Below are 142,683 nucleotides of genomic sequence, written 5' to 3' on the forward strand. Positions count from 1 at the left end.
TTTAATGCAGGTTTATTCATATTTATTGTTTTGTCTTTGACACTTTAGGTTGTGATGTCTCCTGATGTAATTATTAATATACAGTGTTTCAGTGCTTGTTATTATATCTATATATATATATATGATACTACTAATACTACTACTACCACTACTACTACTACTACCACTATTACTTCCACACACTGAAACAAGTTTAATGTTGTTATTCGTGTGTTTGTCCACTGGATGGAGTCAGAGACACACTGATCTCTGTCTCTCGGATACTACTACTCGTACCACTACTATTACTATGATTACTACGATTACTACCACTACTGCTACTACTAAATAGACACACTGATACTCCTGATACTACTACTACTACTATACTACAGAGACACACTGATCTCTGTCCAAGGTGCTGAAACTCTCTGATACTACTACTACTACTACTGATACTCTGTGATACTACTACTACTACTACTACTACTACTACTAATATACTACAGATACACACTGATCTCTGTCCAAGGTGCTGAAACTCTCAGATACTACTACTACTATTACTACTACTACTACTAGAGAGCTGTGGTCATCAGTGATGTTTGTCTCCTCCTGCTGGTGATGTTCAGTACTGCAGCTCCACCAGCAGCCAATCACAGAGGGAGCTGGTTGTCATGGTGATGACCATGTGGTCCTCAGTGCCCCAGATTATTCTGATGCTGACTGCTACTACCATGATGAATCTGTCCTTCCTTCTTCACCTGTCCTTCCTTCTATCCTTCCTCTCCACCTCTGTCTCCTCTCCTCCATTTCCTCTCCTCCTCTCCTCTCTCTCTCTCCTCCCTCTGTCTCCTCTCTCCTCCCTCTCTCCTCTCTCCCCTCCCTCTCCGCTCCTCTCCTCCCTCTCCTCTCTCTCTCTCTCTCCTCCCTCCCTGTCTCCTCTCTCTGTCCTCTCTCTCTCTCTCTACTCCCTGTCTCCTCTCTCTCTCCTCCCTCTGTCTCCTCTCTTCCCTCTCTCCTCTGTCTCTCCTCTCTTCCCTCCCTCCATCTCCTCCCTCTCTCTCCTCTCTCTCTCCTCCCTTTCCTCCCTCCCTCCATCGCCTCTCTCTCGTCCCTCTGTCTCCTCTCCTCCCTCTCTCCTACCAGTGACATCGCAGACTGGGGGCGTGGCCTGATCTTATAAAACAAGCTCAGATTTACTTCTAAATGTCCCACAATGCACCTGGAGTCAGGTGACGGGTCGTTACCTAACTGTCTCAGCCAATGAGAGCCTGTGACGTCACACAGAGCGAGCAGGAAGTGAAGAGCAGACAATCACACTCTGACTACTGCCGTATTTATACTATATATATATATATATATAAATATATATATATATATATATATTTATATATATGTAAGGGATAATGTACAGCGAGCCGGTCATTTAAACCCCGACAGTCAGGGTTTATTTCACAACAATGACCCGCTAGCTGTACATTATCACGCTTATTACATGGCTGCTTACTTAAGAAAATCAATAATTTGACACAAAAATGGTCCGTCAGTGTCCGACATCAGAACTGTGCCCATAGCAACGGTCTGTTATACATAGCAACGGTCTGTTATACATAGTAACGGTCTGTTATACATAGTAACGGTCTGCTATACACAGCAATGGCTTGTTATACATAGCAACGGTTTGTTATAAAGAAATAACAGACCGTAGAACGCTGTGGTTGACCAATCAGAATCGAGTATTCAACACAGCCGTGTAATAAACATATATAGTGTATATATAGCCTCGTAAACACCAGGAAGTGTTTCACGTTGTTGATTAAAGAAAGAAAAGTTTCATGTTGTTGTTCTGAAACTGAAAACAGGAAACTGTTCGTTCCTTCTCTCTTTCAATTTTCAGTCTCCTGATGGACAAAGCAGTCATGGCCGCCGACTGCTGGTTGCCCGGTAACGAGTCCTGGGAGAGCGACGGCGCTGCCAGGAGGCCCCGACGCCCAAATGAACGAGGCAACAGTGAACGCTGCTTTGTTCAAACACACAAAACTTTATTTGATATTCAAATCCTCGACTCAAAGACCCTGCAGAGACTTAATGAGGCCGGTGATGTCATCACCTCTGAGGATCAGACTTTGGGATTATTGATGCTATATTAGTCAATCAATATTTACCTCACTGTCAGACAGTCACTTTTCCTTCAAAGCCACCAGACTCCATTCACAAAACCAGTAATTTAACCTCTCAGAACACAGTAGCTGGTCTACCGCTGCATCGATCGGTTAGTTTGTTTGTGTTATTGTGTGACTTTCTGATCTGAGTAGTACAAGTAGTACTAGCAGTAGTACTACTACTACTACTAGTAGTAGTAGTAGTAGTATGATTGCTGACCAAACCCACCTAAATACTTACAGTATCCACTTTCCTATAATGAATGAATGGTGTTGGGAGTACTTGTGAGGCGTTCACTGACCTGCTGCTGCTGCACGTGAAACACGCCGCTCTGTTGACACCCTCGACCAATAGGAGCAGGAGGGGGCTGAGGAGGGCCGTGATTGGATGCAGGCAGGAGTAGGGTGAGCTCACGTCACCCTGACCCTGAGATGTTGGGTTTCTGCTGAGTGAAAACAACTGGGAGATATGGGGTTTTAATACCGGGACATACTGAGTTTTTATTATGGGATACACTGGGTTTTATACTGGGACATATTGAGTTTTAAAACTGGGACAAACTGGGATTTAAACTGGGACATAATGGGTTTTAATACCGGGAATAATGGATTTTAAACTGGGACATATTGAGTTTTAATACCGGGACATACTGGGTTTTATTCTGGGATACACTGGGGTTTTATACTGGAAATATATTGGGGTTTTAAACTGGGACATATTGGGCTTTAATACCGGGACATACTGGGTTTTAAACTGGGACATATTAGGTTTTATTCTGGGATACACTGGGGTTTTATACTGGGACATTTGGGGGTTTTATACTGTGACATACTGGGTTTTATTCTGGGATACACTGAATTTACATTGTAAGAGCTGGGAGGTATAAGGAGAGACCAGATTTCCTGACCAGCATCGATAGTAATACTGCCCTTCCTCCTCCTCCTCCTCCTCCTCGTCATCCCACTGTGTTGGGTCATGAATAAATGACAGGGAGGAGGAGGAGGATGAGGGTGCTGAGTCGGGCTGCAGCCTCTCTACATGCTGATGGGGGGTGGGGGATGGGACTGAGGGTCTGGTGGAGTAGGGCAGGTGGGGGAGGGGTGGTGGATCTGGTCTGTATTCAGCTCTCATCACCTGACCGTCTCCATCTGCATCTCCTCCTCCTGTTATTGCTCATTCTGGTCCATCTGTTTAGATTCAGACTTCATCGTCCAGAAGAACCCAGTAGACCCAGTAGACCCAGTAGATCCAGATGACCTGTGGTCCAGTAGCTGCCACTAGATGCCCAGTAACTTTATGTAGATCTCTGAAGAGTGGCAGGCTGTAATGGACAATCACACACATTATGAGCTTTTTGTTGAGCTTCACAACAACAACTTACATTTTGTCTGATCCATTTTGTCACGCTAGTTTTGCAGATTTGCTGATGGAGGTGTGTCAGGAGGGGCGGGGCCAGCGATGGCCCGGCCGTGTGATCTGAGAGCTTTAATCCAGCAGAGGCAGATTATGTGATCTGCAGCTTTAAGGAAGGAAGTGCAGACTCACTGACCTTCACCGAGGCACGGCAGCTCAGGAAGGACAATAAACCTCAGAACCGCCATGTGACCCTGATGGAGGGGAAACACAAAGTACAGCACAAGATCTCTCTGTGTTTCAGCAACCTTCAACGCACCTGAACCAGCTGGTCTCTAACAGCAACACGACAGGATCCAGTTACAGCAGTAGATTAGTACAGAGTCTATAGATCTGATACCAGCATTACCAACTGGATCCCTTAGAGTCTACTGGATCCATTTAGAGTCTAGTCGATACCTTTAGAGCCTACAGGATGCCTATAGAGTCTACGGGATCCCTTTAGAGTCTAGTCGATCCCTTTAGAGCCTACAGGTTGCCTTTAGAGTCTACTGGATCCCTTTAGAGTCTACTGGATCCCTTTAGAGTCCACTGGATCCCTTTAGAGTCTAGTCGATCCCTTTAGAGTCTAGTCGATCCCTTTAGAGTCTACAGGATGCCTTTAGAGTCTACAGGATGCCTTTAGAGTCTACGGGATCCCTTTAGCTCCAACTGGGTCGCGTAAGAGTCCACGAGATCCTTTCAGAATTCCCTGGATCCCTTTTGAATCCGGGGGGGATTCCTTTACAGTACATTGGATCCCTTTAGAGTCTACTGCGTACATTTAGAATCCACTGGATCTCTTTAAAGTATACTAGGTTAATTTAAAATCTACTGGATCCATTTAGAGTCCCCTGGATCCCTCAAGATCCCACCGGATCCCTTTAGAGTCTACTGCATCCATTTAGAGTCTACTGGATACTTTTAGAGTCTGCGGGATCCCTTTAGATCCAACTGGGTCCCTTGAGAGTCTACTGAATCCCTTTAGAATCTACTGGATCCATTTAGAGTCTACAGGATCCATTTGGAGTCCACGGGATCCCTTTAGAGTCTACTGCAAACATTTATAGTCTACTGGATCCATTTAGAATCTACTGGATCTGTTTAGAGTCCACTGGATCCATTTAGAATCCACTGGATCCATTAAGAGTCCACTGGATCCATTTAGAGTCCACTGGATCCATTTAGAGTCCATTGGATCCATTTAGAGTCTACTTGATCCATTTAGAGTCCGCGTGATCCCTTTACAGTACATTGGATCTCTTTAGAGTCTACTGCATACATTTAGAGTCGACTACATCCATTTGGAATCCACTGGATCCATTTAGAGTCTACTGGATACTTTTAGAGTCTACTGCATCCATTTAGAGTCTACTGCATCCATTTAGAGTCTACTGGATACTTTTAGAGTCTGCAGGATCCCTTTTGATCCAACTGGGTCCCTTGAGAGTCTAATGAATCCCTTTAAAATATACTGGATCCATTTAGACTCCATTGGATCCATTTAGAATCTACTGGACCCATTTAGAGTCTGAACACATTCTCCTGTAGGTGATGAATAATTTAAAGATGCAGGAGAAAGTGCTTTGTCACCACAGAACCCCAGAACCCCCTCCTCCTCTGGTTTCTGTGGTTAGTTCACTGTCTGTAATAACAGTAGGACAGTCCAGTGTCTGTGGTTAGTTCACTGTCTGTAATAACAGTAGGACAGTCCAGTGTCTGTGGTTAGTTCACTGTCTGTAATAACAGTAGGACAGTCCAGTGTCTGTGGTTAGTTCAGTGTCTGTAATAACAGTAGGACAGTCCAGTGTCTGTGGTTAGTTCAGTGTCTGTAATAACAGTAGGACAGTCCAGTGTCTGTGCTTAATCCAGTGTCTGTAGTAACGACAGGTCATTCCAGTGTCTGTGGTTAGATCAGTGTCTGCGGTTAGATCAGTGTCTGTAATAACAGTAGGACAGTCCAGTGTCTGTAGTAACGACAGGTCAGTCAAGTGTCTGTGGTTAGTCCAGTGTCTGTAATAACAGTAGGACAGTCCAGTGTCTGTGCTTAATCCAGTGTCTGTAGTAACGACAGGACAGTCCAGTGTCTGTGGTCAGTCCAATGTCTGTGGTTAATTCAGTGTCTGTGGTTAGTCCAGTGTCTGTGGTTAGTCCAGTGTCTGTGGTTAGTCCAGTGTCTGTAATAACAGTAGGACAGTCCAGTGTCTGTGGTCAGTCCAGTGTCTGTGGTTAATTCAGTGTCTGTGGTTAGATCAGTGTCTGTGGTTAGTCCAGTGTCTATGGTTAGTCCAGTGTCTGTGGTTAGTTCAGTGTCTGTGGTTAGTTCAGTGTCTGTGGTTAGTTCAGTGTCTATGGTTAGTCCAGTGTCTGTGGTTAGTTCAGTGTCTGTGGTTAGTTCAGTGTCTGTGGTTAGTCCAGTGTCTATGGTTAGTCCAGTGTCTGTGGTTAGATCAGTGTCTGTGGTTAGTCCAGTGTCTGTGGTTAGTCCAGTGTCTGTAATAACAGTAGGACAGTCCAGTGTCTGTGGTCAGTCCAGTGTCTGTGGTTAGTCCAGTGTCTGTGGTTAGTTCAGTGTCTGTGGTTAGTCCAGTGTCTATGGTTAGTCCAGTGTCTGTGGTTAGTTCAGTGTCTGTGGTTAGTTCAGTGTCTGTGGTTAGTCCAGTGTCTGTGGTTAGTTCAGTGTCTGTGGTTAGTTCAGTGTCTATGGTTAGTCCAGTGTCTGTGGTTAGTTCAGTGTCTGTGGTTAGTCCAGTGTCTGTGGTTAGTTCAGTGTCTGTGGTTAGTTCAGTGTCTATGGTTAGTCCATTGTCTGTGGTTAGTCCAGTGTCTGTGGTTAGTTCAGTGTCTGTGGTTAGTCCAGTGTCTATGGTTAGTCCATTGTCTGTGGTTAGTTCAGGTGTCTGTTATAACAGTAGGACAGTCCAGTGTCTGTGGTCAGTCCAGTGTCTGTGGTTAATTCAGTGTCTGTGGTTAGTTCAGTGTCTGTGGTTAGTTCAGTGTCTGTGGTTAGTTCAGTGTCTGTGGTTAGTTCAGTGTCTGTGGTTAGTTCAGGTGTCTGTTATAACAGTAGGACAGTCCAGTGTCTGTGGTCAGTCCAGTGTCTGTGGTTAATTCAGTGTCTGTGGTTAGATCAGTGTCTGTGGTTAGTCCAGTGTCTATGGTTAGTCCAGTGTCTGTGGTTAGTCCAGTGTCTATGGTTAGTCCAGTGTCTGTGGTCAGTCCAGTGTCTGTGGTTAATTCAGTGTCTGTGGTTAGATCAGTGTCTGTGGTTAGTCCAGTGTCTGTGGTTAGTTCAGTGTCTGTGGTTAGTTCAGTGTCTATGGTTAGTCCAGTGTCTGTGGTTAGTTCAGTGTCTGTGGTTAGTCCAGTGTCTGTGGTTAGTTCAGTGTCTGTGGTTAGTCCAGTGTCTATGGTTAGTCCATTGTCTGTGGTTAGTTCAGGTGTCTGTTATAACAGTAGGACAGTCCAGTGTCTGTGGTCAGTCCAGTGTCTGTGGTTAATTCAGTGTCTGTGGTTAGTTCAGTGTCTGTGGTTAGTTCAGTGTCTGTGGTTAGTTCAGTGTCTGTGGTTAGTTCAGTGTCTGTGGTTAGTTCAGGTGTCTGTTATAACAGTAGGACAGTCCAGTGTCTGTGGTCAGTCCAGTGTCTGTGGTTAATTCAGTGTCTGTGGTTAGATCAGTGTCTGTGGTTAGTCCAGTGTCTGTGGTTAGTCCAGTGTCTGTGGTTAGTCAAGTGTCTGTGGTTAGTCCAGTGTCTGTGTTTAGTCCAGTGTCTGTGGTTAGTCCAGTGTCTGTGGTTAGTCAAGTGTCTGTGGTTAGTCCAGTGTCTGTGTTTAGTCCAGTGTCTGTGGTTAATTCAGGTGTCTGTTATAACAGTAGGACAGTCCAGTGTTATTACAGACACTGGACTAACCACAGACACTGGACTAAACACAGACACTGAATTAACCACAGACACTGGACTAACCACAGACACTGGACTAACCACAGACACTGGACTAACCACAGACACTTGCTCAGAGGCACTGCAGCAGAGAGAGAGAGTCAGACCACGTGACCCTCAGCCATCTCTCCGTCCAATGGAATGAATGGACTGTAAATAGGAGCCAATGGGGAGAAGGGAGGCGGGTATAAAAGACTGGGATCCGCTTTAATCCGCAGCAGCAGCAGCAGCAGAACCGGACCCGCTTCAGACCACATCCCCAGCAGACTGAACTAACAGGTGAGAACACCTTTTAATCCTGATCAATCACATGCACCACACCACTGATCAGCTCATCACTGCATCAGGTTATCAGTTCATCATCAGGAGGAGAGGATGAGAGGAGAGAGGAGAGGATGAACCAGGGGGGTCTCAGAGTGATGGAGGGTTAAAGGAACAAAGGGGCAGACAGACAGATAGACAGACAGACAGGCTGGATGTGTCCTGGTTGTTTGCATGCTGTAAAGCTGCACAGAGTCTGTCTGTCTGTCTGTCTGTCTGCAGCCTGTCTGTCGCTCTGCATCCTAACGACCTTGCGACGGTGCGTCCTGTCTGCAGGTGTTGCGCAGTCAGACAAACACAATCCTTTCGTGCACCATCTTTAATCTCGTGCACAAATCTGTGATGCTGATTTAAAATGTGCACAACAAAAAAAAAAAATTAAAGGCCCTTAAAATAATAATTCCACCTTAAATCCACATAATATTTGAATATTCTAATTAAAATTCCTCCATGTAACCGATTAGTCATCTTTATTGTGGTGCTGCAGCTTTATTTGTATATATTTAAAGGGATAATACCGGATTATCTTCCGTTATTCAGCCGTGCAGCGTCATGCAATGCATAAACCCAGTTAAATTGCTGTGTGTGTGTTTGAAGGAGTAGAACCGGTTCTGTTCGGTAGGACCTTGTTGAAGGTGACCGGGGCGTCGCACGGTGCAGCAGCAGCCGGGCTCTGAAGGGTTAATCCCGGTCTCTCTCTATGCTGCGTCACTCCACCGGCCTCCTGCAGATCCTAATCAGCCTCTGAGTCTAACCCGGTTTATAGACTCACACTGATCCTGATCCGCTCCAGGGTCTCTCCTGAACCTGAACCGGGTCTGTGGATCTGCTGCAGTTCTGATGCAGCAGCTGGTCTCAGATCCAGGATCAGGATCAGGTTCAGACAGACACTCAGATCTGGTTCAAACATTTCAGCACATTATGATGATGAAGATGATGATGAAGATGTTACTCCAGTACAGTTCAAGGTACATTTACTGTCCTTGTAGTATCCATATCCGAGGTAAATGTACTTTTACTGCATTTATCTGACAGCTTTAGTAACTGATTACAGATCAAAACTCTCTGGACAAAAGATCATAAATATTATTATTTATAAATTAAAACAGATCTCCAAATTATTAAATATATTATTACATTTATTATATATGAATATGTATTACATTTAAAACAAATTATTAAATATATTTATTATTCAATTTAATTAAATATGTATTGCAACATATTTAATAATGCATGACATTTGAGTACTTTTATTTTCTGAGCCTTTAATTTTGATGAAGATGATGAAGATGTTACTCCAGTACAGTTCGAGGTACATTTACTCTCCCGGTAGTAATACTTATCTCAGAGGTCAATGTACTTTTACTGCATTTATCTGACAGCTTCAGTTACTGATTACTTTACAGATTAAAACTTTCTGAACAAAAGGTCATAAATATTATTATTTATAAATTAAAAACAGATCTCCAAATCATTAAATATATTATTAAATTTAGTATATATGAATATATAAATATATTGAATTTAAAATAAATTATTAAATATATGTATTATTAAATTTAATTAAATATGCATTAAAACATATTTAATAATGCATGACATTTGAGTACTTTTACTTTTGATACTATAAGTACGTTTTGATGATAATACTTTGACTAAAATAAGATTTTAAATGCAGGGGTTTCACTTTCAATGGAGTATTTTTTTAATCTTTTACTTGAGTAAAGGATCAGAGAACTACTTCCACTGAAAACTGTCATTTTGTCAGTTTTATCAGAAAGGTTTTATTTTTAACTTTATTTTCAGATCTTTTAATTGTGGGATGAAGCTTATTTTTGGATTTGTGAAAATACTAAAAGATAATATTAAAACATTTATTATTAAAAAATAATAATGACTAAATGTTTAATATATTTAGTAGAATTTGTAATAATTTTTTTTTTATATATATATAATTATATTTTATATAAAACATTTAACACATATTTTCATTTTGTAAAGATTTCCACTGGTTTCTTCATTTATCTTAATTCTATAACATAAATATAAATTATAATACACAAAATTATTTAAAAATAAATGTTGTTAAAAACACATATAACATTATAAATATTAACATTATAGTAAATGACATGAATTTGTATTTATTTATCGCCTTTCTAGTCTTCCGACCACTCAAAGGGCATTACACTACATGTCAGCATTCACACACACACACACACACACACACACACACACACACACACGCACACACATACATGATGTCAGAGGCTGACATGCGAGGTGCCAACCTGCCCATCAGGATCTAATATAAATACTCGTTCACACACCAACGGCTCAGCCTTCGGGAGGAGTTTGGGTTTAAACTGGAAGCGTTCAACCGAGTTAAGCTGGTTTACTAAATGGATTTCCACTCTAATGAACAATTATATAACAAACATGACAAATATCGGCATTTAAAAGAAGAAAAAAAAACAGCTTAGTTTCATCTTTGCTGCAGCCTTTTGTGACAAGTCATGTTGCAGTACTCTCTAGTCTGTGACGTCACCAGGTTGGTCGGCTCGGCTGAGTTACACAGATACAACGGTATAGAGACCGTGAAAGATGAGGACTGAGGGGACACGGGACAGAAGAAGACAAAAGAGGGGACACTGTTGTATTGTTCCTGGATGTAAAGATGAGTTTTACGATGTTAAAACTACGGACAAAATAGTCCATTTCATAAACTGCAGCTGAAACAGAGATCATTAACGTTACTGCAGCAGCGCTGGCTAGTGGCACTGAAAGAGTCCTCCGACAGGCACTGAGTCCTTCTGCAGCGTCTCCCCATCTCCCGTCCTCTCCCCTCTCTGATCACCTGTCTCTGTCTCCCCATCTCCTGTCCTCTCCTGTCTCTGATCACCTGTCTCTGTCTCCCCATCTCCTGTCCTCTCCTGTCTCTGTCTCCCCATCTCCTGTCCTCTCCTGTCTCTGATCACCTGTCTCTGTCTCCCCATCTCCTGTCCTCTCCTGTCTCTGTCTCCCCATCTCCCGTCCTCTCCCCTCTCTGATCACCTGTCTCTCCTCCTCCGCTGTCTCATTCAGACCGTTCAAAGACAGAGTCGCTAAGAAAATAAACTACTACTTTATTCTGAAGCTCACGTTATAGCGTTTGTTTACGTAACATGTCCAAGCATGCCCATGCTCAACATTAGCAAACCAAAACTACCGTCACAAAGTAAAACTTATGACCAAAGCAAACCGTTTAATAGATTAAATTAATTGAAATGATCATAATACTGTTTTCCCAGGTCAGCAGCCGGACGTCATCATGCCTTTCGGAAATACCCATAACAAGTTGAAGATGAACTACTCGTCGGATCAGGAGTTCCCCGACCTCAGCCAGCACAACAACCACATGGCCAAGGTGCTCACGCCTGAGATGTACAGCAACCTGAGGGAGAAGGAGACGCCCAGCGGGTTCACCCTGGACGATCTCATCCAGACTGGCGTTGACAACCCAGGTAACGACCCTCTGACACAACCCCTCTAACAAAACCCCGACCCAATCACAGCCCTCTAAACTAGGTCGCATCCTGGACCAGGTTATATCGGACCCAGTTTCTAACCCTCAGACCAGGAAACCACTTATCTACACCAGGTAACTCCCCCTGGAGACCAGGTCTCCCCTTATCTACACTAGGTAATTCCCCCTGGACACCAGGTCTCCCCTTATCTACACTAGGTAACTCCCCCTGGAGACCAGGTACCCCCTTATCTACACTAGGTAACTCCCCCTGGAGACCAGGTCTCCCCTTATCCACACTAGGAAACTACCACTGGAGACCAGGTCTCCCCTTATCTACACTAGGTAACTCCAACCTGGAAAACAGGTCTCCCCTTATCTACACAAGGTAACTCCCCCTAGAGACCAGGTCTCCCCTTATCTACATCAGGTAACTACCCCTGGAGACCAGGTACCCCCTCATAGAGACCATGATACCCCTCTAAACCAGCTAACTCTTCCTCAGACCAGACATCAGAAGAGGTGGTTTGTGGTGTTGTTTGTCACGTTGCGTTCTGGACTTTAGCTGCTGCTTGATAATCAACTTGTTAATTGGATTGACTCGTTAGATCAGGTTAATTTCTGCTCGTTAATCCCTCCCATCAGGACATCGTGTGTACTTCCTATCTGATCTCCTGATCCTCCTCATCAAATCCAACTTTAGCAGCATGCTACAGAGAAATCAGCTCCCTAAATGGAGCAAAAAACAACACATTTCTAGAGAAATAAAAAATGTGAGTCCCTCCAAAGTAAAACTGACAGGTGCATCACTTTTATTTTGAAGGAGCCCAAAAATGGTCACCAGTCAGAAAGTCGGTGATGAGCAGGAAACGATAAGCCGTTTTTGTGTCCCTGCAGGTCACCCGTTCATCATGACGGTGGGATGCGTCGCCGGAGACGAGGAGACGTACGAGGTGTTCAAAGAGCTGCTGGACCCCGTGATCGAAGACCGCCACGGAGGATACAAAGCATCAGACAAACACAAGACGGACCTGAACTCTGAAAACCTGCAGGTAAACAACCACAAACTGACATGAACCCCTTAAAACCTGCAGGTAAACAACAACAAACTGACATGAACCCCTTAAAACCTGCAGGTAAACAACAACAAACTGACATGAACCCCTTAAAACCTGCAGGTAAACAACAACAAACTGACCTCAACCCCTTAAAACCTGCAGGTAAACAACAACAAACTGACCTCAACCCCTTAAAACCTGCAGGTAAACAACACCAAACTGACCTGAACCCCTTAAAACCTGCAGGTAAACAACAACAAACTGACCTCAACCCCTTAAAACCTGCAGGTAAACAACAACAAACTGACCTCAACCCCTTAAAACCTGCAGGTAAACAACAACAAACTGACCTGGACCCCTTAAAACCTGCAGGTAAACAACAACAAACTGACCTGGACACAACAACTTGTTCTGTCCACTGAACAGGCCGATATAGTTCTGGTTCTGGTACCAGCTAGTCTGTCTGTGGTGCAGAACCCTGACTGGACCACCAGTCAGGGTTCTGCCGGTCTCTACTGATCTACTCGTCGTCTACTGTGTTTCAGGGCGGAGACGATCTGGATCCAAACTACGTTCTGAGCTCTCGGGTTCGGACGGGAAGGAGCATCCGCGGCATCTGCCTGCCGCCGCACTGCAGCCGCGGAGAACGCCGCGCCATCGAGAACCTCTCCATGGAAAGTACGACATCACTTCCTGTGTTCTGCCCCCCTAAAGCTGTTTCATTGTATTGAACTAAACTAAATTTATTTAACAATTCTTCCATTTCAAAGTTATTTTTCTAATAATTTCCAAGAAGTTTCTTAGAAAAACGTTGATTTGGTGCGAATTATCCAGAAAATAGAAAATAAATATTCATGCATTAGTCATCTTCATTTTACAGGTCCGCACATTTCATGGTAATAAGGTGATAATTAGCAAGTAACCTATTTGAAATTTCTTTAAAATTACTTCCAAATTACCCCAATATTTACCTCAAAACTTAATGAAATTTACTTTATTATAAACATTATTTAATAATTAAATGCTAAAATAACATATCATGGTTAAAATAGGGCCTTTAGGCTTGAGAAACCAAATGTAACCTGGTAACTAATGATATGATTCAGGGAGCATAAAACATTTCAAAGAAGTTATTTGATAATTATTATCTATTTATCAGCAGACATGGAAATAAAGCATATCGATTAACTTTGTATTCTTTTCCTGGAAATGTATTAAATAAATTACCAGCTATTGGGAATATAATTATTAAATAATGTTTATAATAAAGTCATTTTTTATACATTTTGAGGTAAATATTGTGGTAATTTGGCAGTAATTCTAAAGAAATTTCAAATAGGTTACTTTCTAATTATCACCTAATTACCATGAAAGTTGCGGACCTTTAAAATGAAGTGTAACCGTCATTTGTTCTATATTTTTTATTATTATTATTTAGAATCAGAAATATATTATTAGGGCATTACAATTGCTCTTGTATAAACATAAAAAATGTAAGAAAATAGAAATAAAGGAGTATGTAACATGTAATTTATGTACATAATGCTACAATATAAACAGAATATATGCAAAGAAATATAAGTACTAAAATTTAAAATAACAAAATGAGAATATAAAAAATATGAAATATCTACAAATATTTATATTAAGATGATACATTTCAGCTGACATGATTAGTTAACTGGAAGTGAACAAACTGTAATTAACATCTGATATATTGATCTGGTTGTTTATTTTACTGAGAGGGGTTTTAATCACATGATGACAGCTGAACTCCCATGTGAATGAAAGCTCCAGAAAAAGCTAGTAAGTGGACTTTGAGTGAGGATTATTTAGTCAAACTGACTCTGAATCAGTTCTTTCATGACAGGATGTATCATTACTCCGGTAGTACTCTGTGACTGTTAGTAGTACTACTGTTAAGACGGGAGATACTTCAGAAATATTTTCTGGAATGATGTTGAAATGAAACATGAGTTAGTTTCTGATGGTGCGTTCAGGGACACTCTGGTGATCTGATAATCACCGAGGCTCTTTTTATTTAGAGCTGATCTTTATTTAGCTGTTTTCCCATCATGCCTCAGTGATCCAGTCAAACGGTTATATAACGGTGAGCTCTGTGTCGTCCTGCTCAGACTCTTAATGAGGATCTGAACCTCTTTCATATTCTAATGAGACTACAGAGAACCGGACTGAACCGGACCGGCTCGCTCTCCACCATTCTGTCACTTATGACACAAAAAGACGTCTTAAAGGAACAAGTTTTAAAATGTCTGAGAAGTGAAATATTAATATTATAACAATATATAAATATGAATATAGTGAGTGACAGAGTTAATATGTAATAATAAGACTCTCTTTAGTCATGTTAAATATCAGACCTTTAATTTGAAAATCTCACCTGAGCTTCCCCTGTGACCTCTGACCTCCTGCAGGTCTGGATATCCTGGAAGGAGACTTGAAGGGGAAGTACTACGCCCTGAAGAACATGACGGAGGAGGAGCAGCAGCAGCTGATCGATGACCACTTCCTGTTCGACAAGCCCGTCTCCCCACTGCTGCTGGCGTCCGGCATGGCCCGCGACTGGCCCGACGGCCGCGGCATCTGGTCAGTACGACCTCTGACCTCTGACCTGGTGTTTGAGGAAGCAGGTGACTGACTTCCTGTGTAATTTAACCCTTCGCTCTGGCCTGCAGGCACAACGACAACAAGACGTTCCTGGTGTGGGTGAACGAGGAGGACCACCTGCGTGTCATCAGCATGCAGAAAGGAGGCAACATGAGGGAGGTGTTCACCCGCTTCTGCACCGGACTCACCAAGGTGAACGCCTGAACGCTCACTTCCTGTTTCCACACAGGTGACATCACCACCTCACCTGACCACCCGTCTCTCTCTCTCTCTCTCTCTCTCTCCCTCTCTCTCCGGCAGATTGAGAGCTTGTTTAAGGAGCGAGGTCACGAGTTCATGTGGAACGAACATCTGGGCTACGTCCTCACCTGCCCGTCCAACCTGGGGACGGGACTGAGAGCCGGCGTCCACGTCAAACTGCCCAACGTCAGCAAGCACGACAAGTTCGGAGACATCCTGAAGAGACTGAGGCTGCAGAAGCGAGGCACAGGTACGCAGAGAGACAGACAGGTAGACAGGTAGAGACAGACAGGTAGAGACATCCTGAAGAGGCTGAGGCTGCAGAAGAGAGGCACAGGTACGCAGAGAGACAGACAGGTAGAGACAGACAGGTAGAGAGACAGACAGGTAGAGAGATCCTGAAGAGGCTGAGGCTGCAGAAGAGAGGCACAGATACGCAGACAGACAGACAGGTAGAGAGAGACAGACAGGTAGAGACATACTGAAGAGGCCGAGGCTGCAGAAGAGAGGCACAGGTACGCAGAGAGACAGACAGGTAGACAGACAGGTAGACAGGTAGAGACATCCTGCAGAGGCTGAGGCTGCAGAAGAGAGGCACAGGTACGCAGAGAGACAGACAGGTAGACAGGTAGAGACATCCTGCAGAGGCTGAGGCTGCAGAAGAGAGGCACAGGTACACAGAGAGACAGACAGGTAGAGAGACAGGTAGAGGGAAACAGGTACAGTAGAGAGAGAAAAACAGGTACAGAGACAGACAGAGAGAGAGAGAGACAGGTAAAGAGAGAGACAGGTAGAGAGACAGGTAAAGAGACAGACAGATAGAGAGAGACAGGTGGACAGACAGGTAGAGAGACAGGTAGAGAAACAGATAGAGAGACAGGTAGAGAAACAGGTAGAGAGACAAACAGGTAGAGAGACAGGTAGAGGGACAAACAGGTAGAGAGACAAGTAGAGACACACAGACAGGTACAGACAGATAGTGGGACAGACAGACAGGTAGAGAGACAGGTAGATGGACAGACAGGTAGAGAGACAGGTAGAGGGACAAACAGGTAGAGAGACAAGTAGAGACAGACAGACAGGTAGAGAGACAGGTAGAGAGAGAGTCTTGTCTCTGGTGACTCCCATCTCACTAGTATTAATTAAAGGTGTACCTGTGACATCACTTCCTGTCTGTGTGTCTCAGGCGGCGTGGACACGGCGGCGGTGGGCGGAGTCTTTGACATCTCCAACGCGGACCGTCTGGGCTTCTCGGAGGTGGAGCTGGTGCAGATGGTGGTGGACGGCGTCAACCTGCTGGTGGACATGGAAAAACGTCTGGAGGCCGGCGAGAGCATCGATGACCTCATCCCTGACCAGAAGTGAAGCGTGTCACACTGTAACCTCTGACCCCCCCACACACACACCCCTCACACCCCCACCTCCCACGCCCAACCCTCACTGTAACCAATCAGAAGCCGTCCTGACGCTGCAGGACGTTTAGAGCCGCTCACTTTAGACTTCAGTCTTCCAACATCAGAAGGATTTTCTATTTCCTGTTGGACCCGTCTAACACCTGAAATATCTAATAAAGTCTGTGTGGCCCCGACTAAACACTGATGCTGCTTCCTGTCTTCATTCTGCACACATGCACCCGCTGCCGGAGGGTGTAGCGGGCTCATTTTTAAACCTAAAGTGAAGATACTGGTATCATATGAAACTACAAAACCTAATGAATCCATCGGTACCAACTATATCATACTAACATGTCAAGAAGGAGGTTAATTAACGCTCCAAACTTAAGCTAAATTTTGAGGAGGAAAAACTGTCATGGCCATTTTCAAAGTGGTCCCTTGACCTCTGACCTCCAGATATGTGAATGTTAATGGGTTCTATGGGTACCCACGAGTCTCCCCTTTACATGATACAAACTTATAACACTAATAATGTTGCTGTCTGCTTTTGATTTGTGGTGTTATGAAGAACCTAGTAAGATTCTTCCATCCTCGTGAACTAGTGGTGGTACACTGTATCGTACACATTTTATACCATTCTTCTTCTGAAATTTCTATATTTAGCTCTGATTCTCATTTGTTTTTTATATATAGTGTTGAGCTTCCTCTATTCTCCCCTACGGCTTTGTAGAAGGCTGAGATGACACAAGATCTGCCCTGGTGATATGAATCCACTATAATTTTAATAATACCATTCAGATCTATTTTAGGATCAATTTTCACCTCTTTCATAAAATAGTCTCGTATTTGTAAGTATCTAAACAAATCTTCTCTTTCCAGACCAAATTTCACATTTAAGTCTTGAAAACTCATACATGTCCCATGTGTTAACAAGCAATTGAACAGGTGTGCCTAATAAAGTGTCCGGTGAGTGTAGATACAGCAGCCTTGGTACCATATTCATCTTAAACACCTGGATTCTAGAGCTGAGGTCCAGGGGAAAAGTTGACCATCTCTGTTTATCTTTTTGAATATTTAGTTCTACAACACTGTAGTTGGCTTCATACAGTTTGCTAAGTCTCTTGGTCATAATCACTCCTAGATATTTTATAGTTTTATAGTCCCATTTTAAGTTGTGTGTATCCCTAATTGGTTGAGATGGAGAGTAATTAAATGGAAGGATTTGAGTTTTTGCCACATTGATTTTATATCCTGAGTAGTGACCATAGACCTTGAGAAAATTCATCAGCAGGGATAATCCTCTCGGGATTGTCTAAAAAAATTATTATATCATCCGCGAAAAGGCCAATAACGTGTTCTTTGTCTCCTATCTCTATTCCGTTCAGATCATTATTTTGCCTGATTGCTTGCGCTAAAGGTTCAATATAGAGGGCAAAGAGCGTAGGGTTCATACAACAGCCTTGTCTGGTGGCCCTTTTCTAATTTTATTCTATTAGATAAATAAACCTTGATTCTGGCAGTCGGATCTTGATATATGGTTCTAATGCTTTGGATTGATTGTTTATTTAACCCGAATCTTTCAAGTACCAAAAATAGTCATAATTACTAATGTTCATAGTCCATTCATGTGCACCAACAGGCATGTTTTCAACGGGCACTAATACTAATTATTATTATTATCATAGTGTCAAAGAGATTTGTTCCTGTGTTGAAAGACAAAGATGTAGTGAGATTTATTTACAGAGAAAACAACAGAACGGTTAAATTAACACATCATGTGGAAAGAGGAATAAATAATTTAGTGTATAATCTGATTTAAATGTTTTATAACCACTGACTGCATCATGTGTTCTGCAGTACTCCGATCTTTTACCGCAGTAAAAGTACTAATATCACACTGGGAAAATACTCCACTACAAGTAAAGGTCTGAAGTATGTCGGTATTATCAGCTAGTTAAAGTAAAAATATACATACACGGACCAATCAGAGAGGAGCTACTGCAGCTAGGGGTGGGTTTAGGTGTGTGTGTGATGACACGGAGGGGCGACGTTGGTTCTAAACAACAATGTCGGCTCCTGGAGAGGTTAGCGCAGCATCAGTTATATTAGAACTGGAGAATATTTCTCTTCAAGAGTAGAAACATGTTTTCACTCCTCTCCCAACTGGCTTTGAGTTTGATTGACAGACGGTTCATCCAATCACCTGCCGAGTATTCTTTTAAAGTTCCCGCCTTGTCCCACGGTTTCAGTGACTTCTTCTCAGATGGTGCTGTGAAATAAACCATCTGGTCGGTCCGGTTAGTGTAAAGGAGCAGAAAATGTAAATTCTCAGGTTAAGTACAAGTACCTTAAGTTTGTACTGAAGTACAGTACTTGAGTTAATTTGTGTATTTTTCCTGTTATTCAAAAAGCTGTCAGACAGGAAGCTGTTCAAGGTGTTTAATGAGACACAGGTGAACATGAAGTTCACTTAACAAAAAACAGTCAGCTATCAATCAGCTGTCGATCAGCTGACGATCAGCTGTTGATCGGCTATTGATCAGCTGACTGCTCACATGTACAAAAGAGAAAACAAATGATAACCAGATGAGTCTGTCAGACAAACTATTTACATTCACAAACATGGACTCAGCCTGTCTGCATCCACAGGGCCCCGCCCACTTTCCATGTGTCACTGCGGAGGGCCTTTCAAAATAAAACAAATGTACATCACAGCAGAACACTTCCTGTGTGGTTTTCATAACACTGGACTCCAAATCCCATGATCCTTTGCCCCCTGCTGTGCTGGGGGCAGACGAGGGAAACAATCAATGACTTTAATTCAACATGAACACACTGAAACATGACAAACTACCAGTATGCTCCACCTGTCTGTCATTCACTATACCTGTCTGTCCCTCCACCTTTCTGTCTCTGACCCCTCACTCTCTCTCTCTCTCTCTCTCTACCTGTCTGTCTCTGACCCGTCTCTCTCTCTCTCTCTCTACCTGTCTGTCTCTAGAGCTTGAGTTCGTTGGCGATCTTGGAGGCAATGTTCTTGAAGGCGAAGGACGTTCCTGAAATCCGTTTGAAGCGGACCCCGTTGAGCGAGAGGCGGGGTAGTTTGCAGACCTCCATCTCCCATTGGACGAGGCTGTCGGCGTGTCCGTCACCATGGACACAGAGCAGCATGAAGCGCTCGCGCTGCTCGTAGTCGCAGTTGTTGGCGTCCAGGACTTTCCTGATCTCCCTCATCATGTCCTGAGCCTCCATGGAGGACGTGGTCTTCATACTCCAGGTGAACCTCAGGGAGCGAGGCTTCGAATCCCTCAGCAGAGGAGCATTAGGAGAACTAGGATCGTCCTTCTGTTCATATGATACGTTACGACTACAGAAGGGGGGAGAGAGGAATCAGATGTTAGAGAAATGGCTGAGTTTTCCTAAATATATAAATAAAAAGATTTTGTAGTCTGTCTGTAAAATCAATCTGAAGGTCAAACATGCTTTGATTTCACCACATTCATCTTAGGAATTGTTTTGTTATTGTTACACACTGAAATTCATGAGAGAGAAATTGAAGAGATGGAAAAGTCAAGAAAAGCAGCAGGCGTTATGTCGAAGTCATTTCCCCCGACAAATAGTTTCCCTCCGGTTTAAAATTTAGGGAACAAAACACTAAGCTAATTAAACTAAACTAAAAACTAAACTAAAATTTAAACAAAAAAACTAATCTAAGCTAAAATAAAAAATAAAAACTAGACAAACTTAACTAAAAACTAAACAAAAAAATTCAACCAACTAAACAAAAAAACTAAACTAAAAACAAAATTAAGTGAACTAATAATTAAACAAAAAAACTAAACTAATTAAATTACAATATAAACAAAAAAACTAAACAAACTAATCTAAAAACTAACTAACTAACTCAAATACTGGTTTCTGATTGGCAGGCCCTAAATCTAAATCAGGACTGTGGTTCGAGCGGTTTGATTTGGCCCCCCAGATGTTTTTACTGGATGAAAAAGTCTAAAAATCAATAGAGGCTGTTTCATTTTTTGAAAACCGATCTTTAAATATGTAGGATCCCTAATTATGAATTATTTTGTATAATCTGAGAATGTCTGGCAGTGACACTCTGCCAGTGATCTAAGTGATCTTGGGATCCTGGTACCGTTTAGTATCTTAACAATACAAACGGTGTTTTGCTTCATCAAGTTTCAGTTTGAGCCACCTGCTCTAAACGAATCAGAACAATGATCACAACAACACATCAACCTGAATCTGACTCACCTGGAGCCCTCAGGTATCCCATTCCTCTCAACCTCTGACACACTTCTGCCAGCAAGGATGCAAGGAAACAAGGAAGGAAGGAGAGTTAGTGTGTTAAAGAGCACATGAGGAACTAAAGTTTCAGGTAACAGCTGCAGAGCAGAAACAGAAGAGGAAACAGCAGACGGGTGTCTGAGAGGAGGCCTGGCCTAGATATGATGCAGTCAGACGGGTAAACAGACATTTTGGACACACAGTGAGAACAGCTTCCCATGATGCTTTGCGCTGGCGTACCTGCGTGCGATTTTGGAGGTGAGTTTGGAGAACAGGTTGGTGGATCCTCTGGCTCGCGACTGGGCATCATGTGACAGGCTGGGGGAGGCGGGGGGGCCGTTGTAGGTGGCGGTGCGTCTCTCTCTCAGCTGACCTCCGTGAAAGGTGCTGCGGCTCGCCGTCCCTCGAGGGAAACGCAGCCGGTCAGGTGGAGTCGCTGCGCTGCTCACACTGTGGGTGGAGGCTCCGCCCGCTGACTTCTGAGGGGTGGTGGTGGTGGAACTGAGGGAAAAACAATCGATTCATCTATGTGTAATGTTTTCTTTACGATTTTAAAATACCAGAATCGATATATTTGCTTCATTTGAGTCTATGCAGAGGTAGAAGGAAGTTACCGCTTTTATTGTTGTAGTCTGAGTTACGTGATGTCATATCAGTTCCTTATCCGTCAACCAAAACAAACCGCAGCGAGACGGAACAAGAAAGTAGAAAACGGCGGAGAGCTAGCGACGCACTTGGCGAAGTTAGAGGAAGTATACACGTATGACTACATCCGGTTTTCAAAATAAGGTGTTAACAAAGGGAACTGTATATACAAAATACATCTATGGAAATAAGATTGATTGGATTATATTCACCAGAAGTATAAAACATTACATGACAAGAGTGTGTGGATGAAAAATTTGCATCACAAACCACAATAAAACGTTATACCTGTTCTCTTTGCCGTTCTGGACCACAGAGTTTCGGTCTGCTGAGTTCCTCTCAGTACAAACGTACGTGTTCCTCCTCGTCATGCTGGACCATCCACCCTGAGACAATAATCAATCATCAATATGTTTCACATTCAGTAACCAAACACAGATATCAGATGTTTGCTGGATCACCATATGAAGACACATATAAACTGTTTGTGTGTCTATATGAACTCACAGTGGGCGTGACTGGCGCCTTCCTCCGCTCAGGGATGTCGGACATGTTGGGGTTGTTGGCGTTGCCGAGCAGCGGACTGCCTCCCTCCACAGAACTGGACTTGTTGTTCTGACCTCCCACCTCCTGCTTCACCTCCCCCTCTGCTGGAGCTGTCGTCTGACTCCTCCTGGGGGGAGGAGCAGCCGAGGAGGCCACTGGAAAGGAGGAGGAGAGAGGAGTTATAGTCAGTACATGTAGTCTGGATGAAGTCCTGGTCCTGGTCCTGGTCCTGGTCTGGGTGCGTACCTTGGTCATTGTTCTTCCTCTGTTTGGAGGAGGAGGAGCGCTGGCTGAGGAGACGAGCAGGAGACGGACGAGTTTTGCTGGAGTCGCTCGCCTCCACCTGAACAACAAACACACGGTTATCATCACCGCTGCTCAGCGTCTGTATGTGTCACACCCGCTGTCCCCATGGTAACCACCTCTGACCTCAGCAGCTCTGCGTCCCAGCAGCAAGTAGGCGGCTGTGATGTCATCGTACTTCATCTTGGAGAGCGAATCATTGATCTCCTCTCTGGAGTAACCCATCCCCACCATCATGTCTGCAACACAGCACAGAGTTATACAGCACTTCAGCTGTGTACTAGTACAATACATATATATACAACCTGTGTAAATATATTCATCATGTGTACTTGTACTGTATGCGAGTACGTACCGATCCTCTTCTCGTCTCTGAAGTCCATCTCCGGCTCCACAAAGGGTTTCAGCGCCTCGTCATTAGAGCCAACGTTGATCCAGCGATCCCTCATGATTTGCTGAGAAACATTCAGACAACGTTCAGACAACAACACTGAAACCAATAAACTGATCAATCAAACACTCTGAAAGGAAACTTGTGATGCGTTCAGGTGTTCTGACCTCCAGAGTTCCTCGTTTCCCCGGGTTCAGCACCAGGAAACGCTTCAGCAGGCTCTCACAGTCAGTCGACATGTAGAAGGGAATACGATATTTACCTCGCAGCACTCGCTCTCTCAGCTCCTACAGACAGACAGACAGACAGACAGGCAGACAGACAGACAGACAGACAGACAGCTGTCAGCAGAAAGCAGTGAAGGTAGCACAGCACAGTAAGCTAATCAATAAGGTGATGAATAATGTGAAGGCTATCACTAGCTGAGTCAACGTTAGCTGTGCCGAGTTTGGAAATAACTGAAAGAAGTGGGGTTGTATGTATACTCCCGTGTTCTGAGAAGTAAAAATACAGATTTCTTTTAATGGAGTCTGGTGGCTTTGAAGAGAACGATATAAGGGCTGTCTGACGGCGAGGTAAAGCGGCTGTGGACGGGAGCAGCAGAAAAACAGATTTTAACCACCTAAATCAGTTTAAGTGTTCGCTATATTTACAATATTTTCACCGCTTTACCTCGCCGTCAGACGGCCCTTGCTGACGGGGAACTGAAAACGTTACATCACTGTCTTTAAAGCCACCAGACTCCATTAAAAAAAACAGTAATTTAACCTCTCAGAACACAGGCGTTGCTGGTCTACCGCTGCATCGATCGGTTAGTTTAGCTTCCTGCCGGTACTCCTGTCTGCTTCTCCAAACTGGGAGCACACGTCTGATACTGACCTTGAGGTTCTGTCCATCAAAAGGCAGAGATCCGCTGACTAGAGTGTAGAGGATCACACCCAGACTCCACACATCCACCTCTGGACCGTCATACTTCTTCCCCTGAAACACACACACACACAGTTACTACTGATGACCTGTCACACCACACACATCAATACAATGAGTGAGTGAGTGAGTGAGTGAGTGAATGAGTACCTGGAAGAGTTCAGGAGCAGCATATGGAGGTGAACCACAGAAAGTGTCCAGTTTCCCACCGACAGTGAACTCATTACTGAACCCAAAATCTGCTATCTTAATATTCATGTCAGAATCCAGCAGGAGGTTCTCTGCCTGCAGGAGGAGAGAGGAGGAGGAAGAGGAGGAGGAAGAGGAAATATGAATGTACTGTATTTTCATGGTGTGTTTAATGTCAGCTGGGAAATGTGATATCAGAGTTTAGTGTGTTACCTTAAGGTCACGGTGAACTATGTGCCTCTGATGGCAGTACTGAACGGCAGACACAATCTGCAAAGATAGACAGACAGGTAGAGAGAGACAGGTAGGTAGAGAGACAGACAGAGAGACAGGTAGAGGTAGAGACAGACAGGTAGAGAGACAGGTAGAGACAGGCAGGTTCAGACCAGACTTACATAGCATTTGCACACCTGGAATAACCTGAATCTTTACAGGTATTTACAGGTACACTCCATTACTTCACTACAGTATTATGGGATGCCGGTCCCTCCAGGTAGGGGTGTCACCAGAACTGATACTTCAGTAACAAGTCGAAAACATGACGGCACTTTGACTGACTGCAGCACCGCAGGTACCGGAGATCAGGGCTCGAGACTAACGGTGTCCCAGGGACGATAGAGAAAGTTCTCTGATTCTAACGTTATCATGATGTGTTCAAATGTAATCTAGTAAAATGTAGTTTTTGGTGAGAAATAATAAATTCATAAAAACAGCTTCTGACGGTAATAAAGGCGTGGCTGTTGAAGAACCGCGTTACCGCGGTATTGAACTGGTATGGAGAATCGCAGAATTTCACCGGTACTGGTATCGACCACTAAAGTTCTGGTACGGTGACAACGCTGCTCCAGTGCGTTACCATAGTAACACCAGTGTGTGTGCGTTACCTGTCTAAATTTAGATCTGGCCTCCTTCTCCTTCATCCTGCCATGAGCAACGAGGTAGTCAAACACTTCACCTGCACACACACACAGACACACACACACACACAGACACACAGATACATGACAGTCAACACAATGTGAACATGACGCTGGATGAAGGTCAGAGGTCATGAATCTGATTCAGGTGTTCAGATGAAGGTGTGACTGACCTCCGCTGGCGTACTCCATCACCAAGTACAGAGTCTTCTCTGTCTCTATCACCTCAAACAGCTTCACTGTGGACACAAACACACACACACACACACACACACACACACACACACAGGTGAGACAGACAGAGAGACAGATGGAGAGAGACAGGTGGAGAGAGACAGGTGAGACAGACAGAGAGACAGATGGAGAGAGACAGGTGATGGTGTGTTACATTACTCACCGATGTTTGGGTGATTTAAGATCTTCATTATTCTGACCTCTCTGAAGAGCTGACAGACAGACAGACAGACAGACAGACAGACAGACAGACAGACAGACAGACAGACAGACAGACAGGTTATTGATCAGAGACATATAAACCCTCTTAGAGCCGACGTCATGATTACGTCACGGTGTTAGCTGGAGGCAAAACAAAGGAAAGACTGGAGGCTTTTAATGAACTGGAGCTACAGTCCAGTCTGGGTGCAGTCTGTCTCTCACCTTCTGCAGGCTGGTGGGGTTCAGCTGGGTCTTATCAATGATTTTGATCGCCACCTTTCAGGAACACAAAGATGATTGACGGTTAAATCACGTTCCTGTAAGTGATCAATAACTATGAGGATACAAATACAACAAACTTTATTGAACTGACATTTAGATTCTTACAGGTCTGTCTGCCTCACCTCTCGTCCTGTCTCACCCCTGGTCCTGTCTCACCCCTGGTCCTGCCTCACTTCTCGTCCTGTCTCACCCCTGGCCCTCTCTCACCCCTCGTCCTATCTCACCCCTCGTCCTGTCTCACCCCTCATCCCGCCTCACCCCAGGTCCTGTCTCACCTCTCGTCCTGTCGGGATGTGTCGAGCTAGCTTGACTTTGGCGAAGTTTCCCTTCCCGATGGTTTTCAGCAGTCGGTAATTTCCGATGTGCGGCGTCTCGTCTGCGGTGGACGAAGAGTTTTTACTGCGAGCGGATCGGACGGAGCGGGACGACACCTGACCACGCCCATCATCCCCTGGGGCATGCTGGGAAAATAAACACAGACAGAGTGTGTCATTTACATTCTTGTATTGATTAACTGGTGGTTTAGATAGATAGATAGATAGATAGATAGATAGATAGATAGTAACTTTATTGATCCCGAGGGAAATTCAAGTTTCCAGCATCACAGTTCCATAGTGCAAAACATGTTAGTAAAAAGGCAGTAAAAAGGTTAGTAGTGCAAAGTACAAAGTACAAAAAAATATACCGGATATAAAAATACAAGGAGATGAAGAAAACTGTTAAAACTGAATATAGTGCAGGGTAACAGCTGGGATACGGGACTATTAAAAAAGTGAATATAGTGCAGAAGAGACTGTTAAAAATGAGTATAGTGCAGGGTAACTCCAGTAGCTTAGTCTATGAAAGTGCACTGTGTGCATTATTATCTGTCCTGCAGACCGTCCTCCTTTGTCCCCCCTCTCCCTAGAGAGGTGTTGTACAGTTTGATGTCTCGGGGGACAAAGGACTTCCTGAGTCTGAGTCTGTGGAGCACTTGGGGAGCAGCAGCCTGCCGCTGAACAAGCTCCTCTGTTTGGTGATGACGGCATGCAGAGGATGGCTGGCGTTGTCCATTATGGCCAGCCGTCTGTTAAGTGTTCTTCCGTTTAATCTATAAATGCATGGTTTCCAGTGTATTTCAAGCCTGCCGGCCCACCAGGCCTGAGCATCAACTAAAATGTGTTATACAAGTTGCAAAGCAGCAAACTTAAGTGATAGTACTACGTTGTTGTTTTGTTGTACAGTGACATTGTTACCACAGTCTTGTAAAGGGAGGAGTGAGAGGAGGGGTTGCAATCTGCAGCCTCACTACTAGATGGAACCAGATCCTACACACTGGACCTTTAATCTTTACATCTCTTTCTTCTGAACCACATTAATAACACTGTAAACTATGAATAAAATCCATGAACTGATTAATAACCCCTGATATAAACCCTTCATTTGTTAATCCAGTTCTTGATTTGATGGAGAATTTTCTAACTTCTAATTTAAGAGAAACATTTGTGTGACTTCAGGTGAACTTACTTTATTAAAAGCATGTTAAAGTAACCAATGGTTTTGTTTAATTTCTATTGTCCTTTTATGTTTGGCACAGCTCTTTGTTTATGTTTTTGTTATGCTTCTTCTGTATGTAAATGTTTTTAATGTTTTCTGCTGTTACTATGGATACTGTCATTTTGAAATAATAATAAAAAAAGAAAAGGAGTGAGAGGAGGGGTTGCAATCTGAAGCCTCACTACTAGATGGAGCCAGATCCTACACACTGGACCTTTAATCTTTAAATATCTTTCTTCTGAACCACATTAATAACACTGTAAACTATGAATAAAATCCATTAACTGATCAATAACCCCTGATATAAACCCTTCATGTGTTCATCCAGTTCTTGATTTGATGGAGAATTTTCTAACTTCTAATTTAGGAGAAACATTTTCTGTATTGTGTTGTTTACTTCCTGTCAGCTGATGTCACTCACATACACTGCAACAGGAAATAAACTGGGACACATTTAGAATGTTTACGTTTAAAACTGTGTAAAGGGTCTAAATATTGTATATTTGTGACATCACAAATGGACATACATCCTGACAGCTTGTTTCAAAAGCAGAGTTTCTGAATACGGGCTGTGTGTGTTTCCCTGTGGATTGAGTGTTTCGATACTTTCACAGTATTTATATAGCACTTAAACCTGCTTTATAATAAATAAAACATGAAAATCTCACTTTTTTATAATATGGGACCTTTAAGAGAAACATTTGTGACTTCAGGTGAACTTGCTTCATTAAAAGCATGTTAAAGTAACAGATACAACACAGGACAACAAATACAACCTAGTAGATATCAAGCTGAACTCACGGTCTCGTTGTCCCGCTCGTTGACAGTCGGCAGCGGAGTCCTGGTGGACATGTTACCCGGGGCAGGGTGAGGCAGGTCCGGTCATGAAGCTCCAGAACACCCTCCTGAACTTACTAACTGTAGCGGGCTAGTTTAACTTTACCTCGGGTTTACCTGAGCAGGTGATCACCTGGCATCACTGGCTCCTGTCCTGACTACAGGACCGGAGTGTTATGTGGCCCGGCTCGGCTCGGTTCGGCTTGTTTTCCGGTAGTTTGTGCCTGACATGGAGCCACTCTGAGCCGGCAGCAACAGTTCCTCTTCACCAGCTCAGTTAGCCTGTTAGCTCCATGCTAGCCCGCTAGAAACCGGGTTCTGAGTGGTTCCGGGTCCAGACCGGGTCCGGGTCTGAGTGCTGGTGTCTGGTTCTGGGTCGGTTCTGAGAGACAGTCCCGGTTCCGTCGGTTCTGCGGTGTTTTTGGGTTCATTCAGCTCCTCTGGAGAGACTCTCTCTGCTAGCTGTTAGCCGCTAGCTGCTAGCCAAGATGGAGGACTGCCCCAAACACAGGATATGACAGGATGTGACGTCAGGAGCAGCGTGCTACGTGATTGGTTAATCAGCGCCGAGCTGTTTTGCGTTTGTTGTTGCTAGGGTGACTGGACAGAAAAGAGATTAAAGGATTATACTGTCTTAAATCACAGTAAAATGAATAGAAGTGTGGTTTGTTCATTCATATAAAGAACAATATTACAATGTACTGTCTTAAATCACACAAAATTAATAGAAGTCTGGTCTGTTCATTCATTTAAAGGGACTATTTGTAACTTTCAGAAATGCTTGTTAACAGCGACACCTGTGGCCGTTAAGTCAACGAAAGTCAGCGTCCTGTTGCTCGCGCTTGTGCTCGCTCTACATAGACATGAACGAGCATCGCTCAAAACAGTGAGGCGACACACGTCATCTAAAACCACAATATCACTCTATATTTCAGCTGCTTGGCAGTAATGTTAGCTGACCAGACGGAGGTCTCTCCATGAACATGATTTAGATCTGATCCTAGTGTTGTCTTTTCAGAGGCTGAAGCAGGAAAAGTGGGTCGGTGCTGGGGCTGAAGCAGGAAGAGAAACGTTATTGTCTCCCGACTGTGCCCGCAGGGAGACACCGGCACCCGGTTGGAGGCGATAACGTTTCTCGCTGCGGAGCTCCGTCACTTCACAAGACACGGGAAACCTCTGTTGGTCTGGAGGAGCTGCAGCAGTTATTTCTGCACAAACGTCCACTGTACATTCACTAGATATTCTCAGAGCTAAACTAACTCTTCTGCAGTGTGGAGTGAGCGCGCGTTCACGCGTAGAGGTGGAGCGAGACAGCGAGAACACGCGCGATGTGTGTATGAAGGCAAGCAGGCAGAGGAGACGAGACTCCAGCCACACGCGAGCGCACATATGCGAGAGCGCGCATGGGATCCCGACCCGGTAGATTTATATGTGTAAAAAGTTACAAACAGTCCTTTTAAAGAATAGTATCACATTATGTTGTGTTAAAGGTCCCATATCGTGCTCATTTTCAGGTTCATACTTGTATTTTGTGTTTCAACTAGAACATGTTTACATGCTGTAATGTTAAAAAAGAACTTTATTTTCCTCATATTGTCTGCTTGAATATACCTGTATTTACCCTCTGTCTGAAACGCTCCGTTTTAGCGCGTTTTGACGGAATTGAAACAGAATTGCGTTGCTAGGCATCAGCTTGGGTCCATGTGTACTTCCTGTCAGCTGATATCATTCACATACAATGCAACCAGGAATAAACTGGGACACATTTAGAATGTTTACGTTTAAAATTGTGTCAAGGGTCTAAATATTGTATATTCGTGACATCACAAATGGACAGAAATCCTGGCAGCTTGTTTCAAATGCAGAGTTTTTGAATACGGGCTGTGTGTATTTCCCTGTGGATTGAGTGTTTCGATACTTTCACAGTGTTTATATAGGATTTAAGCTTGCTTTATAATAAAAAAAAACATGAAAATCTCACATTTTTACAATATGGGACCTTTAAATCACACAAAAATTAAGTCTGGTCTGTTCATTCACATAAAGAGCAGTATCATACAGTTTTAAATCATACTGAAATGAATAGAAGTCTGGTCTCTTTATTTATATAAAGAATACAATCACATTACACTGTCTTAAATCACAACAAAATTAATAGAAGTCTGGTCTGTTCATTTATATAAAGAACAGTATCACATCTTAAATCACACTAAAATTAATTGAAGCATGGTCTGTTTATTTAAATAAAGAATAGTATCACATTCTATTGTCTTAAATCACACAAAAAAATAATAGAAGTCTGGTCTGTTTACTTATATAAAGAATAGTGGCACATCTTAGATCACACAACAATTAATACAAGTCTGGTCTGTTCATTCATATTAAGAAAACAATCACATTATACTGTCTTAAATCACACGGTCATTTATATAAAGAAAAATGTGTGTTAATTGAGTGCATGGTTTAATTGGTAAATATTATGTGTGAAAAGTTATGTGTGCGTCATAATATTTGGATTTTTTATTTCTTATATTTATCATAAAAACAACAACAACATACAAAACCAACAATCCATGCAGAACTTCCATTGGAAAACTGTCGTTTTCTCCTTAAGAGCAGCTCAGTTAATGAAGCAGCACAATTCATTGTCCATATACTTTTGGCCAAATACTGTGTGTATTGGAATAGTTTTTTATACACCATAGAGGTGACTTATGAAGAATTAAAGTTCTGAAATAGAAAGTGTTTCCAGTGTGACAGGTAGCAGCTGCAGTGTGTGACCAGAAGGGGGCAGAAGACACACCTGGACTGACTCATCCAGTTACATCTGTCTAACATCTGCAACAGGTTTCTCCCCTTTTACCAAACTGAAGTTTATATTTAACCTAAATCTTTCTCTTCTTTACGGGATACATTCAATATATCTATATTTAAACGTGCAATATCCAGAGCATTAATGCAGGTTTGTAAGGTTCCAGAGTCCTTTAACATGCAATTTGAGAGGTCATTAAATGATCAAGATGTTCAATGAGAAGGTTTGGAGGTCAAGAAGAAAGTTCCAGGGTCCTTGAGAATATTCAAGGGTTCATAATACAGTTCATAAATAGGCAGAAAAGGTACTTTGAGAAGGTAGTTTGGTGTTCGTTTGATGGATTTCAGAACTCTGAACAGACTAGTATTTTAGTATTTTACAGTCTGACCAGACTTTTACTGAGTCATCTGGAGCTGATCTTCTTGGAGCACTGAGCTGTTTTCCAGGAGGAGTCTGGATTGTTGGGTGCAGCACAAACACACAGATGGAAACTCTTACAGAGAGTTTCAAACCAGTAGCTCTGAAAACGGATTCACTATCAACTCCATAAACTTTACTCAACAGGACAGTTTACAGTTTGGGTCTCATATGTACAGTAAATGAGTCAAATTGAACAATTTAATGCTTCATCCACACACTCTCGTCACAGCGAAGGAAAGCACATTGCTATCGCCAGATGAGTAACAACTTTGTTCAGCTCATTTTCTGTAAGCATGTGGCATTGAAGCATGGTGGAATTAGCTGGCTAGCTGACAGCTAGCTGGTTCTTGGGCTGGTTCTGTTTTGGTGCTGCACTGATTACAGAAAATGATCGAAATAGCGGACTGTTGGGCAGGAGGCTGGTGGGCAGCGGGCCGGTGGGCAGTGGACTGTTGTTCAGCAGGCTGGTGGCAGCGGACTGTTGGGCAGCGAGCTAGTGGCCAGCGGGCTGGTGGCCAGCGGACTGTTGGGCAGCGGGCTGGTGGGCAGCGGACTGGTGGCCAGCGGGCTGGTGGCCAGCGGACTATGTGGAAGTGAAACTCTTGAAATGACATAGAAATATGTTAACCAACGATAAAGAATATTGATCATATAACCTTATTGAAAAGCATATAATCACTGTTACTGTTATGATGTTCTGTAGCCCTTAGTAATGTCCCTACATGACCCTGGCTTTGTCCTACAGTTGTTTGTGAACCATCACAAGGTGTCTGAATGAGCTAATCCATAACTTGATAAGACTGGAAAAGTCCCTAACTCCCCCAGTACCTTGTTTAATCTGAACAACCACTGATAATCAAAAGCCCCTCAGAATTGTCTGTAAGGCTGTGTTTTAGACCCCATAGTCAGTCTGTTCCGGACCAGGCTCGGGTTTTGGTTGTGTTAGCTGTTCCAATAGAACACAATAAAAACTCTGCTTTTTGCATCAGACTTGGACTGTCTCCAGAGAGTTATTTGAGGATCCTGTGTTGACTTTTTGACATCATGAACATTGATTTTTGAAGAAAGTTGATCAAGGTTTCCAGACACCCTTTGGCCCAAGGTCTGAGACACTTTGCTTCTACATTTGGCGAGCCAGCCAAGAGCTGGCACTATTGAGAAAGCCTGAGGACCTGGGGGGAACCTGCCTGCACCCTGAGATACCAGTTGGTGGCCACCAAAAGAGGCAAGAAGAGCTTTTTTCTTCAAAGACTGAATGTGTCCTTGTGCAGAGCTGGCACTCTGCCCAGATTTTTAAGGTAACTCTGCTTCCCCCTGCCCAAAGAATCTAGCTAAGATTAACTAAGTCAAAATTGTTAAAATTACAGTAATAAAAGTCACACCTAAATTGTTTGAATGAATGAATGAATGAATGAATGAATGAATGAATGACTTTATTTCAAACATAAAAATAAATAACAACAGATACAAAATAATAACAAACAAAACAAGAGTAATAGTAGAAGACAACGAAAGATAACACTAGAAGTAGAAAAAGGAGAGCAATAAAGTAAAGTATAACTATTGACATTAAAAAAGTAAGACAACATTAAAATAATATAAAACTAAGCCGATAATAAGTAAGCAATATTTACAAAGAGAGGTAAAACCAAAACGGAGCTCTAGACTGATCTGCCTGTTGAGTGTCAAAAACGGAGAACAAATTAACAGATCGGTTGCTGCGATAGCAAACTTCAGAGAGATCTGACATAATCCTGAATAGATTAGTGAATGACTCCTCATTCCCAGAAGGATCAAGTAGTAATAATAACACATAAATTACAGAATCGCAATAATTCTCTTTGAGTGTCCTCCTTAAATAAAGTCTTTGAAGACCTCCAAAGCACTGGCGTCGCAAACCAAGTTGTCATATCAAAAGCAGTATCCACTTCAACAACATGCCATCGCGGGGATAGGACCCACCATTGAGGGGTTGGTAAAAGCAGGAGTGTTGGTTAGAACCAGAAACCCCTGCAATGCCCCAGTCTTTCCCGTAAGGAAACCACACTCTAAAGACTACAGGCTGGTACATGATTTAAGAGCAATCAATGCCATTGTAGATACTGAAGTGCCTGTTGTTCCCGATCCACATACACTGCTTTCTAATATTCCACCTGAAGCGAGATGGTATACAGTAATTGATCTTTGTCCTGCTTTTTTCGGTGTACCTCCAGACTTACGGTACTTGTTTGCATTCAAGTACGAGGGACAACAAGACACGTACACAAGACTCCCCCAGGGCTTTTGCGAAAGTACCACATTGTTCAACCGCGCATTGACGCTGTTGGGCAGCGGGCTGGTGGGGAGAGGGCTAGTGGGCAGTTGGGCAGTGGGATGGTGGGCAGTGGCAGTGTCGGGTCTAGACGGTCCCTCCGCCTGGGGGACAAGCTACCTAGCTAACTATCTACCGAACTAACTAGCTAGCCAGTTGTCTCCGGGAGCTGCATCCGTTCTCTTCACGGCGAACTGCGTCCGCAAGCTTTGAAGCCCCACTGACGTGGCTTCTGTCGTCACCATAACAACTAACAACAATCGCCATTTTTTTTGTACTAGTCAAATTACCACAGACAACAATTCAATGGCCCCTTCTACTCCTATTTTGTTTCTATGGTCCAAACATTACAACAGTTATAGTGAGGACCATGTTCTCTAATGGTTCCTAACAGACAGAAGGAACTGAAGAGGATCCAGAATGGAACCCTGAGGAACACCACATCAGATTGGACCAGCAGAGGCCGTCTTTACATTTAAAGCTAACTATTTCTTTAGCTTTCTGTCCTTCAACATGGCCGCCTGTAACCATTGGCAGACTTTCAAAGTCAAATGTGATAAAGCATTAACACACTGTGATGAACACACATAACATACTGTTTAGTGACGACTAACATACTAACTGGCCAACATACTGGAACAGTTCAGGTCTACAGCCCCATCCGATTGATCTTACTATTGATCCATTTGACCTTGACCTTGGAGAAGAATGGATGGCTCTCATTGGTGGTGACATCGAGGTGGCGATTCTCCTCCACGCTACGCCTGATGGAGCGAACGTCAGCAGCCGATAGGCCGGTTTTGAGAGACAGCAGTGCTGACACGTGAGCGTCACTGAGGAGAGACGACATAGAGGAGTGATCAATGAAACACCTGTTGGACAGGTGTGAACAAAAACACTGAGATTATTACAGACGCAACATTTCATTATAGATCTTTATTCATCACACTCACACCTTGTTTATACCTGAGTCACAGGCTGCAACAACCAATCAAACCAATCTTAAAAACACAAGTCATAGTTAATAAAAACATTCTTCAAATGAGACAAATTTAAACCAAAATCCGTAGAATACAGTTCAAATATAAATATATAATGTTTATAGATATATTGTGTATAAATTTATAATGTTTAGAGAAAAACTATGTATAAATATTTATAAATAATGTTTTGAGATATAGTGTATATAAAAATAAATACAGAATGTTTAGAGATATACTGTATGTATTATAATGTTTAGAGATATACTGTATATAAATATATAATGTTTAGAGATATAATGTATATAAATATATAATGTTTAGAGATATACTGTGTATGAATATATAATGTTTAGAGATATATTGTATACAAATAAATAATGTTTAGAGATATACTGTGTATAAATATAAATATATGATCTTTAGAGAGATACCGTATATAAGTATAAATATATAATCTTTGGCGATATACTGTAGATAATGTATGTTTAGTAAATGAAGTCAAACAGACTGCAGGGTGCAGGGTTTTTTGTGAACATGACTCCTCTCAGTGTTTCACACCGGTGATACCTGAACCCCGCCAGGCCACACCTGCCGTCTCCTACGGCAACCAGGTGTTAGTCACACAGCTGACCCAGATTATAGCTTTCAGTGTTTGAATATGATAACAGAAAGTGACAAATTTATCCCCACAGAGCCCACCGCTCAGCAGCAGGACTTTGTTTAGCTGACGCTGTGACGTCGTCATGAAATTAATTGAATTCATCATTCGCCGTCTTCGCTCTCTCTCTCTCTCTCTGTCTCTCTCTCTCTCTGTCTCTCTACCTGTACCTGAAGTCGGGGAACGTTCTGGCCAGATTGACGACCTCCAGTTGAACACTTCCAGGATCCTGCAGACGAAGAACCTCAGCAACGCTGCAGAGCATCTCACCGAGCCACAGAGACTCACTGCAGCCCTGAGGACACAAACACAGTACTGTGATAATACTGCAGCACTACTACAGTACTACATCTTTACTGTCACAGATTGGAGGTCTCGATGTGAGACAGGGCTAAAGGTTTCCACGTGATTTTAAATCCATCCCAGGATCTAAAGGTCGACTGAACTACAGCAACCCTGATACTGAGCGGCGTGCACATGTATGAGCGTGCACGTGTCTCACCCTTTCGTTGAAGAAGTCATTGATCGTTCGGGCGTCTTCGGTCATCCTCTGAGCTCCGCCCACCTGCTGCTCTGAGCTCCGCGCCCTGGTCTTCATCGTCCTCTTCACATACTGAAGAGCCAGGTTCTGATGGAGGACACACAGCAGGGACTGCAGACAGACAGGTGGTGAATCAGACAGACAGACAGACAGACAGGTGGTCAGTCAGACAGACAGGTAAGCAGACAAACAGTCTCACCTGTCTGCAGGCTGGTTTCAGGTCAGTCAGGTCGGTCAGCTGTTCGTTCAGAGAGTCCAGCAGAGAGTCGACGACAGGAAGTGACCCGTCCAACCAGACCGACGTCCACAGCTGAGTGAAATACACCTGAACACAACACATTGATTATTGTTTATTGATTGGTGGATAAGAGTGATATAAACACTGCAGTACACTCACTATTTGTACCTTCAGCTGGATTTGAATGGGACAGGTGAAATACCTGTACCCACAATCCTTCAGGGCCGACAGAGTTTCCAGACAGCGACGTCTCTGCTGCTCCGACAGACTTCCTGTTTCACTTGTGATGTAAACCCTGAGAACCAATCAGCAACAGAGCAGGAAAACACAACGTCCAATCAGAGCTCACTTTCTCATCACCTGTCTCATCCAGCAGTGACTTCCTACAGTTACCTGAATGCCTCAGGAAATAAAGGCCCAGATCTTTAGTACTGGAATCACTGATGTGTAAATGGAGGTTTGACAGGTGTGTAATTGTACCTGAACTGCTGCTCACAGACCAGGTGAGCTTTTATCACTGAGCCAGCGTTGTTGTGGTTTCCCTTCACAAACTCCTCCAGGCACTTTTTATAGCTGGAACACACACACTGCATATTTAATATAACAGAACACCTGATCAACAAGAATTGTTAATATTCACAAGTTCAGTGGATCTACCTGCAGAAGAAACTTTCCAGGTGAGCTGTGATCCTGTGAGCTTTCCCCTGCTCTGTGATGGCACAACTGAACTCAGTCAGGGGTTTGTTCATCAACTGGAAACAGAAATACAGAGACATATCCAGGTACACCTGCTGCACACCTGTTTACATCACTACCTGGATTACAGTTGTTTCCTAGCGTTTCATACAGAACACCTGTACTGACTGTGTCTCACTTGTACTGACTGTGTCTCACCTGTACTGACTGTATCTCACCTGTACTGACTGTCTCACCTGTACTGACTGTATCTCACCTGTACTGACTGTGTCTCACCTGTACTGACTGTATCTCACCTGTACTGACTGTATCTCACCTGTACTGACTGTGACTCACCTGTACTGACTGTATCTCACCTGTACTGACTGTATCTCACCTGTACTGACTGTATCTCACTTGTACTGACTGTGTCTCACCTGTACTGACTGTATCTCACCTGTACTGACTGTATGTATCTCACCTGTACTGACTGTGTCTGACTGTATCTCACCTGTACTGACTGTGTCTCACCTGTACTGACTGTGTCTCACCTGTACTGACTGTGTCTGACTGTATCTCACCTGTACTGACTGTGTCTCACCTGTAATGACTGTCTCCCACCTGTATTGACTGTATGTATCCCACCTGTACTGACTGTCTCTGACTGTATCTCACCTGTACTGACTGTGTCCCATCTGTAATGTCTGTGTCTCACCTGTAATGACTGTGTCTCACCTGTACTGACTGTATGTATTCCACCTGTAGTGACTGTCTCTGGCTGTATCTCACCTGTACTGACTGTGTCTGACTGTATCTCACCTGTACTGACTGTGTCTCACCTGTACTGACTGTGTCTCACCTGTACTGACTGTGTCTCACCTGTATGACATCTATAGCCAGTGGACTGAAGTAGCACTGGTCGATGAGTTCAGGTTTCTGGCCGCTCAGCCAGCTCTCCTCTTCTTTTGTCAGAGCTGTGTTCAGCCACAACTTCACGTTTTCCTGAAGGAAAGAAAAACGTTTCACACCATTTGACTTTCTTATTCTTTAAAGTGATAATCTGGAGGATTTTCATTTAAATGAATGTCTGTTCCAGTTGCCACCAGTGTGCTGGTCTTTACCTCTTTGTGGGTCAGGAACTGGTCCTCCAGTCGGTTCAGATGGTCCTGCAGCAGCAGAGAACCCAGACAGGCCGTCTTTACCTTTCCCTTCAGTTCCTCATGGTTTAATATTTCACTGCAGGAGGAAACAGGTACACCTGAGATGTTACAGGTAAAACTGGTTCCAGATCAGTGACTAGTATGATTCATTATGTGGGGGTTATGAATGTGTTGTTGTTACACGTTCTGTAACAACTTGAAGCAGTGACGTACCTAACACATGCACACTACTTTATATAACCACAATAGTAATTCACCACCACTTATTATTGTGTTTTTATACTATATCATAGTATTCTCTTACATTTCTATTATATATATTTCATAGTATTATATACTGCAGATATATTATATATAATATGATATACTTGATTAATTATTATTAAGTTTATTGAACTCATACCGTCCACACAGAGTGAAGTGTGTTTGACGGACTCACTGTGGATAGTATTGGTTGATCCAGAACAGCAGGTAGCTGCAGTCGTCTTGTTCCAGTTCAGAAGCAGCGAGTTCAGTCAGCCGAGCAGAGAAGCTCTGATGGAAGAGTCCAGAATACACATTCAGGATGTCCATCTGTGGAGGGTAGCAGTCCTGCACCGTCCTCACCACCGTCAGCAGGTCCTCCTTCACACGCTTCCCCATACGACACACCTGTACAGGTATATCAGTAACATTCTCCATAAAACACACCTGTATAGGTATATCAGTTACATTCTCCATATGACACACCTGTACAGGTATATCAGTAATATTCTCCATACAACACACCTGTACAGGTATATCAGTAATATTCTCCATACGACACACCTGTACAGGTATATCAGTAACATTCTCCATATAACACACCTGTACAGGTATATCAGTAACATTCTCCATAAAACACACCTGTACAGGTATATCAGTAACATTCACCATACAACACACCTGTACAGGTACATCAGTAACATTCTCCATACGACACACCTGTACAGGTACATCAGTAACATTCTCCATACAACACACCTGTACAGGTATATCAGTAACATTCTCCATACAACACACCTGTACAGGTACATCAGTAACATTCTCCATACAACACACCTGTACAGGTATATCAGTAACATTCTCCATACGACACACCTGCACAGGTACATCAGTAACATTCTCCATACGACACACCTGCACAGGTACATCAGTAACATTCTCAATACAACACACCTCTACAGGTACATCAGTAACAGAAGTTCTCCATACGACACACCTGCACGTTGACAACTCACCTCTTTCTTCAGAGGAGACGACAGTCTGTTGGCTTCACCGCAGTCTTCCTCAGCAGCCTTCATCAGTCTGGACACCACCATATTCTGCAGCAGAGTGTTGTGAGTGCTGAGACACTTCTGAGGACGCCACACCGGGACTCTCTCCTCCGGACAGCCTGCCCAGCGCCGGTCCTGCTCCTCCTGCTGCTGGATGGAGGCCACAGCACTCCTCAGGACCTTTAGGTGCTCCGAGGAGGAGGAGGAGGTGGTGGAGGTGTTGAAGGTGCTGTGGACGGCCATCCACATCTGCAGGTTCAGAGCCTCAAAGTCTTTCTGCAGCTGGTCCTCCTCCTCCTCACTGCGGGAGTCTTGACTGAACAGCTGCTCCTCCCTGATAATGAGCCTACTGCTCTCCTCCTCCAACTGCCCCTTCTCCTCCTCCTGCTGCTGCTCAGGAACCTCCTCACAGTCCAACTCATCTGCTGCAACAAACAGAATATTCCTGTTTTATTATGAATATTCTAGCAGAACCTCAAACTCTGACATCACAGAACCAGAACAAGGTAAGTTTATCTGTAGAGAACCTTTCAACAACAAGGTAATACAAAGTGGTTCTGATCTACAGGGCGGATCCTGCGTTCTACCCAAAGTTCTGGTTCTGATCTGATGGTGTTCTATCTGAGGTTCTGGTTCTGATCGGATGGCGTTCTATCTGGGGTTCTGGTTCTGATCTGATGATGTTCTATCTGAGGTTCTGCTTCTGATCTGATGGTGTTCTATCTGGGGTTCTGGTTCTGATCTGATGGTGTTCTATCTGGGCTTCTGGTTCTTATCTGATGATGTTCTATCTGAGGTTCTGCTTCTGATCTGATGGTGTTCTATCTGGGGTTCTGGTTCTGATCTGATGGTGTTCTATCTGAGGTTCTGCTTCTGATCTGATGGTGTTCTATCTGGGGTTCTGGTTCTGATCTGAGGGCGTTCTATCTGGGGTTCTGGTTCTGATCTGATGGCGTTCTATCTGGGGTTCTGGTTCTGATCTGATGGCGTTCTATCTGGGGTTCTGGTTCTGATCTGATGGTGTTCTATCTGTGTTTCTGCTTCTGATCTGATGGTGTTCTATCTGGGCTTCTGGTTCTAACCTGATGGTGTTCTATCTGAGGTTCTGGTTCTGATCTGATGGTGTTCTATCTGAGGTTCTCTTGGTTCTAACCTGATGGTGTTCTATGTGATGTTCACTGGGTTCTAACCTGATGGTGTTCTATCTGAGGTTCTGTTGGTCTGACTTGATGGTTTTCTATCCGAGGTTCTCTTGGTTCGAACCTGATGGTGTTCTACGTGAGGTTCTGTTGGTCTAACCTGACGGTGTTCTATCTGAGGTTCTCTTGGTTCTGACCTGATGGTGTTCTATCTGAGGTTCTGTTGGTCTGACCTGATGGTGTTCTATCTGAGGTTCTCTTGGTTCTGACCTGATGGTGTTCTATCTGAGGTTCTGTTGGTTCTGACCTGATGGTGTTCTATCTGAGGTTCTGTTGGTCTAACCTGATGGTGTTCTATCTGAGGTTCTGTTGGTCTAACCTGATGGTGTTCTATCTGAGGTTCTCTTGGTTGTAACCCGACGGTGTTCTATCTGAGGTTCTCTTGGTTGTAACCCGACGGTGTTCCATCTGAGTTTCTCTTGGTTCTAACCTGACGGTGTTCTATCTGAGGTTCTCTTGGTTCTGACCTGATGGTGTTCTATCTGAGGTTCTCCTGTTTCTGACCTGCATTGTTGATGTGGGGCCGCTGTTTGCGGTTCTTCCAGAACTTAGCAGGGTTCTTCAGTTTGGGCAGCTTCCTCCTCTCTCCTTCTTGGTTCTCCTTAACGCCTCCTGCTGAACATTCATCACCAACTTTATACACAACATGTTCATGTAAATAAATGAACTGTCACAGAGACGGAACCAGAGTTCTGTAGAGACATTAATGACAGAAAGAACGTCTCATATCTGAGAGACAAACACGTCACATGTTTATATAAATCACATTATTAAGGAAATGTGATAATAACAGAACATTAGAGATGAAATGTTGAATAATTCAGTTTAAGGATCTTAAATTGTAAAGGTTTTTAATGGAGTTTGATTCAAGTTTTACAGATTCTTCAAACCTTTGATAATTGATTTAATATGAGAACAAACATCAGATATAAAAGGTAAAAACATCATTCATTTATAAACTGAACATCCATCAATACGTTGAATTTCTGTTGTCCTTTTTATGTTTTGTTGCTCTTTTAATATTTTCACTATTAGTTATCCTCATGTTTCCTTTTGTTACTCTGTATACTGACAGTTTGAAATGAAAAAAACTATTAACTCTGATTATCTGACATGTTCGTCATTAATGTCATTATTTATTAATCTACATGTCACTTGAACTCCACAGAGAACGTCTCATTTCATTTAATATAACTGAAATGTAGTTTATTAACTTCTTTTTGTAGCCCATTATTGTTATTATTATTATAAATATTATCATTTTTTATTATCACTATTTTTAATATTTGCATAATTATTACTATTATTTTGTTACAATTATTATATTTTTGTTGTTTTTATGTTTATTGTTATTGTTATTTATTTTATTTTATTTTTATTTTTTAAATTAAACACAAACTTCTTTTGTAACCTGTGTTTTACCTGTTGGACCAGGTTCAAATGAAGTCATCGATCCGTTTTCCTTCACAGTGTAACCTTGCAGATCTCTAAATAAATAAACCTCTCATTAAGTTATTTATTAAACTGTTATCAATAGTTTAGTTAATTAATATCAGAGCATCAGGAACTTTTAACACTTTGTTCAGGATCTAAATCAACTGATGAATCTCAGGGACCAGTTTTCATTCACAGTGTAAAGTTACAGATCTCGACAATAAAACTCTCATTAACTTATTAAACTATTAATAATTAATGTCAGAGCAGACTCAGCAGCATCAGGAACTTTAAACACTTTGTTCAGGATCGACTCAACTGATGAACGATGTTGCAAACGGATCAATAAACAGATCAAGATCCTATCCGGTGAATATCAGACTTTAGATTCTTCTTCTTTAATGATCCTTCAGAATAAAACACAACACATTAAAGTGTGTAAAGAACAGATAAAGCAGCAGCTGCTTCCTACCTTCCATGTCTCCGTTTGATTCAGTGATGGAGCAGCCCGGATGGGCGGGGTTAAACACACACACCCACACACACACACACACACACACACACACACACGATGAGGTGGAGCCATCTGTCTGTCTGCTGGGTGATTACCACGCAGTTCTTATATATGCATTATTAATAAAATAAAGAGCTGCTACTGGTTTTAATTTCCTGTCTGGAGATGATGAAGAACAATCTTGAATTGTATTTAATTGATTAGCATTTTTATTTATTTATTTATTTATTCATTCATTCATTCATTTATTTATTTATTTATTATTTAATTTAATTTTTTCATTTATTCATTTATTTATTCATTAATTCATTCCTTTATTTATTTATTCATTCATTTATTTATTCATTCATTCATTTATTTATTTGTATTTTTTTTTTTAATTATTTATTCACTTATTCATTTTTTTTCATTTATTCATTTATTTATTCATTCATTCCTTTATTAATTAATGTATTAATTAATTAATTCGTTCATTTATTTATTTAATCTATTAATTAATTTATTCATTCATTCATTCATTTATTTATTCATTTATCTATTTATTTATTTAATAAATTATACTATCTTACATCAACATTTTGTATCCTTATTTTATTAACCCCTGAGGTCCAAGGGTATTTCCTTGATTTTTTTGGTTCTCTTGGTTCTGACCTGATGGTGTTCTTTCTGAGGTTCTTTGAGGATCTGCAGTGTCGGTGTGCTTCCGCTGTTTGCGGTTCTTCCAGAGCTTAGCAGGGTTCTTCAGTTTGGGCAGCTTCCTCCTCTCTCCTTCTTGGTTCTCCTTAACGCCTCCTGCTGAACATTCATCACCAACTTTATACACAACATGTTCATGTAAATAAATGACCTGTCACAGAGACGGAACCAGAGTTCTGTAGAGACATTAATGAAAGAAAGAACGTCTCATATCTGAGAGACAAACACGTCACATGTTTATATAAATCACATTATTAAGAAAATGTGATAATAACAGAACATTAGAGATGAAATGTGGAATAACTCAGTTTAAAAATCTTAAATTGTTAAGTTTTTTAATGGGGTTTGGTTCAAGTTTTACAGATTCTTCAAACCTTTGATAATTGATTTAATATGGGAACAAACATCAGATATAAAAGGTAAAAAACATCATTGCTTTATAAACTAAACATCCATAAATACCTTTCATTCATTATTTTTTAGCCTGTTTTACCTGTTGGACCAGGTTCAAATGAAGTCAGTTTTCCTTCACAGTGTAACAATAAACCTCTCATTAAGTTATTTTTTATTAAACAATTATCAATATTTTAGTTAATTAATATCAGAGCAGACTGAGCAGCATCAGGAACCATTAACTCTTTGTTCAGGATCTAAATCAACTGATGACTGAATATATATACAAAAAAGATCCTTCAGAATAAGACACATTAAAGTGTGTAAATATCATAAAGCAGCTGTTTCCTACCTTCCATCTCTCCGTTTTATTCAGTGATGGAGCTTCAACAATCATCCCTCTGCACAGTCACAGCTGTAGATGTGCGCATGCGCGATCAGCAGTTTCAGACATACGCAGCACCAAACAAACCGAAACCAAAACCGAAACCAACCGAGACTGCAGAACTCTCATCAGACTGCCAACATTAAAATAATAGACCACTTTTTTACCTTTTTTTTTTACCTTTACAGTTCTGTATATTGTAATAAAGGAAGTTTTTTTTAACATACTATAACATCACATATATTTAATATTCTCAGTTTAATCCTGATGTACTGATGACATCACAGACACTCTAACCAATCAGAGGTGAGTTGAGCCAGAGTATGTATGTGTGTGTGTGTGTGTGTGTGTGTGTGTGTGTGTGTGTGTGATGTAACTCCTCGTTAATAATCAATGCAGCTGTGATCAATAATAGATGGAAACTGACAAGGTCAGATCACCAGTCCCACCTGTCCCACCTGTCTCACTTGTCCCACCTGTCTCACCTGTCTCAACAGTCTAACCAGTCTAACCAGTCCCACCTGTCTCACCTGTCCCACCTGTCTTACCTGTCTCACCAGTCGCAACAGTCCCACCTGTTCCACCAGTCTCAACAGTCTCACCTGTCTCACCAATCCCACTTGTCTCACCAGTCCCACCTGTCCCCACCAGTCCCACCTGTCTCACCAGTCCCACCTGTCTCACCAGTCTCACCTGTCCCACCAGGCTCACGTGTCTCACCTGTCTAAAGTCTCACCTGTCCCACCTGCCTCAACAGTCCCACCAGTCCCACCTGTCTCACTTGTCCCACCAGTCACATCTGTCCCACCTGTCTCGCCTGTCACACCTGTCTGAGCTGTCTCACGTGTCTCACCTGTCTAAAGTCTCACCTGTCCCAACTGCCTCAACAGTCCCACCAGTCTCACCTGTCTCACCCATCTCACGTGTCCCACCAGTCTCAACAGTCCCACTTGTCTCACCAGTCTCACCAGTCTCACCAGTCTCAACAGTCCCACTTGTCTCACCAGTCTCACCTGTCTCAACAGTCTCACCTGTCCCACCACTCCCACCTGTCTTACCTGTCCCACCTGTCTCACCAGTCTCACCTGTCTCAAGAGTCTCATCTGTCCCACCTGTCCCACCAGTCCCACCTGTCTCACCAGTCTCACCAGTCTCACCAGTCCCACCTGTCTCACCAGTTAGTTCAGAGGGACGGAGTTCTTCTGATGTGATACAAAGTATCAGTTAGTTCAGAGGGACGGAGTTCTTCTGATGTGATACAAAGTATCAGTTAGTTCAGAGGGACGGAGTTCTTCTGATGTGATACAAAGTATCAGTTAGTTCAGAGGTACAGAGTTCTTCTGATGTGATACAAAGTATCAGTTAGTTCAGAGGGACGGAGTTCTTCTGATGTGATACAAAGTATCAGTTAGTTCAGAGGGACAGAGTTCTTCTGATGTGATACAAAGTATCAGTTAGTCCAGAGGGACAGAGTTCTTCTTATGTGATACAAAGTATCAGTTAGTTCAGAGGGACGGAGTTCTTCTGATGTGATACAAAGTATCAGTTAGTTCAGAGGGACAGAGTTCTTCTGATGTGATACAAAGTATCAGTTAGTTCAGAGGGACAGAGTTCTTCTGATGTGATACAGAGTATCAGTTAGTATTTCTCTGTGGTGTTCAGGTACTTAGACTAACGTTACACTCTAACTACACTTTAACTGGAACTACTTAGCAGGTGTCCGTTATCAGGAGTTAATGGACACCCTGCAGCCAATCAGAATCCAGTATTCAGCAGACCATGGTATAGTGAGTGTTTACTATGTAATGGTGATGGATGATGAAGGTGACGTTTCAGTGTGATCCTCTTCCTCTCTCTGGGGGTTTGTGTTGGTGATGAAGATGAAGATGGTCCAGTGAGGAAGAACACCAACGAGGGATCAAACCCCGACTCACGTCCCTCTGAGTGTGTGTGGAGCTAAACCAGAACAGAGCCGGGCAGCAATGCATTCACTCTGAAACCAAATCACTAAGACCGAGTCAAATCAGGACGATATGCAAAACCACACACACACACACACACACACACACAGAGAGAGAGAGGAAGAAGCAGCTGAAGTTAAACTGAGAGCAGCAGAGTCGTCTGTCAGACCAACAACAGGCTTCGCGTCTCTGAGGATTAAAGAGGGACATCACTATTGTTTACTGCATCATCATCCTCATCCTCCTCCTCCTCATCATCTTCCTCCTCCTCCTCCTCCTCATCATCATCAGGTGGGTCAGCTCTTCTTTGCTTTGTTTTTATTTTATGTTAGTTTCTGAATGATGTTTGAATATTTAAATGAGACTGAAGCTGGTTCATGTTGCTGACTGACTTCTGTTATAAATGTGTGATTAACTGCAGTACAATAACATTATTACAGTGAGTATACTAGAATACAATAACATTACTACAGTGTGTATACTAGTGTTTATACTACAGTGAGTATTCCTCAGTGAGTATACCTTAGTGAGTATACCACAATGTGTATACCACAGTGAGTAAAATACTACCATGAATATACTACAGTTTGTATACTACAGAGTATATACTACAGTGAGTAAAATACTACAATGAGTATACTACAGTGACTATACTATAGTGAATATAATACTACAGTGTGTACACTACAGTGACTATATAACAGTGAGTGAAATACTACAATGCGTATACTACAGTGAATATAATACTACAGTGTGTATACTACAGAGAGTACACTACAGTGACCATACTGAGTGAATATAATACTACAGTGACTAAACTCAGTGAATATAATACTACAGTGAGTATATTACAGTGAATATAATACTAAAGTTATACAGTACAGTATATTGACAGTAGATAACAGTATTTTAGTCTCATCAGTTTATTTTGGGGCTGAACTTTGGATCTGATTCAGTTTGTGGAGAAATATTCAGTGTTTGATGTGAAGCAGCAGTGTGTGGATGAAAACAGGAAGTAAATAAGTTCCTACATCAATCTAATAACATGTCAGTTGTCATGATGATGCGGCTGTTTGTTTGTCAGCTGTGTTGTGTTCGTTGGTGTTTCCTCCAGTGGAAAAAAGAGATCATTAATTGTGTTAAATAATCAAAGAGTTTCCAAAGGTTTAACTTACCTGAACAGATCAGCATGAAACCACAATGAGACCGACGGTCACGTCGCCTGAAAATAAACGCAGAAAAAACAGGTTTAAAATAAAATAAAACTCTCTAAAAACACCTGGAAGCTCTCCAGAACTACTAATAAGTAAACGTAAGTATAGTTCAAGTATAATCCCAAGTATACTTTATGTAATAAGTATAATAATATCAATGTACTAGTATACTTGTAAGTGTACTACTTGATTACTTCTTGGGACTTAATTGGTATTATTTTATAAAAGTGTACTTTAAATGTAAAAGTAGTAAACTTTGAGTACACAACTAGTTTACATCTAAGGTGTATTTTAATACTGCAACTTTAATATGAACTATACTCCAAGTGAACATATAGGTATACTGTTAGTTTACTAGTTATATACTTCTGGCCCACTTTTTAGTTTATGAAAGTACACTTTAAAGTATACTCTCCGTAAACTACTAGTTTAATAGTTTTTACAGCAAGAAGTGAGCTTATAGTACTTAGCCAAATATACTTTTCTGTATACTTTTCAGTATAAACCAAGTGTACTTGGACTTTTCTGTATACTTGACAAGAATACTTAAACGTTTCTGTATACTTGTCGGCATAAGCCAGGTATACTTAAGTATAATTTTGTTAAGGGTATCTCCGATAAGTACATAAAAAGCAAACTGAAAGTATACTCTTTTATTTTAAGCTTAAAGAAGTATACTAATAGCACTCTTAAATAAACTTTTTTTTTTGTAAGGCCTCCGAGAGTCAGAGGTGATGTCATGTATCCCAGCATGCAATGGGGCAGTCTAAGCTCATTTCCATGGATTTGACTGCAGAGTCTGAGCAGCCTCTCACATCTTCTGTTTTTATCACCTTAGAAATAACTCTGCTGGTATTTTCAAAATAAAAGAGTTTTAAGGGACTAAGACGCAAGGAGAGGAGGCGAGGAAAGGAATTGAGGATGTACAAACTGGGAAGGGAGAAAGGTGTAGAGTCTGTCTGTGTTGTCATGGTGACCTACAGGTGTGCTGTGCAGCACAAACACATGCAAACAATCTCACATGTTCTTGTTCCTCTGCAGATGTCTGATGTGTCCAGCAGAGGGTGCTATCTGTCTGTCCATCTCTCTTACCTCCACATTCTTTTATTTTGGTGATTTTATTTTGTCTCTCAGCTTCCTGTTTCCGGCTGTCTCTGCATTCTGATTGGCTGATATGACGCAGGTGATGAACAACTCTGACTCAACAGTGGGCGGAGCTTCTGGAGAGGATGTAGTGGCTCTTCAGGTGAGACTCAAATACACACACACATCACAACAGTGAACTCGTCCTTTAACCAACCTGTCCGTCAAAGTGAGCTCAGGTACTCCAACAGGTGAGTCCTCACTGACTGGTACCTCCTTCTCCGGTCATTTCCTTCTCCTCAGGTGTGACTCTCCTCTGATTGGTTCCTCCTTCTCCTTAGGTGTGACTCCTCTCTGATTGGTTCCTCCTTCTCCTCAGGTGTGAGTCCTCTCTGGTCCTTTCCTTCTCCTCAGGTGTGAGTCCTCTCTGATTGGTCCCTCCTTCTCCTCAGGTGTGACTCCTCTCTGATTGGTCCTTTCTTCTCCTCAGGTGTGAGTCCTCTCTGATTGGTCCCTCCTTCTCCTCAGGTGTGACTCCTCTCTGATTGGTCCTTCCTTCTCCTCTAGGTGGAGTGTTTTCCCAAACTTTCCAGGCATGTCCCGTCCATCGTGGTGGAGCCGACAGACGGAGGCGAGGTGGAGAGTGGAGAGCTGCGCTGGCCTCCTGATGATGTCAGCAGTGATGTCAGAGAGGGCAAAGCCCAGGTGACAGGTGAGGTCGTCACATTAAAAGAAACATTCTGCGTTATTACAAGTTATTGGCACAGTTTTATTGATCAGTAATAATCAATAATAATCAGTGTGTGTACCTGAGCCGGAGTGACGTCATCAGGTGTTTTATCCCAGGTGTACCTGTGGAGGAGGCGGAGCCAGAGGAGCAGGTGATGAGCGGGGTTTAAAACCTCTGACTGACGTGGCTTCTTCTTCAGCCAATCAGTGTGAAGGACTCTGTGACGAGGGGAGGGGCGGGGCCAAAACTCACCTGTAGCCCCACCTCCAGGCCAGGGGGCGGAGTCAGATCAGGACAGACCGAGCCAATCAAAGAGGAGAAATTTAATTAAAAGAGTTTAGACGTTACGAGGGTCGACGGGCCGCAGAGGATTCTGGGATGCAGATCTGCATTTATTATATTATATTATATTATATTATATTATATTACATTAAATATTAAAAATCTGAATAAAAATCAGAAAATGAAGCTTCAGATGTTTTTATCAATTTTAACTGCTTTTATTCAATTAGTTATTGATCAGAATGAAGCTGTTTTGTATTATTATTATTATTTGTTTTTATTACACGGCTTTGTTGAATACTCTTCTACGTTCTACGGTCTGTTATTTCTTCATAACAGACTGTTGCTATGTATAGCAGACCGTTGCTATGTATAACTGACCGTTGCTTTGTATAGCAGACCGTTGCTATGTATAACAGACCGTTGCTATGGGCGCAGTTCAGATGTCGGGCTATGGAGGACCGTTTTTTGTGTCAAATTATTGATTTCTTAGATAATTATCCGTGTAATAAGAGGGATAATGTACAGCTAGCCGGTCATTGTTGTGAAATAAACCCTTTCTGGGCGATGCCCTGTCGGGGATTATTTCACAACAATGACCGGCTACCTGTACATTATCCCTTACTTAGTATCTGTTTTATTATTACACGGCTTCGTTGAATACTCGATTCTGATTGGTCAATCACAGCGTTTTATGGTCTGTTATTTCTTAAGGGTGATGCGGTTTATTTCACAACAATGACCAGCGTGCTTAACATTATCCTTTACGTAAAACTGTCAAATAATTTTAGTTTCATTTGATTTGTGCAGAGGTGGAAAGTAATTAAGTACATTTACCCAAGTATTATATTTAAGTACAATTTTGTGGTACATGACTTGAGTATTTCCATTTCCTGCTACTTTATACTTCAACTCCACGACATCCCAGACTTTTTACATAAGGAAACATGTGATATGTTTATGATGTGATGCAGTACTTTACTACTAATATAGTAGTATACAAAGTATGTAAAACTAGAACCACATTGACGAACATTAAAATACTCTCACATGAGAATTTGTTAGTGATAAAACAGAATAATATAATATTGAAATAATGCATGAGTTCTTTTGACACTTTAAGTACATTTTGATGCTAATACTTCAGTACATAATTACTTGTAAATGAGTATTTCGACACTAGTATTACTACTTACTACTGCAGTAACAGCAGCTGTCTTCTATTTGGTCTACTTGCAGGATGTCAGAGAGAATGACGAAGCAGAAGTTTGGTATATTTGAATTAAAGCTGCAGAGGCAGAAACACTACATCACACTCATCATTAAACATCAGTGCATGAAATCAGTTTATTACAAATGACACAGTGATACAAAGAAATCCTGTTGATGATGAACACATGAGAGTCCAGATGAACGTAATAAATTAATAAATATCATCAGAAAATGATGCATAAAAAGGTTTGATAACAGGAAACATACAGCTGGTCTGCTTCAGTCTCATGCACTGTAACAGAAGGGAAACACCAATCACCTGTAGCAGCAGCAGCGGTTACATCATCACAGCAACGGCCAATCAGGCTAAGTGTTGTTGGGCAGATGATGAATCAATACATTCTCATTGGCTGCAGAGCACGAAAAAAACGCTGTCAAAATAAATAAAACCTCAAAGTATCTCAGCTGCACCCGTTTCCACGAGGTGTTTGTCAAATGAAAAAGTGCACATTTGGTGAACTAGCCTCGAGCTACAGGAAACATGCACTTTACAAAATAAAACACTTTACAGCAACACGTTAGAGGAATCCTCCTGTCGGCTGTCTTCGTGTTTCAGAACGGATATCAGGAGAGCTAGGCTAGCAGTTTGCCTCCGCTTCCAGTCTTTGTGCTAAGCTAGGCTAACCACGTCCTGGTTACGTGATGAAACTGATCTCTGAAACGGGACGAAGAAGAAGAAGAAGAAGACGAAGACAGCCGACAGGAGGACTGATCTAAATGTTTCCTACTTACATCTGTACAGCTCTCTCCACATCGACGACACACTCACACACACACACACGCACACACGCACACACGCACGCACAATGACTTCATTACCTCCACCAGGGGATTTTTCCGGTTTCTCAGCAGGATTACGGTAAAACTTTGGGCCCCATCTTAATGAAACTTGGCTGAAAGGTGCAGCGAGGAAGAAGCCATTAGATCCAGAAGTTGTTTTACAGTAAAGGCCCTGACACACCCGGCCAACAGCGGGCTGGCGGTGAGCATTTTTTTGCGGTGGATCCTGCACCGTCGGCTCTAGTCTGCCCGTGTCTGAGGTTTTTCGGCCGATTCACATACTTGCCAACCCTCCCAATTTTCCCAGGAGACTTCTGTTTTTTCATCGCCCTCTCCCGTTTTCTCCCGGGGTCACAATTCTCCCGCATTTCTCCCCGATTTGTGGCAAATTTTCATATATTTTTTGTTCCTTTTCGTTATCTTAGCCTGTTTCTGGAACTGAACAGCGTTTACTGTTTAATCCCTCCTGTTTCCACCCAGACGACAATGGAGCTACACAAAGAGAGTAGTCTATGCGCTCTATTTCCCCTCTAAAATAACACATAAAATTACTACTTTATAATATTATGACTTTATTCTCGAAATCTCTGATTAATTTTTTTCTTATTCAATGTGGCCCTAATACTCCGTCGTAGTTTAGTGACCCCAGCATGCAGAAATGTTAAAATACACCATTTTAGAATCGGTAAAAATAACACATTTGTACTGCATTAAATAAACTACTTGGTTTTTGCCCCCAAACTGTATGGGAATTATCATAAAGTGGGCATGTCTGTAAGAGGGGAGACTGATGGGTAATACCCATATTGAACCCATTTTCATTCACATATCTTGAGGTCAGAGGTCAAGGGACCCCTTTGAAAATGGCCATGCCAGTTTTTCCTCGCCAAAATTTAGCGTAACTTTGCAGCGTTATTTAGTGTCCTTCGTGCCAAGCTACTATGATATGGTTGGTACCAATGGATTCATTAGGTTTTTTATAGTTATAGCTTTAAAACTGAGCCCGCTACAACCTCCGTAAGACAGAATAGCCGGTGGGCTAGTGGATTTTCGCAAAACATATCACGATCCTTATGCGTATCGATATTTTATTACACCCCTACTGGTAACTACGGGGTCTTTATCTCATAATTATACAATCTTTATCTGGTTAAAGGGACTATTTGTAACTTTCAGAAATGCTTCTTAACAGCGACACCTGTGGCCGTGAAATCAACGAAAGTCAGCGTCGGGCTCGCGCTTGCTCGCTCTAAATATACCTGAACGAGCATCGCTCAAAACAGTGAGGTGACACACGTCAGCTAAAACCACAATATCACTCTATATTTCAGCTGCTTGGCAGTAATGTTAGCTGACCAGACGGAGGTCTCTCCATGAACATGATTTAGATCTGATCCTAGTGTTGGCTTTTCCTGCCTAAGTGCAGGCTGAAGCAGCGGCGCTCTGCAGCGTGTCTCCCTTTTCTCTCCTCCTGCAGCCGGAGAGCAGAGGAGACACCGGCACCCGGTCGGTAACGAGAGGGTAACGTTACTAGCTAAGGAGCTCCGTTACTTCACAAGACACGGGAAACCTCTGTTGGTCTGGAGGAGCTGCAGCATTTTTTTTCTGCACAAACGTCCACTGTACATTCACTAGATATTCTCAGAGCTAAACTAACTCTTCTGCAGTGAGGAGTGAGCGCGCGTTCACGTCTAGAGGTGGAGCGAGCTGAGAACGCGCGCGCTCTCTGAGCGAAGGCAGGCAGGCAGAGTTGGAGAGGCAGCGGCCGCGCATATGTGAGCGCGCATGTGTGACGACCCGCTACATTTATGCGCGTACAAAGTTACAAATAGTCCCTTTAATATCAGTCATAATTACTTTTCTTTAGTGAATGATGTGTTTTCCCAGCAACAGTTTTATGACGTCTAAAATAAACCCAAAGCTCCTGATCATGTCAAACACAACGTCAGCATTTCTCATTTCATTAACTGTGATTGAGGAAGGCGATGCGTTTAAGGACCAGCAGGAAATCTCAGACATTCAGCACTCAACAACATTCAGCGACAGCGAACCTGAAGCGCACGATCACAGCGAGATGGCAAAAGAACATTCAGTAAAATAGAACAATACATCTTGTTTGTTTGCTTCCTGTCAAAGAGAGACTTCTTAGATACAGACAGAAAACTGAGACACAATCTATCATCTGTTCAAACGCAACAACAGATTATCAAAGCACAGAGTTGATCGATATACATCATCCACGTACTACTGCGGCGCGAGCAGCTGCTTCTTTTTGTAGCTTTCACTAAAGGTTGTTCAGCTTGTGCGAAGTAGAAGCAGTTCTACGGAGTTATATTACTTCAAAATGCATCAGTTCTGACGGACTGAATCGCTGGAGTCAGTTTCAGTGAATCCACACCGCCGGCACTTTCCTACAGCGGCAGAGAGTTACGACGCGTTTGAGTCCTGCAGCTAATCGGTGTCATCTTTTATGGGCCAGTTCTCTGGAAGGATTGGATGTGTGTAAGGGGCCGACACATGCCGCGTCTAGTGGTGCCTTCAAATGGGGGGGAAATGGGATTCCTTCAGGTGGAAAGTTTCTGAAAGCTCAGAGTTCACGAGTTGTGACGTGTTTGTTGACGTTCTCAGAAATAACGGAAGCCATGGAAGTTAATTTTTTGGCGCACAATAAGTGAATATATTGTAATTTTAGGTATAATTCTTCGTAATTTTATAATATGTCTGAAGAAAATGTTGATATTCCCAACAGCCTTGTTAGCCTCTGTGGCTTCTAGACGCCGACAGTAACGTTAATATTGCGACTTAACCACTTGAACGCCAAGCATATCGTTTACACGACTTCCCATGTTGTAAACACGAGCTCATGACTTTCATTTGAAGGCACCATATTACGAATACATTGTTCTCAATGTAGACGTGCGGCAGGTGCACTCAAACATGGGAGTGATGCGTTCCCAAACACCTATTTTTTTAGGGCTAAAAGTACTACAACTCTTGGAACGCCGCAGCGTGCACCGCATGTCATGTGACGGGGAACAACCAATCACAGCTGGCAGATATCTTTTCTTTATTCCGTAAATATCAGTCTACGGTAAATATATGGAGGAGGAGTTCATCATTTGAGTCCAGGGCTACCCAGAGCTTTATGATCTTTCACACGGACTATTTCAGTGCCAGACTCACACATGGAGCAGTAAAGCTACTGTGAGGGATTTATCTTTATTTTAGTCAGTGAAGCTTCCTGCTAAATTACCACAACATCATCCTCATCGTCATGGCAGCACGCAAGTTTTGGTTGCTTCATAATGGCAGGCACGACAGGAGCGGAGCATCCCAGCACCTTGGATAAAAGGATGAGAGCGGCACGGCTGGTGTTTTCCACGCGTGTTTTAGACGCGGCATGTGTACGGCCCATAAGCTGCCTGCTGATAAACCCTGTGCCAGCACCTCTTCTGAACATGCGTCCTCATGATTTTCTCGCCGTACTGAAGCTGATCTAGACGCTCCTGCCTCTCGTGCTACAGCCAGTAACCAGCTGAGACTGATTGCTGGACAGAGGCAGAGCCGCGTGGCTGCGGGCGGTGTGGATACAGAGTTACCATCCAGAGGTGCTACGTCGGCCCGTTCAGGCCATGTAGTGAGCCCCGTCGGGTCCACGAGGTGGTCTTTTGGTGCTTGCGTTGGCGTTGGAGGCCGTGGGGGCGGCGCGGGGTTTGGCGGCGGGTTTCTTCTCCCTCGAGGATGGTCGCGTCTGACCGACAGGCGTTGTCCCGAAGGCTGCAGTCTGGAGACCGCCGCCGGGCTCCACGATGGTGTTTATGACTACGGGGAGGTCAAAGGTTTGTAATCAATAACTGTCTTTATTTTATATGCAGAAAAAAGCTGAATTTAAATTTGTATTTTCTCTGTTCTGTTGCTGTCAGTGAAGACCTGCTGAAATAAAGTTATATATATCAGTAGAACCAGATATGCGTGTACCTTCCAGCTGCCTCTGGACTCTCCTCAGCTCTTTCAAAATGGAGGTAATTTCCTGTAAATGTCAAACAGAAAACGAGATAAAGTTCCGGCTGCGTTCACTTCAGATCATCAGAGTGTTGTTTATAATTAATAAAGAGTTTAGCAGAAGAACCTTGTTGGAGGTTTTCAGGATGGGGACTTCATTCTCAGCGTTGATCTTGGCCTCGATCTCCTCCCAGACCTCCGCCTTGTTCTGGAACAAAACCCTGAAATACACCCAAACAGAACCCCGACGTTTAGTTTCGTTTTATTTATTTATTAATTTATTTATAAATTTATTTGACCGGGACAATACAGGTAGACATTGTTACACTTAATTAAAGTGCGACCGATGCAATGTATATAGAACTTCTAGCCGTAGCTAATTTGCAGTCCTTGTCCCTGATTAGGCTTTTCAGAAAAAAAAAAAAATACAGAAAAAATAAAATTTCAGAAAAAAATAAAAATACAAGAAAAAAATAAGACAAAAAAATAAAAGTATAATAAAAAAAAAAAAATACAATAAAAAAAAAAAAAAAAAAAAAAAAATAAATAAAAAATAAAAAAACAAAAAAAAACAAAAATACAAGAAAAAATAAAAATATATAAAAAAAATACAGAAAAAATAAAAATATAGAAAAAAAAAAAATTCAAGAAAAAAAAAATAAATAAAAAATAAAAAATAAATATAAAATAAAAAATACAAGAAAAAAAAAATACAAGAAAAAAAAAAAATACAGAAAAAAAAAATACAAGAAAAAAAAAATACAGAAAAAAATAAAATACAGAAAAAATAAAAAAATACAAGAAAAAAAAAAAATACCAAAAAAAAAAAAAATACAGAAAAAAAAAAAATAAAAGAAAAAAAAAATATATAAAAAAAAAAAATAAAAAAAAAAAAAAAAAAAAAAGAAAAAAAAATACAAGAAAAAAAAAAAATATAAAAAAATAAAAGTATAAGAAAAAAAAAAAAAATACAGAAAAAATAAAAAAAAAAAAAAAAAAAAAAAAATACCAAAAAAAAAAAAATAAACAAAAAAAAAAATACAAGAAAAAAAAAATATATAAAAAAATAAAATACAAGAAAAAAAAAATACAGAAAAAAAAATATAAAAAAATAAAAGTATAAGAAAACAAGAAAAATACAAGAAAAAAAAAATATAAAAAAAAAAAATACAGAAAAATAAAAATATAGAAAAAAATTAAAAATACAAGAAAAAAATAGACAAAAAAAATATATATATATATATAAAAAAAAAAATACATAAAAAAAAATATAAAAAAATAAAAGTAAAAGCAAAAAAAAAAATAGAAAAAAAAAAATACAGAAAAAAATAAAAATACAAAAAAAAATAAAAAATACAGAAAAAATAAAAAATACAAGAAAAAAATAAAAATACAAGAAAAAAAATAAAAATACAGAAAAACATAAAAATACAAGAAAAAATACCACCCCACCAAGAACTGGACCTTATTCTGCGAGTTTAGCATCAAGAGCTCCCTTACTTCATTTTCTGGGCCAGCTGCTCCGTGTTCTCCCGGATGGCCTGAGACAGCTGAGACACTGGATTCAGCATCAGGTTGTCCAGAATCACCTGAAAGAGTTCGTTCAGAGACGGAGAAGGAACCAGATGAAGTCCAATGTAAACGTGGTATCAACACTGACATTGAACAGCAGTTTACGATTTCCCAGCACACCAAAACTAACTGCAGCAGTCTCCTTTAGTTTGAAGTCAGGACATGTTCACACTGCAGACTCAGCTCAGGTTGGATGTTTATCTCTCTGGGGGGCGGGGCTTGAGTATGGTGATGCTAGTCCAGCCGTCAGCCAGCTCATAAACAACAGTGGAAACGACTTACAGTGATCACAGTTACAGTGATCAACCCATGGATGTATAAAGAGAACTGGATACAGCGTTGGAGGCGGGGCCCCATTCATTCCTATGAAAGTTGCTCAGTGGCGCATGAAGCAAAAATGGCTCGACTTCGGACTGGAAAAGTACCCGGATCTTCCGGCGATCTTCCGCATCCATTGGGCCCTCGGAGCAGGCTCGTTAACTCCGCCTCCCAGCCCTCGCTCCAGCTCTCAGTCTGGGTCTCATTCACATGAACGGAGGAAGGGAAATAACTCTGGATTTGGCTACTAGTTAATTTTACAACTTTTAGGACCTAATGATTTAAATAAGGACTATTAGAGTTTTCATACTGAGGAGTTGATTCACCTAAAAAAAATGTATCCGTTACAGACGTCTCTTTTCCAATGTGGGAAAAAGTCTTTTTGTGGCCCAATGGCATCACGTGACGGACACGGAAGTTGTAGTACCGCCGTTTGGCCACTACGAAAGTTGGCATCAACGACCGGCGCTCTTCCTGGGGGCTTGAGTCTGTACGGGTCACGATGCTAACAAGGCAGAAACGTCTAAAAAACAAGAGGCGCCGGTGTATATGGACTTGCAGGTGGCGAGGAAGACGTGGAAAGTATGGCTTGTCCATTTTTCAGAGAGAATTGGAGGTAAGCTAGCTATGTTTTACTACATCTATTGTACATCGTTATCTTGCTAGCTACGCTCTGATTACTGTTAAAAAAAAGTAGAAATAAGGCGCTGACGTTGGGGAATCGGCTCGTGGCTCTCGACCAAAATTTCTGAGAAATTCATCCGGAGGAGTTAATCGGTCCTCTTCCCACCGTACACTGCACGGCAAACAGCGCTAAAATGAGTCGTACGGCTCAGAATTCGGGCCAGAAACGGGCTAAAATCGTACGGCGTATGCCCAGCTTTAGGAAGTTAACTGGACATGTTCTGGGGTAATTTGTATTTGTAAAATTCTACTAATTAATAATCAATACGTTGATCAGTTGACACAATAATCAGGCCTCCATACACATTGTCCTGATAAACTGACTGACTGTTCAGTCTGAGCTGCAGTGTGAACGTAGCCTCAGTGGGATTAGACAGTGACCTCTTCGCGGTTCCACGGACGGCGTTGCTTAGAACCGGTCTCCGGCTCATTCATGTTTGCGTCCAGGTCCGAGACGGCAGCAGAACCTGGAGGAACCTTCTGGTAGTTTAAACTGGCCTCGGGGATATGTTGGACCAGCTGGAAAGAGAGTAAAGGGAGTCTGGCTCCGGTGATCCAACTACTGAATATTCGTTATTATCAAGCCAGCGAGCAGCCGGCCGGTGATGGCGGCGCTCCGTGAAACGCATGCACCAAGTCAACATGCAGCTGCGATGGTGGAGGGGGGCAACAGTGTAGGCAGTGAATTTTAGTACTGCTGGGATACAGCGTGTTAACAGCAACAGGTCACTACTACTGGTCACCGGCTACAGTTCCATGAACCAAAAACCAGTTCATTCATGGTGCAGGCCAATGGGAGTTCATGGGAAAACTACTGAGAGAGCACAGAATCAATGTGAGCAGGAATCAGTGTGAATATAACAATCTGGGAGCGAGCAGGGTCAGACGCCACCGACACATTTAAGTTCAATGCAAATTAGGGCCGTCAAATAACGCAAATTCATTTTAACGCCACTAATTTCTTCAACGCATTAACACAATTTATAGGTTGTAGTGGGCTCAGTTTTAAAGCTAGAGTGAAGATACTGGCATCAGATGAAACTAGAACACCTAAAGAATCCATTGGTACCAACCATGTCATACTAGCTTGTTGAGAAAGAGGGTAAATAACGCTCCAAACTTGCGCTAAATTTTGGAGAGGAAAAACTGGCATGGCCATTTTCTAAGGGGTTCCTTGACCTCTGACTTCAAGATATGTGAATGAAAATGGGTTCTATGGGTACCCACGAGTCTCCCCTTTACAGACATGCCCATTTTTTTTCATAAAGCAGCATATTTGCCCACTATGATGTTGATAAGAGTATTAAATACTTGACAAATCCTTTAAGGTACATTTTGAACAGATACAAAATGTGCAATTAATTGCGATTAAATATGTCAGCCCTAGTTTTTACATGACCATCGTTGCCAGAAATTTAAATGTTCAGACAAAGGCAATGAATAATAAAATAATTCTAATAGCAAGTTTTATTTTTAAGCCTTTTGGGCGTTATCTGTCAGCGAAGGGCCTCCAAAACGTCATATTAAGGTGCCCCTGGTTACCAGACAGGTTGAGCAGAGTAGCGGGTTTCTTAAACTGGTTCACATGCTAGCAGACTGATTCCAGCTCGGGTCTGTTTTGTGCTAACTCAGTAGTTTCGTCATTAATAATCCGTCATACAGGTCGACTCAATCAAGACATGTTTTAAAAATAAGAAAATCAAAAATGCTTCAGAACAATCCAACACTGGTGAGAGGGGGAGTGTTAGGATCAGTGATGGTGTGGGAGGCAGGAGGAAGTGATGAGTCAGAGTCAGACACCTGAGATGGTCGAACCCCATGGAAGTATGGATAAGATGGCCTCTGTGCAGCACAACAGAGAGATGAATCATGAGAATCCAAAGCAATGATGAAGCTCCCGTCAGTCATCCTGGAACGTCTGAATGTGTCATCACTGATCGAGATGATAGACAAACCTACTGTTTCTGACTGAAACTGGGAACACCGGCGGAACAGTTACTCTAACACCAACTAACTGTGTTTGGTAACCTTGAGCCTTGTCGTCACAGGTCAGTTCAGACTGTTATAACCAAGGTTATCCACCTTATTCCAAGCCCCCATGATGCTTTGCGTGAATTATGGGCGTAACTTCCGGCGCGTCGTGTCACTGAACCGGAACCGGAGCTTTCCATGGTAACGGTACGCAAATCCTCTCTCCTAGAGCGATTGTATTAATCTAGTAAAACATGTGTGAAGAGCACCTACTACAGCTCGAACAGGATAATGTGATCATATCTCTGCCTTCTACTATGGAGGGATGGGAGGACGACCTGAAGACGTGGCCACAAATTTAGCTTTGTCTTTGTTGTTAGTACAGCCATGAACAGCGCAACAAGTACCACGGCTCCGCAAGGACATCTTAGAAAATGCAAATTTAAAGGGACTGTTTGTAAGAATCAGAAATGCTTGTTAACAGCGACACCTGTGGCCATTAAGTCAACGAAAGTTAGCGTCCTGTTGCTCGTGCTTGTGCTCGCTCTACATAGACATGAACGAGCATCGCTCAAAACAGTGAGGCGACACACGTCAGCTAAAAGCACAATGTCACTCTATATTTCAGCTGCTTGGCAGTAATGTTAGCTGACCAGACGAAGGTCTCTCCATGAATCAATGCTGATACTAGTGTTGGCTTTTCCTGCCTCAGCCTCCCGACCGCGGCCGGAGGGAACAGGGGAGACACCGAAGTTTTGGTCGGAGACGTTAACGTTTCTCTCTGCGGAGCCCCGTCACTTCACAAGACACGGGAAACCTCTGTTGGTCTGGAGGAGCTGCAGCAGTTATTTCTGCACAAACGTCCACTGTACATTCACTAGATATTCTCAGAGCTACTAACTCTTCTGCAGTGTGGAGTGAGCAGCATGCACGTGAGGTGGAGCGAAGGAGCGAGAACGAGCGCGGTGTGTGAGTGAAGGCAAACAGGCAGAGGAGCAGAGGAGCAGAGTACATCAGAGACTCCGGTCCTGGAGACCAAAGCTACGCTCTCCTCCGCGTCCTCCGACCGTGGCCAACACTGTTTAACAGACAGGCTTCACTAGGTAGAACTTTGCGGTTTTGGTGCTTCCATGTAGTTTGTGTTGGAGTCTGAGTCTGAACAGCGTAGCCACACGCGAGCGCGCATGGGACACCGACCTGCAATGATTTATACGTGTAAGAAGTTACTAACAGTCCCTTTAACATTAGTTAAATATCTGTTAAAATAATAAAGTAGGATTTGCTAAATTGAAGGCAAATTACCTTTCAAAAGCCACTATGGTTATCCGTTAGCCTGTGGGACTAACTACTGCTACTTCCGCTACCTCACCGGAGGTTACGCCCATAATCATTTCTACAGTAACGCCCCCACAGAGAATAAGATGGATAGATCTGGTGTGTTCCCAGTTGTAGAAGCTGTGGTATGCGTGGTGTGTGTGTGGGGGATGTGATGTTTGCAGCGTTGCCCACCTCCTCCCTGGCAGACATGGTGGAGGCCGGTGTGTTGGGCAGCGAGGTCGGCGAGGTGACGGTGCCCATGCCGGAGCTCGGCGAGTCTCCGTCCCCAGCGACATCGTGGATTTCCTTCGCCAGGATGGCCAGATCTTTGGCCAGGTCCTGACTGAGCCTGCATGGGAAACACAAACAAAATGTTACCATGAAGGTTTAACCCTCTGAGACCCACAATAGACCCGTTTTAGTCTTTGTTAGGGGGATACAGGGGGTCTTTAGGGAGAGATAGCAGGTCAACAGTAGATGTCACATAGAAGTGGTGTACATCATCTGAAAGCTGGAACCTGAAGATTCATTTGAGATGCAGCTCAGCACTGTGTGTCAAGTTATTCTAGTCATAAATCTGTAATAAACACAAATTAATTATTTAAAATTAATTGTAAAAGTGTAAAAGGGTTTAAAACATTATGACGGAAATATCAAATGTAAAATGTAGCCCAACTTTGGAGCATTATTCAGCCTCCTTCCCAATAAGTTACCATGACATGGTTGGTAACAATGGATTCCATAGATTTTTCTAGTTTCATATATCTGTATCTTCACTCTATCTTTAAAATTGGGTTAAAGAAAGAACAACCGATTGGACAGATCAGCATACTTGCCAACCTTGAGACCTCAAAAATAGGGAGGATTTCAAAACCAAAGCGTCTGTGATGCTGTGATGTTCGGTGAGTGTCACCACGGGTGTCACGAGCAGCTCTCCTCCGTTGGGAAATGATATTATGTGTAGCTCTATTGTCGTCTGGGTGGACACAGTAGGGATTATACACACTGTACAGCGCCAGAAACAGGTTGAGATAACGAAAAGGAAAACAAAATGCCATAAATGCGGAACAATTGTGACCCCAGGAGGAAACCGGGAGAATTGGCAAGTATGCAGATCAGAGTTTAGTTACTCTTTGAACTGAAGGTAAGGTTTGTTGTTTTTTTTTACTTGGCGATCTCTGCGCTGTGCGTGGACCAGTTCTGGTAGGGGTCGACCTCGCTCTGGTCGTCGTCCTCCTCTGTCTCCAGGGAGACGGACTTGGATCGGGTGGCGGCCGTCCGGTGGCGTGGCGTCTGGTGGGAGGAAGTGGAGGGATGGGAGGAGCGTTTGGATTTGGGATTCCCGGCACCCATGTCGTATTCTTCCTCAGAGGACGAGGAGAAGTCGGAGCCCTTCTGTCTGCGACGGGAACCTGGAAAAGAGACTGTGGATTATATGATGCATCTACAGCTGCTGTTTAAATCACCAGGACAAACAATGAAACACTGAGATGAAATCATCCAACCATGACGGCAGCTGAAGTTGATCTTTGTGGAACTTTTTGGATAAATTAATTTGAATCAATTCACTTTTGTATTTTTTATGAATTATTGTTTCTGAATGTGATAAAACTCTGACGTCACAGCTCTGGATCGAGGCGTCGCCGTGGAAACGACTGCCGAGGCTCATGATTGTTCTGAGCACCGACAGAGAATCCATAACGTCATAATATTTTACAGCCAGGATCTGGGTTTCGTGACAACATGACAGAGAACGGTGAAGACTGATGCTGTGGAGCTTTGTTTCCATGGTAACAGCAGCGGGCTCGGCGACAGTAACTCACCAGGGACCTGATGTGAACCACAAGGATAGTAAAAGGGCAGACATTCACCGACAGAATACTAAAACAACAGCATGGTTTACTGAAGTGTTTATCTGTTCAGATTGTCTTGTTGAGATCCAGATTTAAATAATAAATAATGTATTTTGTTGGACTAAGTTCCATTTTTCCTCATCCTAGATCATCAAAGATGACATGGGACAGATGTTGAGGGTCAAATCCTCGATAAGAATCCCACAATAAGACAACTAGGTAACCACATATTGAAAATATACCGTATGACAAGATTTACATTTCAACTTTTAAATCGAGCCAGGACTCACCGGCGCTGGGGTACTTGGCTCCGCTGGACCGGGTACGGGTCGGCGGCTGCTTCCCCAGAGCTCCACCCCCTTTGCTAGCTGCCTGGCGGGCGTCGCCCACCGACGTCTTCCTGGTGGTGACGGAGGACTCAGAGTTCCGATTAGAGAAACCGGAGCGGCCCGTGGAGGACGTCTCGTTGTCACTGGGAGTCGTGAAGGAGCCGGTTCTCTTCCTGGGCATCGCTAAGATGTCCAGCCTGGACAGCTTCTTCGCCTCGGCAGACGCTTTGGACGGCGCAGGGATGTGGTCAGAGTTCTGGGAGCCCCGGTCCGTCTCAGCACCTTCATTATCCGAGGCCTCACCTAGGCGCGCTCGGCGGAGCATGGATGCCCGGGTTGGCCGCGGTGCTGACAGGCTGTTGGACCGTGTCAGAACCTGCTGAGCTGCCGTCTTGGCCGTCTTTCCGTTGTCTTCTTTCTGGAGGGGGGCGATGAGTTTCTTGCTACGGCTGGACGGACGGGAAACTTCATGGTCAGACGATGTTGTTTCGGTCCAGTGTGGACCAGAACCCTGCTGGCCCTCTGACAGATCCAGAGATCCGCGGTTGCCCGCACTGCGGCGCATCTGGAAGCGCTTCGCTGCCTCTGCCTTGCTCGACGTATCTGTAGTCGTCTGGTTTCGGCGTTTCTCGGTAAGCCGTTCGCGGGCAGAGAGTTGCCGTCCCTTCTGTTGGATGGACGGGTTGGAAGAGGACTTCTCCTTTTGGAGGCTGCTGATGACGCCACGTTTTTTAGAAATAGAGCTGACTGGAGCGTTCTTGCTGCTCACCTGGCTCACGGTGCTCGCCGTGTCCACATCTGACTCGCCAGAAAGGGAGTCGTCCATGTGGGTGGAGGAGCCTCCTTTCTTTGAGCTACGACCGGAGCCGGACGAGGGGAACTTAGAGTCCAGAGAGGACAGAGTTCCCTCGGTCTCCTGAAAGTTCTCCCTCCTCTGCTCCATGTCTCTGATGGACGGGTGGCTGGAGATGTGGGGAAGCTTCTTCATCTGGACCGTGTCGCTGGGCCGGTCTTTGGTGAAGCTCTCCTGCCGGACGATGGCCGACATGCAGCTGTCTTTAGTGGGGACAGAATCCTTGTCCTGCATTTGGAGGTCTGGAGCAGAGCTGTTGGGTTTGACGCCTGTCCTCCTGGGTTCATGTCCACTCAGGTGTCGAATCAGGACGGTGGTAGGGGGGGGTTTTGCAGGAGGGTCACGTGTCCTCTCAGACTGTACTGGGCTCCGGGCCCGGTCAGGTTTGCCTGGACTTTCTTCAGAACCGATGTAAAAGGAGGTGGATTTGGTGGAAGGAGACACTTTCTCCGGACCCTTGAACTGAGGACCAGTGGCCCCTGGAGACAAAGATCCCGTCCTGGCCTGATTCTTCTTTGTTTTCTCCAGAACAGGTACGTCATCTGAGCGGCTGGCGTCACTCAGGCTGTCCGGGTCCACGTCGTCCTGAACGGACAGGCGCTGGGTGGAGTCCTGTGGGCCCCGAGGAGGTTCCGGGCCTTGGTAAGGTTCATGGCGAATCAGGATACTCGGGGGAGCACTATCCAGCTTCTCTGGAGGCACCTGGGGCAGCAGCCTTCTTGTCCTGGAGCTGTGGCTGGACTCCGTCTCAGAGGTGTCGTAGCTGTAATTTCCCATCGACCGGCTCAGGAGGCGCAAATCTACAAAAACAATTCAAATCCGTTTTTCATATATACTTCATTTGAATTATATTTTCCAAAATAGAAATTTCAAGGCCCAAAACACAAGATCATAGGAGTCCACATGAGCTGCTTTCTAAACTGCACAGATAGAAATTCAATAGCACCTTCCAGACATTCCCCTTGAGGCGGAGTGGAACCGGGTTCAGCATAGCTGTCTGCCAGACTGGCCCAACGGGAAACCCATTTGGGTCCTTCCAGACCTGCTGCCTGAGCAGACGGTACCTAGACAACAACACAACATGAGGAACGACATTACCAGACGAGGGGACCAAAGAGTCCAACAAGTCAAATATGTAACAGGGAATAACAACACTAGTCTGCATGCAGTGGGACCAGAACATGCTACACAGGTGTGTTTCCAGGGTCTGGTTCAGTTTTCCGGTGTTTTTTTTTACCTGTATGGGGCCGGTTGGGGGGCCGCTGATAGCAGCTGGGATAAAGCCATGCAACGGGTCCACAGTGCTACCATCGCTAGGCAGGTTAGCTTGCTCATCCTTGCCATCATTTATTACAGGTCTATACACTCCTGTGTTCACACCACTGTACTCTGGAGAGTCGAGGACACCAAACACCTGTCAGAGCACAGGGCATGCATGAGGAGGGGGGGCAGGATCACGGCAACAGGAAGGAGCAAGAAGGACAAGAGGTTTCATGCATCCCTGAAGCGATTTAAAACACACAAACCTCACATGAAAGTGGATCTAGCTCTCAGATATACTGAAAAACTTCAATCAAAAGCTGAGCCCAAATTAGACGTTGGGTCGCTTTTACTTGCCGGGTGTGGCGACACGTTTTGACAAATAAACGCCGGGTAACTTTTGTCAATATGGACAAGCTACACATCATTAGATTGGTTAGATTCTCCACAATCCAATTGTCCAATTAATTTTACAGAAACCATGTTAGGTGCGTGCCTCCCTTTGTGTTTTTTGACTGCAGTGAAAATGTTGTTTTTAAAAGGCTAAACGCCAACAAATATGGATTGAAGCAGCACCCGATTCGACTGATACCAGGCCATTAAATAGGCGTTATCAGTCGCTATAAGCACCATAGATGTGGGTCAATAGGGGCCTACTACGTTGTAAAAGTGAAAGTGAAACTTAAAAGCAACACGTTCTAACACGTAAAACTGAATGAAACGTCCCGTTCTTTTGTACTTTCTTTCAGTGATCTACCATATGAATAGATGATACGACTATACTCACTTCTGTGTTCTCTTTGTCTCAGTACAAAGCAACCTAAAGATTCTCTCTACCACCGCTGCTAACAACCAAAAGGAAGTTTTTACATCAGCAGTTTGAATCTGCGCAGGGTCACAAGCTAACAGACCTCTCAATGTGAGTTCACCTGATCGATCATGTTGCGAGCCTCCTCCACCTCTTTGTCCTGTGACTCCGTCTCGATGGTGTAGGTCCCGGCGTCACTCAGGCTGTCGTCCTCCTCGTTCCTCATCACCCTCTGGGAAGCTTTGGGGTCCCCTGCACGGATGCCCAGGGGCAGCATGGGGGACATGGGCGGCCCAGAGGAGTGGACCGGAGAGGCGGTCTGGACAGCAGCCTTGGTGGGGATTGAGGCCTTTGACATTGGTGGAGGCTGTAAGAGGGGCATGAGGGGCATGGGGGTCATGGGGGGCATGGGGTAGGAGACTGGGGAAGGAGCTGGAGGTTCTTGTGGGGAGGGAATTCTTGCGTGATGAGGCGACACCATAACCGGCGGTGCAGACATCGGCGGAGGGGAAATCTTGTCCCTCGTTGGGGAGGAATCCCGTTGACCAGAATCCTTCAGGAATTCAGCGGCGAACTCCTGGGCGAGCTTGGACTTCTTCCCGACACTGCCGAAGGGTCTGATGGCGATACCCGAGGAGGATCGAGAGGAGGAACCAGAGGAGGCCACCTCCCCCTCCGTCTTCTCCCTCTTCAGAGAGCTCGACCTCTGGGGGCCGCCGTGGCCTTGACCCTTCAGGGGAACCGTCACCTGCTGGGTGGGGGCAATGTGGCCGTGCACAGACGCCGGCCGCTCGCCGCCTTTCCGCCGCTCCAGCTTGGCCTTCAGAGCGGAGTACGAGTCGGCGTGGGCGGGGTTGTGCGTGAAGGACTGCGAGCGCTTTTTGCGCGGGTTGTCGTCGAAGAACTCGATGATGAAGGCCTGCTGGGTGAGGTGCTCGGGGGGCCCCTGCTTGGGCACTTCTGTGGTGGGAGACTGAGCCTGAGGGGGACTCTGGGACAGGGGCCGCTCAGGGGCCACAGGTGAGGCCGGGGCCGGTCCGGGTGGAGAGTACTGCAGTGGCTGGTGGAGCATCTGTGGTGGAGCAGGCGGCTGGCAGGGGACGGACGGACCTGATTGAACCGTCTGCTGCGACGCCTCGGACTGCTCTGATTGGATAGAGTGGTGAGATTTACTCCTCCCTCCGTTGAGAACCGGGTCCTCTGAGTCACTCTGGGTTCCATCTTCATGATGGTGACCTGACAACAAGAAAACATCAAACCTGCATTAATCAATGTGTCTGATGTGAACATCAGGAGTCCCTGTGGAGTTAAGCTGTGTTCACACCAAAAGCGAAGGGAATTTTCGCCTCGTTTTACTCGCGTGAGTTTGACCGCCGGAGAGGAGAAGGAGCTTGTCTCCATAGATACCAACAACTTTTCTTTCCTCCATCAACCATGGAAGAAATAACCACTGTTACTGCTCTGTACATGTTGTGGAAGTCCCAGATATGTCAGAAAACCAAACGCCGTCGTGTCTGGGTTCATAACATCACCCGGCGGCGAGCTGTATTCACATCCAGTGCCACTGTACTGACTGTATCTAGCAAGCCACACGTCGCTACTGCGGTATGAACCCAAAATAAACAGATTGTGCTCTGATTTAATTGCAATAAACGGATCAAAATGATGCCGAAATAACTACATAATGATGTTGATTTGTAAAAAGCCTGAATTCATGCTTTGTCAGGTCTGTTACCATGACGACAAGCAAACAACTTTTAAAATGCTTGTTTTCTGAATGGAGTTTGGTTGGATCAGTACCAGGCTATGCAGCTGCTCCATCAACACTCAACATAAAGTCATCTAGACATAAATACGGCAGCAACGTTGTTGTTTCTACCGTAGACAGTCAGAGGTATATACACGGAGTTTAGTCCGCGGGAAAACTTCACTTCCCTCTTGGTGTGGACGCACCGTTATAGACACTTGGTAAGACTCTGACCTTTGAGGGTCTTGATGTTTATGGCGAGGTCACTCTTAGTGCTGTAAACATCATCGCATGTTGGACGTCTCATCATCATGGTGACATCACTGTGGACCAGCCAATCAGCCACTTTGCACTCCGCTGACATCACGTCTGAGGGCGTGGCTGTCGGGATGGCGGTCCTGCGGTGCGGAGCGTGCTGCTTCCTCTGGCGGGTGGAGAACTTAGTGACGTGGTCTTTGATCTTGATCTTGCCGGGCATGCAGTCGTCAAACTCGATGGTGAAGGAGGCGTGGCTCTGAACGACGGGCGGGGTCGGGGTGGGGGGCGACGGCGGGGCCGGGGGCGTGTCCGTGTCCTTGGTGGGGATCTCCTGAAGCTCCGCCCCCAAGGTTTTGGGGGGCTGGAAGTCCTTGGTGGGGATCTCGAAGTAGCTCGGCTCACGGTGGTACGGAGGGAAGGCGGTCTTTGGTTGGGAGTCTGACAACAAGTCCTTCTGGACTTCTGACAGAAACAAACATATATAATATATATTATATAATATATATACTATATTATATAATATAGTATACATATTATATGATAAAGTGTTGTTTTACCTGCATGAGGTTCATCGCCGCTATGAACTTTACTCCCATAATCCTCCTCTCCCCACCAAGATGGCTGACCGTACAGAGGAGTGGGCCGACACCCCGGAGCCTCTGCAACTAACACACACAAACACACACACACACACACACACACACACACACACACACACGGTTTTGACACATTATGAATATTAAATAAAAAATTAAATATATCTTGTATATATTTTATATAAATAAAATATATATAAATGTATTTTTACAACATATACATATATATATATATATACATTTAATTATAAACTAAAAATATAATATATATTTAAATATGATATAATAATAATAATAATAATAATAATAAATATATTATATATATTAAAAATGTGATTATTTTAATTAATTCCAACAGAATAATGATTGATTAGTGGATCCAGTAGCTGACCTCTGATTGGACAGAGAGACGGACAGTCCAACATAAAGGAAACTATCGTAACTTTTTAGCTGTGAGTCACCATCCAGTTTGTCTTGTTTTGTAGTATTATTTGTAGTCATATTCACAGTATTATGACGTACCTTGTGTACTTTTTGTACCGGGTGTTTTGTCGGCTCTCGTTCGGTCCTCCAGCTCCGTCTTCTTCTCTGAAGCCTTCAGACTGATCTGCAGCTGACTGCTGTACTTCTCATGCTGAAACAACAGGAGGCGCCAATCACACCTGCTCACACCTGCTCACTGATCTGATCAGGTAAACAGTAGATCAATAACCTAATCCTGAACATTTACACAAAAACACACTGACCTTCAGAGCCTCCTCTGGAACTTTGTGTTGACTTTTCTCCAAAATGTAGACGTGAGAATGTGAAGAGGAGGTTAAGAAACATAGTGACATCATTAAACACATCACACACACACACACACACACTGATGATGTCATCTGAAGGATATCGTATCCGAAGCGGATGATGTCGGACAGTTTGAGGGTGATGTAGGTCTGATCAGGAATCCTGAGGTCGTTCACAAACGTCTGCATCAAACAACACAAAATACATTCAGTATATGTAAATATCAGACGTCAGACTGTTCTTGAACGCATCATCTTATCTTTCTTGATGCTGATTGGTTCATATCTGTGATGTCACAGTAACTTCCTGTCTCACCCCGTTCAGGCTGCCCAGGTCTTTCACCAGGTGTTCGTCAGTCGTCAGGTTGTAGTTGATGACGGCGTGTTGTTTGTCGACACTGCGAGACTGTCGGAGAGGAAAAGGGACGACATCAACACCTTTAAATCTAGACCAGCGGTCAGCACAACGAACCAGATGAGACGACATTCACACCTTTAGATCAAGATCCACAGTCAGCACAACAAGTTAGATGAGTTGACATTCACACCTTTAAATCTAGACCAGCGGTCAGCACAACGAACCAGATGAGACGACATTCACACCTTTATATTAACATTTATAAACCCTTTTCTGATCATTCATACCAAAAACACTTCTTATTTAATCAGATCAGACCTGGTATCAATAGTGCGATCGATCAGGTGATCGGTGTGAATGATCACCTGGTCCAGAGTCTCACCTGCAGCATGAGCTCACAGTCCTCTCGGCCCACAAAGATCATCTCTTTGGGGAGGCGGTGTCGAGTCCCCGAGCTGCTCACCAGGAACCATGATGTCACACTCATCTTCACAGGCCTGCTGGGAAACCCCAGAGCATCCTGGGAAACGGAGGACAGACAGGTGAGAGATGTGGAACCAGCTCCGAGGCACAATTACACTCTCTGTTTTTAAATCTAACCTTAAAACTCACCTGTTCCTTTTTAGCTTTCCCCCTAGGGTTTTATAATTACTATAGTTTTATAGTATTTTTAGTTGATTTTAATTAATTTTACTCGACCTATTTTGACTCTTTTAATCGTATGTTTCTTGTGTAAATGGTCTTAACCTTGAATTATGATTGTTTTGCCCTTGTTGTCAAGCACCTTGTGATTTTCGCTGATGAATTAAATTCATTATTATTATTATTATTATTATTATTATTATTATTATTATTACATGTATAACGTGTGTTTCATCTGTTTAAAAATGATCTTTCGTTGCAGCTCTGGTATCCACGGCAACATGTGTCTCACATTTAGAATTAAAATGATGATCAGATAAATACATTTATTTGAAAATAAGCTGAACTGAGTCAAACCAGGTCAAGTTCAACTCAAGTTCGGCTCTTTGGCCGTCACCATCCTGGTTTTTGGCCTTCGCCATCTTGGGTTGCGTTCGAAAAATCAAAAAATAACGTCCTAACGTCTTTTGCTAACCACTTCTCCTTGACCTTGATGGAAAACGTCATGAGGTCAAGGAAAAATGTAAAGGAGAATTCATGAGGACTTTGGAAAAGACAACCTCGGTGTTCAGAGAAGCCAACTGCACTTTCACTAGGCTCCGTCTTTATGATGCGACAGCGGCGGATGCTAGTGACGCGGGTCTGCCGTGGTGAAACTACAATGTTCTGAAGATGGACTACAGAAGCTACTGCTTCCCCCGTGCGTTCTTAAATAGCTCTTTCAGTGTGAGCATATGAAAATAATATGCAAGATAAGCATATAGTTTGTTTTCATGAACGGCTGAATGGTGCGTCGCATTAAATGCTGCGGCCGCAAGGAATTGTGGGATGTTATTCTCTCGTTTCCTTTGGTAAAGGATGCTCCAGTGTGTCCTCTGCTGAAGGAGATAAGAAAGGAAGCATTGAAGCTCCTTTCCTTAGCATTTGGTGAATTCGTACAGCTCTCATCACGGCTGCTACTGAGATACTTCCAGGTCATTTCACTCCGTTAGGAACCTTCCTAAGCAAAAAGGACTATTCGAACGCAACCTTGGTATTTTGCTGTCACCATCTTGCTTTTTGGTCGTCGCCAACTTGGTTTTTGGCTGTCATCATCTTGGTTTTTGGTTGTTGCCTTCGTTTTTTTTGGTCGTCGCCTTCGTGGTTTTTGGCTGTCGCCATCTTGGTTTTTGTCCGTCGCCATCTTGCTTTTTGGTCATCCCCTTCATGGTTCTTGGCCGTCGCCAACTTGGTTTTTGGCTGTCGCCATCGTTGTTTTTGTCCGTGGCCATCTTGATTTTTGGCCAGCTTCATCTTGATTTTTGGCCAGCGCCATCTTGCTTTATGGTCGTTGCCTTCGTGGTTTTTGTCCGTCGCCATCTTGGCTTTTGGCTGTCGTCATCCTGGTTTTTGCCCGTTGCTATTTAGATTTTTGGTCATCGCCTTCGTGGTTTTTGTCCGTCGCCATGTTGGTTTTTGGCTGACGCCATCTTTGTTTTTTGGCCGACGCCATCTTGTATGTATATACATATACATACATATATATACATACATATATACACATATATTGTATGTATGCATATTGTATATATACATATATACAATATGTATTTATGTGTGTGTGTATATATGCATTCATATATACACACACACATATACTGTATATGTGTGTGTGTATAACATTTAGCATCACATGACCTGACAGGTGTCCTTGGAGCAGGTAAACCTGTTCACCCCTGTGACATCATCATCACCATCATCATCCTCACCATCACCATCATCATTATGACCATCTCACCTGAACCGAGCCACACCCGGTATAACAAACACACACACACACACACACACACACACACACACACAAGCACACGCCCTCTGGATGCTGGATGAGCCGGAGCGGTTCATCAGAAAACACCCCGCCGGGCCTCAGCGCTTCATCCGCGGCTGCAGGCCGGACAGGAGGAGCCGCTCCGCTCCGGTTTGGCCTGCAGCCGCGGAGAGGAACCGGGTACCGGAGGACAGATACAGACAGACAGGAGGACAGCCAGAGCAGATAACCGGAGACAGAGACAGATAAGTGGACAGACAGGTCGGTCGGTCCCCTCCTCTCCTCCTCTCCTCCTCCTCTCTCCTCCTCTCCTCCTCCTCCTGCAGCAGCTCTTACCTCCTCTGCCGCTCCAGATGCCGCCGCCGCTCCGCCGCTTCTCTCCGCAGATTAGAACCCGTTCTGACGCGCTGCGAGGCGGACTGAGCATCAGAGGCGTCCCGGAGCCGGTACCGGTACCAGGGACAGGGACACGGACCGGGGCCGGTACCAGGGACAGGTAGCGGATCAGACTGAACCAAACGGACTGACGGTCGGTGATGCTGTTATGGCATCTTCTGTCTCTGTCTCTCCTCCTGACGCACCAGCTGCAACCCGCTGCGTCAACACGCACCGCGGCACCGACACACACCGGAAACCTTCACAATAAAAGCCTCTGGATGAAACTCACAGAAGGGAGACTGAGTCCAGATGTGAGTCACTGCAGTCTGAATATCATTTATACTATTCATTATTGATCTGCCTCGGGTCAGAACAAGTGTTCTTACAGGTGAGGTGTTTCTACTTCCTGTTTGACAGGAGATCAATGAGGTGATCAGTTACATCTGAACAAATATTCAACACTAAATATAACAACTAGTCAATCTTTGTTAAATTAATAATTTGGCACTTTAACAGGGTGTTTGTTTATTTAATCAACTTTTCTTCTTTACTATATTATATTTTGATATATTATAATATTTTAATGTATTATATAATATTTTGATATAATATAATATTTATATATTTATATAATATCTCGATATAATATAATATTTTGATGTAATATATACTATTTATATATTCTATAATATTTTGATACATTATATCATATTTTGGTATATTCTATAATATTTTGATATAATATATTTTGATATATTATAATATTTTGATATATTCTATAATATTTTGATATATTATATTTTGATATATTATAATATTTTGATATAATGTAATATTTTGATATAATCTATAATATTTTGATATAATATTCTATTTTGATATATCCTTCAAAATAAAAGCCTCGGGATGAAACTCACAGAAGGGAGACTGATTCCAGATCTAAGTCACTGCAGTCTGAATATCATTTATACTATTTATTATATTATTGATTAGCCTCGGGTCAGAACAACTGGTCTTACAGGTGAGGTGTTTCTACTTTCTGTTTGACAGGAGATCAATAAGGGGAAATCTATCATTGTTTTTTCAGTTACATTTTTGACAAATATTCAACACTAAATATAACAACTAGTCAATCTTTGTTATAAATTAATAATGGGACACTTTAACAGGGTGTTTGTTTATTTATTCAACTTTTCTTCTTTATTATATAATATTTTGATATATTATAATATTCTATGTATTATATAATATTTTGATATAATCCATATCTTTATATAATATTTGTATATATTATAATATTTTGATATAATATATTTTGATGTATTCTATAATATTTTTATATAATATTTGTATATATATTATATCGATATATATTTTATATAATCCATATTTTTATATATTCTATAATAGTTTGATATAATATTCTATAATATTTTTATATAATATATGTTGATATAATATATAATATTTTGATATAATATATAATATTTCGATATAATATATTTTTATATAATCCATATTTTTATATATTCTATAATATTTTGATATAATATATTTTTATATATTATAATATTTTGATATAATATAATATTTTGATATATTCTATAATCATTTGATATAATATACTATTTTGATATATTATTCGATAATATTTCCATATAATATAATAAAGAACACTTCTTCTGTTTTACATAAAATCACATATATATCCTCTTTGGGATGAGTTCAACAGTATTTATGTTGAATGACGAAAATGATAATGAATGCAGATTCAGTTAAAAACAGACCCACTGAGGCCCCTCTGGTCCCTGAGGACCCAGGGTCCCAGTTAGAGCTCCAGGCTGGCTGATGGGTCACTATATAACACTTTAATTAAACAACAGAAGATGCAAATATAATCCAAATACAATCTAAAACCAATAACTGATCAATTTACCATCACAGACAGAAACACAACAAATCATCACAAAGATTTTTAATAACTGATAGAAGTCGTCAATGGACTAATTGATTAGTTTACAGTGAAATCAAGATTGAAACACAACTTCAGACTGGACCAGCAGCTTTACAGGTCTATTATTACTATTATTATTATTATTATTATTATATTAATAATAATACATATTATTATTATTATTATTATGATTATTATTAAATTTTTTAATAATAATCATAATAATAACAATAACAACAATGATACTAATACCTATAATTATTATTAATATTATATTATTATTATTATTATTATTATTATTATTATTATTATTATCATTATTCAGAATAAAGATTTTAACACTTTGATCAGAAATCAATCATCAATCAATCAACTTATCAGAAGGTTTCCAGCTGTTTGAATGTCATCACACCTACTCAGGTAAACTGTCATCAGCCAATCAGCTGTCAGACTGACAGAAACATGTGACCAGTGTTTATGGTCTTCACCTGGAGAGGAACCACAGAAGAAGAAATCAGCAGGAAACACACTCGGTGGTTATTGTGCCCTGAGCTGAGCCTCTCAGGCTCTCCGTCAGAGCGGTGACCTCACCTCAGTGTGACACACATCCTTTCTTCGTCTTGCGTTTAGATCCGCCGTCTGCTCCTACAGATCAAACACACGCTCTGATTGGTTACTTAGTCTGACATCATCAGCAATAGGTCACTACACAGTTCAGACTTTACCTGCTGGACCGGTTCTGGACCTCTTTGCTGCACCAGAATCTGGATCACCGTTGTTTTCGGTTGTTCTCACTTCGAACGATGTGATCTCTTCAAACTCAGACTCCTCTTTGTGTTCTCCGGACTCCTCTGGTCTGAGCTGGTCCTCCTCGTCTCCTGCAGGACTTCTGCATCTGGTCTCTGGTTCAGGGCAGACAGAATCCTCCTCAGAGTCCTGGACTATGGTCCGGATCTGGTCCGGCTCGGTGTCAGCAGCAGCAGCAGTAGGGGTGGAGGGTTCAGAGGGGTTTTGGGTCTCTGGGGGGCCTTCGTCAGTCTCAGCTGACTCTGGTTCTGGTCTTGTTTCAGCCTGTGGATCTGAGGGGTTCTGGGCTGCCCCTGGTGGTTTTGCAAGCTTCTCTGATTGGCTGGAAAAAGACAAGTCAGACTCGTCTACCGCAGACGACCTCTGAATGCCCGCAGGATGATCTGATGACGACAACAAGGTCAAACACACAGAGTCCACCACAGTCCATACAGTCCACCACAGTCCACTACAGTCCACCAAAGTCCACTACAGTCCACCACAGTCCACTACAGTCCACCACAGTCCATCACAGTCCCCCACAGTCCAACTACAGTCCACCACAGTCCATCACAGTCCACCACAGTCCACCACAGTCCACTGCAGTCCACTACAGTCCACCACAGTCCACTACAGTCCACCACAGTCCACCACAGTCCCCCACAGTCCAACTACAGTCCACCACAGTCCACCACAGTCCCCCACAGTCCAACTACAGTCCACCACAGTCCATCACAGTCCACTACAGTCCACTACAGTCCACCACAGTCCACTACAGTCCACCACAGTCCACCACAGTCCACTACAGTCCACCACAGTCCATCACAGTCCCCCACAGTCCAACACAGTCCACTACAGTCCACCACAGTCCACCACAGTCCACTACAGTCCACCACAGTCCATCACAGTCCCCCACAGTCCAACTACAGTCCTCCACTGTCCCCCACAGTCCACTACAGTCCATTACAGTCCTCCACAGTCCACTACAGTCCTCCACTGTCCCCCACAGTCCACTACAGTCCATTACAGTCCTCCACAGTCCACTACAGTCCCCCACAGTCCTCACCGTGGACTCTGCTGCCCCTCTCAGCTCGTGGTCTGGTCTTCTTCAGGTTGTAGCCCTTCTTGATCTCAGCCAGCAGGTTGTCGATGATGCAGCCTTCGTCCTGGTTGGACACGTCCTTCCTGACTGGAGGACAGAGACATCGTGAACATCCAGATGTTTTTAGTCCAGATGTTTTGTCATTGTAATATTCTGTGTTCAGTGGGCTCTGCAGGCAGCGATCTGATTGGCTGCTGGCCTCAGAGGATTTGACGTGTATTATTTAAAACTTAGTCACATGACAGCGTACCCACAGGGGTCAGAGGTCAGACTGAATTACAGAGTTTGACTCACTGATCTTGTTGGTGTCTCCTTTGAGTTTCCGGTTCTCCTCCTGCTGTTTCCTCCTCTTCTCCATCTGCCGGCGACTCTCGTTCTCCTGACGGATAAAAAACATCAGGAGGTGATTAGATCCATCATCTTCCTCTGATCCCGGTGGCGGGGGCATCAAGCTTAGCAGGGGGACAGGTCCAGCTGACCTTGATGGCTTTGAGGAACAGGCCTCTGAAGGTCTTGATGGTGTTGAGGAGTTCGTCGATGGAGAAGGTGCTGCTGTCCTCACACAGGTAGACGGACAGATCTGTCCTCTGGTCCTCAATTGAGGACAACAGCTGCTGCAACTGCTCACATGCCTGCAAGCTCTCCTGAAAATACAACACAGAAGAAGAAGACGACAAAGAGCAGGTAAATACACAGAAACATCTACATGTGAACATGAAATATAATATACCTAATAAAGATGAATCAGAGCAGTCTGCTCTGCTCTACCTGTATGGTCGACAGGTACTGATCCTTCAGCTCCTTCAGCTCCTCAGACGGACTCGAAACTTTCTTCTCAAAGTTTTTCAGCTGTTTCATCAGAGTGTTGCTTTCAGACTGAATCGACTCCAGATTCATCCTGCAGACACAAACACACTCAACATCAGCCCAACATCAGGCCAACATCAGGCCGACATCAGGCTGACATCAGCCCAACATCAACCCAACCCAACATCAGGCCCACATCAACCCGACATCAGCCCAACACCAGGCCGACATCAGCCCAACATCAACCCAACATCAACCCAACATCAGGCCCACATCAGGCCGACATCAGCCCAACATCAGCCCGACATCAGCCCAACATCAGCCCGACATCAGCCCGACATCAGGCCGACATCAGCCCAACATCAGCCCAACATCAACCCATCCTCAGTCCATCATCAGCCCGACATCAGGCCAACATCAGCCGGACATCAGCCCAACATCAACCCAACATCAAGCCGACGTCAGCCCAACATCAACCCAACATCAGACCGACATCAGCCCGATATCAACCTGACATCAGCCCAACATCAAGCCGATGTCAGCCCAACATCAGGCCAACATCAGCCCAACATCAACCCAACATCAAGCCGATGTCAGCCCAACATCAGGCCAACATCAGCCCAACATCAACCTGACATAAGCACAACATCAACCCAACATCAGCCCGACATCAGCCCGATATCAACCTGACATCAGCCCAACATCAAGCCGATGTCAGCCCGACGTCAACCCAACATCAGGCCAACATCAGGCCAACATCAGCCCAACATCAACCTGACATAAGCACAACATCAACCCAACATCAGCCCGACATAAGGCTGACTTCATCCCAACATAAGCCCAACATCAGGCCACAGCAGAGAGTTACAGAGAGTTGACTCTCTGATCTGTTTACCCAGCAGCCCTTTCGCAGATCTCCAGATCATCCGGCAGGTTCAGCAGGTCCGGATGGTTCTGCTCCGCCTCCTGTTCATCACAGACAAACAACAATAACAACAATAACAACAGCAGCAGAGTTATAATATAGCTTTAATGAAGAGGTGCAGCAACACAATGCACAATGAGAGCTATTAAATCTATAATAATTACAGGGGAAAGTCCAATAGTCATTGAAAAGGTTCCAGGAGTGATTGAAACCAGTATGACCAGTATGACCAGTAGGCTGTGTTACCTCCAGGATGTGGTGCAGCAGGGTGATTCTGGACTTGTTGGCTTTAGTTTCTGTCAGTTTGAGCAGAGTGCTGATCTTAAAACCTTCAGCGTTCCCCGTGTGAGTCCCCTGATATGATGACATCACACAATGACTGATGACATCACAGGTCAACAAGTGACATCACATCAGATTAGATGGCATCTGACATCTTCAGCTGACTGACTGAGGTTTTATTGTGTTTGACCATTAAAGAAATATTTCATTTGTTTATTCACATCAAACTTCCTCCGACTTATATTAATAAATATATAAACAACAACACTGTTGACGTGATCAGTATGTGACATCATCAATTCATCATTTATTTCTGTCGTTATATTGAAGGAATGAATATTCTCACATAGTTGAGAAAGTTTCCAACACTCAGGATGAGTTTACAGAAGCTGGGCAGACGAGTGCTCTCCCTCACACCTGGACACACAACACAACACAACACAACACAACACAACACAACACAACACAACACAACACAACACAACACAACACAACACAGTTCTATATAAATAATATCATTCATTACACAGTCTTGTTCAATACTACCTATTTTCTTTAGGAAGTAGTGAGATAATGAACAGCTAGCCGGTCATTGTTGTGAAATAAAGCCCTTCAACGTCGGGGTTTATTTCACTATAATGACCGTCTTGCTGTACATTATCACTTACTTAGTGTGTATTTGGTGTGTATTTAGTGTGTTAGTGTGTATTGGTGTGCATTAGTGTGTATTTAGTGTGTATAGTTTGTATTAGTGTGTATTTGGTGTGAATAGTTCGTATTGGTGTGTATTTGGTGTATACTGGTGTGTATTGGTGTGCATTAGTGTGTATTTAGTGTGTATAGTTTGTATTAGTGTGTATTTGGTGTGAATAGTTCGTATTGGTGTGTATTTGGTGTATACTGGTGTGTATTGGTGTGTATTTGGTGTGTATTAGTGTGTATTTAGAGTGTCTTTGTGTGTGTTTGGTGTGTATAGTGTGTATTGGGTGTGTATTAGTGTGTTTATGGTGTGTATTGGTGTGTATAGTGTGTAATGGGGTGTATTTAGTGTGTATTAGAGTGTATTGTACTGGTGTGTTTACAGACTGTAACAGGCTCGGTCCAGCAGCTGAGCTTTGGGCTTCAGAGTCTCCAACAGACCGCTGCTCTCCTCACACAGCAACATACACTCCACCCTCAGAGAGTAACTGGAACACACACACAATACATGAGTACATGACTACATGAGTACATGAATACATGAACACATGAGTACATGAATACATGAGTACATGAATACATGAACACATGAACACATGAACACATGAGTACATGAGTACATGAATACATGAACACATGAACACATGAGTACATGAATACATGAACACATGAACACATGAACACATGAGTACATGAACACATGAGGACATGAGTCCAGTCATCCCAGGTGTGTCTCTTATCTGAAGACATCAGGTGGCGTCGTTCTCCTACCTGGGGAGATTCAGCAGCTGCAGGTAAAACTGGTCCACCGACGCCAACTTGTCCTTGTCCACCTGGTGAGACTTCAGGTTCTCTACCTGAGGAAGGACAGGTGAAAGACAGGTATGACACATGTAAAAGACAGATGAAGGACAGGTATAGGACAGGTGTCACTGTGACCTCTGACCTCATGTTTCTCCGGCAGCAGTTTGATCAGCTGTTTCAGAACCTCCACGTCAAATTTGGACCTGTCTCCTCTCCGGATCAGAGACACAAAGTCCTCATGGGAACTGCAGGAGAGACAGACAGGAAACAGGTGAGACATGGGGGACGTGTGATGGACAAGTCAGGTAAGTACAGGACAAGTAGGACAGGTGAAACTGGTGAAAGAAAGACAGGTGAGGCAGAAAAAGGTGAGGTCATGGACAAGTGAGACAACAAGGGACAGACAACAGGTGAAGCAGGTACAGTAGGAGGACAGCTAGGGCAGGTAAAGAGCAGAACAAATAGGTGAGACAGGTGAGACATGAACAAGGTTAGGTTTAGTACAGGTGAGGTGTGACAGACAGGTAGAACACAAAGGACAATAAAAGACAGTTAAGACAAGGTAACAGGTGTGAAATTTTAGTTGAGTGTGTGTAAGGACAGGTGAGACGGATGGGACAGGTGAAGGACAAGTGATGCAATTAGAAGACAATTAGGACAAATAAAATGACAGGTGTGAAATGGACAGGTAGAGCATGAAGCCTTTGGTCACCATTTGAACTGCTTCAGGAAGATGTTGAGGTTCAGGCTCTTCTTGGCATCGATGAAGGAAATCTGTGGACGAAGTTAACGGATGAGGACTGACTAGACATTAATTTGTCTGTCTGTCCTCGACCGTGCAGCTGAGGACATGTCTCTATACTCTATAACTGTTGTACCTCTTTGGGCTCAGTCTTGGCTTTGGTTCTGATCTTGGTCTCAGTTGGAGGAAAACTGAAGAGCTGCTCAATGCTGCAGTAATCTGGTTCCACCGAATCTGAAGACGCCGACGTCCACAAGGACTGATGAGCTACAGAGAGACGTGGACATAAATACATCTTCAGTGACCCACGTATGAAGACCAGAGTCTTGGATCTGACCCAGTCCACACAGGACGGACTACTGAAGGTTAGGGATGCCAGAACTTTAGTAGTTGATACCAATAAAAACATTCAAGGTCAATGCCTAACCGTAACCATCTTGCGAGAGTTTCGCAATTTGCGTGTTACCTTCTAACTTCAACCAGAATTTACCTTCGCTCTCATTTTTACTGATTAGAGCCTGAATGCATCATAATGTAAATGGCATCTCCCGTGTTGAAATCGGCAGAACGAAAGCTAGTTAACGTTAGCTGTTAGCAGCCAGTAAGTCCAGCTCTGTGTTAGACCTACCGGCTGCTAACAGCTAACGTTAACTAGCTTTCGTTGTGTGGAGAGCCGGGCCGTAACAAAGGTATTAAACATGTTCCAACCTCACAACACTCACCTGTCACCGCTCTGGACGGGAGTTTCTGCCAGTTCAGTTTCTTCATACGGAGGGTGGGACAGGGGGTGGGGTTGTAATACGACCTGCCCAGACTCTGAGCTGTCTGGGCTTCAATGATGTCACCTGAAGGAGGGGGAGGCGGAGGGGGTGGAGCTCCCATTCCAGGTAAGGGCGGAGGAGGGGGAGGAGCTCCCATTCCAGGTAAGGGCGGAGCAGGGGGTGGAGCTCCCATGCCAGGTAAGGGCGGAGCAGGGGGTGGAGCTCCCATGCCAGGTAAGGGCGGAGCAGGGGGTGGAGCTCTCATTCCCGGTAAGGGCGGAGCAGAGGGTGGAGCTCCCATGCCAGGTAAGGGCGGAGCAGGGGGTGGAGCTCCCATTCCAAGTAAGAGGGGAGGACTGGGTGAAGCTCCCATTCCAAGTAAGGGTGGAGCAGGGGGTGGAGCTCCCATTCCAAGTAAGGGCGGAGCAGGGGGTGGAGCTCCCATTCCAAGCAAGGGGCAGGACGGAGCCCATGGCGTAGTAGAAGGACTGTCCGGTAGTCGAGTCTGAACCGCTCTGTCGACGGTTCGGCTCTTGCGATTGGCTGAGAGGAACTTTTGTGGGAGGAGCCTCTCCAGCAGTGAGTCAGCAGAATCTAAATCGTCTATAAAACACACAGGCTGCATAGTGAGGACCTTTTGGCAAAGAGATATATATAATTGTTATAATAATTATTACTATTTAACAGCTATTTACTACACTACTACATTTCCATCGCTCTCGTTTCACTCTCCACCAGCACCACACCGTTGTTGTTTGCTATCGTCAAGTGACAAACTAACTGCTATCAGTTCTTCTTTGCTGCTCTAAAACAGTAGCTGCCAGTGGCAGCCATGATACATCCAAGGTGACAGCACAGTGAAGGCTACTGTTTTGGAGCAGTAAAGAAGAAGAATTGATTTCCAGTAAAACAAGTTGATTTTTTCTGGGTTAATAAATTATGAAATCGGATCTGCGCATAGATTGGCGTACTCGCCGATACTCGATCCCGATGTTTGGGGCAGTATCAGACACATTTCAGATACTGGTATCGGAACAACATACGGATTTTCAAAGAAGAGAGACCTGGTCCAAATAGACCCGATCTAAGCGGATTAGACTATTTTGAACCTGGTCCGACTTGGGTTCCATATCGAGTATTGATTTTCTCAGATTCGTGAAGTGGACCCATGAAGACCTCTACTCTGAGGACAACATCCTGATCATTGATCTATTTGTAAGGGTGGTCGGACTCACCGTCCTGGGACAGCAGCGTGGCTCTGTCAGCCAGCATCTCCAGAGCTAACCAGATCTCAGATCTGTCCGGATCCACCAACAGCAAGGCCTGAAGGATGGACAGCAGCTGGACAGAGGACGGACTGCTGGACACCTGGACAGAGAGGGAGGGGGGGAAAACAGGTAGAGAGATAATCTTTACAAAATGAGGTTTGGCATCAACGGTTAAAATTATGTATTTTGCAGTATACTAGACCAGGCATTGTGCAGGTGTAGGTGGTGTTATTGTGCAGGTGTAGGTGGTGTTATTATGCAGGTGTAGGTGGTGTTATTATGCAGGTGTAGGCGGTGTTATTTTGCAGGTGTAGGTGGTGTTATTGTGCAGGTGTAGGTGGTGTTATTGTGCAGGTGTAGGTGGTGTTATTGTGCAGGTGTAGGTGGTGTTATTGTGCAGGTGTATGTGGTGTTATTGTGCAGGTGTAGGTGGTGTTATTTTGCAGGTGTAGGTGGTGTTATTGTGCAGGTGTAGGTGGTGTTATTGTGCAGGTGGTTTTATTTTGCAGGTGTAGGTGGTGTTATTTTGCAGGTGTAGGTAGTGTTATTGTGCAGGTGTAGGTGGTTTTATTTTGCAGGTGTAGGTGGTGTTATTATGCAGGTGTAGGTGGTGTTATTATGCAGGTGTAGGTGGTGTTATTGTGCAGGTGTAGGTGGTGTTATTGTGCAGGTGTAGGTGGTATTATTATGCAGGTGTAGGTGGTGTTATTATGCAGGTGTAGGTGGTGTTATTGCGCAGGTGTAGGTGGTGTTATCTTACAGGTGTAGGTGGTGTTATGTGCAGGTGTAGGTGGTGTTATTTTGCAGGTGTAGGTGGTGTTATTTAGAATGAGTAGGTGGTGTTATTGTGCAGGTGTAGGTGGTGTTATTCTGCAGGTGTAGGTGGTGTTATTGTGCAGGTGGTTTTATTTTGCAGGTGTAGGTGGTGTTATTTTGCAGGTGTAGGTGGTGTTATTGTGCAGGTGTAGGTGGTGTTATTGTGCAGGTGTAGGTGGTTTTATTTTGCAGGTGTAGGTGGTGTTATTGTGCAGGTGTAGGTGGTGTTATTGTGCAGGTGTAGGTGGTGTTATTATGCAGGCATAGGTGGTGTTTTGTGCAGGTGTAGGTGGTGTTATTGTGCAGGTAAAGGTGGTGTTATTGTGGAGGTGTAGGTGGTGTTATGTGCAGGTGTAGGTGGTGTTATGTGCAGGTGTAGGTGGTGTTATGTGCAGGTGTAGGTGGTGTTATGTGCAGGTGTAGATGGTGTTATTGTGCAGGTGTAGGTGGTGTTATGTGCAGGTGTAGATGGTGTTATTGTGCAGGTGTAGGTGGTGTTATGTGCAGGTGTAGGTGGTGTTATTATGCAGGTGTAGGTGGTGTTATGTGCAGGTGTAGGTGGTGTTATGTGCAGGTGTAGGTGGTGTTATGTGCAGGTGTAGGTGTAGGTTACCTTGGTGAAGAGCGAGGTGAAGACGTGCTGGTGGCTGCTCATGTCGATGCCTCCGTACAGTCTCTCCATCTCCTCCTCGTCCTCCGTCAGAGAGTCCTCGAACGCATCACACTGGATGTTCAGGTCCTCGTCCTCCGTCTCCCTGGAGACCGAGAGACAGACGGAGGTCACACACTGACGGACACGTTGATTATTGATTATTAGAGATTGTATTAATAGAATCGGTACCTCAGTCTGGGCAGCACATCCAGCAGCTGCAGTCCTGTAACAACATGTTAGCGTAGGAGCAGTTTGAACTTTAAGTTTAGGAGTTCACATAAAATGTCTAGAGGGGACGTGGACAACGCCCGTCAGGGTGTCCATAATCAGGACTTAATGGACACCTTGTCGGCCCCTTAAATATTGAAGGATTTGTCGTACCGATGAACTCCTGTCTCAGTCGGTCCCTCTTTCTCAGGTCTTCCTGTCCCAACACGAGGACGTTGAAGACGCTCATCAGCGTCACCATGTACGGGACGTTATCGGTGCCGTGAAGCTCGTTCATGATCACACTGAAGCGATACTTCTGCTTCTTCAGACTCTGGACACAAACACAGGACGTCAAACAGCTCGCTTAGATTCACCAAAACACAAACAACTTTAAAACTTTAACATAATTTATAAAGGTTCTGATGAAAATAATAATATGTTTTTATTTCTTATCCTATTAACACTCTAAGATGGTGAACATGGTAAAGAAGGTTTAACCAAAGAGTATACAGTAGAAGCAAATAGATGAAACTCCAATTTTTTTTTTTACAACAGCCGCTGCCGCCATTTTGGACTGAAAACGCTTATTATCTTTATAATATTTTATTGTTCAACACAAGACATTTCAGTAGGATATGACAATAGAATAGAAATATTATAGTTTTACTTTTGTACGACTTTGTGGGCGAATACTGCAAATATATAAATATTGCAATACTTTCATCAGTGAACATCATCACTCAATCACCATTGTATTACAATGGAGGACGAAACCTGCCAAAATAAAAAAAATAAATGAATAAATAAATAAATAAATGACTCGATAAATACATAAATGTGCCATTAAAAGTAGCAAAAATAATATTAAAAATATATGTAGTCATTAAATAATTGATAAATGTATTTATTGATTGATTGATGAATAAATAAATACATTTAAAAATTTATAAAAATAAATACATAAATTAATAAAAGTTGAAATTAAAAATGAATACAATACAATTAATAATACAATTAATACAAAGATATATAAATAAAAAAGCAAATTAAAACAGAAATATATCATATAATTTATGTCATATTTTTTAAAAATTACTAAATTACTACATTTAATTTTATTATTATTTTGCTACTTTTAATGGCATATTTATGTATTTATAATTTATATTTGAGTAATTTATTTATTTATTCATTTATTTTTGCATATTTCGTCCTCCATATATTACCTCATTCAGTGACTTAACAAAAAATGTATTTAAATGAAATTCATTTCATTGGCACTTTAAATATAACTACTTTATTATACATCTTATCGGACTATAGAGGTTTATCCATATATAATAAAACTAACATCTAGTATTTCTAAATGACATGTGCGTTTTTTGGGTGAACTGCAGTTATAAAACATCGTCAGCTGACATGAGGGCAGATATCTGATATGTGGAGGGGGTTTTTGCATTTTTTGGAAGAGACCGTTGTTGTTCTTCCGGAGAGGAAAGACAGGTAAGGTCTTGCCCACTTGATGATGGTATCCCATCACGCCACGGTTCTTTTTTCAGAACGAGTGAAAACAAGCCTGGGCGAAGCCGATGCCAGGAACACGCCGACATCTCGAAGTGATCGGAGATGTTTGTTCTGAGTCATATCCGTAGCTACACCCTGCTGATACACACTCACTGATAACTGATAACAAAAAGAAAATGTAAGAGCTGATAATGAACCTGTTCACACGGCAGTGTCCAAGTTTCAGCTCAATCTGGTTTTAGATGTATTAAAACGTGCAGCAGTGACTTCAGAGCCTTGTTTAAATCTTTTAAATATTTAGATGTTCTGCTATAGAGACAAACACAAAATGAGCAAAATACCACAGAAATATAAACTAACTAGAAAATGCATTTCCTGCTGAAAATGCGTGGGAATGCTGACAGCTGAAATTAATGCAAGGTATTGCTGAAAATGCAGAAATGTGAAATGACTTGACTAAAAATGTTAAAGCTCAAATGCGTTGCACTGCACTGCTGAAAACCCTAGAAGATGAAATGTACAACTGGCAGGGTTGGAAGCTGAACTGCATTAGCTAAAGAAGCTAAGAGCTGAAATACATTGCTTGAAAAGCTGGAAGCTAAACTCTAATACTGTCAAAAGTGGACAATTTGAATTTTCCTGAATAGGCGGAAAGAAGAAATGCTTTGTATGTAAATCAGACAGATGAACTGCACTGCTAAACACAAACAGAGACAGACAGACAGACAGACAGAGTAGTATTTGGGTGAAACACACCTTTAAAACTATAAGTGCTTGCACAGAAATAGTATTTTGACCAAATGAACCTTTAAAAACTATAAGTCGTTAAATTTTTTTTGAAGAAGTTGAATAAACCTTAGAAGAACAATACTGCTGAATCAGCATTCCCACAACTAGACTAGTAAGCAAATATGTTGGAGTCAAGTTGGCATCATTTCCTCCTCTAGTATCAACTAGGGGTGGGAAAAAAATTGGTTCACCTAAGTATCGTGATTTTTAAATTTATTTTGAAATCGATTTTTTAATGCCAGCATCGATATATTTACTTCATTTGAGTCTGCAGAGGTCGAAGGAAGTTACCGCTTTTATTATTGTAGTCTGGTGCTGCTGTAGTGGTGCTCTTTCACTATAATTTGATCCTGCCAGCGATTGAACCGTTGTTACTGATACTTTAGTAAACTAAATTATACTCCACTTGTCAGAAATCACCAATAAATAAAAGCTAAACTATCTGCATGGACAGATCTGAGAAAAAGATGTTCAGATTTGGGCGTCGTGAGCCTTTAAAGTGACGAGCTGACTCTCTCTGAGGTGACCTGTAGTTACCTTGTAGTGGTCGAGGGCGTCCAGGGCCAGGTGGTGACCCTGAGGATCAAACAGAGCGAGGGCCGCCAGCAGCTCAAACACCTGCATCTTTACCATGACGTTAGACGTGTCCAGAGCTGACACAGGAGAACACAGAGACAGACAACATAACAGCATGAGTCAGGAATGTTAATTCACCTGATGAACCAAAGAAAAACGAAGGATGGGATATGGAACGAAAGAGGAACCGATGGATGGAAAGCGGAACCAATGGACGGAAGGTGGAAAACAGAAACCTGATGAACCCACCCTGGGTCAGCGTCCTGACGTAGCCCTCGTTGTGCAGGATGAAGTGCAGTCCTTCAGACGAGTTCATCACGGCTCGGACGCAGGCGACGCAGGTCATCTGCAGCAGAGCGTTGGCGATGCGAGCGCTGCCGCGACCGGAAAGACGCTCCAACGCCTCCATCAGAAGGTCCAGACCCCGCAGCTCCAGGAACTGCACCATCCAGGCCTGATCGCTGGCCTCCAACCGCCGCCGTAAACCAGAGTAGTTCACCACCGTGGGAACCTGAAGGGGGTCACGGAGAGGTCAGAGACGGGTGCTGCCACATCAATACCAGATATTAACAACATATTGATGTTTGAACACAATAAGAGGCTGCTGGTCCTTTAACAGTAGAACACAACTAGAGTTGTGGGTGTAGTTCCCTGCAGTGTCCACCAGGCGTCAGCAGTCCTACCTGCAGCAGTCTGATGCAGAGTTCGGGGTCGGCATTCTCCAGATTGGCCTCCAGCGTGGCATCGGGGTCGTCGGCGGGAGTTCCTGTCATGCGTTCCTTCACCGCCCCCCATTTGGTTTTGGCTGCCATGACGACGAGAAGCTGCAGAGAGACTGAGGGGTTTTATTGATCTTAAAAAAGTCCATTATGATTATTATGAAATAAATACTAAACAAGACAAACAGAGGTCTGAATCTTTCGATATCTCACGATTCGATTTAGATTCTTGGGGGTCACGATTCATCTCAAAACAATTCCTGATTCAAAATGAGTCCATATCCAATAAGGGGAGTCTCGTGGGTACCCATAGAACACATTATTATTCACATATCTGGAGGTCAGAGGTCAAGGGACCTCTTTGAAAATGGCCATGACAGTTTTGCCTTCGCTAAAACAGCCTCTTAAAAACAGTAATGTCCCGTGAACTGAAGCAAAGCGCTGACGGAGGATTTAATAATAATAATTTAATAACACTGAAGAAGAATGTTTGAGTCAGCAGATCTTCAGCGTTGAGACAAACTGTCATTGTCCTGTGACTGTGTGGTATTTCACTTCATAAATACGTCTTTGTGTCGAGTTGATGAACTCTTCTTCAGTGTTTCTGCAGTAAAACATGATTTTTTTCTGCTGGTTTTATTTAAATATCGACAAACTGAAGACACACAGACTGAAATGAGCTGAAAACGATCAGCTGATTTATTGACAGAAAAATAATCTGAATTGTTTAATTTCTTTAAGCAGAAAATAAAAACAAATGCTTTGTTACTACTTTGTTTTGTCACATATAAAAAGTAAATAACTATAAATAACTAAATGACATTATAATATATATAATAAACTAAATAGCTTTCACTTTTAGACTCAATAAATCATCTGATACTGTTTTTATATTTCATTAAATTACTATGAACTGTTTTTCCGTCATTGTGTACATTTGGTTTTTGCACCTTATTGAATCTTTATTGTTTATATTTTGATTTATTTGCACTCTTTAATTCTTTGTTCTGTAAGTGCTGCACATCAGTTTCCCTCCAGATAAATAAAGTTTATTTTACTGGAGTTTAATGAAAATAATATAATATAGGAGGTTTAAAGAATAAACGCTGTCCTGATCAACACAAGCGTCTTTGAGTTCCTGAAAAGCGCTATATAAGTCAAATTTATTATTATTATTACTTACATTTGATTCAATCACGATATAAAAGAGCGCGGTGTTGCATCTCAGGTGAGTGTATGACCCAGGTGAGTGTATGCAGGTGTGATGACGGACAGTGTGGGTGGAGAAATTCCTTCATGGCAGCCGAGGTGGAGCCGAGTTAACAGTCTGATGAAGTAATATTTATAACTTCATTTATACTGCACTTAAAAACAAGTTATAAAGTGTAATAAAATACAAATGATTCAGATTTAAATAAAGTACAAATGCAGTAAAATCAGAGAATAGAACCTGTTTATTTTCAGTGTTATTAATGAGTTCAGTTCCTGCAGGTTTACTGTTCAATAAATAACTTCTGTTCTTTGACTCCAAATCAGATGTTTGAAACTCTGACGACGGCTGACTCAACCTTCATCTCTCTCCTTCTGTAAACTGTATATTTTTGTGTATTTTGCATATTCATTGCATGCATTTTGTGTATATTTTGTGTGCATTTTGTGTATACTTTGTATGTATTTTGTGTGTATTTTGTTTTCATTTCGTGTATACTTTGTATGTAATTTGTGTACATTTTGTGTATATTTTGTGTGTATTTGATGTACATTTTGTGTATATTTTGTGTGTGTTTGATGTATATTTTGGGTATACTTTGTACGTATTTTGTGTGTATTTCCTGTGTATTTTGTTTATATTTTGTGTGTATTTTTTTTGCATGTACTTTGTATGTATCTTGTGTATATTTTGTATGTATTTTGTTAATATTTTGATAAGAAATTACTGGTTAAAATAACGATTTTTAAAAACTCAAATTACAGACAAAAAATATTTGTGTAAAGTGTAAAATTATTAGTGTGAAGAATCACATTAAATGTTACCCTTAAATAGACATTAGATATTAATATTAGTGTTAACAGTAATGTGACTTTTGAGACGCAAGAACAAGAAGAAGAAGAAAATTGACTGAATTCACTTTATCTTTGTCACAAAGTCCATGTTTACTGATTTAAGGAAACAGCAGACTGAACTCATCTGCTCTGGATTTTAAAAATAAAAGGTGTGTATTTTAGTCCAGTTATTGATAGTTGTTATATTTCACAATGTTGGATCAATAGCTCATGTATTATTATTATATCAGCATTAAACAGTGTTTTGTTCAGAGTGTGGTTTCTGTCTGACCCACCCAGCTGACTGACCTCTATATGAACTATACCAGACTCCCTTTAAAACTCACAGTATTTAATGTCCATTGGCACTTCAACAAAAGCATACAGAAGGTACAACATACCTTTAAATACTGGTGGAATACAGAGAGTATCCTGGTCAATTCGGCATCATCATTTTCTTCATTACTATTAAACTTACTTTCTTAAACACCTTAAATGACGCGGTTGTCTGCAGCGCACCGCTGTTTGTTTTGGTGGATTCGGGTAATGTTAGTAGCGGGCAAAGCAGATTTAAAAGTGTTTATTTTATTTGAATAAGAAAGTCGGACTGATTTAACACATGCCGAATGACAGAGTGGAGAAAACTGATTCAGATGGTGTTTTAGTTTAAATTAATAGAGGAGTGTTTGTTTAACAAAGATCTAATAAGGTTTAAAATGATAGTTTTTCAGATCAAGTTCGGCAGCGACAGGAACATTCGGACAGATGTTTGACCATCACATGAACTCTACTCTTTTAAATGATTGTTTCTCATAAATATGTTTATATTTATGTCCTTACCGTGATTACCGGAGGGCAGGAGTCTCTGTCTGTTTACCGTGATAACTGGAGGATTGTCTCTGTATCCGGAGGGCGGGTTTTTAACGGTTAGTAGTGAAAGTTGAGAAACTTCTTCTCTGCTCTGAATCACAGCCGCAGGATGTGGGCGGGGTCAGAGGTCAGCGCGGTACCAGCCGCCACATCATCTGCGCGCGGGCGTGTCCGCTGGGTTCTAATAAAAGTTACAAATATAACTCCGGTTGTTTGAAGTAGGGAGGAGCATCAACAAGTTAAATATACAGTGTAAGCTGTTTTCTACGATCGCATAGGGACACATTGAGGAAAAAAAAAAAATCTGAGATTTCGAGAATAAAATTCCTAATATGATGAGAATAGTCACAAATTTAAGAGAAAAAAGTCTTATTACGAGAATAAATTCATAGGTTTATGAAAAAAAGCCGTAATATTATAAGAATAAAGTCAGAAGTTCACAAGAAAAAAAGTTGTAATATTATGGGAATAAAGTCATAAATTTACAAGAAAAAAGTCGTAATATTACGAGAATAAAGTTATAGGTTTAAAAAAAAAAACTCGTAATATTATGGGAATAAAGTCATAATATTACGAGAATAGTCATCGGTTTACGAGAAAAAATGTCGTAATCTCATGATAATAAAGTCATAGGTTTGCAAGAAAAAAATAGATAGAAAAAAGTCTAGTCTAGTATTTTGAGAATAAATTCGTAATATTACGAGAATAAAGTCATAAGTTTATGAGAAAAAAAGTCGTAAGATTATGAGAATAAAGTCATAATGTTACGAGAATAAAGTCATAGGTTTATGAGAAAAAAAGTCGTAAGATTATGAGAATAAAGTCATAATATTACGAGAATAAAGTCATAGGTTTATGAGAAAAATAGTCATAATATGAGAATAAAGTCATAAATTTACGAGAATAAAGTCATAAGTTTACAAGAAAAAAAGCCGTAATATTATGAGAATAATGTCATAATATTACAAGAATAAAGTTATAGGTTTAAAAAAAAAAAAGTCGTAATATTATGGGAATAAAGTCATAATATTACGAGAATAGTCATCGGTTTACGAGAAAAAAAGTCGTAATATCATGATAATAAAGTCATAGGTTTGCAAGAAAAAAAGTTGTAATATTCTGGGAATAAAGTCATAAGTTTACGAGAAAAAAAGTTGTAATATTACGAGAATAAAGTCATAAGTTTACGAGAAAAAAGTCATATTATAAAGTAGTAATTTTACGTGTTATTTTAGAGGGGAAATAGAGCAGCGAGCCTTCTGTGTAAAATGAGAAACGTGGAGTATCTTGTGAAGTTCTACTTTAGTTTAGGTTTCACAAATAAGGAAATACTTCATCTTTTGGTACATCAGCACCACATTATCATCAGTATCAGGACCTTGAAGAGATTGTGCAAGAAACTGCGTTTATTCTGAAGAAAGAATCACACAGACCTGATGGGGGAACTGCCTCTTTTGTGGAGGAAGAAATTACTTTTTTTTTCTCGTAAAGTTATGACTTTATTCTCATAACGGTTTATTTCTCTGATCCATAGCTTTGTTCTCACTAACGCCGCTCCCTCTCTCCATTCACTCCATCGCTGCTCTCTCTCTCTATCAGAGGAGGGGCCAACCTTTAATTAACTAAACTGTTAACTAACTATCTATACATCAAAACTAAATCAGAGACGTGACACAAGAAACATTTTCAGCTGCTTTTTTTATTTGGAAGAAAACATTGTTTATATTCTTTTATAAAAAATACATTATCAGAGAAGGATGTAAATATGTCTGTTAATTCTTTAAAAAACAATTCTCACATTTTACACCGTCATGTAAAAACGTATTTAACTTTGAATGATTAAAACCGTGTACAGTAGAAACATTACATTTGATTTGTGTGACATGTTAAATTAACAACAATGTGCAATATGAATAATACATAATAAAATAAGATGAAATGAATAATAATAATAACAAATTAAAAGTTACATACTACACACACCCAAAAGGAAACAAACAACAACACCACACTATTACTAAAAATACTTATAACTAAAGATGTTCCGATACCATTTTTTCCTTCCCGATACCGATTCCGATACCGAGTACCGATACCGAGTACCGAGTACCGATACCGAGTACCGATCCAATACCAGAGAGATAAAAAAAAGTTATTATTATTATTATTATTATTATTATTATTATTAAACAGCTGTGACAGACTACCTGCAGACAGTTCTTCTTCTCTGCTCTAAAACAGTAGTTGCCATGGCAGCCACGATACACCACTTTGAAGTGTAAATGTAATCGCCAGAAGTAAAAAGCTAACGTTAGGCTATAAAAAAAACTACACCGCGGCCAACAGGAAGTGCTAAAATGCTGACTCATTTCTGTGTTAATTAACGAGTTCAATGAAACAGAATCAGATTTCTGAGAACTGAAGACTGTCCTCTTAATAACCACCATCAGGCTCCAGGCTGACATTGAATCAAGCAAATAGGTCATACATGTAGGAATATACAGCCTCATGTGTAGCACAACATGCACGGTCACAATAAAGATTCAAACCGGGTTGTTGGAGTGATGACATTAAGGAGTATCTGAGCCCACCTGAAGTCCGTCCTCCTCTCCGTCCTGCTGAACATCCAGATGAGAGTTCCTTCGCTCGGATCCAGTGGTCCTAAACATTTCACAAATCTGTTGGAGTCCTGTTGAACTGTGGAGAACCACTGGACCAAAGAGGATCAGCAGAGTCCGCCGAGCTTGTGACGCTCTGAACCGCGTCCTCGACCATTTATACCCTGAACCTCCCCGAACCTCCTGAACCGGTCTGCCCGGCTACCGATGACACACCTGAGCTGTGTTCCGGTGGACTCACCTGCTCCACCTGTTAGTTCACCTGCTCAGGTTGATACGCCTGTCTCAGTGTCATCCACACTCTGCTTTATTTAAACCCTTTTATAGTGCTGGGAAAGTACTTTTACTCAAGTACTGTACTTGATGAAGTAGTGGCTATACGTTCCAAATCAAATACTTTTTATTTTTTACTTTTGGTTGTATTTATAAAGCTCATTTCTAATCTTCTTTACACGACATGTCAGCATTCACCCATATTCACACACACATTCATACACTGATGGCATGCTCGCTGGAGAGTCGACCCGTCCTTCCCACGCTTCCCATTCATCCTCCTGCAGATTTACCTCATCGTATATATATTATTTTGTTAACAACCAACCAGACAGGCTGAGAATCTTCATCTTCCTTCGTATAAAACATCCCGTGGTCAGTTATTCTATCAGATTTTGTGGAGTTTTGTGGAGAAATGCTCTGCTGACTAAAACAATTCACTCTTAGAAACTGTAAATACGACAACTACTCCGACTTCTTTGTATTTTTGTTTTCTTTTTTAACTTTACTCCTATACTTTACACTCTATATTTTTATATGAGAAACGTTTTGAACACTAATATCTAAAATGCACTGTTGATTTTTGTCATTGTAATATTTTTACCTATAGTATATTCTTTGGGTGTGGTTTCTTATATAAGACATTACAGGTTTCTACCACACCCTCCCACGTATTTTACATTCCTTTAATGTGAATCGTATTTTGCAATCGTATGTGTGAAACAAATAAACATAAGCATTGTCTATGTAAGCAGTCGTGCAATGCATTCTGGTAGCGTGGCGGCGTGATTCGAGAGACGGTGGCGTCACATCGGTCGCTCCTCATTTGCATAAAGTTGAGGTCCAGGTTGCAAATCAGCGGGCGTCCGACGCGACTCGCCGCCTCTGGAAACTCCCAAGGAAACTTTTAAAATAACCGTTGTCGACCACCTTTTTCTGTCTAAAATTAATATAAATGACATTTGTAATGAAATGAAATGGCCATTATGAAAGGCAAACTCTATGTAGAAAGAAAGGGCTGACAGCAGCAGCAGAAACGCAACAGGAGCGCTACTGGTGCGAACACCACACGCGTGAAACACGCAGCCGTTAAGCGAGGCAGCCACCACGCGCTGCTGACGTTCCCTGTGTGGACAAAGCGTGAGTGCCTGAGTGGCTTGTGTCTAGTGGCAGTCCATCAAGCATCCAACGCTGGGAAGCGAGGCGATATATTTAGTGCAGATACATGAAAACGTAGTTTTTATTTCAACCATCCGACGTCTTATACGTACAGTAGTACTGTAAGTTTGGGAGAAATCAATCTCCACACCACTCTTCAATTAAATATACACACTCAGATGACTCTTTAAGACATCGCACACTCAGATCTCACTCTGCATTTACACTTAAAACCATTTTCTTATCCTTTCTGCCTTTCCGAGCTTTGAATGGTGTGAAGATGATGATCACATGAGAATCCTCCTCGTTGTTAAATAATATTCAAAGAACAGAAAAGCTTTCTCTTCAAAGCCCTGGTTCAAGTGGTACGAGTTTGTTTCTTTGTCCAGTGCTTTAAGAGCTGGTTTAAAGGCTAAAGCCGGTCTTAGCATCCTGCTAAATACATCACTTTAATTGTGTCATACTGCTGAGGAACGCAGTATGCAGTATGTACAGTATGTACATGCTAAGTCTTCTTCTGGCAGACTAGATAGTATGGTAGTATGGGTCCTAATAGTACGTACTTTGTAAGAGTAACTGCTGTAAAAAGTTTAATTAAAAAGTATGAGCTTTAGAACTGGTTTGTTTTATACAGATTTATAATGAGTTTCACTGATTGATTGATTGATTATTTGGCCTTTAAGTTCTATCAATCTGATTTGTTGCAAAGCACACAGAGTTGAAACCAGCTGGCGGCTGAGTCAGCTGAGATCAGGTGTGTTCAGGTGACCAGGACCGGCTGCATTCTTCAGTCTGATGACAAACCTGAGATGAGAATCTCCGGTGAGTCACACCTGTCGGCTCGCTCACCCGTCACACGTCCACCTTTTCATTTTTTGATTCATTTGATTTTATTTTAAACTCTTTCTTTCTGTTCTCGTCCAATAAAAGGATCATTCTTCTTCTGCAGGTTTATTCTAACAGACGGAGTGTGTTAATGTGTCTCAGTGAAGCGAGAGACGATAAAAGACAGAAACAGGTTGAACAGAGAGGAACGCAGGAACGACAGGAATGATGAAGAAGAAGGCCGGCCTCATTCTGCAGCTGGGCGTGAGGGAGTGTGAAATAACATTAAAGGGTCACTTCACTGATCCACATCAACACACGGAAACAATAGAATCATCATAATAAAACACTCTGAGACCGAATCAACCCGACTTTACTGTCTTTCAGAAGCTGTAGCCACCGTGTCATGCTATCTTATTTTAGCGAGGAAAAACTGCCATTTTCAAAGGGGTCCCTTGACCTCTGACCTCTGACCTCCAGATATGTGAATGAAAATTGATATCTGCGGAATAGCTGTGCTTCAAGATCATTTCATTATGCCGTAGTGTCGCACGGTATACCGATACTAGAAATGTATCGCAATACCCTGCCGTTAAAAACGGTACGATACCCCGACCGCGGGCCGTGTGTCTGTGTGTGTGTGTGTGTGTGTGTGTGCAGCGCTCTCCTTTAGAGGACGCCGTTAGGATCGGGATCCACCGAGAGCAGGCGGTTATAAACTTGCTGCTGGTGGAGCAAACAGTCAAAAACTGAACTGTAGTGATAACCATTGTTAAATAATAATTTGCGCATATACGAAAAGATAACAAATAATCAATATGATTAAGATAAATATGTAGGTAATGAATTTGTGTTTTGATTAAGATACATTATAAGTAATGAATTGGTATTCTGGACTGATAATAAGGATAATTATATCAGTAATTAATTTATATTTCTGTATGACAGAGATAGAAGGTAATAATTATAGTTAGACAAGTCTAGGAGAATTAATTAGAGTATATGTATGGCTCAATAAGGAAGCTGGTTCATTATTAATGAATGATTTATGGAGAAGAGGTGGGATTAAATAAGTTTGTACTTCTTCTCACTCCTTTTCGAATATGTAAATCAAGGCATCAAGTGTTTGACAATTTCTTTTTCTTATGCTTTTCATTGTATGTAAATAATATTTCTTTCTGGCTGTCCACTTGTTTGTATGATCATTCTCTTTTTTTTTGTTATTTTACATATTCGAAATAAATCATCAGATTACTGCATACCATTTCATTTTTAATTAATACATTTTTATATTTTTAATTAATAAAAAAAACAAAAATGTAAGTTCCATGTTCTGTCATCTATTATTCCACTACTTTTCCTGACAATTTATATTTTAACCTTGGCATCGTTTCAGTATCGGTATCTAGATATGTAGGCAGGGTGTCGTATCGAGGTCAGAAGTGTTCATGGCCATTTTCAAAGGACTCCTTTGACCTCTGACCTCAAGATATGTGAATGGAAATTGATATCTGTGGAATAGCTGTGCTTCAAGATCATTTTGGTACGGCCTCAGGTGTGTTATGATAAGAGCATTTCTATCCAAAAGAGATAAACCAGTTCAGAGAACGTAAAACGTGATTTACTGTGTCGACGCAGCGGACAGAGACTGTAGTCCACTGCTCCTTTCACAAGATGCTCGAGAACAACCTGTTCAAGTTCAGTGTTACGACTCCTTATCAGTGATTAGGGGGCATAAATCCACAGCTTCTGGCTTATAAGCATTTTAACTATATAATTGTCCTATGCACGGTTCTCAGCTTCATACACCAAATAAAATGGATTTATAAAGACTGTCTCATGCAAAAGATGAACTTAGTAGTCAATTGAAATGTGCTGATGCAGATGCAGTTTCGATATAAACCTATACACAGGTGTGTCTTTAGCATAAGACTTTTGGACAACACATTATATACCTATGATGCAGTGAATTGTTCTATAATATTTACGATAAAGCTTTTCTGTTTATTAGTAAATGATTGGATGAATAATGCTACTTGAACACAAACATACAGACACTTGGCAATCACATTCTAGGAAAGCCTTATGAACTAGTTGCCTTTGTCCCTCCACACATACGTATAGAGTGGACTTTGGAGCCGGGACAGTACTGTATGTTATTCCCACCTGCTCCCGATACAGAACACCTTCGCTATAAAAGACAGACGAGGACATTGAGGCCTCAGTCTCGTCTGAGTACTCGCCAAAACAGAGAGTTGCATGATGGGGGATTTAAAGCTCTGTCTTACTCTTCTCCTAACCACACTCACCTTGGCTTGTAAGTATTCTTTTTAATGTATGCTTTTGATTGGTTATAATTTAATAGTATTAAAGCAAACACACCAAAGTGAAAACTCTGATCGCTCTTTCAAGTTTTCTTGAAGGAAGAAACAAAATAAATTTTTCTTATGTTTTTTTTTTACAGATGCCCAGGAGGAGCGGGGAACCTGCCTGAGTAAGTTCCTCTATTTTCACATGTTAACTACACTGCAGCTGCTCCAAGAAATCTACAAGTGAGATTCAAAGTTCGGTTTACGTCTGATATCCCAAAATATGAACTGAACTTTGATGCTCTCTGTGTTAACCCTCTGATACCCGCGATCACGACCAGCTTTGCTGTCTTTCAGAGGTTGTAGTAGGTTCAGTTTTAGGGCTGGAGTGAAGCTACAGATATCATATGAAACTAAAAAACCTAACGAACCCAACGGTACCATGTCATGGTAGCTTGTCAGGAAGGAGGTTAAATAGCGCTCCAAAGTTAGGCTAAATTTTGGTGAGAAAAAATGAAATTCTTGCAGAAATGTCCAAATGTATAAAGTTTTATGATCCCAAATCACAGCGTGTTTTTTTCTATGGTGTTCCTCAAGGTCTTGGTGTTTTAATGTGGTATTTTGGAGGGATTATTGATCATTTTTATTAATTCTCTTTAGCACCAAATCTATGTAACAAATGGTATCAACCCCAAAAACTTCTGTATCAACTTATGAGACATAATAGAGCATGGGGATGACCATCATATATTTATATCATCATGTTCTAAGCCCTTATACACTTTCACAATTCATTTTATATAATTAATGAATTCATTCATTGATGTTTATTTCTGATTTACAACTAGACTTCACACACAGAGCAGCATCTCAAATTAATCTTCAGGTTCCCAGCTTTCAGATGATGTACACCACTTCTATGTGACATCTACTGTTGACCTGCTATCTCCCCCCAAAGACCTCCTATAACCCCCTAAAGGAGACAAAAACAGGTCTATTGTGGGTCTCAGAGGGTTAAAATACCATTTGATGTCTTATCCATGTTGCATTTTTCAAACCATGGCTGAATTGTTGTGCTTTCTCACAATACTTGCAGCATTCTGCTAATATAAAATCTTCTCTACCAGTAAACCAAAGGTACAAAGCCTACCACAAGTATGAATACTTGTACGTAGCTGAGTCCTTGAACGCTATCAATGGAGCTTCACATCTGAGGAACGGACCTAAGGCCACTTGCAAGGTACAGTGGCACTGTTTTAACAGCTATTCTATTGAATCCATTTAATGTACATCGTGTTCTTTCTACACTACATCTAACAGCTAAAATAATCTTTTTCAAACAGGTTGAAATTGAAGTACCTCAGCCTTGTAGTTTCATCGTGCGCACCTCTGGCTGTAGCCTGAGTGAGGTGGTCGACATGGACGCAGAGGGCAACCCCGTGTTCGGTCCAGCACCCAGCTCTGATGACTTTGCTTCTGCAATGGAGAGGTAAATGTTCCTCATACAGTTGCATGAACACACATTATGAAATGAAACACATTTGCTATATAGGACTTGATGGTAAAAGTCTCACATGTTCTGTAGGTATCCTCTGCAGGTTGTTGTTGAGGGTGTGTACGATGTGGAACTGTACCCCGAGGACGGTGAGACGACAACAATCCTGAACATCAAGAGGGGAATCATCTCTGCCCTGGCTGTGCCTCTGCTGGAAGAAGACAAGAATAAGAACATGGTAAGTCTCCTACTTATAATACGTCTCACTTCCTCATGTGAGAACTGTTTCCTCAAACACAATCAACAGATGGTAAATGATATCAATATCTCTGTTCACACCCCATTTCAGCCAACTATCCACGGCAAGTGCAAGACCAGTTATTCCATCAACGCTAGAGAGGACATTGCAACTGATATCAGCCTCACCAGGGACCTGTCCGGATGTGATGAATTTAAACCCATCAGAGATCACACCAGCCCTTTGGCGCTTATCTCTGGCATGGTAAGATATCCGAGCAACACATGGGCGGGTCTGGTTTGAAATGCTGACAAAGTCAATTTTTCCTAATAAGCAAAACTGCTGACCCGATCTAACTGACTCAAGATCCAACAAATATCACATCACTGCACTGATTATGTTTGTCGCACATGTAATCTCTCTGCAGTGTAGTGTCAAAGCAAACCAAAAACGGCACCTTTAGCAGCCACAATGCCAAAAAACAAGATTTGGAAACACCCAAATCGATGGAAACAAACAAACAACAGCATAAATTAAAGCTGCAAGCAGCGATGATCGGACCCTCGCACCTTTGCGCACGTCGGGGGTACTGGCGCTGGTCGACGCAGCCCTACATTTCTGTGACCATCGGACACTGCACACATAAGTTAGACATTATTTCCTGCGTTGATTAAATGGCACAGGAAATGATGGATTGCAAATTTTGCACTACTCCCTGTGTCATGCAAACATGCATTATGTTGCTCGAGATTGCAGACTAGAAATCGATGACTATGAGTCAATATTGTCATGAAGATGTCCTCAGGCCTGGACTGCTCTGAAGTAGGTCAAGTTTGGGGCAGATTTGACCAAGTACAGTCGAGTTACAACAATCTGTCGGTTTAATGGCGAATCATGTAAACCACGCCACGTCAACGTCGTTTCATAAAAACTCACGATTTTAACAACTTTTCATCACAAAGGTCTTTACATTGTAATGACCAAATTTGCAGTCTATCGGGTAAAACCTCTAGGAGGAGTTCATTAAAGTACAGAGCCTGGAAATGGCCAAAAATACACAAAACAAATCACACCAAATTAAAAATGGCCAACTTCCAGTTGGGTGTAGAGCATGTCCCCAAGAGACTTTTTTTAAAGTCTACATGTGATGCATGTGCCTACCAAATTTCGTACATCTAGGTGAAATAAAACACAAGATTAGCGAAATTCTTTGTCTTTCAGCACTACCCTCTTGCCCAGCTGGTCAGAAGCTCACAGACCTGCAACTACAAGTTTGACAATGAGAACAAACACATGACCTCTGGCTCCTGCACTGAGAACCACATCCTCATTCCCTACTCTCACAAGTAAGTCCAACCAAGGGTCCAACACTACAACCTCTTAAAGACAGTAATGTCGGCCGGGATCGCCCGGTGATCTCGTGGGTGTCAGAGCGTTTGATAATTATTTTTTTAGAGGTGCTGAGATGAAATTTAGGTGAGCTTGAGCACCCCTAAAAAGAGTCTAAAATCGGCAAAGTGTCCAACCTTATTACACTCTTTACTCTGCTCCATTATGTAAGTGTACGTACTGATATGTCTTGTCCATAGATTCTACTGTACTTTTCAAATTTGTGTTGTCTCCACAGGGGAGAATATGGAGTTACCAATGTTGGAAAACAAGAACTGACTCTGGTTCAGGTCTCTCCTCACGATCAAAGGATCTTTTACCGCGGTAAGCTCCTCTTCTTATCTCTGTTCTGTTTATTCAGGGCTGATTATTAAAAATGGAATTAAAGATTTTGTCAACTCATTCCAAACATTTACTTGTGCATCACAGGCGACATTTTCAAGGGTCTTTTCATGGAGGCTGTCGAGGACAAGAGTGTTGTCCAGGATAAAGACGCAGGTCTGAACCTCCTGAGAGAACTAGACAGTCTGCCCGAGACCGAGGGAGAGAGGAGGGCCCACCTCTTCCACAAGCTTGTCAGCGTGGTCCGTGGAATGAAGACCGAGACCCTGAGTACTGCCATTCCTGAGGCTCTTGCGGTGTCCCGTGTCCTGACCTACCAGGTTCTGGTCCAGTGTGGAACCCCTGAGTGCAGCAGCGCCATCATGCAGATCCTCAGGACTTTTGACAGCTCCTCCCTCGAGGTCGATGCCAGTGTTTTTGCTATGGGACTCGTGTCCAACCCCTCTGCCCTCCTGATCAATGACATGCTCGAGATGGCCAAATACAAGCCCAGCAAGCCCATCATGTATGCGCTGAGCAATGTTGTCAAGAGGTGAGTAAAGTTAACCACACTTTAGTTAAATATCAGAATAATATTTCAGCAAACGTCGTGTAAAAAAAGATACGCAGGCTTGAATTCTAAATATTTTGTCTACAGGTTTTACAAAGCTGAAAAAAAACTGATCCCTGAGATTTACTCTGTTGCTGAGTTCATGGCTGCCAAGTTGGGTGACTGCTCTGGTGACGAGGACAACACTTTTATGACATTGAGAGTGAGTAACCTTCTCTATTGATCGAAATTGAAATGGCCGCCAACACCAATGAGAACAATATTAACGTGTCCTTTGACTCTAGGTTATTGGAAACATGGCTCCAGCTCTGGTATCTGCTGGTCCTGCACTCAGATCTGCTGTGATCCAGTGTGTGAACCAACCTGCTGCTGCCCCGACTGTGCAGCAGGCTGCGGTCCAAGTGTTCAGGCTGACTCCCGTCCCCGAGGAGGCAAGTCAAATTATTTCAAATGTTTGACACATTATTGGAATAATTATTTTCGTATACTCATTTCTATGGATATCTATTGGTCACAGGGCAGAGAGGTTCTCATGCAGGTGCTTTTGGACAGTGCCAGCCCCATGCAAAAGCGCATTGCTGCATATCTGGTACTTATGAAGGACCCTCAGCCCGCTGAACTGACCCAGCTGGTTGACGCCTTGCCCAATGAGCAGGACAAACAAGTCAAGAGCTTTGTGATCTCCCACATTACCAACATTTTGTCCTCAACTGAGCCACAGACCCAAGAGTAAGTGAAAAACAGATGCATATTTGTTAAATTTGTTGTTCCACTCAAGTGTACCGATTTGATCACCATCAGATGTTGAAGAGTAATATAATTTTTTTCTCTTTCCTACAGACTGGGACAGAAGATTCGTGATGCCCTGCAGGGTAATGAGGTCGGGCCCAACATGGACCCCATCAAGTTCTCTCGCAACTACAAGATCGGATCTGTGGAGGGCAACATGATCTTTGAGGGAACCAGCTATCTGCCCAAGGAGGTCATGCTTGAAATGACTCTGAAGGCTTTTAGCTACGACATGATGGAGGTAACATTTTGAGCTATTTAAATCCAAATTTAAGAAGACAATGTTTAGAGTTCTGTTAGTAAGTGTTGTATTTACAGATTGGTATGGAGGGCAAAGGACTTGAGCCAACCGTTGATGCCCTGTTTGGAGAGAACGGCTTCTTCCCCGACACTGCCCTGAAGACAATGTACATCATTTCTGACAACATGCCCCTCAGAGTCAACGAGATCCTGCAGAACATGCTGCCTGCTCTGAAGAACGGCAGAATGAAGAGACAGGTATTCAGAGAAATCTGTTTTGTTTATCCACCTTTTTCCTAGCCCCCATGATGCCTTGTGTGAATTATGGGGGTAACTTCCGGTGCTTTATTTAGCTTTGTCTGGTTGTAAGTAAGTACCAGAGCTCCGCAAGGACATTTTAGAAAATTTAAATTTAACGTCAGTTAAATATCTGTTAAAAAATTAAAGCAGGATTTGCTAAATTGAAGGCAAATTACTTTTCAAAAGAAGCGCTGTTGGCAGTTAGCCACTATGGTTAGCCTATGGGACCAACTAGCTGATGGTACGTGTCCACAGGGGCGTTTTTTATCATGAGAGATCGCCTCGCTTCCCAGCATTGGACGCTTGATGGGCTGCACCTAGACACACTCTGCACCTGATTGGACGAACGCTTTCCCTCGTGCGCTGCTGCTCCCAGCTTTCAAACCGGAAACGATATGGTGGCTCATTTGGAAACTTCCTTCTCTTATTTCACGAAAAATAGTTCACCGAAATGTGTTTCTGAAAACATTTTATGTGAAAAATAAGCCATGCAGTTGCTGAATCTGTCTTTATTTTGCATCGACAAGACTTAGTTTAAAAGTTTCCCTGGAGTTTCCAGAGGCGGCGAGTCGCGTCGTACGCCCGTGATTTGCATAAAGTAGCCTTGACTTCAACATTATGCAAATGAGGAGTGGGCCATGTGACACCCTGTCTCTCGAACCGCGCCGCCACGCTACCAGAATGCATTGCACAGCTGCTTACATAGACAATGAATGGGAAGCGTGGAAAGGACAGAGTCTGTGGACACATACTTTTACTTCCACGACCCCGCCGGAAGTTACGCCCATAATCATTTCTACAGTAACGCCCCTGAGAATAAGGTGGATATGAAATGTATTAAATATCTCATTAGTAACCATGAGGTTGGATTTGTACCAACTGCAATGAATTAATAATACAGTTTGGACATTTATGTATAGGCCTCCCAGAACCTGATGAGGGAGATCGGACGCAACCTCAACAAACTCGTGAGGGAAATGAAGACGGCACCGTCTCCAGAGGCGATGGTTTATCTGAGACTTTTGGGAAATGAGCTGGGTTATATGAAGACCAATGAAATCACAGAGATGGTCTACTCTGCTGCCATGACGATTGACAGCATGTTCAAGATGTTCCCGACTGATGTAAGTTATTTTCACTTCAAATATTTGACATATTTATTTATTTATTTATCTTTGTTGATCATTTGAGTTACATTTGTATTTCTTGTTGTTGTTTTTTACCACAGATCATGAAGGCACTGATGACAAAGGCAGACAACACATTCTTTGCCCACTACATCTTCATGGATAATGAATTTTTCCTGCCTACTCTCACTGGTGTGCCTCTGAGGATTGCACTGTCTGGTACTTTCACCCCTGGTATCAAGGGTGGAATTAAGATAGCTCCTGACATGGTAATTATCTTTAAAAGACAATCAAAAAATGTGTTTGACAACTAACTAACTGTACGGATTTCTAAACATTTCTATTCAACACAAGTCACCTATGTCTACTTTGTTTCCACAGAGCAAAGTTACCTTCATGCCCTCCGCTGGCATTGAGTTTGTATCCCAGATTGGTTCCTGCATCCCTGAATATGTCAACTCTGGATTAGAGATGCACACCAACTTTTTCCACGAGAGTGGGCTCAGTGCCAAGATCTCCATGGAACCTGACAATGTCAAGCTGACCATTCCTGCTCCAATGAGTCCTACAAAGTTCATCAAGATGACGTAAGCATAAAGCTTTGTTTTAACTTTGTTAACATTTCACCGTCTTTGTTACGCTACGCCCAACGGAGATAATTGCGAGTCGCTGCAAAGTCACAAGCTCTGCAGAATTAAGTGGAATATGATGGAAACTAACAAAAGGAAGAGCAGCTACAACAAAGACTGTGAAACTACTTTATAAGCCAGTGGAAAGCGATTCTCAGAGTATTTTGTGAAATTTGCCAGTTATTTTTCAATTTCACACAGGTTGAATAAGACATGAAGCTCCACAGTTCATGTGAGTCTCACAAGAAACGTGCGGCTCAAAAAGAGACGTGCCGATCTCTGGATGCATTCGGGCAAAGCATAGAGATGTTACAAGATAAGGGGGAGAATATAAAAATTTATTATTTAAGTTAGATAGTTATTATATCAAAATTGTAGACTACCTCTCAGCCTTGGTAATGTGTCCCACATTGTCCAACACAAACATACTCTTTGTCCCACATTTGGTTTGTTAGGTTCTGCTCATCCTAACTGCTATCCTTGTAACTTTCCTACATAGAAACACTCTGGTGGCAGTGACTGGATCAGAGGTGAAGACCATTCCCCCGATGGTGATGGACCAGGTTGATGTTAGTGAGTGCACTCCCGTCTTCGCTGGAATGAAATACTGCACCGCTCTGCAGTACACTGATGCTTTCTCTCAGGGGACAGCCCCCTACTTCCCCATCACCGGAGACAGCAAGTGAGCAAGCCTCTGAACCACCAGCAAACATGCGTCTCTCAAATTAAATTAGTTTACTGACAAATACGGGCTTATTTTTTTTATCTTAACAGATTTGCTGTGGAGTTCCATCCGACTGGTGAAGTCACCGAGTACACAGCCACTGTTGCCTACGAGCTCCTCAGGGAGGGAGAAGAGGGCCGGCAGAAGGTTGACTCTGTGAAGTTTGTTCTGAGGGCTGAAGGTAAAGTACAATATCGAATCTGTACCCAAGTATCGTGTTATAGGTTTATCATCCCAGCCCCACCCAAAACGTTTATATAGTTGTGTAATAGTACTCTATTGGTTGGTCAATAACAGGTGCAGAGCCCACTGAAGCCAGAGCAATGATGAAATATAACAGAAGAAAGAATGTCATCACGGCTGACATCCAGATCCCCGACTACGATGTGGAGGCTGGACTCAGGCTGGGTGTTGTCGATGGAAACACCAAGGGCAAAGGAACTCACTCCATCTCTCTTGACTTCATCAACAAGAACATCCCTCAGCTGTCCCTGGTTGGCCGTGCCAAGTAAGAAATCAACCATAAATCCTCACGACATAACATTAATGTCACCCTCATCATGGAGGGTATGCTAACTCACTGGTACATGTTTCAGTCTGAAGGCCATGAAGGAAGGTATGCTGCAAGTCCAACTTCTTGTCCCCTCAATCAAAGCTGATGCCACCGTCACAGCTAACATGAAACGTGATGAAGAATTGGAATTGGAGGTTAAGAGTGAAATCATGGTCATGGACGCCACCTCTGAGCAGAAAATCACAATGAAATACGGTACTATAAGTTTCTAGTTACTATATCTGTCCTGAATCTTAAGTGCTGGCATATTTCTACTTCAACCTGGCTCATAATTGGTTGGTCCGTTATCCTAAGGTGTCACAAGGTGACACTCATCGATATCTTACTAATGTTTTGGGATTCTTTTCAACTTTTTCTTTACAGATGACAGCAAAATTGAGGTTGAATTAGAGTCGGATGTGAACTCCGAGCTCTCGGACATCCTTCCATACATTGACGAGATGAAAAAGTATGGTAATGATGTTCTTGACATGCGGGTAGGGGAGACTGACATGACAGCCCATCAATTCCTCAAGGCATTTGTGGAGGTACGAATCTTTGATTTTAAAGTTATTTTGACTAACGTATCTTTGATTCTTCGTTGATTGGAGAAAGTATAAAACAGAGATTACTTATTCTTTAGGCAACAAACAACCACATGGAAAGCTACGGTGCTGATATCCCTTACATTGAGAACTTCAGAGTGCCTGATATTTCTGAGATTTCACTGCCAGAGACACTGTTCCTCAAAACGTAAGTCTGAAAGAACTCATCAGGATCAATATCTTAACTTTCAGAAAATGTTATTATGGAAAGTTAATTGATTTTTATCATTCATAACAGTGAGGCAAAGGTCGTCTACCACTTCAACAATGAGCGCTTCACCATTACTATCCCTCTACTTCTTGGAGGAAAGTCGACAGAAGAGCTTAACTTCCCACCAGCTTTGACCACACCGAGTTTGTCTCTACCCCAGTTTGGACTGGAGATCGTCTCCATGGAGATCCCCATCCCAGAGCTCGTTGTCCCTGAGAGCCTCACTCTGTCCATTCCTCTTTTTGGCAAAGCTGAGGTTTCAACTCAGATAAAGAGCAACCTATATGACATGGAGGCCTCAATGGCTGCCGGCAAAGATGTTGTGGAGACACCAAGCTACTCGGCTAAGTTTGATGTGAAAGGAACCTCCCCACTGGACATCCTCTCAATAAAAGTTGAAGGTATTTCATAAGAATTTGTTCCGTTCTTATATTTAACTGGCAGTTACAAGGATGTACTGTTCACTGTTGGTAGAGCAGTTTTCAGTTACAATTTTCTACTTAAACTTTAATTAAAACAATGTTAGGTTCAGTTACTATGTTGTTCTCTGAAACGACAACACCAAAGCAAAGGACTATGTATATTTCTGTTAGTTTTATTGTAAACCATTAAATTAATCTCAAAGTTGTGTCTAAAAGTAATGCCAGTATCTATGCAGGTACAAGTTATCTTTTCTTTTGTTGTGTTTTGTTTAGGATCTGGGATGTTGGCCACAACTGATTCCATCAAGGCCCATTTAAAAAGCTCTTTGTCTCATAAATTCCTTGAAGCCAGTGTTAGTATTGTTGAGGATGTAACCATCACAGACAAAATCAACTTGAAATCAAGCTGCAAGATTGAAGCCAAAAGCCCATTTGGTCTCAATATTGCATTAGAACACACTGGCATGACTGCAATCAACACGGAAGAAATCTCTGCTGATAGCAACTTTGACGGAAGGTTCACATCTGGACCCATGTATGGCACGACCATAGCGACTCAGTCATTCGCCATCTTCCCATTCAGGCAAGAAGCAAAACTTGATTCTACTGTTCAGTTTGACTCCACCATTGTTAAGGCCCAGAACACAATTGCAGCAAGCCTTGCCGATGGTGAATTCTCAGTTGTGTCTAACACCAATGCTTTTGAAGACATCTTGACCCATGTTGCTGAGCTTTCCTTCAAAGACAGCAAGCTGTCACTGAAATGTGATGCAAATGCCATTGCTCTTGGCATGAAGATCCACAACCAGGCTGAAGCCTCTGCTGGTGCCAATGAAGTCATTGTGAAAATGGAGACAAATGCGGACCACTCTGAAAACCGTGTTTACTCTCTGCTGACTGCCTCTCTTAATGTCAATGGTCTGGATGTAAATAGCGATGCCACCATAATGCTCCTTGAGAATGAGGCTACTCACAAGGCTACTCTGAAAATGAACAAGGACGGTTTGACCACAAGTGGAACAACCACCCTCCAGAGCCCTCTGTCCCTGGAAAACACCTTCAATGCTGGGCTTGATGCTTCGAGAGCTACTCTATCCATTACCAACAAGGCTGCAATGCGTGACATCAAGGTTGATAATGCCAACACTCTGACCATTACTCTCTCTAGCCTTGACTTCAACTCAAAGGCTGAAGCCACCGCCAGTGAGTATGCATCTTACACTCATGATATCACCATTGACCTGAAACCCTACACTGCCTCTGCAAATGTCAATAACAACCTGAATCTTCTGGCGGCCAACTTCATTAATGAGGCTCAGCTGCAGGCAGAGCTTTACAAGATGGACCTGACTGGAAGTCTGAAAGCAATCTATGGTGAGGAAGAGATCAAGCACACCTATCAGATAAATTATGCTGATATGACGGCTAACGCAAAGTGCAGCACCACTGGAAAACTCTTTGGAACTCACATGAGCCACAACACCGAGCTTGAGGTCGTCGGTCTTGCTGCCAGGATCACTAATGATGCCCGCTTCAACTCACAGCCAATGCGCTTTGACCACACCATCCGTTGCAGCGTTGTTCCTTTTGATTTCAACCTTGATGCCATTTTCAATGCTGATGGAGACATGACAATGTATGGAAAGCATAGTGCCCAGCTCTATGGCAAGTTCCTCCTTAAAGCACAACCCCTTGCGTTTGCTAGCTCACATGAATGCAGAGCATCAGTAAACCAGCAGCTAGATACCGGTTTCGCCCTTGAGACGATTATTGACAACAACATTGATACTGTTCTGTCACCCCAAGAGCAGAAGACCAGTTTTAGAATGAAGTCTAAATTGAATGAACACATTTTCAACCAGGACATGAGTGTTTACAACACTGCTGAGAGAACTGGAATTGAGGTTTCTGGCAAAATCCTCACAAACATCCTCAACATAGACTCCATGGAGAACCAGGAATTTGCCATTTCTGGCTTCCTCAAGTATGACAAGAGCACAAATAGTCACATAATTCAGTTTCCTATGATTGAAAGTCTTTCTACTTTCTTGGAAAGCATCAAGGGTGTTGTTGTGCGTGTTGCAGAGGCATTGCAAGACTATATCAATAATGAGGAGATAAGGGCTAAACTTGAAGCTCTTCCCCAGTATGTAAGTGACTTTGTTTCTCAACTGAATATAGAAGGAAAGGTTGATCAGCTGATGCAGTATTTCAATGATTTTACCGAAAACTATGTCATCTCCGTGGAGGATGTGGAAGCTTCTTTGAGGAATCTGAAGGTTTCTGTTGAGAAACTGCTGGCTGATCTCACTGTTTACATCCAACACTTTGCCGGTATGGTGAAAGAGATTATTGTTAGTGGCACCCTCCCTGAAACCCTCATTCAGAACATCCAGGAACAGCTGAATGCCATCAATGAGGAGTATGACATCCAGGCAGTGGTTGTGTATGTGATTGATACCATGAGGGAGATGATCCAGCAGATTGACTTGGAAAAACTCAAGGGCAGCAGCATCGCATTCCTGCATGATATCGATGCCAAGTATGAAATCAAGGCCAAACTACAGACAATCATAAGTGATATGAAACAAATAATTGAGACCTTTGACCTTCAAAAATTCATTGTTGAGCTGAAGGAGTACATTTCATTCATCAACTTTAAAGCTCACATTGAGACACTAGTGAGTCAGATCCCCACAGAGATTTTCAGCGATATAACCGATTACATCAATGAAAAGATTCAGGACCTTGACATTCTAGGTAAGATCGACACATTTTATGCCAAGTTGAGAGACTTGATCGTAAAGTTTGAGGCTGACAAAAAGGTTCAGGCTGTCTTGGAAAAGGTTGCGGAGCTCATCAAGCAGTTCAGAATTGAGGTAACTATCAGGACTGTAGCCAACATGGTGAAGGACGCAGACATCCCTACCAAATTCATGCAAGTCTTCCAGGGTGCTATCAACTACTTGAAAACAACTGAGATTGAGGATGTAATTTCACAGTTGAATTTATATATCGGCATTATTGAGGAGAAAATTAATTCATTGGATTATAATGACTTTGTGGATTACATCAATGAAATGATAGCTAAGTACACTACTCATGTGAACGACCTGATCAGGTCTCTTGAAATCCCCCAGAAACTTGAGGCAACAAGAAATTTTGCCAACTTTGTCTTATCGTCTGTTAGGGGTACTTTGGAACAAGTGAGAGAAATTAATGTGAAGGATATCTTTAACCAGGTTTTGTTAAATAACATGAAGGGATTTGCTGAAATTATAAAGCAGGAAATTGAAAAACTGGATGTTAATGCTAAAATGACCTCTTATCTGCAGTTGGCAAGGAAGGGCTATACTGATTTCATAACCATTGCCACTGATATGCTCACCAATATTGTTGAGATCATTAAGAAGGTGGCACCTCAGCAAAAAATTGTCAGTGAGATATCGCAGATCATTGAGGGGCTCATTACTGGACTGAAGACAGCCGAGCTGAACTTGCCATCCTTCACCCTTCCTCTCACTGATCTTGTTGTGCCTTCCATGAAGTTCAGCATAGATAAGCTTCACCAGTTTGAAATCCCAACACAGTTGGACATCCCAGAGTTCACTATCATGGGCTTCTACACTGTGCCAGCCACCGTCATCTCAACAAATGAAATCAAGCAGAGAATCGTTGACTTAATTGATTTCATTCTCAACCTCGAGATGAAGATGTTTGATATGGGTGCTTCCTTTGGAGACCTGACTGTGAACTACCTTCCTGCCCTGCCTGAGTTTTCACTTCCTGAGATTACCGTACCCGAGTTTTCCTTCCCCGCTCTTCCTCATGTTCCAGCAGAGAAACTTGTCAAGACTCTCCAACTCCCAACATTTAAGCTGCCAGTCATTCCTAGTGAGATCAGAATCCCAGGATTTGGTAAACTGAGTTATGAGATAAAAGTCAACTCCCCCATCTACACTATTAGGAATGCTGCTGAAGTCCAGAGCTCTCTTGATGTAGATGATACTCCTCAGCTGACAGCTTTTCTGACTTCCCAAGGGACATCTCTTAGCTTTGAAATCCTTAACTTCAACCTGGATTCCACTGCTCGTATTGCTGTTCCCGAGGGATATCGTGTGATTGCTGCTGAGACCCTTAAGTTCACTCACGATTGTCTTGTGTTGGACCACCAAGCATCTGTGACATTTAATGACTTCTCAGCCCAGGCCTCAGCCAAGACCACAGTCAAGGCCACCACAGCACCTTACAATGCTGAGCTTTTAAATGAAGTATTCTTAGCTACCAAGGATGGTTTATCTGCCACTATTAACACTTCCTATAAACATGTGCTCAACCTACCCGTCATGGGCCTCACTGGTGAGACATCTGCAACTCAAAAAGCTGTGGCCCGCCAGGAAGGTACCTCTATTACAATAACTGTTGGAAATCAGGGTACTACCACCTTCAACTCTCATGACAGTACCCACAAGAGTGACCTGGAAGTCACTGTCAATCCAAGTACACTCAAGCTGACCTTCAGTAGTGACACAGATACAGTCCTTTTGAAGATGAAACAGACCCTGAGTGCTGACTTTGTCATCTTCAGCTATTTCAAGGTTGATATTCGCTCTGAAGCAGAAGGCCCTACATTCAAAAACAACCTTCTAGTGGGATCAGCTAATGCCAATCTGCAAGACATGAACCTTGAGCTGAAGGCAACCCATAGCACAGATTTAATTGGTGTTGTCAATGGAGCCCTATACAATATGATCGATGTTGCTCTCAGTCCCGGAGAGGTTGTGTTCAGCTTTAAGAATAAGGGCAACACCAAAGTCAATTTCAATGATGCTCTTACTGTCAAAATTGATCTGCAAAATGATTACTCCGCAACACTTAGGCCCGACACGCAACACTTGAACACTGTAGCTCTGGCCCGTTTTAATCAGTACAAACTGTTCGGGAACTTCACTGTAGACAACAATGAGAAAGAGGCTGCCGTCCTCGCTGCTGTAGAGGGGGAAGCAAACCTTGATTTCCTGACTAGACCCCTCAGCATTCCTGAGATTTATATTCCATTTGTTGACAAACATACCCCAGCTATTAGTGATCTTGACTTGTATGACCAAACTGGGCTGAAACGCATTTTGACTACCACTGAGCAGACTGTTGACGTCAACGCCAAGATTGTTTACCAGAAAAGCCAGGCTGCTCCCCTTGATATGATGGGTCTGATCCAGATTCCCTCTGTGGGTAACCTCATCACAGAGCTGTCCTTCAAGTCTGCCATCCTTAATCTGAATGTCAATGCTGGACTGTATGCTGAGGATGATCTTGTGTTCCGTCTGGGAGCTACCACAGCCTCCGTGTTTGAGGGTCTGAAAGCCAAACTTGATGGCACCACCAGTCTGACCACCAAGAGAGGAATCAAGTTGGCCAATTCCCTGTCCCTTGAACATCGTCACATTGAAGGCACTCATGACAGCACCTTCAGTATGAGTACCGAGACTTTCGAAACTGCCGTCTCTGTGGCTACAGTTGCAAAGATTGCCCTGCCTATACTCAACCTGGAGGTAAACCAAAATTTAGTTGCTGACACCAAAACCAAAGCAAATGCTGTCTCTACCTTGAGGATGAAGGGTGATTTCAACCTCCCTGTGATCAAGGCTGTTGGAAAGGCCGATGCAGACCACAGTCTGAAAATTGAGGGAAGCTTTAAGTATGTTTCCATGGAGTCATCTACTAAGACCAACATCGACGGCACAGTGCTTGAAGACTGTCTAATTTTGGGACTCCTGGATAATGAAGTTAATCTGTACCTGAATAACGATGGCCTACGCTCCACCTCCAAGATTATTACTGACGCCAAATTAAACTATGGTACCACCAAAGTCATTAGCATGGATGTAAATGAAAATCTTGCTGTTGAGGCCTCCCTGAGCCGTGTGTATGCCGTGCTGAAGTATACTAGCAACAATGAGGCAAACCTGTTTAGTTTCAACACCAATGGGAAGCATCTTGTCCAGGCTACCATTGATCTTGCCCCAACATCTTCCTTGACTGCTGATATTGAGATTGACATATCTCAGCCAAGCACCCTGGGTGACCTCTCCATCTTTGAGAAGATTGTTGCTGAAGTGACAGCCGCCAAGCAGAAGATCTCTACCGATGGCAAATTGGTCAGCCCACTGTACACCACGAACGTGGCAACTGACGTAGAGGGCAAAGCTCCTGTCTTCAAAGTCAACTTCAGGTCTTCTGCCTCCTCTGCCTTTGTCTTCTTGGAATATGACCTGGACTGTAAGTTTTTTTTTTTTCTGTAGCATATTATATAACTTTTATATCTTAAATAGAAAAGCATAATTATGTATTTACTTTATTTAACTAAAGTCAATGTGCTTCAACAGCTCCCATTACCATAACCTTTGAAGATGCTGGCGTAAGCCTGACTGGGAAGGCAGTTTTCACCCATGCCGATCTGACCATGGACATTCAACACGCTCTTTCCCATACACCGAGGTAACAGTTTAAATCAGCATTGTGTGCGATATGTTTTGGAATTTACAGTTGTAATTTGACTTATTACTCCAGATCACATACATTTTTACTCGTATCCCAAGAAAAGACACCATATAATGAAAGATATTCATACTTATTTCCTGTTAAATAGTTCTGTTTCTTGGGTAAAGTTGGGCATACATTGTACGATTTTAGAAATGTTGTTGTGTAATTCCTACTCTGACTGTACGAGTAGATCGTTTGTGATGTAAAGCTAAAGCTCAGAATTTATGTGCTCACACTGTACGTGTAAAATTGAAAAAGAACCCGGTCCGTCGGTTCCTGCGGGCCGTTCTGGCTGTTGACAGTTATCAATAAAGATTTGTTTGAAAGCTCTGAGGCCTGTACGGGTCACAACGCTAGCAATGCAGAAACGTGCTGCCTTGATCTTCTGTGCCATCCTGTCTGCTAAAACGTCTAAAATAAAAAAAGGCGCCTGCATATATGGACTCGCAGGTGGCTAGGAAGACGTGGACAGTAGTTATGGCTTGTCCATTTTGCAGAGAGAATTGGAGGTAAGCTAGCTACGTTTTACCATATATTGTACATTGTTATCTTGCTAGCTACGCTCTGATTACTGTTAAAAAAGTAGAAAAAAGGCACTGACGGGGAATCGGCTCGTTGCTCTGCTTCAACTGTGCAAGAGCCTGTGGACGGCCGACTGAAATTTCTGACATGTCGGAAATTCATTCGACAATCGGTCCTCGGTCCTCCCTGCACACTGCGAGGCAAACGACGCCTGACGAAGCTGAAATGCGGTCCAACTCTAACTTTATAAGTTGTGAAATAAGGCTGAACTCGTACAGTGTATGCCCAGCTTTAAAGTTGCCTTTTTTACTACATAAAAGTAACACATTCCTGTCTGTCTCTACAGCGACTCCCGTTTCATGCAGAATGTGGACATAACCAGCCCTGCCTTCACTGACATGAACTTGCGTTATGCTGTCCGCAAAGATGGAATCAGCGCCACAATTTCAATCCCATCTACTGGCTTTCTGGGTCTTCAGCTCCAGGGCAGGGCCCCATCGCAGATGAACGCCAGGCTCTATGGCCGTTATGCTGTAAGGAGCTCATACCGCTATTATATTTGCACAATTACATTGATGTTACAATACATCTCATTTTATGTTTTTTTTTTCTGTTAAACAGTCTGAACCTGGGAAGGATGTTGATATCTTCGCAATCAGAGCTTCTGCCAAGGACGCTAATAAAATGAATCTGAATATGGTCTTCAACATGGAGGCCCCCGACATCTTGCTCAGCGGACTACAAGAAAGACTTCCTGCCATCACCTCTTGTTTGTCTAGCTTTGCTGAGAAATACCAACTGTTCAAACATGCTGCTCAGCTCAAGGATATTATCATTTACTATATTGAGGAGGCCCACAACATTGCAAACAACCATGCCCCACATCTGAGCCAGGTGTCCATCCTCTTTAGAAACACCGTTGTTCAGTACCAGAAGACTTTTCAGGTCTTCCTGGATAATGCCATCAAGGTCCTGAGGGAGATCCAGGTCAAACTGCCCGGCTCTGATGAGATGATCCCTCTCATTGAGGTGCTCAATAAGCTCACCATCAGCATTACTACTATGCTACAAAAGGCAATGCAACTGGTGGCTGTTAATGTAGAGGACTTTTTCAGTGCCGTGTTTGGCATGTTCAGAAAAATTCAGGTTAGAATGCCCATTGGTGATGTCATGGCTGGAGCCAAAATCATTGACAAGATTAAGGAGTCGGTAAAGACTACGTCTACTACTGTTGTAGATCACCTGAAGCAGATGGAGAGTCTAGACATGTTCCTGGTGAAACTGGGTGACGCCTTAAAATTCCTTGTTGACAAAACTCAGGACTTTGTTGACAACACCTTAAAGTCTGATGTCCTTGATGCCATCGCCGTCTACATTAATGCTCTCTATGACAAGCAAGTAAGCTTAATGAAATCACTCACCAACTATGCAAGCACAGCTGTGGACATCAGGTCTATAAATGGCGCCATTAATTACATTCTGGATGTTTTCAGATCTGTAGTGAATACATTTCACCACACCGTTACTGACTATCTGCAGCAGGCTCCTGCTCAATACAGGTCTTATATAAAAGTTAAGGGCAGGAAGCTTGAGATTAGTCTTTGATTCGTCCCCTCACCAATACGCTAAAATATTGAAATGCTACTCCTTGAATTGCTTCAGTATTATCTAAAGATAGATGTGTAAATGTTCAAAAGATAAAATCACAAAAAAAGATGAACAAATTCTAGATGAACATAAACTATCATGTTCAGTTTTATTTAAAAAATAGATGGAAAAACAGATATTACATGTAACAACCTGTATACTATGTGTTGCATACTGTTGTGAAATAAAGTGTGTTTACTGAATAATGTTGTGCAACAATTCTTTATTGTCCCCAATGTTTAAGGACACTACCTTACTTACCTCTGCATGGACTTGAACAACTACTTATAGATTTCTTATAAACATCAATTAATGCAAAATAAAATTCAAAATTCTGCAAAGTTCTTATAAACCACAATGCATGCATGCTACAAGTTAAGCATTTTTAGCTGGTTGCACTATATTGGAATGACGAGATTATAGTATATTTAATTCTATGCACGTAAAAATGACGATACAATTTAATTTAATTGGGTGTAAAACTACACTTTATAACTTACGATAGAGGATATAGGCATACTGTTATCTTGTCTGTAACATACATTTCCATATGCAAATGTCTCAAATTTTAGAAACTGCAATTGTGTCAAATATATTTTACATTGTCTGATAATATTTCTGTAATAAGGTCAAATATCTTGGACATTTTATCACAGGACAAATGACAGATAATGAAGATACTTATAGGCAATGCAGCATGATGTATGCACAAGCAAACATTTTCTTATATAAGTTTAGCACATGTACAGATGGAGTGAAGCTTATTTAAGTGTGCTATTAGTATACGTCTTGAACTTCTTCTTAAACTTAAAATAAGAGAGTATACTTTCAGTTTACCTTTTATACTGAATACTTGTTTACTACTTGTACTTGTACTTATCAAAGATATACTTAAGAAAAGTATACTTGGCTTATACTTACAAGTATACAGAAAAGTCTATGTGTACTTGGTTTATACTTTTGATAGAAATATAAGAAAAGTTTAATTAAGCATTCTTGCCCTATAGGCCTACAGAAAGGTCAACTTGGCTTGTAGTTGTGCTTACACAACTACAAGTTTGTAAACAGATGTGTAATAAATTTACTTTATAAAATATTAAATGTAATTGTGTTTTTAATCCACATACAACAACTACGTGGGTGGAAATGCGTGATGCTAGGACTGTCTACAGTACCATTTTTTGGGCTTCGGTAGTAATCAACAGCGAATATTCAAAGCTTCAGCCGTGTGTGCAGTGTGCTCCTAGCACTTATAGAGGAGTCAAAGGTCTTTAGTTGCACAGTTAAGAGCAGGAATCCTTCCTCTGACCCTCGAAGTCGATAGATTTAAAAACATCCAAGAGGACAACAGGTTGTGTGAAGTATGCGAGTTTGGAGAAGTTGAAAACGAATCACATTTTCTTTTATATTGTCCATACTATGATGAGTTAAAGGTCCCATATCATGCTCATTTTTAGGTTCATACTTGTATTTTGTGTTTCTACTAGAACATGTTTACATGCTGTAATGTTAAAAAAAAACTTTATTTTCCTCATACTGTCTGCTTGAGTATACCTGTATTCACTCTCTGTCTGAAACGCTCTGTTTTAGCGCATTTTGACGAAATTACAACAGAATTGCGTTACTAGGCAACAGCTTGGGTCCATGTGTACTTCCTGTCAGCTGATGACATTCACATACACTGCAACCAGGAATAAACTGGGACACATTTAGAATGTTTACGTTTAAATCTGTGTAAATGGTCTAAATATTGTATATTCATGACATCACAAATGGGCAGAAATCCTAACGGCTTGTTTCAAATGCAGAGTTTCTGAAGACGGGCTGTGTGTATTTCCCTGTGGATAGAGTGTTTCGATACTTTCACAGTATTTATATACGACTTAAGCCTGCTTTATAATAAAAAAACATGAAAATCTCACCTTTTTATAATATGGGACCTTTAAAAACTTCTATTTTAAATGAAATGTTTTGGAGCTCGGATGATGACAAAATGGAATTATTTCATTTTAATGGAAAAAACATCAGGATGGTTTATTTGTTTAGTATTATTTGTAATTTATGCTGCTACTCTGGTTTTCTGCCTTTGTCTTTTCTTTATTTTCTAAATAATGGTGTCTTATAAGCCTGTTTGGGCTCGGCATATTATCTATGCATGACACAATAATAATAATAAAATAAAATAAATTAAAAAAAATCATATCTAAATACAATCTGGATACATTTTAATGAAAGGTGTAAAGGGGGTCGATCTGATACATCAATGGAAAATGTCTCACAAACGTAAAAACAAGGTTCATCGTTTAAAAAATAGAGTTAAAATCTATGTGAACATTGTTAAATCTGTGGCAGCATCTCCCTCTGACAGTTGTTTTGACGAGCAAACAAAAGGCAGCATCCTGTTGAGCAGAGTTTATCAGGTTAGACTCGTCATACTGCCACCTCATCATTGAAGGTTTCTATCTGTGAGGACGGCCAGGTGACATAAAAGACTGGTGAGCGACGTGAATGAAGGACAGACATTGTTATAACAGATATTACAGAAGCTAGAAAGACCTAGAAAGTACAGTGTTGTAAAATACGACTTTGAGGCACTCCTTCTGACTTATGTCATTGTTTTTTCAATAAAAAAAGAACACTTAAATACTAATATTATGATTACACGGACTCTAATGTAAACAGGAAAGCAGAGCAAGACAACCTTGTCTTAAACTCAAAAACTGGCACAGTTGCTCTCCTTATATTGGATATCAGATTCATGAACAAGGAACAGATGCACAAATGTAATGTCTACGAGCAACCAGAGGAGGGCACTGGAACATATTCTTTATGAACTATGATGCTATTATATGACTGTGAGAGTCCAGATGTTGGTGACTCAATCAGAAGCAAGAATACACTGAAGCTTTTGTGTTTGTTGCCTGATGTTCATTAATCATTTGGTAAAACCCTGAATGGCAGAAATGAAACGCATGTGTGCACTGATTATCAGCAGATTTGGTTCTGCATAATCCAATCCACTCCAAATTTATCTATAAAGCACATTTAAAAACAACAAAAGTTGACCAAAGTGCTGTACTATTATACATAAAAAACATAAAACAACACAATAAAACACTAAGACCATTTTAAAACCAAAAGGACGTTAAGATAATAAAAGTTAATAGGAAAGGAAAAAGGATTAAAAAAAGGCAACTCTCATGCTGAGCTAAAAGTCAAGAAATAAAAGTGTGTTTTGAGGTTTGATTTAAAAACAGGCAGTGATGCGACAGCCGAATATGTGGAGGCCAAACAACTGTGAAAAAAATGCATTATGAATTAATCTAAGAAATCAATTTAAGTGGCAAATGGTGACTTAAAAATTTACAAGCTTGATTTTAATATTTGATCTTAATTGCACTTCCAGTACGCACAGCTGATGGCGTTGTTGAGCTGTGCTGAATGTCTTGAGGTGTCTGAAAAATGCTCTTATTAAGATTGATATGTTACTGTTGAGCTACGTTTGGGTTCCAGCTGGTATAAAATACAGTTATGCGCTGGCAGCATGAGTTTAGTTCAGTCAATATAGTCTAAATATTATGGCTGTCAATTGATTAAAATATTTAATCGCACATTTTTTATCTGTTTAAAATGTACCTTAAAGGGAGATTTTTCAAGTATTTAATACTCTTATCAACATGGGAGTGGACAAATATGCTGCTTTATGCAAATATATGTATATATTTATTATTGTAAATCAATTAACAACACAAAACAATGACAGATATTGTCCAGAAACCCTCACAGGTACTGCATTTAGCATAAAGAATATGCTCCAATCATAACATGGCAAACTGCAGCCCAACAGGCAACAACAGCTGTCAGTGTGTCAGTGTGCTGACTTGACTATGACTTGCCCCAAACTGCATGTGATTATCATAAAGTGGGCATGTCTGTAAAGGGGAGACTCGTGGGTACCCATAGAACCCATTTACATTCACATATCTGGAGGTCAGAGGTCAAAGGACCCCTTTGAAAATGGCCATGACAGTTTTTCCTCACCAAAATGAAGCGTAAATTTGGAGCGTTATTTAACCTCCTTTGCGACATGCTAGTATGACATGGTTGGTACCGATGGATTCATTAGGTTTTCTAGTTCAATATGATACCAGTATCTTCACTCTAGCTTTAAAACTGAGCCCGCTACAACCTCCGAAAGATCAATTGCATTAATGCATTAAAGAAATTAGTGTTAGCTTTGACAGCCCCACTAAATATATAAAATATCTTTAGATAAAATAAGTCAACACAAGTCTAGGCAAGTTCAGCTGAACCCGATAAAGCTTTAGAGGAACATTGTCAGAAAGTGAAACCTTTGATCTATGACTGTCTCTCTTCTTAACTGGAACACGTTATCAACTGAAGATACAAGAAGATACCAGTGAGTCAGATCTAAAGTGCACTTGGAGTATCCAGTCTATGCAAGTCATTTGTTTTTCTGTACAGAAATGAGCAAACAAACATTATGATATTGCTTAAGTTACACACCTAAAGCACGCCAGCTCTTATGTAATGTTATGCAATAAATTAAAACCTCAGCCAGCCCCAACATGTAGGATGAATTCTGGACGCTCAACACTGAAAGGCTTGGTTTATTATCAATTATGTCATTTCTAAAGCCTGCTGTTTGCCAACAGACAGTCACACACACAACACGGCAGATGTGTACAATTATCTATTAACTGACGTAAGCAACAAATATGATAACTCAACAACATGTTTACCAGGCTCTACTTTGCTCCACCTGTTGCACGTCATGATTGGGTGTTTAGAGGAGCCGCCCTGAGTATGACCAGGAAACTAAAAAGATGCCATAGTTTATCACACATGCTTTTAAATAAAGAACAGGGCAAACTGAAAAATATTACAGGAGCTGCCAGCTTAAAGGTTTGACATAATTGAGAGCCAGATCTGCGCAGTAATGACAAAGAGTATAGAAGCAAAGAGATGAAACTCTGGTGTTTATTTGACAACAGCCGCTGCCGCCATTTTGGACTGAAAACGTTCAACACAGACCATTTCGGTAGATACTGACAGTAGAACAGAAATAAATTTTGTTTTGCTTTTGTACAACACTTTTTAGGCGGATGTTTTACTGGCGCCGCTTTCAGTCCAAAATGGCGGAAGAATGGAACGAACAATTAACTTTCAACTCTTGGCAATAAACGTTCTTTGATAGTGGTCGGGCGGCTGGAGCCGCGGTATCGAGGTCCCGCCCACACAACCGCCCGAGCCAATCACGAGCCGAACACGGCCGCAGCATGCTAGCGTAGCCACTTAGCTGCTATGTTAGCACCACAGTATATTATACAGTAGGCCCGTCACTCATTAATAACATGTTGACTTCTTTTATGGTTTCAACAGCTTCATTACTAATAGCAAAGGGCTGATCCGAATGCTTCGAAGTTTCGACCGTCGCCATGGTATTCAACCTCCAAATCACTATTTGAATGATTTGTTAATTTAAATTTTTTATATATAAGTATGTAATAATAATATATAAATCCCCAAATAGCCCATGAAATAAGGAATAATCCCAGAACATTACTGACTATTCCTATGCATACTTGCACACATTGAGACTTCGAAAAATAGGGAGGATTTGAATCTGAAAGTGGGAGGACTGGTGGTCCTCCCTTAGAAAAATGTGAGTTTAAGAGATTTTGTTTCCTGCATTCTGGTGACTTTTAAAGAATAAAAACACTACTTACGCCTGTGCTTTTCCTTCTATGACATGTCTGACGTATGTTAGTGCCCACGGGCCGTTACACAACTACATTAGAACAAGAGCTCTGTCCATACTTGCCAACCTTGAGACCTCAAAAATAGGGAGGATTTCAAAACCTGCATTCTGGTGACTTTTAAAGGAATGAAAATAACAAAATAATAAGTACACTGCAACAGCATTTTTAATCTTCAATACCTTAAATTCGACTTTTAATTCTCAGGAAAGAATACAGAATAATTCACCCCTCTGGTGTGAATCTCTGGCATAAATTAATATTCATCAGTTATTATTTGTTCATTCATTTTTTGCCCCTTCTTGAGTATTTCTTTCTCTTAGTACTCTCAATTTCTCTTTCCTTCTCTCTCTCACTGAAGGCCCTTTCAGACACAACGCGACAACGGCACCACTGCGCTCTGAAACCTGTTATGGTTTGCACAAGGCCACGACGGCGTTTTGCTGTTTTTTTTATCACACAAATTCACGCCAGTTTTCTTTCCTGAGAATTAAAAGTAGGTCTTTTTAACATAAAAATGCTGTTGCAGTGTACTTATTATTTTGTTATTTTTTCATTCCTTTAAAGGGACTGTTTGTAACTTTTTAAGCGTATAAATGTACCGGGTCGGGACGTATGCGCGCTCGCGTGTGGCCGGAGCCTCTGCTCCTCTGCTGCTCGCCTTCACTCAAACACTGTGCGCGTTCTCGCGGACTCGCTCCACCTCTAGACGTGAATGTGCGCTCACGCCACACTGCAGAAGAGTTAGTAGCTCTGAGAATATCTAGTAAATGTACAGTGGACGTTTGTGCAGAAATAACTGCTGCAGCTCCTCCAGACCAACAGAGGTTTCCCATGTCTTGTGAAGTGACGGGGCTCCGCAGAGAGAAACGTTGTCGTCTCGTTACCGACCGGGTGCCGGTGTCTTCCTGCTCTCACTCCGGCTGCGGGCGGAGACGACAACGTTACTCGCTGCTGAGCCCCGCTGCCTCAGCCTGCGCTGAAGCAGGAAAAGCCAACACTAGGATCAGCAGTGATTCATGGAGAGACCTTCGTCTGGTCAGCTAACATTACTGCCAAGCAGCTGAAATATAGAGTGATATTGTGCTTTTAGCTGATGTGTGTCGTCTCACTGAGCGATGCTCGTTCATGTCTATTTAGAGCGAGCAAGCGCGAGTCAGACGCTGACTTTCGTTGACTTCACGGCCACAGGTGTCGCTGTCAACAAGCATTTCTGATTCTTACAAATAGTCCCTTTAAAAGTCACCAGAATGCAGAAAAACAAAGTCTCTGAAACTCACATTTTTCTTGGGGAAGACCACGGTTTTGAAATCCTCCCTATTTTTGAAGTGTCAAGGTTGGCAAGTATGGACAGAGCTCTTGTTCTAATGTAGTTGTGTAACAGCCCGTGCGTGGGCACTGCCATACGTCAGACATGTCATAGAAGGAAAAACCACAGACGTAAGTAAAACAGTAACAATGGCTGAACTCCATTTACCTCTCCCAGGTGACCTGTTACTAAACATGCTGGCTCACCCGCAGGGCTCGGCAGTTGGCACCTAAATGAAAGGAGTGGAGAGGAGGCCTCATTAGTGGTATCAATCACAGCTGTGCATTTCCTCTTACAATCAAGTCAAAAACGTCTGCTGGGAAAATGTTACTGTTGATCACAGCTAGAGAGTGCTGATTCACCACAGTGCAACGCAACGCAAGAGCCAGAACCGCAATGTAGTTTCTCTAGGACATCAGGCAATTCATTTCTCATACGACCTGCTGGAGAGCATTCCTGATTCACGAACACACACACAGTTAGAGCTGCATGCTGTCGGTGAATGTATTAGATATGACCTTAAGGGCTTGTTGGCAAATGTAAAGGCACACCCTTGTCCTTGTAAGCGATCTAATATAGCTATATAGCTATCTAATTTAAAAAAATCTCTCTACCTCAGTTCTTATTCCGCATTATATTCCATATTTGACATTTCTTAATCCCCTGGTCTCTACTGTATATCTCCTATATTTTATCATACAGCACTATATCACTTTATGCACTACATTCACATTTTTAATAGTCCTGTATCTCAGTTGTTACCCTGAACTATATTCATTTTTAATAGTTTGTCTTCATCTCCTGGTATTTTTATATCTGGTATATTTTTTATACTTTGTACTTTATACCACTAACTAAGTTTTGGTCGGAGACGATAACGTTTCTCTCTGCGGAGCCCCGTCACTTCACAAGACACGGGAAACCTCTGTTGGTCTGGAGGAGCTGCAGCAGTTATTTCTGCACAAACGTCCACTGTGCCCCCGAGCCCAGAGCTACTAACTCTTCTGCAGTGTGTAGTCTGCTCGCATGCACGTGTAGAGATGGAGCGAGCTGACCGAGTGAGAACGAGCGCAGTGTGTGATTGAAGGCAGGCAGAGGAGCAGAATACAGCAGAGACTCCGGCCCTGGAGACCAAAGCTACGGTCTCCCCTTAATGACGTTGTGATGCCTTGCATGATAAGTTGGGTAAATGAGGTTTACCTTTAAAAAGTATCTCTTCTTTTTGCTTTCCTTTACTGATCTACTGCTTCACTGCTTTGAGGTTTATGATATTATACATCCTCGTTGACGACCACTGTAGCCATACAACGACACCACGTGTAACGCATTCAGCCGTATTGATCTGATGTGATCTCACTCCTTTCACGACACAACTGAGTGACCGCAGTGCTTGAAGTAGATGATCAGCTTCACACAGTGAACTTTGACTGGAGCTCAGAAGTCCATCAGACATACAGGTGGCAAAAAAATAATTTTAGTTTTTTTTATTGATCCATGTTTGTGACAGAAAGTGTCAAATGCAATAGTTGTTTTCTCTTAGAGGATCCATTGTTTCAGATTATTGTGCTATATTTAGAAAACTAGTTTATTTACTGTAATTGAAAGCTGATCATTTATTATTCAAGAAAAGATATCTGTATGAACCATGGATATTTTTATTTTCTTTGTAGTAATATAACTTTTAATTATGGCAATTTGCTCCCAAGCCCAGCGAGATCTATTGTTCGTACTGTAATTACTGTACTCAGTGCTGTTGAGCAATCCCAGACGTCTTCTGCCTGATTAACTTATCTTGAGTTCACCTCTGTTGTAATCATGATCAAACAGCTGTAACAGACCTCTCTGAGTAGTTGAAAGGTCAACAAGGAATGTTATGACACACGTCTTTTTGATTAGAGAAGTTTAACAGACAAAGGCACTGTTTGACTTTAACATTAAACCCGCTGTGTTGGAGGGCATTGCACCTTTACTGCACCTTTTCTATGCAGTAAATGTAACCAAGCATACTAGAGGCCTACCTTTGAATAGGATATATAGTAGAATATATAACAAAGCCTGAACTTGACAAAGACATTCATGTAGTTTCAGTCTAATTAGAATTAGATTAAGCTCTGACGAATACTGGACGAGTCGTACACATCATTTAGTCTGAAATTAGGCTTTAACCATCTCTAAGTATTCAGATTCTTTACTAAAATTAAAGTACCAATACGACACTATAAAAATACACCATTACAAGTAAAAGTCCTGCTTTGAAAATATTACCGAAGTAAAAGTATATTAATCCGAAAAGATACTTACTAGTGTTTATTCACACAAAAGTATGTTGAACACATATTGAGTATTTAGTGCGTGGTATTTGATTTGGGACGCAGCCAATGCACTAAACCAGGGCTCAGGAACTGTCACACCTAAATGGAATGCAGACGTTATTAATGTTATCTGTTACGGCTGGGCTTATAATGCTATAATAAAATATGATAATATGTGTGCCCTATATTTAAAATCTGATGATCAGCATGGCATGAAATAACCTAAAAAATAGATCATAAAAAGAGCCGTAAAACAGCAGTGGGTAGAAACGGAGCAAATATGATTAAAATTATTATATTAATTATAAAACGGTCACTATATCCTGACAGACCGGAGGAAAACAACCAATCAGAGCTGATCTGGAGCCTTGCCGTCTCTGAGCAGCTGTTAATCACTCATAAACTCTGATCAAACAGTCAAACTAGGCAGCGCTGATCAAATATGAATCAATATTCTGTTACTGTAATGCCTATTTCTCACCTCAAATGTCTTCAGAAACATCTTGTAGTGTACTGTTTAGCTGTAAAATGAGAAAGTTTGTGACATACCAAGCACCGCCCACTAGTCGGAGCACAGCCAATAGGAACGCTCTCTCTCTCTGAAATGACCTGTGATTGGTCAAAGTCTCCCGTCACGGGCTAGATTTATTAAAGCCTGAAAACAGAGCCATGAGGAGGAGCAGAAGTATAGTTGAATTACAATATGCTGAACGATTATTATGGAATTATTGTCCGATGATGCCAAAAATATCCTGCCTACTGCAGCTTTAAATGCTCTAATATGAGGTGATAAAACTTTCCAAGTGCTGTGACAGTAGGTGACTCAGGGTTTCGATTCTGCGTGAATATGATTCATGTTGTTCAGCCGTCATGGGGCAAAGGCCTGGAAGAGGCCTTCATGTATTTGTGAATGTTAAATAAGGACACTACAGTGTAACCTTTGTGCTAAAAATCAATAAAGAACTGCAGAGTATTTACTTCCTGCATCTTTCAACATGAAATCACAATTCTGAAATGTAAATGTAAAAAAAATTAAATCTGCAAGCAGCGATTAACGGGCCCTCGCACCTTCCCGCGCGTCGGGAGTACTGGCGGGACGCTGATTGACGCGGCCAGGCACGATGAAACCGGAACTCTGATGAGCGCGGTGGCGCCTGCCACAAGACTCTACAACGAACGGTTCATTAGTTATGAAAGGGGGCGGGGCTATGAGTATATTTTTGCATCTACCTGTCCTCAGGACTGGACCCTCATCATACCTGAGAAATTTGGGGCAGATCGGACTATGTACAGTTGAGTTACAACAACTTCCTGTTTCATGGCGAATGGCTCAAAATGGCCGCCACGCCACGATCAGGTCATTAAGTGAAAACTTACCATTTTGATAACGTTTCATCCTCAAGGTCTTAACATGGTCCTGACCAAGTTTCAAGTCATTCTGATTCAATCTGTAGGAGGAGTTCGTTAAAGTACACAACCTATAAAACGCTAAAAACGGGCGAAAATTCGCACATTAAATTCAACATGGCTGTCTTCCTGTTGAGTTTTGGGCATACCTCCAAGAGGCTTTTTTGTGTGTCTCTACATGTTACATGTGCCCGCCAAATTTCATACATGTATGTGAAACCGGAGCGAGGGGCTCAATTTTTCCAATTTTCTAGGGGGCGCTAGCGAGCCATTTTGCAACACTTGAGCCCGAGACCCTTAAAATATCAAAGTTTTCACCGCAGTGTGCCAAGTTTAACAACTTTTGGGCATGTTAAAGTCGTCAAAAAGGCGATTCATTTTAAGAAAAAGAATGATAAGAAACACTACAGTTTCAATACAGCCTCGCTGGCTAGACGTTAATTAAGCCCCTTACTTTGCTGATAAATTAGTTCCTGTTTGTGTGCTGCACTTTGAGCACTTAACAAAGCAAATCAAAGTTAATGATTCAGGATATATGAGTATTATATGACATTGATTGCTGATTACAAATTTTTATTGAGATAAACCCAAGTGACATACATTAATATATTAATTTCTCCGTTAAAAAATGACCTCAGGATCAGCCTAATGCCTCAAAAAACAACCCCCAAACAATAGAAGAAAAGCCGGAGAGTTAATGTAACGTCGTCACATAGAGCAACCCCCCCCCCCCACCCAGTGCTGACAATGAGTCCTACTTTGAGAAATGCTTTAACCTTTGGCCTGCCACAAGCACGGTTCTTCAAACTTTGGAACCAGGGCAACACATTGCCAGTCACATACAGTAAAACTGTAGCGCTATAAAAGCAGACAGAAAGAACATTAGTTAGTCTTCACTGAAAGAGGTAGACTCTTCATTGCTAAGCCCATCATGGGGGGTACCAAGCTTTGCCTTTTGCTGCTACTGGGAACATACGCACTAGCCCGTAAGTATTTTTTATTTCTGAAGCTAATAAGGATGTTATCTTATGTGTAAATCTATTTGAGAGAAAAGAGTTAGTGGGTGTTTATTGTTTGGTATTTAAAATGTCCTTTGAAGATGTTGCTGTTTTTGTATGTTTGGTACTTTAATTTTGTCACTCTAGTTGTGTTAGATGTGATTTTCCTTTTTTAAATGACACAATTAAACACTTAATAATGCTTAATTAATGGTTAGTAAATAATGATTTTATTAGGGCTGCCCCATCTTAGTCAATTAGTCAACTAATCGGTCTTAGTCCACTAAGATTTCTTTAGTTGATTAGTCATTTTTTTATGCTTTTTTCATGCTAAATGTCTTATTCCCGATAAACTTCTGAGCACAGCTCTGATAAAAACACCAGATTTAAAGTGGTGTTTTTGTGTGATTCTTTGTCTTAGTCTTGAGAGTTATTCGACTTAAGAGTTTCTTTGATGGAGGACAGCCCTACATTTGATATAATTTAAGTTTTTAATTGTTTTCAGTAAAGTTTTGGAGCAGCTTTTTTTAAAAATGTTTGTTTTTCATCCTTTTACAGAGCAAGATGTGGGAAGTGTTGATGAACAATCTCCAGTTTGCTTATGTGAGTTGCTTTTAACATTGTTTTATAAGTTATTATAAAATGTGATTTAATTTGAAAAATACACAACAACAATTTCCACCTTTGAACCCTTACTGATGAGATCACCAACAGCTGGGGGCGGGGGAGGGGCAGATTATTTTTAACTATTTAAATGTACTTAAGAGAAAAAAAAGAACAACCTTGACCCCTGTTGGCCCAAAAGAAACATCTTTAAAAAAATAAGCAGCAGCTTCGTCACTGCTACTTAACTCAAAATGTATCAAAAATTACTTTATTATAAATATTATTTAATTATTATATGCTGACTTATTGTAACCTGGTAGCTGATGTCATGATTCAGGGAGTTTATTAAGACATTTCAAATAAGTTATTTGCTAATTATTATCTATTTATCAGCAGACATGGAAATAAAGCACATCAATTAACTTTGTATTATTTTCCTGGAAATGTATTAAATAAATTACCGGCTATTGGGGAAATAGCGGAATATTTAATATCTTTTAGTTGTTCCACAAAGCAGAACAAAAACATTTGGTGATGCTGCTTTCAGCCGCTGGAACAACCAGCGTTCCAGAGGAACTGAGAGGAGCTGAAAATATTGATTTTTTTAAACGTAAACTAAAAACCCATCTATTTAGTCTGGCTTTTATGTAGCGTTTTATAATTTTATAATGTTATGGTTTTTATTTTTAATACTTATTTTATTTTATTATCATCATTATAGTGTTTATTTTACTCTATTTTATTTAATCAACATGTTATTGCTGATCATTATTATCTCTTTTATTCTATTTTTATTTTATTACAATTTTATTATTTTAATACAATCTGCTTATTAGTAGTTTCATAATTTTTTATTTTTTTTATTTTTATTTCCTTGTGTTTTATTTATCTTTTATTACATTAAATACCCATCTTTAATTGCTTTCTTATTCAATGAACTTTTATCTTGGTTGTTTTGGTGCATTAGCCTCTAAATCCATTTTTAACACTCTATATTTTTGTCAATCGTCTGTCCAGCACTTTGAATTGCATTTGACTTGTTTGAAAGGTGCTATATAAATAAAGTTTGATTGATTGATATAATTATTTAATTTATAATAAAGTAATTTTCGTAAAATTTTGAGGTAAATAATGGTATAATTTGGGGTAATTAATTCCAAAGAAATTTCAAATAATTTACTTGTTAATTATCACCTAATTACCATGAGGGCCTGTAGAATGAAGTGTTACCAAGATGTAATAAACATTAACATTACAGAGCTCTAACTGATGTTTCAAATTACATTTCAGTGGCCAAACGATTCAAGAACTTCCGGCGGTTTATGTACGACTATGAAGCTGAGACCTTTAACGGCGTGAATGGAGCTACCGACAACAAGAGCGGCCCCAAAGTCTCCTGCAAAGTACGTCTCACAGATCCCAGATCATTATTAGAAACCTGAATAGATAAACATTAGTACTAACTAAAAAAACAAACACTGTTTAATCTGCTGCACAGGTTGAGGTTGAAGTGCCCCAGACCTGCAGCTTCGTCCTCCGCACAACAGAGTGCTCTCTGAGCGAGATCTCTGGCGTGGACGAAGAAGGGAACGCACTGTACCGTGCCGCTGAAGGAACTCAGGCTTTCGGAGCTGCCATGGCCAAGTAAGTTTCATCTAATATTCAGCTGTGTTATTAAGCAGGGTCTGAAATTAACTTGTTTTCACTGCCTGCCACTGGGGCAGGAAAGTATTCTTTTTGTCTGGCACTAGATCTGATAATTCAAATGATTATGATTATTTACATATTTGCTTTGATTAAAAAAAAATCTTCATCAGTAGTTTTTAATGTTGTATTATAAGCTGCTTAGAGCTAACGTTAAGAAGTTAAACAGGTAATTATAATTCCCTCTCCATCTATTTTATCTTGCTGTGAAAACGTCTCCTTCATTATAACTGTATTATTTTACGAAATTACATTTAAACACGTCATGATAACGTTGTAATTTACCTCGCCCAATAGTCATTTTTACCGAACAGAGCTTGAACGCCTCGTAATAACAACTCAATGGCACCTCCGTTAACGTTAGTAGCTCTGTTATTTAACCAAGCAGGACTGTGCTGCCCACCTTCTGCTAACAGCTAACGTTACTAACTCTCATCCTGCTGATTTAAACACAGATTTGTTGTTCACAGTGTCGCATTATCGGGGAAAAAATAGGGTGCATCCCCTCAGATTTAGTAGTAGTAACGCCACACTGTTGAGCGTCGAACATGATACAGCGTGCATATGCGTTGTTGTGCATGCGTAACTGTCGGAATGCGTCGAAGAGGAATCGATAGTCACGGAGGTATGAGATACCAAGGAATCGGACAAGTAGGAACCGGTAGTATTTAGTCCTAAATCTAAAGACTGTATGATCAGAAAAGTGGCTAAAATTGAGGAAGTAGAAGAGAGAAGGATGATGTGTTGTAAATGCTAATCTGTCCACGTCAACAGGAACCTCTTGAAGATCACAGTCGAAGGACATCTCAGTGTCAGACTCTTCCCCGAGGACGACGAGCCGGTCAACATCCTGAACATCAAGAGGGGAATCGTCTCCGCTCTCATCGTGCCAGTAATGGAAGAGGAGAAGAACAAGCAGATGGTAGCTCTCCTCACTGCTTTATTGCCTTGTTTTTGTTTTGTCCGTATTTACAGCAGTTACCAATCAATTGAGGACACGGAGCAGAAATCGATTCTGATGGTCTCATCCAAAGATAAACAAGTTGCACAATGTGTAGATAAGCTGTCCCAGTCACAGGCGATAACATCGTGTCCTCACAATGACAACCTGTGTCTGCAGGTCAAAGTCACAGATAAGTTTATCTTTCTAATGGTATCACCTGCTCTCATAACGGGGGTAATCTTTGACACCGATTGATAATCAGATTCAGGGAGATTGCTAAAGGACAAAAAGCACATTGTGCACGTTTGTTTTGGCTGGTCAGCGTGGTCCAGTGTGGTCCAGCGTGGTCCAGCGTGACGCGTCCGGCTCACGAAACTTGGACCACACTGTCAAACTAGGTGATCTAGTTCTAAAATTAAACAAAGTATCACCTATTTCTCACCTAAAATCTTTTCAGAAATAGATTTTGGGGAATAACAGAAAGTTTGAAAGACTAGAAGGACCGTGTACTGACCGTACACTGTCCAGACATATACTCAGTTTTGACCACGTCTTTGTCTTTGAATTGTTTCCAACATCCTCAGTATTGATGATGCCTCTCATCCTTTTCAGTCCACCGTGCACGGAGTGTGCCCCACCGACTTCACCGTCAACGCCAGAGAGGACATCGCCACCGACGTGACTGTCAGCAGGGATCTTTCCAAATGCGACACTTTCTTCGCCCGCCGGCAGGCCACCAGCCCGCTGGCCCTCATCACTGGCATGGTGAGAGATTAACCAACAACCTCGTACTGTCACCGTCACAGATTAAAGCCAAGAGGCTTATATAAAACTATTTATTGATGGATTTCATTTGTAAATTATTTTTATAATTCCTCTTTTTATTGCCCGTTAAAATGTTAAAATAATGAAATACTTGTAATTTAGTCCATTTATTCCAAGATTACAAAAATAAATTTGTAAACACTATTACTATACTAGATTGTATATACTGTTTATATTTAATAAAATACGACTACAACATGCTATGTTCTTCACTGTTTTCTGCTCGTCTTCGTAATCTAACTAAACATGTTTGTACCATCAGAACTACCCTCTGTCCAAGCTGATCGGCAGCACCCAGACCTGCAACTACAAGTTTGACAACCAGAAGAAGCACATGACTCGCGGAAGCTGCACAGAGAAGCACATCTTCCTGCCCTTCTCCCACCAGTAAGTAACTAAATAATAGAGGAATATCCAGTGGTGGAAGAAGTATTCAGATATTTACTTGAGTAGCAATACTACAGTGTAAAAATATTCTGTTACAAGTAAAAGACCTGCATTCAAAACCTTCATTAAAGGTACTATACAGTATGTAACTTTCAGAAAATCCTTGTTATTAATGACACCAGTGGCCGTTAAGTGAACTGCAGTCGGCCTCCTGTTGCTCGTGTACGTGCTCGCACTCGATCATCCTGGGCGTCGGCCAAAACAGTGACGTGACATTGCAATCATATATTACAGTTATTATCTGTAATGTCCAATGTCCATGATACCAAATAGCTTTCCATTTGCAAATGACTTCATCAGCGTTATGAAGCAAAACCATCCCGTGTCCTTGACATAGAAATCAGTCCCGCAGGCTGTTCGAGGCAACCGAGAAAGTCGGGGAAGATCTCAGTTTTTAAGTTACATTACAATCTGTTGAGCATATTTTTATGCTAAATACAGTACCTGTGAGGGTTTCTGGACAATATTTGTCATTATTTGTGTTGTTAATTGATTTACAATAATAAATATAAACATACATTTGCTTAAAGCAGCATATTTGTCCGCTCCCATGTTGATGAGAGTATTAAATACTTGACGAATCTCCCTTTAAGGTACATTTTGAACATTGTGATTAATCACAGTTAAATATTTTAATCGATTGACAGCCCTATTGTGTATGAATGATGTTGCGCTGGGTATGGACATTGTCTCTCCTAACTGATCCATATTTTCATTTTAAATATTTTTATTTGGAAGCATGTGCATATTAGACGTACAGACTTATGCAAAGTGAATATCATGCCTCATTTCAGATATGTAACAATAAAGACAAACAATACTAGGAACTAAAGGTAAAACAAGACAATAAAGGAGACAAGCAAACACACAAAAACATAAATAATAAAAAAATGAATCGACATATAACACCCTAAGGGAAACAAAAACTGGTCCATATTTTCAAAAAGTTTCAAACCGACAAATAGTTAAATAGTTCATATAAAATAAAATGTTTTTCGCCGAGTGTAATTTTTCCCTATTATGACCTTTTTGTCTCATCTTCTGCAAACAGGGGTGAATATGGAATTTCTACTCTGGTGAAGCAGACCGTGACTCTGAGAGAGACCGCCAAGATCAACGACAGGGTCTTTGACCGCAGTGAGTGTTTTGCTTTTTAAAAATAGAATTTAAAATATCAAAATATGCTCAGTACGTGTCCAAATGTGCCGCACTTTCTTACTGTTTGTGATTTAATTCTGTGCAGATGAGTTCAACTACAAGGACCTGGCCATGGAGGTAGCTGACGACAAGTCCCTTGTGCAGACCAAGTACGCCGCCATCGCCGCCATGCAGCAGCTGAACACCCTGTCGCAGACGACTCAAGGCGAGGAGCGCGCCAGCCTCTTCCACAAGCTGGTGTCTGAGCTGCGCGGCCTGAAGGTTGACATCCTGGGATCCGCCGCCCTCGAGATGATGGACATGTCCAAGCCCTTGACGTGGCAAGCTTTTGCCCAGTGCGGCACCCCAGAGTGCACCAGCGCCATGCTGAAGATCCTCAGGACCTTCGATGAGAGCGCTCTCGAGGTCGATGCTGTCGTCTACGCCCTGGGGCTGCTGCCAAACCCTTCCCGCCTCATGGTGAACGACATGCTGGCGATGGCTCAGTTCAAGCAGAGCAGGCCCATCATGTATGCTCTGAGCAACGCAGTCAGGAAGTAAGTAAACCTACATGTCCTCCTCAATACTGAAGCAGTGAGTTGTTGTTTCTGTTGGACATGAATCACTAATGTCTAACTTTGTCATCAGACTGCACCATGCTGAGGGCGTCACCCCCGAGATCACCGCCGTCTCTGAGTACATGACTTCCCTCCTGGGCGCCGACTGCGCCGGAGAGAAAGATCTGACCTTCCTGACCTTGAGGGTAGGTAACCAGCTGTGAACACTTATAAACACATAGCGTTTGCATGTTTTCCTCTAATCGTCTCCACTATTTCATCCAGGTTGTTGGTAACATGGGAGATGCCATGGAGGCCGCTGACGCTACCATAAAGACCATCCTGCTGAAGTGCATGAGACAGCCCGCGACAACACTGTCCGTGCAGCTGGCCGCCATCCAGGCTTTCAGACGCATGTCTGCCACAGACGAGGTAACGAACGTCACTGATGAATGATTGAGAAGTGAGACGCTATGCTGAACTTTAAAGTGAGGTAGTGAGATGCTTTTTATTGTTTTTATCTATAAGTATGTATATATGTGTATGTATGTGTACATATATATATATATGTGTGTATATGTGAGTAGTGTACATATACATTCAGTGTAGATCAGCGTTGACTAAAATATCTTGTAAACAAGCTTAATAATAGTATTTGATTTCAATTCAAACCAGAGTTTTTTCTAGTTTTAGAGGGTATGATTTAGATTTTGTTTCATATTTATTCTCATTAATTGTCTACCCACGATCTTCCTCGTTGTCAGTGTTTTGGTTCATTTTGTAAAAATAAATGTCATTAAATATTAAGTAAAGCGGTAAAATTGAAACACTAAAGTATGGTTTACATTCTGTACTACCTTGCCATTTGCAAGTGCCCTCATCATTTCAAGTGTTAATTGTAAAAAGGAAAGTTATCGTCATTATGATATTACATCTCAGCAAAACAATTATTATTTTATATTATAGTATTATTAAAGTATATAATATTATTTATTTATTTATTATTTTTCTTTATATATTCTTTACATTTTGTATTTTTTAAATGTATTATTATTTTATATTATAGTATTATTATAGTGTATAATATGATTTATTTATTCATTATTTTTCTTTATATATTTCTTTAATTATCTATTTACATTTATTTATTTATTTAAGTATTTATTTATTAATTATTAGTACCTGGTCAAAGATTGTGTATTTATTTGTGTTATGTTAAAATTCAACAAAAATATTGGGTGGATAAAAACAATACCATCTCCCTCCACAGATGAACAGTGCCCTTGATTCCCAGTTTCATATTCTTTAAAGTTTCCACACTGACAAACAACGTCGCTGTTGTTTTTCTCTCCAGGTTCGCTCGAACCTCCAGAGGGTCTGCCAGTACCCCAAAGGTGCCGTGCAGAAGCGCCTGGCAGCGTACCTGATCCTGATGAGGGACCCTCAGGACAGCGACATCGAGATGGTGAAGAAGATGCTGAAGCAGGAGCAGAACGTGCAGATCAAGTCCTTTGTGAGCTCTCACATCTACAACATCATCACCTCCACTGATGCAGACACCCAGAAGTAAGAATGGAGCAACTGACAACACATTTATTTAATGGAAACGCTGTGTGATTTAACAATTTCTTATATTCAGCTGATATATTTATACATTTATCATCACCCCAGGCTCCGTCAGAAGGTAATGGACGCCATGCAAGACACTGAGGTCGCCACACACAGCGACTACACCACAAAGTCTCGCAACTACAAGCTTGGCGTGGCACAGGAGAACGTGCAGGCCGCCATTCAGGGCAACGTTGTGTTCGATCCCAGCAGCCAGCTGCCGAGGGAGGTGCTGCTGGAAACTACTCTGAAAGCTTTTGGTTTCAGCATGGATCTCTGGGAGGTATGTTTCACTGCAGATCGTAATAATCAGGGATTTATTGCTGTTTCAAATTGTAGTTTTACTCTTACTGGAAACACTAGTGTCTTATTCTTCTTCTTATTTGCTCTTTTGGACTTTTTCAGTCAATTTGCCCCTGAAATTAAAGCTAAATAGAATTTGTAAGAGAATTATTTGGCCCAGATTCAGACTTTAACCCACACTGTTTCATGTTTTCCAATAGATTGGCATGGACGGAAGGGGCTTCGAGCCATCTATTGAGGCTTTGTTTGGAAAGAACGGCTTCTTCCCCGACACTTTGGGCAAGACTTTGTACTGGACTTTAGACAAGATTCCACAAAAGATGAGAGAGGAGCTGGGGAAATGGGCTTCTCCCCTGGACATCGAAGGGCAAAAGGTAGACCTTGTGTTCTGTTAAACACTTCCGTTAAATCCGTCATCCTCTCCTCTGATACCACCACTAACTAATACAACTTTTATCCCTCAAGATTCACGGAGATCTTGTGAGAGAAATTGTTCGCAACTTCAACAAGCTGGTGAAGGATCTGCAGTCTCAGGAGTCCCCAGAGGCCATGGCCTACCTGAAGATCATGGGAGCTGAGCTCGGCTACATCAAGAGCACCGATATGAAGTTCATTGCTGATAACGCAATGATGTATGCAGAGATTTTCATGATGATCATTCCTACCCAGGTACTGTTCTGCACTCCTGTCGTCCACTTAACCCTCTGAGACCAACAATACAACTGTTTTTGTCCTTTTAAGGGGGTCTTTAGGGAGAGATAGCAGGTCAACAGTAGATGTCACATAGAAGTGGTGTACATCATCTGAAAGCTGGGAACCTGAAGATTAATCTGAGATGCAGCTCAGCACTGTGTGTCAAGTTATTCTAGTCATAAATCAGAAATAAACATGAATAGTGGAAGTGTATAAGGGTTTAGAACATTATGATTTAAGTATATGACGGTCATCCCCATGCTCTATTACGTCTTATAAGTTGTTGCAGCAATTTTGGGGTTGATACCATTTGTTTCACAGATTTGGTGCTAAATTTTAAAAAAATGTACCACTCGAGAATAAATAAAAATGATCAATAATATCTCCAACAAAACCCATTAAGACACCAAGACCTTGAGGAACACCATAGAAAAAGCCACGCTCTGATTTGGTATCAAAAACTTTTGAAATTTGTGCAAGAATTGCATTTTTCAGCAATTGGATGGCGAGCGCTTCTGTTGTGTAAACTGCTCAGAAAAAAACCTTATTGTCAATCTAGCTAGGAAAGCCACCCATTCTCTGAATGCTCTAGGTCTCTAGTTTATGGCTGTAAAGTTTCATGAGGCTGTGATTATCCTAGAGGTCACCACAGGTCATTTTATAGAGTGAGGTCAATGAAATGGTTACTATGGGGACTAACATCATCACACATGAATACAGTTGGGCTCATTGGATCCACAAGAGTCTCAACTTTACAGTGATACCCAATATATGTAATTCCAAGACTGTTTAGGGACCCCAGTATGCAGAAATATTCAAACACACCATTTTAGAATAAGAATAACACATTTGTACTGCAAAAGGTCCTAAAACTGAGACTGTCGGCGGGTCTCAGAGGTTAATAAAGTATTTTTCTACACCACAGCGAGAGAATTCAAATTAACCGTTGATTCTTTTTTGTATCTATCAGGTCGTGGCTAAACTGATGTCCAGCACTGACAATGAGATCTTTGCCCATTACATCTTCATGGACAACAAATTCATCATGCCAACAGCGTCTGGCTTGCCTCTGACATTCGCTCTGTCCGGCACCTTCGCTCCTGGAGCAAAGGGAGGCCTTCGCATGGCTCCAAACATGGTACGTTTTCCACCTCTTGTCCTCGATCTACCCTGAGTCAACTATGGTTTTATTATCATGCTGTTGCTATTTTATGAATGTACTTCCTCAAATGTCATGCAATAATTCAATATAAATAGTAGCAGTAGCAGATTTTTTTCATGACTCTACAACTCTTATAATTTCATGTTTTCGTTCACAGAAGGAGCTGCTGTTCTCGCCCTCTATCGGAGTCGAGTTTGTGACCAAGATGGGAGTCCATGTCCCTGAATTCGTCGTGTCCGCTGTCGAGATGCACACCAACATTTACCACGAGAGCACACTCAACGCCAAGATCACCATGGAGGAGAACCAGATCAAGCTCTCCATTCCTGCCCCACAGGGCACCACGAAGCTCTTGAGCATCAGGTAACAAATAACATAATTCATAAATGGAACGTGCTTTCGTAGTAGATAAGCTACAAAGTTATTAGAAGGATGGAAACTGATTTTTTTTCTTTTGAAATAGCAATAAAGTGCAGATTGTGGGCACTGGTCTGGCCGCCGTGATCCCACACAGTGAGGGTGAAGCCGTCTGCAGACCTCTCTTCTCCGGAGTCAGATACTGCACCAAGACACTCCGCGCCAACACCGGCGACAAGACTGACGTTCCTTACTTCCCCCTGAATGGAGAGACTAGGTAAGTTGTTGAAGAATCTGTGAATATTTTGTCAATTTTAATATCAGCGGGGGATCGGGACCCCTACGGGGTGACGCAAGATCATTTCCGGTGGTCGCCAGATGGTTGTGGAGAAAACAAATTAAATTAGATTAAAAATAAAATAACATATTTTAGACTGGGGAATGTTTTTTACATTACATCGCCTGCCCCAGTGATATAATTTGCCTCAGAAGAGATTTTATTGAATGCGTTTGTGAGAGTGAGAGTTTGCAAGCACGTGATTCTGGGTTCAGGGGGAGAGAAAAAGTTATCCACAGTACCTTGATCACATTGGACAATACCTCGGTGCTAACTGTTCAAACTAAACAAAACAGTCATCACAAACAAAGTATTATTGATTTAGCCAACATTTATTAATCGGAGCATTCACAATAATCACTCAAAATCAGCAGAGGGAGGCGTGTAGAAACAGCTGTTTACGTCAGGCGGAGGGATGATTATTCTGGGGGGGGCGCGAGTCAAAAAGGTTGAGAACCACTGCTTTAAGTCACAAGGAAATGGTCATTTAATGGTGTCTCGCCTCTGTAAATTACTGGTATTTAGTAAGGACATAAATACTGTTTAGTACAAGAAGTCAAAGTTAGATTTTTTTGTGGTTTCCTAGATACACCTATTGAATATCGTAGATCTGAGAGAGACTTAAACTTTGTTCTTTCCACGCTAGGTTTGATCTGGACATCAAGCCCTCCAGAGAGGTCTCTGAGTACACCGCCACCATCGCCTACAAACTCCTCAGCGAAGGAAAGGACGGACGCCAGAAGGTTGATTCCCTGAAGTGGGCCCTGAGAGCCGAAGGTATGAGCATCTTATTTAAAACAAATATTTATAATGTGTTTTTTCCATGTGCCATAATATCGTCCTGTTTCGTTTTTCACATACATGAGTAATGAAGTTAAACTTGTGCTAACTTTAGGTGATCAGCCTAGCGAGGCTACAGCCACCATGAAGTACAACAGGAACAGGAATGTGTTCACCACCCAGATCCAGGTGCCCGACTTTGACGTCGAGGCCGGTGTTAAGGTCGGCATGACCGACAGCAGCGCCAGAGGCAAATCCATCATCCTGGAGATCTCCAACAAGAACATGCCCCAGCTCTCTCTGATCGGCCGTGCCAAGTGAGTCAAACCCAGCTGAAATATTTGTTCAACACACAGTCAAAACATAATAATATATCTGACTTAGCGCTATGTACTGTAACATGCCCATTTTTTAGATACAGGCATTGACTTGATTTCTTTTTTTCTGTTAATCACAGGCTTCAGGCCGTGAATGAAGGCATGCTGCAGGTTCAGCTGTTAGTCCCCTCACTCGAGGCCGACGCCGCCGTCACTGCCACCATGAGCAGAGCTGATGGAGTCACCCTGGAGATCAAAAGTGATGTCAAGCTCCCAAAGACCTCCTCCGTTCAGACAGTCACATTCAAATATGGTATGTCTGTTTGTTTCACGATTTATTTATGGGGTTTATACAATGAAATACTTAGTAGAATATTATGCATACATGCATATATACATACATACTGTATATGCACACACGCACACATATAAACACCTACATACATACCGGGGCTGTCCCACGACTCTCAGTCGAGTCGACCAACGTATACACCACCCTGTCACCCAGTTGATCGGTTAGTTCGACACGTCTGTAAAAGTCAGTTCTTCCCCAAAGAGTCACACAAAAGCACCACTCCAAGTCTTGTGTTCACGATAGTTGAGCTCACAAATCTCTTGGAGACAGTTCACCCAGCACGAACAAAGAGAAGAAGTAGTCGACCAAAGAAATCCTAGTTGACCAAAACGATGAATTAGACTAACTGACTAAAAGGGGGGCAGCCCTAATACATACATTCATGCACATACATCTACATGGTATGTCTGTTTAAGAAAATACTACTAATGGACTTCAAAGATTGATAATTTCAGTCTCAAATGTAAAAGTGAAATGCTTTGTATCTCAGGTGAAGACCAGGCTGAGGTTCAGCTGATGTCCAACATGAACGCTGATACTAAGATCGTGGTGCCGTACACTGAAGCCCTCCAGGTCTGGATCGGGCAGCTGCTGGAGGACGTCATGGACCAGCAGGTTGTCAAGACCGACATGAAGCTGCGTCATGTCTTCAACAAGGCAGTTGAGGTGAAAAGAATATAATTATTTATTTTATTTATTTTATTTATTTTATTTCTTTCATTTATTTTATTTATTTATTTATTTATCACTCTGTTTTCACTTTTTTTCTTTTATTGTTTTTTGTTGTTAATTGATTTCCAATAATATTTCTTTTTTCTTTTTTTTTAAATAATAATAATACATATAAATAATAAATAATAATAATTTCATAGTCTTAGAAAACCCATATTACTTTAAAAAAAAAAAAGCAGGGTCAAATAAGCTGGCCACCTGAACGCCAAAAATGACCAAAAAAAATAGACAAATATCATCAATGACAGAACACAACGAGCTGACAAACATGGAACAGAGACATAGAAAATAACTGTAACTGTGTAAGATGGGGTATATGTAAGGGGTGGGATTGTTATGTTAATATTGTATAATATTATAACTATTTTAGCAGACCTCGACTTAGATCTTCCAGACTAAAGCATGAGAAATGTTTTTTTTCATCAGGCCGGTGATATCTATCTGGACAAGATCTCAGCTGATGTCCCGTACGTTGAGACTCTGAGGAACAAAATTGCAACTGTGGAAATGCCTTCCATGCCTGAGAACCTATTCATGAACCTGTAAGTGAACCTCTCATCCAATAAGTATTATTTTCACTCACCAGTTGAATTTCTGTTTTAAATGACATAATAACAAATGTTTTGCTTTAATCCTTTCACCAGTGACAGCACATTCGCATACAAGTTCAACAAGGACCGTTTGACCATCACTGTCCCTCTGCCTCTCGGAGGCAAATCATCTGAGGAGCTGAGGATACCTCCGATGGTCAACTCCCCACGCATCTCAATGCCTCAGCTGGGCATGGAGTTTGCCTCAAAAGAGATCCAGATCCCCACTTTCACCATCCCTTCTGAATATGACCTCACCTTGCCTCTGATGGGACTGGTGGAAGCATCCGCCAAGGTCAACAGCAACTATTATACCTGGGAGGCAACTGTGTCTGGTGGTAACAACACCGTAGCGTCTCCTAGCTACTTGGCCAAGTTCACCGTCATGGCTGAGAGTCCGATCGACCTTCTCTCCTTCTCCGCTGAGGGTAAGTTAATCTTTATTCTTGTCTTTAATTAGAAAAATTATTTAACTCTAGAGAAACAACATAAAAGTTTATACTAACGTACTGTTTTGTTTGTTTTAAAGGATCCACATCAATCAAAGACACAGCAGAGGAGACTATGAAATTCGCCATTGATGGTTACCTTAACCACATGCTCATGAACACAGGTTTTAGTGTGCTGGAAACCATCGCTGTCACAGACCATGTGATGTCAACAGGAAGGTATAACATCCATGCCAACTCCCCCGCGGGTCTGGAGACGTCTCTGACTGTTACCACCCAGGTCACCATAGATTCAAGCATGCTCTCCGGAGATATCAACACAGATGGAAGCTTGACCGTCGGACCCATGTCTGCTAGCACCACGTATCTCTACACCTTCTCCGTTGAGCCAGCGAAGAAAGAAGCTAAACTGGAGAGTACGCTGAGGGTGACCTCTGAAATCCTGAAGGTTTCCAACAAGATCAAGGCATCATATGCAAACGAGGAGCTTCTGATTGAGTCCAACACCAACATGAACACTGACCCCATCAAGCACACCACCAAAATGTCCCTCAGCTACAAAGATGTCAAGCTTACCATCCAGTCTGACTCTGTGACCAAGGCTGACGAGCGAATGATTCGTA

General features: G+C 42.0%; 8 protein-coding genes across 18 annotated transcripts in view; 4 read left to right on the forward strand and 4 right to left on the reverse strand.

Moving 5' to 3' along the window:
• The first annotated feature begins 7,596 nt into the window (after positions 1–7,596).
• LOC119477025 (creatine kinase B-type-like) lies at positions 7,597–16,832 on the forward strand. Its single transcript, XM_037750799.1, has 8 exons — positions 7,597–7,757; positions 11,093–11,305; positions 12,205–12,359; positions 12,911–13,043; positions 14,801–14,972; positions 15,062–15,185; positions 15,294–15,483; positions 16,420–16,832. Exons 2-8 carry the CDS (start codon positions 11,113–11,115, stop codon positions 16,596–16,598), a joined length of 1,146 nt encoding a protein of 381 aa, XP_037606727.1. The 5' UTR covers positions 7,597–7,757; positions 11,093–11,112; the 3' UTR covers positions 16,599–16,832.
• Positions 16,833–19,051: 2,219 nt separating this feature from the next.
• Positions 19,052–28,460, reverse strand: LOC119477024 (MAP/microtubule affinity-regulating kinase 3-like). Of its 3 annotated transcripts, XM_037750796.1 has the most exons (18): positions 27,902–28,460; positions 25,840–26,025; positions 25,505–25,558; positions 25,245–25,293; positions 25,021–25,086; positions 24,815–24,885; positions 24,144–24,200; positions 23,892–24,026; positions 23,694–23,795; positions 22,982–23,101; positions 22,779–22,878; positions 22,550–22,662; positions 22,367–22,463; positions 22,082–22,275; positions 21,863–21,960; positions 21,170–21,430; positions 20,897–20,941; positions 19,052–19,994 (listed from the first exon to the last, which is right to left on the reverse strand). In XM_037750796.1, the coding sequence occupies exons 1-18, from the start codon at positions 27,950–27,952 to the stop codon at positions 19,625–19,627; spliced, it is 2,169 nt and encodes a 722-aa protein (XP_037606724.1). In that variant the 5' UTR covers positions 27,953–28,460; the 3' UTR covers positions 19,052–19,624. The 3 variants fall into 3 exon arrangements, with proteins under 3 accessions (XP_037606724.1, XP_037606725.1, XP_037606726.1); XM_037750797.1 differs by lacking the exon at positions 20,897–20,941 and having other exon boundaries at positions 27,902–28,459; XM_037750798.1 differs by lacking the exons at positions 25,840–26,025; positions 27,902–28,460 and adding an exon at positions 25,704–25,818.
• A 1,555-nt stretch (positions 28,461–30,015) lies between these two features.
• Positions 30,016–43,742, reverse strand: LOC119477371 (tumor necrosis factor alpha-induced protein 2-like). Of its 4 annotated transcripts, none has more exons than XM_037751439.1 (15): positions 43,619–43,742; positions 42,829–42,972; positions 40,734–40,841; positions 38,995–39,455; positions 38,175–38,386; positions 37,697–37,811; positions 37,455–37,577; positions 36,558–36,652; positions 36,381–36,473; positions 36,069–36,195; positions 35,862–35,987; positions 35,624–35,773; positions 35,292–35,416; positions 34,156–34,313; positions 30,016–31,770 (listed from the first exon to the last, which is right to left on the reverse strand). In XM_037751439.1, the coding sequence occupies exons 1-15, from the start codon at positions 43,623–43,625 to the stop codon at positions 31,487–31,489; spliced, it is 2,328 nt and encodes a 775-aa protein (XP_037607367.1). In that variant the 5' UTR covers positions 43,626–43,742; the 3' UTR covers positions 30,016–31,486. The 4 variants fall into 4 exon arrangements, with proteins under 4 accessions (XP_037607367.1, XP_037607368.1, XP_037607365.1 ...); XM_037751440.1 differs by having other exon boundaries at positions 38,995–39,452; positions 40,734–40,844; XM_037751437.1 differs by having other exon boundaries at positions 40,734–40,844.
• A 2,011-nt stretch (positions 43,743–45,753) lies between these two features.
• LOC119477372 (protein LBH-like) lies at positions 45,754–49,205 on the forward strand. The gene is made up of 4 exons (XM_037751442.1): positions 45,754–45,903; positions 47,961–48,072; positions 48,477–48,621; positions 48,756–49,205. Exons 2-4 carry the CDS (start codon positions 48,001–48,003, stop codon positions 48,806–48,808), a joined length of 270 nt encoding a protein of 89 aa, XP_037607370.1. The 5' UTR covers positions 45,754–45,903; positions 47,961–48,000; the 3' UTR covers positions 48,809–49,205.
• A 4,953-nt stretch (positions 49,206–54,158) lies between these two features.
• On the reverse strand, positions 54,159–72,758 carry si:ch73-212j7.1 (centrosomal protein of 170 kDa protein B). 4 transcript variants are annotated; one of them, XM_037751570.1, is made up of 20 exons: positions 72,473–72,758; positions 70,070–70,207; positions 69,646–69,735; positions 69,434–69,512; positions 69,288–69,346; positions 69,064–69,175; positions 68,503–68,610; positions 67,922–68,407; positions 66,062–67,176; positions 65,110–65,286; positions 64,819–64,936; positions 62,981–64,672; positions 62,006–62,249; positions 61,030–61,186; positions 59,350–59,391; positions 57,931–58,068; positions 56,476–56,564; positions 55,103–55,196; positions 54,952–55,003; positions 54,159–54,795 (listed from the first exon to the last, which is right to left on the reverse strand). In XM_037751570.1, exons 2-20 carry the CDS (start codon positions 70,172–70,174, stop codon positions 54,599–54,601), a joined length of 5,154 nt encoding a protein of 1,717 aa, XP_037607498.1. In that variant the 5' UTR covers positions 70,175–70,207; positions 72,473–72,758; the 3' UTR covers positions 54,159–54,598. The 4 variants fall into 4 exon arrangements, with proteins under 4 accessions (XP_037607498.1, XP_037607500.1, XP_037607499.1 ...); XM_037751572.1 differs by lacking the exon at positions 65,110–65,286; XM_037751571.1 differs by lacking the exon at positions 59,350–59,391.
• Positions 72,759–74,474: 1,716 nt separating this feature from the next.
• On the reverse strand, positions 74,475–90,961 carry LOC119477480 (inverted formin-2-like). Of its 3 annotated transcripts, XM_037751576.1 has the most exons (24): positions 90,814–90,961; positions 87,895–88,035; positions 87,461–87,722; positions 87,173–87,288; positions 84,494–84,653; positions 84,302–84,335; positions 84,074–84,215; positions 82,612–82,744; positions 81,338–81,979; positions 80,752–80,882; positions 80,586–80,647; positions 80,016–80,118; positions 79,841–79,926; positions 79,457–79,557; positions 78,717–78,787; positions 78,335–78,442; positions 78,059–78,129; positions 77,125–77,254; positions 76,836–77,000; positions 76,651–76,735; positions 76,321–76,443; positions 75,194–75,658; positions 75,060–75,113; positions 74,475–74,956 (listed from the first exon to the last, which is right to left on the reverse strand). In XM_037751576.1, exons 2-23 carry the CDS (start codon positions 88,021–88,023, stop codon positions 75,061–75,063), a joined length of 3,372 nt encoding a protein of 1,123 aa, XP_037607504.1. In that variant the 5' UTR covers positions 88,024–88,035; positions 90,814–90,961; the 3' UTR covers positions 74,475–74,956; position 75,060. The 3 variants fall into 3 exon arrangements, with proteins under 3 accessions (XP_037607504.1, XP_037607502.1, XP_037607503.1); XM_037751574.1 differs by having other exon boundaries at positions 74,475–75,113; XM_037751575.1 differs by lacking the exon at positions 90,814–90,961 and adding an exon at positions 89,114–89,245 and having other exon boundaries at positions 74,475–75,113.
• Positions 90,962–97,979: 7,018 nt separating this feature from the next.
• On the forward strand, positions 97,980–116,417 carry LOC119477124 (apolipoprotein B-100-like). The gene is made up of 28 exons (XM_037751004.1): positions 97,980–98,034; positions 98,182–98,211; positions 99,154–99,266; positions 99,370–99,515; positions 99,612–99,759; positions 99,871–100,023; positions 100,981–101,105; positions 101,387–101,472; positions 101,578–102,022; positions 102,128–102,242; positions 102,325–102,471; positions 102,558–102,769; positions 102,881–103,070; positions 103,148–103,327; positions 104,290–104,493; positions 104,598–104,765; positions 104,878–105,083; positions 105,625–105,807; positions 105,900–106,030; positions 106,147–106,357; positions 106,446–106,618; positions 106,787–106,950; positions 107,046–107,155; positions 107,246–107,619; positions 107,914–113,919; positions 114,027–114,138; positions 115,052–115,238; positions 115,327–116,417. The coding sequence occupies exons 1-28, from the start codon at positions 97,980–97,982 to the stop codon at positions 116,308–116,310; spliced, it is 11,358 nt and encodes a 3,785-aa protein (XP_037606932.1). The 3' UTR covers positions 116,311–116,417.
• Positions 116,418–128,017: 11,600 nt separating this feature from the next.
• LOC119477125 (apolipoprotein B-100-like) overlaps positions 128,018–142,683 on the forward strand; it is a 20,165-nt gene continuing 5,499 nt past the window's right edge. The window contains exons 1-25 of the mRNA XM_037751005.1: positions 128,018–128,146; positions 128,717–128,761; positions 130,055–130,167; positions 130,263–130,408; positions 131,243–131,390; positions 132,024–132,176; positions 132,499–132,623; positions 133,735–133,820; positions 133,927–134,377; positions 134,469–134,583; positions 134,663–134,809; positions 135,732–135,943; positions 136,049–136,268; positions 136,489–136,662; positions 136,754–136,957; positions 137,952–138,119; positions 138,301–138,506; positions 138,607–138,777; positions 139,484–139,614; positions 139,733–139,934; positions 140,075–140,247; positions 140,780–140,955; positions 141,448–141,563; positions 141,666–142,039; positions 142,141–142,683. The exon at positions 142,141–142,683 is cut by the window's right edge and continues 4,142 nt beyond it. Coding sequence (XP_037606933.1) covers positions 128,092–128,146; positions 128,717–128,761; positions 130,055–130,167; positions 130,263–130,408; positions 131,243–131,390; positions 132,024–132,176; positions 132,499–132,623; positions 133,735–133,820; positions 133,927–134,377; positions 134,469–134,583; positions 134,663–134,809; positions 135,732–135,943; positions 136,049–136,268; positions 136,489–136,662; positions 136,754–136,957; positions 137,952–138,119; positions 138,301–138,506; positions 138,607–138,777; positions 139,484–139,614; positions 139,733–139,934; positions 140,075–140,247; positions 140,780–140,955; positions 141,448–141,563; positions 141,666–142,039; positions 142,141–142,683 — 4,654 coding nt within the window. The 5' untranslated portion in view covers positions 128,018–128,091. The remainder of the gene's footprint in view (positions 128,147–128,716; positions 128,762–130,054; positions 130,168–130,262; positions 130,409–131,242; positions 131,391–132,023; positions 132,177–132,498; positions 132,624–133,734; positions 133,821–133,926; positions 134,378–134,468; positions 134,584–134,662; positions 134,810–135,731; positions 135,944–136,048; positions 136,269–136,488; positions 136,663–136,753; positions 136,958–137,951; positions 138,120–138,300; positions 138,507–138,606; positions 138,778–139,483; positions 139,615–139,732; positions 139,935–140,074; positions 140,248–140,779; positions 140,956–141,447; positions 141,564–141,665; positions 142,040–142,140) is intronic.

Source organism: Sebastes umbrosus, chromosome 18 (genome assembly GCF_015220745.1).
Source record: "Sebastes umbrosus isolate fSebUmb1 chromosome 18, fSebUmb1.pri, whole genome shotgun sequence".
Lineage (NCBI taxonomy): Eukaryota > Metazoa > Chordata > Actinopteri > Perciformes > Sebastidae > Sebastes > Sebastes umbrosus.

Coding starts and splice junctions, on each gene's coding strand:
- LOC119477025 (XM_037750799.1), top strand. CDS start 11,113: ATGCCTTTCGGAAATACCCATAACAAGTTGAAGATGAACTACTCGTCG. Junction 14,973..15,061: donor CCCGACGGCCGCGGCATCTG/GTCAGTACGACC, acceptor TCTGGCCTGCAG/GCACAACGACAACAAGACGT. Junction 15,186..15,293: donor TCTGCACCGGACTCACCAAG/GTGAACGCCTGA, acceptor TCTCTCCGGCAG/ATTGAGAGCTTGTTTAAGGA.
- LOC119477024 (XM_037750796.1), bottom strand. CDS start 27,952: ATGTCCACCAGGACTCCGCTGCCGACTGTCAACGAGCGGGACAACGAG. Junction 24,201..24,814: donor CCAGATCTAAATTTAGACAG/GTAACGCACACA, acceptor CTATCTTTGCAG/ATTGTGTCTGCCGTTCAGTA. Junction 22,663..22,778: donor CAGAGACGAGAAGAGGATCG/GTACGTACTCGC, acceptor GCTGTGTTGCAG/ACATGATGGTGGGGATGGGT.
- LOC119477371 (XM_037751437.1), bottom strand. Junction 36,474..36,557: donor CTGGAAAGTTTCTTCTGCAG/GTAGATCCACTG, acceptor TGTGTGTTCCAG/CTATAAAAAGTGCCTGGAGG. Junction 35,774..35,861: donor TGAAACCAGCCTGCAGACAG/GTGAGACTGTTT, acceptor GTCTGTCTGCAG/TCCCTGCTGTGTGTCCTCCA.
- LOC119477372 (XM_037751442.1), top strand. CDS start 48,001: ATGACGCAGGTGATGAACAACTCTGACTCAACAGTGGGCGGAGCTTCT. Junction 48,073..48,476: donor AGGATGTAGTGGCTCTTCAG/GTGAGACTCAAA, acceptor CTTCTCCTCTAG/GTGGAGTGTTTTCCCAAACT. Junction 48,622..48,755: donor GGGCAAAGCCCAGGTGACAG/GTGAGGTCGTCA, acceptor GTTTTATCCCAG/GTGTACCTGTGGAGGAGGCG.
- si:ch73-212j7.1 (XM_037751570.1), bottom strand. CDS start 70,174: ATGAGTGTGACATCATGGTTCCTGGTGAGCAGCTCGGGGACTCGACAC. Junction 61,187..62,005: donor CACAGCGCAGAGATCGCCAA/GTAAAAAAAAAC, acceptor TTTCCCATGCAG/GCTCAGTCAGGACCTGGCCA. Junction 55,197..56,475: donor CAGCTGGCCCAGAAAATGAA/GTAAGGGAGCTC, acceptor GGTGTATTTCAG/GGTTTTGTTCCAGAACAAGG.
- LOC119477480 (XM_037751576.1), bottom strand. CDS start 88,023: ATGGCAGCCAAAACCAAATGGGGGGCGGTGAAGGAACGCATGACAGGA. Junction 80,119..80,585: donor TTCCTGAAGCAGTTCAAATG/GTGACCAAAGGC, acceptor TCTCTCCTGCAG/TTCCCATGAGGACTTTGTGT. Junction 77,001..77,124: donor AGTACCTGTCGACCATACAG/GTAGAGCAGAGC, acceptor TTGTATTTTCAG/GAGAGCTTGCAGGCATGTGA.
- LOC119477124 (XM_037751004.1), top strand. CDS start 97,980: ATGGGGGATTTAAAGCTCTGTCTTACTCTTCTCCTAACCACACTCACC. Junction 101,473..101,577: donor TCAAAGGATCTTTTACCGCG/GTAAGCTCCTCT, acceptor TGTGCATCACAG/GCGACATTTTCAAGGGTCTT. Junction 106,358..106,445: donor TCCCTGGTTGGCCGTGCCAA/GTAAGAAATCAA, acceptor TACATGTTTCAG/TCTGAAGGCCATGAAGGAAG.